Source organism: Podarcis vaucheri (genome assembly GCF_965113315.1).
Source record: "Podarcis vaucheri genome assembly, chromosome: 13".
NCBI classification, from domain to species: Eukaryota; Metazoa; Chordata; class Lepidosauria; order Squamata; family Lacertidae; genus Podarcis; species Podarcis vaucheri.
This window is the reverse complement of record NC_138751.1, coordinates 25,847,159-25,985,852: the sequence shown is the minus strand read 5'-3', so window position 1 is coordinate 25,985,852 and position 138,694 is coordinate 25,847,159. Positions and strand designations below refer to the sequence as shown.

Here is a 138,694-nt window from a genome sequence, read left to right as displayed (position 1 = left end):
CTGTAATCACACCCTTGCTAAATCCAATGATATATACCCTGAGGAACAAGGATGTGAAAGAAGCTTTGAAGAAAACTTTCCTCATAAATAAAGTCTAAAGCCACCCAAAAACAAATAGCTCTAAAATAGCTTGAAGTGATTATGAAACTCACACTGAATTACCTTTCTTTGCACCTTCCTTGAGTGTATTTCTGAGTGTAGCTGTGTGTGTGTTTGTGTGTGTTTCCTGCTTGAAAAGTGTCATTTAAATGTAATCATGTTTCTTGCATGCCTAGTTAGAGAGGGATGTGTGATCTAAAACAAGAAATCAGATCCTCCTAATTGAGGCTCTGCATTGTGCGTGGGCCCAAGGCGCTCCCTCCATTCATGGAGGGGGTGGGGGATGAGCCTGAGGCACGCGGTGGCCCCACGATCATGTCATGGCCTATTGGCCAATCAGAGAGTGGGAGAGTGATTGTGGGAGCCTTTAAAAGGTGGTGGTGCGTTGCTGGGGCTTTACCTGGCTTCGCACCGCCGAACACCTGCCCACCCGTCCTAATGTTTTAGATGTCTACTTTGGTCTTGCTCTGGACTTTGGTTGATCGTCTGTTTCGGAACAGGGGCCAGGTAGGATTTTTTTTTCCATTTGGCAGATTTGCACCGGCCATTTGGTATTCGCCTACCTCTTAGCAATTGTTACAACTTTGTAAGGTTTGGTGGTTAGGCATTGGCTTAGTGAGATGCGGGGGAGGGGAGGTGCAGCCATCAGCTGCCCCTCCAGGTACAAGGGTATTCCAGTAAAGGAATCCGTGGGTCTGGGTTTCATCCGAAGTCTGATTGGGGGCTAGGGCCATGCCAGGACCCAGCAAGAACCTTGGAGTGAGTTTCAGTTAGTTGCCATTGATGGCGCTCCCTCTTTTGGTGCTTTACCCTTCTAGATTTCCTGCAAGGCGAGCAGGAGTCAGATATAGTTATTGCCAATTCCTAAGCCAATACCACTCACATTTCTGTAATCAATAAAGTTGTGGCCTAAATTTTGCCCATTAACCTTTAAACTAAAATTCTGTGTGAATATGTTTCTATTATTCTTGGGGGTGCGCAAATGAGATCATTCGTCCACAGATAATCAGTGGCATAGTGTTTTGAGTTGACATATTTAATTTTATGAATCAGTTTCCATGAATCATATTGAGTAAATTCAACAATAAAAATGTATAATATATGCATACGATTTTTTTTGGTCATAGAATCATAGAGTTGGAAGAGACCACAAGGGCCATCGAGTCCAACCCCCTGTCAAGCAGGAAACACCATCAGAGCACTCCTTTAAGCCTCTGCTTAAAGACATCCAAAGAAGGAGACTCCACCACACTCCCTGGCAGCAAATTCCACTGTTGAACAGCTCTTACTGTCAGGAAGTTCTTCCTAATGTTTAGGTGGAATCTTCTTTCTTGTAGTTTGGATCCATTGTTCCGTGTCCGCTTCTCTGGAGCAGCAGAAAACAACCTTTCTCCCTCCTCTATGTGACATCCTTTTATATATTTGAACATGGCTATCATATCACCCCTTAACCTCCTCTTCTCCAGGCTAAACATGCCCAGCTCCCTTAGCCGTTCCTCATAAGGCATCGTTTCCAGGCCTTTGACCATTTTGGTTGCCCTCCTCTGGACACGTTCCAGTTTGTCAGTGTCCTTCTTGAACTGTGGTGCCCAGAACTGGACACAGTACTCCAGGTGAGGTCTGACCAGAGCAGAATACAGTGGCACTATTACTTCCCTTGATCTAGATGCTATACTCCTATTGATGCAGCCCAGAATTGCATTGGCTTTTTTAGCTGCCGCGTCACACTGTTGGCTCAAGTCAAGTTTGTGGTCAACCAAGACTCCTAGATCCTTTTCACATGTACTGCTCTCAAGCCAGGTGTCACCCATCTTGTATTTGTGCCTCTCATTTTTTTTGCCCAAGTGCAATACTTTACATTTCTCCCTGTTAAAGTTCATCTTGTTTGTTTTGGCCCAGTTCTCTAATCTGTCAAGGTCATTTTGAAGTGTGATCCTGTCCTCTGGGGTGTTAGCCACCCCTCCCAGTTTGGTGTCATCTGCAAATTTGATCAGGATGCCCTTGAGTCCATCATCCAACCATTGATGAGCACCCTTTGGGTTCGGTCAGTCAGCCAGTTACAAATCCACTGAGTGGTAGCATAGTCAAGACCGCATTTTACCACCTTCGTTACAAGAATATCATGGGGCACCTTGTCAAATGCCTTGCTGAAATCAAGGCAGGCTACATCCACTGCATTCCCTTCATCTACCAGGCTTGTAATTCTGTCAAAAAACGAGATCAGGTTAGTCTGACATGACTTATTTTTCAGAAATCCATGCTGACTATTGGTGATCACAGCATTCCTTTCTAGGTGCTCACAGACTGTTTGCTTAATGATCTGCTACAGAATCTTCCCTGGTATTGATGTCAGACTGACTGGGCGGTAATTATTTGGGTCCTCTCTTTCCCCCTTTTTGAAAATAGGGACAACATTTGCCCTCCTCCAGTCTGCCGGGACTTCACCTGTTTTCCAGGAATTCTCAAAGATGACTGCCAGTGATTCTAAGATCACATCTGCCAGTTCTTTTAATACTCTTGGATGCAGTTCATCTGGCCCTGGAGACTTGAATACATCTAAACTAGCCAAGTATTCTTGTACTATCTCCTTAGTTATTCTGGGCTGTGTTTCCTTTGCTGAATCATTTGCTTCAAATTCTTCAGGTCGGGCATTGTTTTCTTTATCGGAGAAGACTGAGGCAAAGAAGGCATTGAGGAGTTCAGCCCTTTCTGTGCCCCCTGTTTGCATTTCACCATCTTCTCCTCTGAGTGACCCCACTGTTTGTTTGTTCTTCCTTTTGCTACGAACATACCCATAAAAGCCTTTTTTTGTTGCTTTTAACCTCTCTAGCAAGCCGGAGTTCATTCTGTGCTTTAGCTTTTCTGACTTTGTGTCTACACGTGCTGGCTATTTGTTTGAATTCCTCTGTGGTGGTTTCCCCCCTTTTCCATTTTTTGTACACATCCTTTTTTAATCTTAACTCAGTTAAAAGTTCTTTAGATAGCCACCCTGGCTTCTTTAGGCACCTTCCATGTTTCCGTCTCATTGGTATTGCCTGAAGTTGTGCTTTTACTATCTCCCTCTTAACAAACTCCCAGCCATCATGAACTCCCTTTCCTTTTAGTATTACTGTCCATGGGATCTCACCCAGCACTTCCCTAAGTTTTATGAAGTCGGCTTTCTTAAAGTCAAAAAATTGAGTCCTAGTATGCTTGGCTGCTCCTTTCCGCTGTATAGTAAACTTCAGAAGAGCATGATCACTCGCGCCTAATGATCCTTCCACTTCTACCCCACTAACCAGGTCATCAACATTGGTTAGGACCAGATCTAAAATGGCTCTTGTTGCTTCTCCCACTTTCTGGACAATGAAGTTGTCTGCAAGGCCAGTGAGGAATCTGTTTGACCTTATGCTCTTGGCTGAGTTTGACATCCAACAAATATCCGGGTAATTGAAGTCCCCCATTACTACTATCTCCCTTCCTTTTGCATGCTTGGCCATCTGTTCCAGGAAGGCATCATCTATGTCCTCCGTTTGGCTTGGGGATCTATAGTAAACTCCCACAATGAGGTCACTGTTATTCTTCTCTCCCTTAATTTTGACCCAAATGCTCTCACATTGGCTTTGAGGTTCTAAATCTTGGATCTCTTCACAGGTATACACATCCCTGACATATAACGCCACTCCTCCTCCTTTCTTGTCTGGTCTGTTTCTCTGAAATAGATTGTATCCCCCCGTTATTACATTCCAATCATGGGACCTATCCCTCCAGGTTTCAGTGATGCCTATTATGTCATATTTAGTTTGCTGTACCAAGAGCTCAAGCTCATCTTGTTTATTTCCCATGCTTTGCGCATTAGTGTACAGACATTGAAGTCCATTAATCATTCCCCCGTGTCTCTTATTTAAGGATTTTTTCCTCCCACCACTAGGTCTGTGTGCTGTTTGCTCCATTTGGTCTATGACATTTGGATGATCATCTTCATCAATTGAGAGACTCCTACCTTCAGGAGCACTGTCTCCCTCCCCCACATTAGTCAGTTTAAAACCCTCCTGATGAGGTTTCTGAGATTTTTGGCAAAAACATTTCTCCCAACCGTTGTGAGGTGCAGCCCATCGCTTGCCAGAAGTCCATCTTCAAGAAACTGCAGTCCGTGATCTAAGAATCCAAACCGTTCCTGATTACACCATTTGCGAAGCCAGCTGTTCACTTCCACTATTTTTCCCTCTCTCCCTGGGCCACACCGTTCAACTGGGAGGACAGATGAGATGACAATTTGTGCATTTAATTGCTTCAATTTCCTGCCCAGAGCCTCGTAGTCTCTTTTGATCTTCTGGAGGCTAGTCTCGGATTTTAAAAATCCATTTGAATGGTCTGTTGGTATGTATCTACAAGAGACTCCTTCCTGCAGAGCACACTGATCAGCTGGGTATATACAGGGTGGGGCAATTATTTAGATAAATTTGTCCTGAGCTTTGTACACTGGTACTAGCAATTTTATCTGTGCCTAGGAACTCTGCCTAATTCTAGGCTAGAACTTGTCTCAGCTTTCCAAATAAATTGCTGACCAATAAAATGACTGTGATTCAAGGTGAAGAAGGGTGATGTTGGGCTGACATGGGAATGCACCTCATATGACAGTGTCTTACAAGTAGTTGCATTAGGTCATTTCCCATTGTTAAAAACATGGGAAACAAAAAGTAGTTCTGATAGTGGTAATTATTTGCAAAGAGCGCCAAGGTGGGAATAGTCATCCCACCAGAATAAATATTTGTTTGGTTTGGGAATTAATGTATCCTTCATATAAAATGGATAATTATATGCTAACAGTACATTTAGCCAACAGATTTGTGCTTGGAAGAATTGAGGATCTGTTTTATTTTATCACAAGGGCACATGAGTGGAGGACTTCTGTTCTCTGCTCACTCTGCTTTACATTCCTTCCAGGACAAATCTTATTTTGCTCTGTTTCTTGTGGCATATCTGGTAAGTTCATCTGTCTTTCACAAATGCACATATTTATGCACACCATCTGATCACACTGACCCATTTTTGAATTGCTTTAGTTTTCCTCTTCATTTACAAGAAGCATTGAATCTAATAGATAATGCCTAATTGTTTTCATATTGATTGTTCTGCTGCAGAATGTCAGTGCATTTGCCTTGAACATGACAGACGATTTTGGAGGTATTTCAGGGCACACACTTTATTCACATAGGATACTGGCTGAACATGTTAATGGTGAAAGTCACTGTGCTGGCCAACCTATGTTTCAGAAACTTGATTATATTAACCTTTTCATTTAGGGACCACAACAGGCTTTCAAGGAACTCCACATTTTCCCAGAACACAGCTTGAAGGCCACTGCAATAGTATAACTCATACTCCTCATAAATATCTTATTTCTAAAACATAGTTTTATTTTATCTCTTTTGTAGGGCAGCTCAGCTTTTTTGTATCATTTAAGACTGATGTTTGCCTGTTTGTTTGTTTGTTTGTTTTGAATATTTATACCTTGTGTTTCCAACAAATTAGTTCAAAGGAAGCTTACAAGCAACAAATAAGGATACAAAAATGAATATAAAACCAAACAGCAAAGTACGTACAAAGGAACACAAAAAGCGGCCAAAACAGCTGGTCCATCTGTTTTGGGATTTTTACACTGACTGTCAATAGCTCTCCAGAATTTTTGGCAGGGGTCTATCCCGGTTGTATCTTGAAATACCAGGGAGTCAGTTTGGGACCTTCTGCAAGCAAAGCAAATGATCTACCATTAAACTACACATGCACTCCACCCCCCGTCCCCCGCAACAGGATTCTGCCAGGTGACAGAGATTATGTGCTTTGTTTTCCATTCCTTGATATCTGTCTTGGACGAGAGGAATTCTAATGGTCCTCACTCATCTGACTAGTGGCAGAGGCAGGAGTGTGTTTCCCCTCCATGACCCAAAAGTATGTGTGAAAGAACTTTGTGTCCATCCCTTTCTTTTCTCTGGGTCATGGAACCACATGCAGAAATTTTCCTGAAGCTTGTAAAGGGGAAGGAGCTTTTTGAGGACACAAAACTCTGTGTGTGCATCAAACCCTTTCTCTGTGGTCTGCACTTGAACTGCAGAATTACCGTATTTTTCGCTCTATAACACGCACTCGACCATAACACGCACGTAGTTTTTAGAGGAGGAAAACAAGAAAAAAAAATATTCTAAACGAAACAGTGGATGTATGATTTTTTGTGGTTCATGCTGTGACCACAGACATGTGATCTGACGGTGAGTTTGGAGTAGCCCAATGCAAAAATCCTGAGGATCCATGTGGATCCATGTTTTGTAACCACGTTTTTGCACCACTACGGCCCCAGGCAACAGTGGGTGCGTGATTTTTTTGGTGCAAGATGTAGCCATGGACATGCTATGTGATCTGATGGTGAATTTGGGGTGACCCAGTGCAAAAATCCTGAGGATCCATGTGGATCCATGCTTTGTAACCACGTTTTAAGTGGGGAGGGAAGGAAAAGCACTCAAGGGACAAGGAGCACGCATGGGGTGGGTGGAGAAGGATGCTGCTAATAATGAAGAAGAGGGGTATAAGGGGAGAAGGCTCCTCTCCTCTCCCACTTTGCTCCTTTAAAGCAAGCAGGCTCTGCTTTTCTTCCTCCTCCCCACTCATCCCCGGCTTAGCGAGCTGAAAAACTTTGCTGCTATGTAGCGAGCTGAGTGGGGAGGAGAGAGGGACAGAGATCCTGCTTGCTTTAAAGGAACCAACCAGACAGGAGCCGCTTACACTCGTGTAAGCGGCTCCTCTCCTCTCCCGCATTGCTCCTTTAAAGAAGCAGGCTCTCTGTCCCTCTCTCCTCCCCACTCAGCGGCTCTTCTCCCGCTTTGCTGTTTCAAAGTGAGCCACAGAGGAGGGAAGGAAGGGGAACCATGGATCCTCTGCTCACGACTGCAGCAGATCCCCCCCCACCACCCGCAGGCATCCCCTCCATAACACGCACAGACATTTCCCCTTACTTTCTTTTTTTTTTATAATAATTTTTATTACATTTTTTACAGAAATAACAGAACAATCAAAGAATAAAAAGAAAAGACAAGAAGAAAGGAAATAAAAAAGAAAAGAAACACGACCACTTCAATGACTTATTTCAAATTTCCATTGGACTTCCCCCGTCCCCCGCACAATGCATTCTTAACAATAAATTTATCAGCAAATTATACCCTTATTTCGTGTATTTCTTTATATTTTCAATTGCAATTTAGATTTAAATCTCTTGGTCACCATATACTCTAAAAATATACCATAATATCGTTTTTACCCATTTAAATCTTGGTTCTTTCATAAATCTTATCAAATTTCTTAAATATTCAAATTTCATTACTGGAGCTAAGTTCCCAATCATACGACATCTTATGTTTCATATAACTTATAATACTTTTGCAAATAGTCTTTAAATTTTTTCCAGTCCTCCTCCATTGCTTCTTCTCCCAAGTCCCGGATCCTTGCAGTCATCTCGGCTAGTTCCATGTAGTTCATCAATTGCGAGTGCCAGTCCTCCAGTGTGGGCAAATCTTGGGTCTTCCAATGCTTGGCGATAAGAATTCTTGCTGCTGTTGTAGCGTACATAAAAAAGGTTCTATCCTTTTTAAACACCTTCTGGCCGACAATGCCCAGAAGGAAGGCCTCTGGTTTCTTGGGAAAGGTGTACTTAAACACCTTTTTTAACTCATTGTAGATCATTTCCCAGAAGGCCTTCAGTCTTGGGCAAGTCCACCAGAGGTGAAAGAATGTCCCCTCAGCTTCCTTGCATTTCCAACATTTGTTATCGGACAAATGGTAAATCTTAGCTAGCTTAACCGGGGTCATGTACCACCTGTATACCATCTTCATAATGTTTTCTTTCAAAGCATTACATGCAGTAAATTTCATACCGGTGGTCCATAACCTTTCCCAGTCTTCAGACATAATATTATAACCAATGTCCTGGGCCCATTTTATCATTGCTGATTTAACTGTCTCATCCTGAGTGTTCCATTTAAGCAGCAAGTTATACATTCTCGATAATAACTTGGTCTTTGGTTCAAGCAATTCTGTCTCAAGTTTCGATTTTTCCACCTGGAAACCTGTTTTTTTGTCTAACTTAAAAACCTCATTAATTTGGGCATAATGCAGCCAATTTTGCACCTTATCCTTTAGTTTTTCAAAGCTCTGCAGTCTCCAATTACCTCCAATATTTTCTATTATTTCCCAATATTTCGGCCAGTATGCCTCCATATTGGTTGTTTTCCGAGCTTTGGCCTCTATTGGTGAAATCCACCTCGGAGTTTTACTCTCCAATAAGTCTTTATATTTTTTCCAGACCATATATATTGCTTTTCTGACAATATGGTTTTTAAACATTCCATATGATTTACCCTTGTCATACCACAAATACGCATGCCAACCTAACGAATTGTTAAAGCCTTCCAGATCTAGGACATCAGTGTTTTCTAGTAAAATCCAATCTTTCATCCAGCAGAAGGCCGCCGCTTCATAATATAACCTTAAGTCCGGCAGGGCAAACCCCCCTCTCTCTTTTGCATCAGTTAATATTTTGAACTTTATTCGGGGCTTTTTGCCCTGCCAGACAAACCTAGAAATATCCTTCTGCCACTTTCCAAAGCATTCCACTCTGTCCACAATCTGCAGGGCCTGAAACAAAAACAACATCTTTGGCAAAACGTTCATCTTTATAGCTGCAATTCGGCCTAACAAGGATAATTTCAGTCTTGACCAAATTTCTAAATCTTTTTTAACTTCTAGCCAACATTTCTCATAATTGTCTTTAAATAAATTCAAATTCTTAGAAGACAAGTTCACCCCCAGGTATTTCACTTTTTTAACAATGTTTAGTTCTGTCTCTTTCTGAAACCCTTCTGTTTCCATAGCCGTCAGATTTTTCCCTAACACCTTAGTTTTTTGCTTGTTCAGCTTAAAACCCGCCACCCGACCAAATTTCTGGATCAGATCCAAAACTCTTTTTGTACTGGGTTCTGGCTCCTGTAGTGTTAAAACCAGATCATCTGCAAATGCTTTCAGTTTATATTGTTTCGCTCCGACCCGTATTCCTTGTACCTGCCGATCCTCCCTTATCATGTTCAGCAAAACCTCCAGGACCGAAATAAACAATAAAGGGGATAGGGGGCACCCCTGGCGTGTTCCTTTTTCAATATGAAGTTCTTCTGTCACCACATTGTTCACTATCAACTTAGCTTTTTGTTCAGAATAGATTGCCTCTATTCCATTCTCAAACCCCCTTCCCACTCCCATCCCTTCCAAGTTTTTCTTCATAAATTTCCAAGAAATATTGTCAAAGGCCTTCTCCGCATCAATAAAAATTAACACTGCTTTGGTGTTAATATTTGTTTGTAAAAGTTCCAGAATATCAATAATATTCCTGGTGTTGTCAAACAAATGTCTACCTGGGAGAAAGCCTGCTTGGTCCTTATGGATTACTTCATTTAATACTTTTTTAAATCTGTTAGCCAAAACATCCGCAAATATTTTGTAATCCACGTTTAGGAGTGAGATGGGGCGGTAGTTCTTAAGTTGAGTCTTTTCAGTTTCCACTTTAGGTATCAGTGTGATGAATGCTTCTTTCCACGTATCTGGTGCCTTCCCTCCCCCCATAATCTGGTTGCAAACCTCCTCTAGTGGTTGTATCAAATAGTCTTTTAACGTCCTATAATACTTGGAGGTGAGTCCATCCGGTCCTGGAGATTTGCCCAACTGCATATTCTGAATGGCATCCTCAATTTCCTGTTGTGTTATTTTGCAATTCAAGATTGATCTCTTCTCTTGAGATAATTCTGGAAGGCCATTTTCTTTCAAAAATTGTTCTATCTCGGCTACATCCTCGGATCCTTGTGTGTATAATTTTTTGAAATATTTCTGGAAGCACTTTCTAATTTCTCCGGGTTTCTGGATGTTCTTTCCTTCAACTTCTAGATTGGTAACATAATTTAATTTTTGTCTCTTTTTCAACTGCCAAGCTAGCAGTTTCCCACATTTATTTGCCGACTCAAATGATCTTTGTTTCATTTGTTTAATTCTCCATTCCACTTCTTGGTTGATCAGTTGCGCATATTGTGACTGGTGGAATTTAATTTCTCTTAGAGTCTCTTTTGATTTTGGATTCAATCTTAATTTTTTCTCACCGTCTCTTATCTTCTCCAATATCTTGTCTTTTTTACCATTCCAGAGTTTTTTCTTAATCGTATTCTGTTGTATCAGAAACCCTCTCATAACAGCTTTACTCGCGTCCCAGATTGTTCTTTTTTCCACCGAGGTATTTAAGTTGATTTCAAAATAGTCCTTTAAAGCTTTTTGGGCCTTCTTTACAATCTCTTGATCTCTTAGCAGGTTGTCATTCATTTTCCATCTGAAGGAATCGGCAGTAGTAAATCTCATTTCCATTTTCAAAGCGTTATGGTCGGAGCAAGTCTTTGGGCAGATTTCTATTTTTGTAGTCTTAGGTGCCAGCCCTCTAGTTGTCCAAATTTGGTCGATTCTTGTCCATGACAGGTGGGCTTCAGAAAAGAAAGTTCCTTCTTTACCTAGGGGGTTTCTCGTCCTCCATAGATCGATTAAATCCATATTGTCAGTTAGTTCAAAGAAAGTTTTTGGTAGTCTTCCATCTTTAGTCAAGTTCTGATTCTGTGACTTATCCATCAAAGTAGAGACAACCCCATTCATATCTCCCATCATAATGATGTTAGAATAGTCCAGATAGTCCAATAATGTCTCATGCAGCTTCTTATAAAATTCTGATTTCCCCTCATTTGGTGCATAAATTCCCAATATCAAAACTTTTTCTCCTTGGGTCGAAATTTCAATAGCCAGGATTCTTCCTTGTTCATCTTTAAACAAAAATTTTGGTGAAAGATTCTCTTTGGCGTAAATCACCACGCCTCTCTTCTTTACTCTGTCTGATGAGATAAATTCTTGGCCTAATCTTTTATTTGTTAACACCTTCCTGTGTAGCCTGGTCACATGTGTTTCTTGCAAACAAATTATATCCAAATTCTCTTTCTTTAAAATATGGAAGATCCTTTTGCGTTTTTCAGGGGAATTCGCGCCATTAATGTTCCAACTATACAGCTGCAGAGACATCTTGTGTCAATCTGTTGTTACTCTTGTTGGGTATCTTCTTTTTTGTCCGAATCCGAGGGTGGTAACTCTTTTCCTAACTCTGGTGGTGGCCAAATAGCTGCCGCTCCTTTCTGTAAGTCTTCTCCGTGATCGTGTAGAAACTTCTGGCTATCCTCTTTCGTTTTGATTTTTATCTTCTTTCCTTTGTATTTAAACGAAAGACCTTGTGGAAACTCCCACCTGTAAGGTATTCCGTTACCTCTCAAAAGTCCAGCTAGATCCGTATAGTTAGCTCTTAGATCCAGTAATTGTTTAGGAATATCCTTGTAAATTTGTGCTCTTCTGTCCTGGATCACAAGTGCTTTGTTGAAATGTAAATCAAGTAGCTTGTCTCTCTCCTGTTTAGTCCTTAAAATAATCAAACAGTCTCTAGGCCTGTCCTTCCCGGCAACTCTTCCCAATCTAAATGCAGTCGTTATTTTGAAGTCTGTATCTTGATTTATACCCCAGAATTTGGAAAATTCTGCCGTTAAGAAACCAGTCAAATCCTCTTTCTCAATCTCTGGGATAGAGCGTAATCTCAAATTATTTTCCCTGTTTCGCAATTCCACCAAAGACAGGTAGGCCTGCTGGTCCGTAATATGTTTGTGGAGCGGCCTTACCTCTCCTTTCAGTTCCTCCACTCCTTTGGCTGCAGCCTCTGCTTTCCCAATCGCAGCCTCCGCCAATTTTCGATTTTCAGATGTTACGTCGTTTAGATTACCAATATCTTGTGAGTGTTTAGCCACCTGTTCTGAAAGTTTGGTAATTGAGGATGTGGCTAAGTCAATTTTTGCAGTTTGATCATCCACTTTTTTATTCAAAATTGCGAATTGTTGTAGCATTTCCTCTAGCAAAGTGTTAGATCCTCCAGATGCCATATCCTCGCCTGTTAATTGTTCAGCTTCTTCAACTGGAGTTGTTGGCGAGGGTGCAGTCTGTAAAACAGCAGGGACCGAAGATCTACGTCCCTGAGAAAACAGGGTTGTTTGTGTCAGTTTGCCTTTCCCTGCCTTCGACGCAGCTCTTGTTTTCACTCTGTCACTCATTCCACACCTGTCTTAGGATTCAAGGTCAAACTGTCAAAAGTTTCATGAGAAAGACAGGCCTTGGAGTAAACAACCAAACCACAGAGAGACAAAGCAAAGTTGGTTCCCAGAAAGTTGTAAATCCCAAACTCCACTAGAGGGAGTGATGTTACAGTTCAGGAAAGAAGAAACAAAGTTTCAGTCGCCATTAAAGTTCCTTCAGTTAAGTAAATTAACAATAATCCTTGGAAAAGACCTTTTCCCTCTGGCAGAGCTCTCACAATGTTGCCACAAGTTTCTTAAAAGGTGCAAGGTACAGTTGTTTAATTGTATCCAACAGTAATGCCTCTAAATATCCATTTCAGGTTGTAAATGTATCCGCAAAGTAGCCTTTTGTCCCGCTGCAAGTCCGGAGACTGGGGGTTTTAAAGTCTTTAAAGTTTTTAAAGGTCTAGCAGAGGAGAAAGTCCCCAAATAAGGTACAGAAAATAACAAGAAAATAAGAGTAACTTGCCTCCTTCAATTTCCGACTTCTCTGGACGTATGATGTCTCTCACTTTAAAACCTCTCTGTGCTGCTTCCAGCTTGTCAGATCTTTGCCTTTGATCACTAAGCATCGTCGGGAGACGGACTTCCTTTTTCTCGTCTCCCGCTTTCAGCCGAATTCATAAATTTGTAATCCAATTTCGAGTAAGTCTTACTCACGAGTAGTTGATTTGTAATCCAATGTAGAAGGAAGAGAGGTCGGCGCTCATCAGTAACAGCCGCGCGGCTTCACTCCCGCAGAAAGAGCGATGAATCCACAGCACCGCTTCCCCTCCGCGCTTCCGGAACCCCTTACGGGGTCCCTTCTTCGTTTCGGGGGTCGCTCTTGGTGCCCGCCGGATCCCACGGCCACGAGCTCACTCTGCTCGTGGTTTTTCTTAGTGGGTCGTCGCTTTGCCGCAGCGAACGACCCTTTCCTGCGGAGCCCCTCTTCGCAGCGCAAAGAGGACCGCCATTACTTGCTTCGCGCCGCCTCCGGAAGTGCATTTCCCCTTACTTTCTAGGAGGAAAAAAGTGAGTGTTATGGTGCAAAAAATACGGTACATTGAAATCCTTCAAATCCCAACATAGCAATGATTGAGATAGATATAGATCAGACATCCTCAACTTCAGCCTTCCAGATGTTTTTGGCCTACAACTCCCATGATCCCTAGCTAGCAGGACCAGTGGTCAGGGATGATGGGAACTGTCGTCTCAAAACATCTGGAGAGCTGAGGTTGAGGAAGCCTGATATAGATGATTATAGATATAGATTTGTTTCAAATTTAAGTAAATGTTTGTTTTTTAAAAAAAGAATAATAAATAAACTTTTGATCATGTTTCAAAAGAAATAGTGCAAAATGTGTATGTGTTCTAAAAGATATACTGATATATTTCATCAGTTTGTATTTTATATTATTAAGTCACACTAACCCTTTAATTTACACATGAATTCAAGATTTCATCATGCTTTCATTTTTTTATAATATTTTTTATTGCCTTTTTTTTCCAGATAAAGATTGTTCAACAAGTTATACAAAAAGCTTATACATTTACAAAAAGAATAAGAAGAAAAGGAAGAAAAAGAAAAAAGAAAAGAAGAAAAAGTTGATTATTTCCAAGCTTAATTCCAGTCTACTTTCAAACTTCCCCACGTCTCCCCCGCTTTGCATTCTTAACCAATAAAATTTCAACAAATTATATCCTTGTTTCATGCGTTTCTTTCTTTTACCTTAAAGCTTACTTTTTAGTTTAAATTACTTATTGTCATATTACTTTAATCAGCCAATATAATTACCTTTCCAACCTTTAAACATTTATTCCTTTCATTAATTCATTATTTAATTTCATTGTCCTTCACTCTCATTGCTGGAGCTGTTTTCTCCGAATCGTGCGAAATCTTATAATTCATATAATTTGTAAAACTTTTGCAAATAGTCCTTAAATTTTTTCCACTCCTCCTCCATTGCTTCTTCTCCCAAGTCTCGGATCCTGGCAGTCATCTCAGCCAATTCCATGTAGTCCATCAGCTGCGTTCAAGATTTCATCATGCTTTCAGTCCATGCTAATATTGATCCTCGCATCAATATCTCTCAGGGTGAAACATCTCAAGTATGTTTGCTGAACATCGGATACAATGAGAGAATTTATATATTAAGATTGCAACTTCATACCCACTTACCAGCCACAGTGAACTGAACTGAAATTAATTTTGAGTAGTCTTTTACAGAGTTGCATAATCAAGGAGGCTAACAATGGGCTGAATTGTTCTTTTTTAATTTTTTTTTTGCTTGTTTTATAGGTTCCTAAACAAAATGGAAATCCAAACTGAAAGTTCAGAGTTTATTTTCTTGGGACTTTCCAGTAATCCCCAACTGAATATCTTCTTCTTCTTGGTGTTTTCAACCATTTACCTATTAACACTGTCAGGAAATGTCACAATCATTCTTGTGATAAGGAAGGAACCTTCCCTTTATACACCCATGTATTATTTTCTGTCTCACTTGTCCTTCGTTGATATCTGTTATTCAACTGACATTGTCCCTAAGATGTTAATGAACTTGCTAATGAAGCAAAAGACAATTTCCTTCACTGGTTGTCTTACACAAATGTTTTTCAGCCTCCTGTTGAGTGTTACAGAGGTTTTTATTCTTTCAGCAATGGCTTATGATAGATACACTGCTGTGTGTCACCCACTTCACTATATAGCGATCATGAACAAAACATTATGTGCTTACCTGGTGATGGGGGCATGGATAATGGGCTTCCTTTTTGCAATAATAAACACAGTGCCCACATTTAGTTTGCAGTTCTGTGGCATTCACAAAATCAGCCACTTCAGCTGTGAGCTGCCACCTCTTTTGAAAATCTCCAGTTCTGACACCTTCCTCAATAATATGATTCTTCTATCTTCTGTTGTGATTTTTGGACTTGGTTCCTTCCTGCCAACCTTTGTCTCCTATTTCCAGATCATCTCCACCATCCTGAATATCCACTCCCCAGAGGGAAGGAGCAAAGCCTTCTCTACCTGCAGTTCTCACTTCATTGTGGTTGGCTTATTGTATATGACAGGAATGTCACAGTACATGAAACCCAGCAGCATGTCTTCCATGACAATTGATGAGCTGTTCTCTATTCAGTATAGCATTTTGACACCCATGTTGAACCCAATTATCTATAGCTTGAAAAATAAGGAAGTGAAGAGAGCTCTTGGGAGAATATTTGGGGAAAAGTAAATGTTTTAACACTACAATCCTATTCAGTTTGTTTCAGAAGCAAGTCCCATTAGTTAAATGGCGGCTTACTCTCAGACAAGTGAGTATAGGACTGCAGCTGTAGTTTATTAGTATGAATATGACACTAACTTAATATACTTCATTGTATTTCGGTATGATTATTAAACATTATAGTTAAAGGATGTTTTATGTCATTACAGTTGTAAACTGCAACCATAAAATTCAGAGCTTAGTTCAATATTCATCAATATGTCATATTCAGATTTACTCCCCACCTCATTCCTGGACCAGCTCTTCTAATAAGCAGCCATTGTTCTTTATTATGTATTCTAACATGGTGTCCTGCAGATTTTCTTGAACTCCTATGCCTATAACCCCTAGACAATATGGTCTGGGCTGATGAGAGTTGCAGTTCAACAACATACCAAAGTCCACAACTTGGCTACCTTCATTCTGTGCCTTTCCTCAACACAGACTCATCAATGCCTGTTTCTCTAAGTCTCTTTTCTCTGACAATGTTGCTTCCATCAATTGAATCTTTTTTCTTCAGCAACACATCCTCTTCGGTCTGTTTTATACTTAGCTTGCTAATCCTCCACCATGGTATCTTTCATCTAATTTCATGATGCTTCTTCTCTGACACTGTGTATTGTTACGAGTTTGTGGGTGCAAGACCAATATAATCTCTGGGTCAAGCTAGTGCTAGAATTTAATTAAGGCTTGATGCATTAAAACTAAGTGCCAGATACATGCATATTAAGCTCTGTACTAGATACTTCTGTCCTCTGGAATCAGCACGTGTTAAAAGCTATTTAAATTTCCCATGAGGTGATAGCATGGGCTAATGGGTCATTAAGACAATTAAGGATCAAAGGAACATGGTGTGGAAACAAACATGTTGAAGAAACATTTCAGGGGGTCACATTTCCCAAGGGGAATAAAGAGATGAATTCAGCCAGTTGTGTAATTTCCAGTTATAAATCTAGAGCTTCAAATCAGGCCAAGTAAATCAATAACAACACACTGAGCAGCAGGATCTACGTTAGGTTCTTTCACTCCCAGTGATGTCTGCTAAGAAATTAGGAGGGCTGCATCACTGTCTTAAGAGTCCTTCACTGATTTCACAAATAAAAGCATTGAGTTTACTTGAATGGGTTTTTAGAATGTCACAGCCAAAGATTAGTGTTTATACAGACTGCAAACAATATGTCTGCTTCTCAGGTAAGGATTTAGACATTGAACAAAATTGATATTTTTCTCTTTGATAAATGCTAAAGTGTTAACTTTCCAAAAAATTCAATAAGTTAATACCATATTGCTTGCCCATAGAAAGTCTTGTGAGAAAACTACTACAGCATATAAATGTAGGACCATATTGGGTTTATTGATCTTCAGTCTTTGGTCCATACAACCTGGTTGTATCTAAATATATGCATTTCCAATGCTTGCTTCAGAAAAAAAACCAGATTTTTTTATAAAATGCATTTGTATCACAAACACAAAAACCATGCTACAGCAAGAGAAAAAAGTTCTGAAACCTGTAATGAGAAGGATGCAAACTCATACCCTTTGCCTAAAAGACTATGTAGGCTGGTGCTCTGAGGCAGGGAGCATTCTTAAAAACAGACATCATTTTATACACTGTTATGAATTTTTTTACGGGGGGCGGGGGTGGGGCAGGCTGTAGTCTTGAGCCCCTAGAGTGGAGTTTTGTGAGTTAGAAAGTGGACACTGGCAGGCTGGGTAGCTGGGAGGCAAAGCTATACCTGATTTCTGTTGGAATCCAAGGCAGTGGCTATGGGAGAATCAAGAACCTCATGGGATGTTAATGCTGTGAGCCCCCCATCATAGGCTCAGGTTGTATATAGGTGTAAATAAACCACCGCAGTCTCCACTGTCTCCATTCCAAAGGAAATAAGGACCCTGGGTGAGTGCCTGGAACCCCTAGAATCTCATACGGCTTGGAGATTTGGGTCTTTGTCCACAATACTATGCATTAAGCACTATTTTGTATATTTGCATTATTTTAAACCCATTCAAATGTTCTCAGCATGTGGCTACATACAGCAGTACTAGTCTTATCACTTTCTCTATGTCTATAACAAGGAATACAGCAAATTACCCACAAAACCACCAGGCAGGGGCATAGCATCCCTTTGCAAACTGCCCTTGTAATCTTTAAAGAAACCTGGCCCATCAAGACTTTCCTTACACTGCATGCCCTTGTCCATTACAACCCATTTCTTCATATCCACATTTGTTCCATTGACCTTCACTCTACTTATAGTGTCCCAGTTCCTCCATGTATTCTCACACTCACTCCTCATTTCATTGCCATGTGTGAGAGTTGCATATAGATGAAATGTTTAGCTATCTGCACTGCTCTAAACACTGTCTTGCTGAGGAACCCTGCCTCCCTGCCTGCAATCAGACATTTTTGGCCATAACTAGCCAACAGTCTTTGCTCAGTAGCAAAACAAAGGAGCACATGTTGCTACTGATGTGCTTGTTGCCAGCCTTCCTCCTTCCCTGAACTTCCCTGTCACTCCAAAAGTGCTTAGTTATTACCAGCCTTCGCCAGTGCATGGATGCCAATGCTTCTAATGCTTCAAAAAGGAGGAATCACTGGAGGTGATGCCCTGTCTACTTGTTTGCTTTAAATGACAAAAGGGTGCCATTTGCATGCAATTTCTGCCTGAGTTGCAGCGGTGGTGGATCAGTAAAAACAACAACACAAAAACACACAATGTTGTAAAATACATTTAGTGCATTTTCAATGCAACTCCTATGTGATGTGTACGGAAAGTTCAGTCTTTAAAAAAAATTTCAGAAGACGTGGATAAAATTTGGATGCAATATCATAGATGTTCTTAAACATGAGAGGGAAATAACTACTGAATTTGTAAGGATACAGTTATACAAGGTAATTAATTGTGCTCACTCAATTGAGGTACGTATACTATTATCATCTACTTAACTATGCCACTAAAAATCCTACTTGTTTGGAGCACACGCTTCCCACTGATTGCTTTCCGGAGAGCATCTTTGACCTCTTTGTTTCTCAGGCAGTATATAATTGGGTTAAGCATGGGAGTAACCACAGTATAGAACATGGACACAATTTTGTTGAAATTCACTGAATCAATAGAGAAATTTGATGTTGGGCGGACATACATGAACATTAGAGTGCCATAGAAAATGGTCACTACAACTAAATGGGAACCACAAGTTGAGAAGGCTTTTTGGCGGCCTGTCGATGAAGGGATTTTCAGAACAGCGATGAGGATGAGGATGTACGATATCAGAATGAGGAGGAAGGAGCTAACAATGACGCTTGTGGCCACTATGAAATTGGACAGCTCAGCTTCATGTGGGCTTGTGCAAGAGAGTTTCAGTAAAGGTGGTGCATCACAAAAGAAGTGATTGATCTCATTTGGGCCACAAAATGGCAGCCTGCAAAGTGCAACTAATGGAGGGATGTTAACTATGAAGGCACCAATCCAAGAGCTTACAGCTAGCTTAAGGCAAACTTTGTCATTCATGAGTGTAGGATATCGAAGAGGATTGCATATGGCTAAATAGCGATCAAATGCCATGATAGCCAGAATGAAACATTCTGCGGTACCAAGTGTAATAAGAAAGTAGAGTTGAGTAATGCAGCCTGCATATGTAATGGATTTGTTCTTATCTAGGAATACTTCTAGCATCTTTGGAACAATGTTGGAAGTGTACCATATCTCCAGGAAGGAGAAATTGCTGAGGAAATAGTACATGGGGGTTTGGAGATGTTGGTCAATACGTACTATGGTGATAATGATGAGGTGTCCACACAAGGTCAAGATGTAGACAGCCAATCCCATAAAGAAGAGAAGAAGCTGAAGATTCTTCAGACTTGGGAAGCCCAAGATGATAAAATGGGTTACTGCAGTTTGATTGCCAGTCAACATACTGACATACTTTTGGATCTATGAAGCAGGAAAGAAAAAGATACGTATATCAAAGAATCATCTGACATAGAATAATGATCGTTATGAAAAAAAATAAGAGAATTTTTGATGCTAAACACACCTGATGTGCATCTAAGCACGTTTATGTGATGTTATCTGAAGAGAAGAGAAAAAGGGAGACAGAGAAAGTGATGCTAACAGTCACTGAGTAGAGTTAAAAATGTGGAAATATACCGTATTTATCATTTCTGATGCTTTACCATTTACAAAGTTTTGCCACATGCTTCTTCAAGGTGGAATTTACAATGCTGTAAGTACTCTGAAATTTCAGGTGGGAGGTGAACCTGAATGGTAATTGCTTCCCAAAAACTTTGCAGTATGTTCAAGATTGAGACAGGATTTGAGCACAAGGTTTTATGTCTCACAGATTTGTTTATTACAGTATCCTAATGTATACTTTCCATTTGGTTCACTGCTTATTATGTTCAGGGTTTTCAGTTTATTTCAATAGGTGATAGGATATTCTCATGGATTAATGACCCATGCTCATTAAATGACCATTTGTGATTTTTTCAATTTAGCTCTACTGTTGAAGTTCCCTTCAAGTTCCCTAAGTAGAAGTTACAAATTCCACTTAGGAGTGATGGCCAATGATTCAGGGACACAACTACAGTAGCAGCATTTTAGGAACTACTTTATTAATATGCAACTTACCTTTTTTAATTTTGAAGAAGGCTGAAACCTCACTGTTTCCTTTCTTTAAGAGCTGAAGTGGAAGGTGCTACTAAGGAAATGAGACTATGCTGATCATATCTGGAAGTCAATCAGATAGCTCAGGTGACTCAGAGCAGTTCTTCCTTTATGAATATAGATAATTGGAGGTGATGTTTAAGAGAACGTCGGGAAGAATTATCTCCACTAAATAATAAAAAAAACATAGTAAATATAACATTTTTCATCATGCACCTCAATTCTCTCTGGGAATTTTATTCCACAGAGGACCTACTCTGGGATTAGTTAATTAGTAGGTTCTGCGATTTGTCCACCTCCCTGCAGACAGACTCCACATGTGCAATATTTTCTGTCTTATGGTGTGATCCTATACATGCATGCTCAGAAGTAAGTCACATTAAGTTCAGTTGGGTTTACACCTATGTAAGTAGATAAAAAGAGCTGGTGGTGAGAAATCACAGAAATAGATCTGCATGAAAACATTAATCAGTACTATGGCACTTTTTCATGTGTTACATCAACTACATAGTTGACCATCCATCTTTGACACAAGGACTTCAATGAATTGAGTCAAAGCATTTAAAGGAAGACGCGGGTGGCATTGTGGGTTAAACCACAGAGCCTAGGACTTGCTGATCAGAAGGACGGTGGTTCGAATCCCCATGACGGAGTGAGCTTCTGTTGCTTGGTCCCTGCTCCTGCACATCAAAGCACGTCAAAGTGCAAGTAGATAAATAGGTACTGCTCTGGCAGGAAGGTAAATGGTGTTTCTGTGTAGTGCTCTGGTTCACCAGAAGTGGCTTAGTCATGCTGGCCACATGACCTGGAAGCTGTATGTGGCTCCCTCCGCCAATAAAGCGAGATGAGCACCGCTAACCCAGAGTCTGTCATGACTGGACTTAATGGTCAGGGGTCCCTTTACCTTTATTTAAAGGAAAGGAGATTCGCATCTCCCAGTATTAACATATGAGTGTACCATAATGATATTCAGGGATTTATTGCATGATACTGACCTGATCTTAAAATGGAGGAGGAAGATAGACTATATGGGATTGGCAGAAATGACTGGCAGAATCCGAGACCAGGGAAAAGAGACGGTGAAAGAAGATTGGAAGAAATTTAAGATCTATCTTAAGAGACATTGTAAAATTAATGAGTGTTAAAATGTTGCGGCTATAGAAGTAAGCGAACTACAGCTGTAAAGATTAGGTTAAAGGAAAAGAAAGGATTACAATTAGATTAAATTAAGGGTGAGGATTTGCTGAACGAAATATTTGAAATTGGAATGCAGAAAGGGGAGGTATGAGGAGGTCGGTGAAGTAAGTTTTAAGAGAATAAGGACTTGAAATTATACTTGTTTGTTTTTGTGTGTGTTTGTTTGTATTGTGTTCGATTTTATAATTTGTGAAAATTCAATAAATATCTTTTTTTAAAAAAATAAATAAAATGGAGGAGGAAGAAGAAGGAGTAGAACTGATCTTCTGAGTTTCATTCCCCTCTGTCATGGCCAGTAAACCACTGGTGCAGCTGTACTAAAAATGCTAGCTTTAAAATATACACATTTTAACAAAACACATATGTATCACACACACACACAAAAGCCATGCTCCATTTTTTATTCTTCCAAATTGTATGGAAAATAAAAAATGAATAAAAAACCAAGAGTGAGAAGGATCCAAACACACACCGCCTGAAATACTAGAAGAGTGGTCCTCTTGGTATGTAGCATTTTATATACTATGCATTTTGCAATATTTTGTTCACTTGTTTCAGTATTTAAAATCCATTCAAAAGTTCCCTGTGTGTGTGTGTGGGGGGGTACATCTATCAGTCAACACTACTAATCTAACACTCTTTCTTCCTATAGCAACAAAGAATAAAGAAAATTTCCCAAAAATCACAGGGCAAGGAAAGGACATATCCTTGCAAACTGTAAACTTCAAAGCAGCTTGCGAGGCCCATGAACCTAAACCACCAGGCCTTTCCATTGCTACTTTAGCATGTAGCTTATCATTCTTTAATTTGGAAGAAAGCGGAAATCTCACTGCACTCGTTCCTTTCTTTCAGAGCTCCTCTGGAAAGTATTGCTAAAGAGGCAACAAAGTGTTGATCATTTCTGGAAGGCAATCAGATATCTCTGTAGTCTAAGGATAGTTCTTGCTTAATGAATATCGAAGATGATTTTTCAGAGGAATGTTGCAAAAAATTACTGAATCTCATTCTATGAGGCAAAAAGGGCTATGGTAAATATAACAGGTTTCATTATGTATCTCAATTCTCTGTGGAATTTGCGTTCCACAGAGGCTCTACTCTGGGATTAGTTCATTAGTAGGCTAAACTCTGCGGAAGAGAGAAATATTCTGAAGTTTGTCCACCTTTGTATGTTGTTTAGTCGTTTAGTCGTGTCCGACTCTTCGTGACCCCATGGACCAGAGCACGCCAGGCACTTCTGTCCTCCACTGCCTCCCGCAGTTTGATCAAACTCATGCTGGTAGCTTCAAGAACACCATCCAACCATCTCATTCTCTGTCGTCCCCTTCTCCTTGTGCCCTCCATCTTTCCCAACATCAGGGTCTTTTCCAGGGAGTCTTCTCTTCTCATGAGGTGGCCAAAGTATTGGAGCCTCAGCTTCACGATCTGTCCTTCCAGTGAGCGCTCAGGGCTGATTTCCTTCAGAATGGAGAGGTTTGATCTTCTTGCAGTCCATGGGACTCTCAAGAGTCTCCTCCAGCACCATAATTCAAAAGCATCAATTCTTCGGTGATCAGCCTTATTTATGGTCCAGCTCTCACTTCCATACATCACTACTGGGAAAACCATGGCTTTTACTATACGGACCTTTGTTGGCAAGGTGATATCTCTGCTTTTTAAGATGTTGTCTAGGTTTGCCATCGCCTTTCTCCCAAGGAGCAGGCGTCTTTTAATTTCGTGACTGCTGTCACCATCTGCACTGATCATGGAGCCCAAGAAAGTAAAATCTCTCACTGCCTCCATTTCTTCCCCTTCTATTTGCCAGGAGGTGATGGGCCCAGTGGCCATGATCTTCGTTTTTTTGATGTTGAGCTTCAGACCATATTTTGCGCTCTCCTCTTTCACCCTCATTAAAAGGTCCTTTAATTCCTCTTCACTTTCTGCCATCAAGGTTGTGTCATCTGCATATCTGAGGTTGTTGATATTTCTTCCGGCAATCTTAATTCCGGCTTGGGATTCATCCAGCCCAGCCTTTCGCATGATGAATTCTGCATATAAGTTAAATAAGCAGGGAGACAATATACAGCCTTGCCGTACTCCTTTCCCAATTTGGAACCAATCAGTTGTTCCATATCCAGTTCTAACTGTAGCTTCTTGTCCCACATAGAGATTTCTCAGGAGACAGATGAGGTGATCAGGCACTCCCATTTCTTTAAGAACTTGCCATAGTTTGCTGTGGTCAACACAGTCAAAGGCTTTTGCATAGTCAATGAAGCAGAAGTAGATGTCTTTCTGGAACTCTCTAGCTTTCTCCATTATCCAGCGCATGTTTGCAATTTGGTCTCTGGTTCCTCTGCCTCTTCTAAATCCAGCTTGCACTTCTGGGAGTTCTCGGTCCACATACTGCTTGAGCCTTCCTTGTAGAATTTTAAGCATAACCTTGCTAGCGTGTGAAATGAGTGCAATTGTGCGGTAGTTGGAGCATTCTTTGGCACTGCCTTTCTTTGGGATTGGGATGTAGACTGATCTTCTCCAATCCTCTGGCCACTGCTGAGTTTTCCAAACTTGCTGGCATATTGAGTGTAGCACCTTAACAGCATCATCTTTTAAAATTTTAAACAGTTCAGCTGGAATATCATCACTTCCACTGGCCTTGTTATTTGCAGTGCTTTCTAAGGCCCATTTGACTTCACTCTCCAGGATGTCTGGCTCAAGGTCAGCAACCACATTACCTGGGGTGTACGAGCCATCCATATCTTTCTGGTATAATTCCTCTGTGTATTCTTGCCACCTCTTCTTGATGTCTTCTGCTTCAGTTAGGTCTTTACCACTTTTGTCCTTTATTATGGTAATCTTTGTACGAAATGTTCCTTTCATATTTCCGATTTTCTTGAACAGATCTCTGGTTCTTCCCATTCTGTTGCTTTCCTCTATTTCTTTGCATTGCTCGTTTAAGAAGGCCTTCTTGTCTCTCCTTGCTATTCTTTGGAAGTCTGCATTCAATTTCTTGTATCTTTCATTATCTCCCTCGCATTTTGCTTGCCTTCTCTCCCCCACTATTTGTAAGGCCTCGTTGGACAGCCACTTTGCTTTCTTGCATTTCTTTTTCATTGGGATGGTTTTAGTTGCTGCCTCCTGTATAATGTTGCGAGCCTCCACCCATAGTTCTTCAGGCACTCTGTCCTTTGTATGTACATGCACCTTATTTGCATAACCTTTCCCACGACATTTAGAAGGGGGGGAGAGAAAAAATGAGTGTATATGCATACAAATGAGTTTCATTTTTCTTGTATTTTATATCATACACATGATTGTGGCAGTTCATGATGTTCTGCAGTGCACTGTTAATAGGTTATAGCACTTCCTAACATTAAGGAACACATCCTAACACGTAGCTTGAATAAACTCCTATTAAATAGTGGTCTGTCCTTTTCTCATTAATCGCACTCTCATTTAGCTGCTGGGGGGTTTCTCAGATCAATTAAAGATGGTGAAATATTTTCCACCACTTTCATCAGCACAGTTTGCAGAGTCTCACTGATAAGGCTGCCTAACTTTAAGCTCTAGGGTTTATCCCTTGGAGATCAGGTCCCCATGAGTTTGAATACAGGTATGCTGATGAAATAGGTTCAATGTATAAAGTACACATGCAATTCTCCCCATGAAAAGATAATATAATTTATCTTTAGGTCTTCTTTTCACATCGTCTTATCCCAACACCTGGCCAGTCCTCATGGTAGTCATGATGGGAACAACTATTTTCAAGTGCATGATCGGCATCATTTGTGAGTATAGCCAGATCACAAAATGAAAATGGACAAAACGTTTTAAAATATGTACTTTTCTTTTCTTTTCAGGGTTTTTCTTTAATGAAACAGTTCAATGTGTATATAATTTATTGATTTTAATTCTACCGACAAAAATGTCACATTGCCAGGATATGTGAGAAAGAAATGCTTTTTTTGTTCTTTCTTTCACTTAGTAAATTTTTCAAAGAAAAATTGGAGATTATTTATGTAATAGCACGTAAACTGTTATGAGGAGGAATGTAGAACTCCAGAAGGATTATATTTGCTATTCTTAATACTGGAAGAAACATTCAGCTGAGAAGTTTGGGGTATGTGTGAAACCACTGGATTATTCTTCAGGCAGAAATCAGGTCAGGTTGGCTTAAATTTATAGTCGAGCAGTCTAAATATTCGCTCCCACTTTAAATGCAAACACACACATTTTTTTAACACCTGCAAAAAACCATTATTCTTTAGACAAGTCTGCCCAGGTATTTAGAAAGCTGAGGTAATTTTAAACTGTTTTAGTATTTTAACATTTGTATGTTTTAAAGTGTGGCTGTGATTTCCCCCCTTGATTTTACTGTTTTATCTTTTCTGGTCTCTGAATGGAAGCATAGGTTCATATCCCACGTTTGACAAATCCTCATGGTCTGGATGGCTCATCTGGAGTGTGGTGCTCAATTTAGTATGATTTCCTCTTAACCAAGCATTCATAGAGTAACAGCACTAGGCAGCAATTGTGTGCAATTAACAAGTTCCACTGGAATCAATGGAAGAGGTACAGTGATAGCATGCATTACTCTACATGAGCAGAGTAGAGTGGCATTTCCAAGTCCCCAAGTCTACTCTCCAAATAATGACCTTATATTAATAGATATAAATGCAAAGAAACTCCTTTCCCCCTTCCACCACTCAAGACATTTCTTAAGCACACTGGCAATGTTATTTCCTTTGACTGCTGTGAAGGTTAATGATCATAGAATTCTTTTCTTTCTTTCAATCATAGATTTCTTCGCTTTGATTGACGTTCTGTCCTTGAAAAAAATCATCTGAAGCCTTTTCTGGGTTAAACCTCTTCAACTGATATATCATAAGAAGTACACAGAATGCTTTCACTTTAGGGCAAACAACTGTTCTTTTTTTGTTTCCACAAAAGAACAACCAATCATAAGATGGATCTCTCAAATCATACAACAGTGAGTGAATTTCTTATCACAGGATTTCCCAACCTGGAAAAGAGCAGATTTCCAATATTTACGCTAGTACTAATTATGTACACACTAACAGTGATAGGAAACGTGGTTATAGTATTCATCACCAGGTATGAAAATTCTCTTAACACTCCCATGTACTTCTTCCTGTGCAATTTTTCATTGTTGGAGATCTGTTTTACCTCTGTCACAGCCCCAACAATATTGGTTGATCTCATTAGAAAAAAGAATGTTGTATCCTTCAAGAACTGCCTTACCCAAATATATTTTTTCCATGCTCTTGGTGGCATTGAGTGCCTCCTTTTGGCTGCCATGGCATATGATAGATATGTGGCTGTACGTTCTCCTTTAAGATACAACACCATTATGAATAGTGTTGTCTATCATCAGCTTGCTATTTGGTCTTGGGTCACTGGCTTGGTTCTGCCATTGATCCCAACAATTCTCATATCTCAGCTCAACTATTGTGGGAGCAATGTAGTGGACCATTTCTTCTGTGACATTTTGCCATTGCTGAGGCTGGTTTGCAACAGGACCCAGCTCAACGAGATGCTGAGTTTCTTCATCTGCTCCTTTCTCCTTGTTGGGTCATTCACAATAACTGTGGCTTCTTATGCTGCCATCTTGATCACTGTTTTGGGAATTCATTCTTCCGATGGGCGGAAAAAGGCCTTCTCCACCTTTGCTTCCCATTTGACAGTGGTTGGTATCTATTATGGAACAATGATGTTCATTTATGTCAGGCCCACCCGAAACCTCTCCTTCAATATGGACCAGTTGGTGGCTGTCTTCTACTGCCTGGTCACTCCACTCTTGAATCCCATCATATATAGCCTCAGGAACAAGGAGGTGAAAGAGGCCCTTAAAAAAGTTCTCTGCAGGAAACAGGAAGGACTGAATTGATAAGTTACTCTTCTGGAAAAAGCTGAGTTGAGCTTTAACAGAGGAACAAACAGAAACAATGTATAAATTTTATAATGCACCACTTATAATACCTACTTAGATACTGTACGGACACATTTATTAGCAATCATCATCATTTAAGCTTATGGTCACTTTTTTGCAAAAGCAACTCAGAGCAACTTACAATATCAGAACTACTAACAAAACTTGCAGTGCACTTCCATGTACATTGGTACCTCAGGTTACATACGCTTCAGGTTACAGACTCCGCTAACCCAGAAATAGTGCTTCAGGTTAAGAACTTTGCTTCAGGATGAGAATAGAAATCATGCTCTGGCGGTGCGGCAGCAGCAGGAGGCCCCATTAGCTAAAGTGGTGCTTCAGGTTAAGAACAGTTTCAGGTTAAGAACAGACCTCTGGAACGAATTAAGTACTTAACCCGAGGTACCACTGTATGTATACTCAGAAGTAAGCTGCATGTGTACCTTTTAATACATGCTTATCTTTTAATGCTTTGTGATATGTACAATTACCAAGAATTAAATGTGTCGGGATTTCTAAGAAATGAAGATTAAGATATCAGCATTCATTATATACATGAACTGCATTGCCTTTAAAAACTCAATAAATTATTGGCGTAGAGACTTTCAACCAATGTTATTGAGCAAAAGAAAAGATAAAGATGAATGTAAATCCTTCACTGTAAAGCTATTCACCATGACTTTTAGAAGACATCTGAAGGTAGTCCTGTTTAGGGAAATTTTCAATGTTTGATGTTTTATCATGTTTTTAATATTCTATTGGGAGCTGCCAAGAGTGGCTGGGGAGACCTTGCAAAACATAGATATGACCAGCTTATCAAGTAGCTACATGTACAGTATTTCTAGATTGTTAACTGGGAAAGGGTGGAATGGATATCCCTGATTTTCGGGAATGTATTAGTACAGTAGAATGTGTATTACAATATCAGCTTGGCCTGCAATGAAAGGCAACCCAACTTCTGTTTCAAATGGTTAAAAGTGGTGGCAACACTTTTGAAAGTAGTTAGGATTTGCTGTCATTTCTCAAAGCTTGTGTAGTTTGCTTTCATCCACAGACTTACAACATATTTTGCCATAGTTCTAAACCTCCATGGATTCATTAATGGGGCATTCCCATGAGCTTCCCTTAAACAAGAATATAAATAAAAACATGCTTCTTTGCTACATCACAGTGTGCTGCTTTAAAATAAGAAATAGTATATCTTTGGTGGCCAGAAAGCGTTTTTGTGTAAGTTGGGTATGTTTGACATCCTCTGAATCTAAGGGAACCATTTGCTCTTTGGAGTATGGAAGAACAAGAACTGAGTGTTTGTGCTTTGTATTAATAGAAAATGAAAGAAGTATGTTGCATAGGGAGGAATGATAGGGATAGTTGTTACATGTTATTTCTAAGAGCACACAAATAGTGTGCCCTCTCATTAAACCTCTTACTATTTTTTTCTTTGTGGAAGTGTCCATGATGTGGTCAGAGGCATCAAAATATAATTTTTTTTTGAAACTCCCGAGATCTTCAGTTGAGACGGTGCCTGTGGTCTGCATATCACAGAATGCACACTTCCTGCCTGGTCAATATTTTCCTACTCTATTATCATATTTACACAAACAAATTATATGTAATGGGACAAATTTTTAGTGTAAATTCTAGTGTGTTATAAAATGGTTTGATTCTCCCATATGAAAACACACATCCTGAAACTGGAGGAACTGGTTTATTTTTTCCTCGGGTAATAATGCAATTTTATCTACAACATCAGCTTATCTATCCCAACATTTATGCATTTATTTATTTAATTATTTAATAAGCCATCCTCCAACGGGTGGTAATGTAGGAGATTTCCAATATGTGGTTAACACAGTTTTGGCAGCAACCAGAAGTTGCATGGAAAGCTCAGCTGCAAGGTCATTAAGACTGAGCTTAACAAATGTAAAGAAGAACTGATGATGGTTGGTATATGAAACTGAGGGCTGGAGTTTGAGTCCTAAAAAGATCAAACTGACCTAAGTATATAAGGGGAGGGGGTAGCAAATCCTGTTAACCTTCATACATGTGATATTTGCTCATGGACAGTGAGTGTAACAATTTGCTTTTCAGGTACAACCACACAGTGGTATTTGTTGCATACGGAAAGCCATGAAGGTGATACAGTCTATATAGTTGCATTATGCCTGGAAAGCTTTCACTGATAATGCTGAATAGTACTGAATTCTCTAAAATAGCACTCTCCTAACTGTAATATTCAGATAAGACACCATGGGCACATCATCCTTCTTCAACAACCAAACATCAATAACAGAATTTGTACTTCTGGGATTTGTAACTATTAAAAGAGAGAAGTCCTTGCTCACCATCCTCTTCCTCACAATGTATATTATGTGCTTCTTGGGCAACTCAGTCATCATCACTGTGTGTCTATTAAATCAGTCCCTCCACACACCTATGTATTTCTTTCTTGGCAATCTCTCCTTCCTAGATATCTGTTACATCTCCGTGACTCTCCCTAAAATGCTCATAGATCTTTGGGTCCAATCTCCACACATTTCCTTAATGGATTGTGCAGCACAAATGTATTTTCTTATCTCATTGGCGGGTGCTGAGGGATTTCTTCTTGCCTCTATGGCTTTGGATCGGTACTTTGCTATATGTCACCCATTGGTCTATGCAAGATTCATGACTAAATGGACCTGTCTTCAGCTGACTGCAGTATCCTGGGCTTGTGGCTTCTTCAATGCTTCTCTCCATACAGCACTCACATTCCGACTGTCTTTCTGCAGATCTAATGTGATCAGTCATTTTTACTGTGACATTCCTCCATTGCTGAGCATTTCATGCTCCGACACATCAATTAATGAAGTGGCACTTTTCACAGTGGGTGTATTTGTAGGTTTTAGCCCTTTTTTCTTTACTCTGATCTCCTACTCGTTGATTCTTCATGCTGTTTTCAACAATCGGCAAAAAGGACATCGTCACAAGGCCATTTCCACCTGCGTATCTCATGTCACGGTTGTGATTCTGTTCTACTGCTCTGGGATATTCACATATTTTCGACCTACCTCCAGCTACTCACTGGAAAAGGACCAGCTTGTTGGGGTTCTCTACAATATCATAACTCCAACACTTAACCCTATCATTTATAGCCTACGGAACAAAGAAGTGAAAAGAGCAATAAGTAAGTTATTAATTAGATAACATTATAAAGTTCGGACCTTTAACAAGAACTGAGATTAACTGGTACACACTGTTAATAAATGGTGTATCAAGACAACTGAACTTTCTTTAAAATAAAATGTTACACGGTGTGTGATGAGCTGAGAGACATGTGATTTCTGTTTTACCATATGATGATAAATATTCCCGATAGGCATGTGATGTCCTCTAACCTTAGTTTCCAAAATAATAATAATAGTGCATTGTTTTGTAACTGCCAGTAGTGAAAGTTGCAAATAAATATGGAACCTTGATCAACTAACTTGTATGTGATCATTTCACACAGAATTTTGCTTAATGGTTGCCATCAATTTGATTTTAATTAATTTTATATTGAATGTTTTTAGAATGCTGGATTATTTTGATTGTTGTTAGCCGCCCTGAGCCCAGCTTCGGCTGGGGAGGGCGGGATATAAATAAAAAATTTTATTATTATTATTCAGTATAGTGGTATGCATGATCCAAAGTAGATAGATAGATTAGATTAGATAGATGATTGATAGACGATAGACGACAGACGATAGACGATAGATGATAGATAGATAGATAGATGATAGATATTTTGTCTTCACTGATAATTTCTTGAGCACAATCTTAGATGTACCTTAAAATCCCACTTTAGGCAAATTTTGGTAATTTTTTTTAGAACTGAAGTCATTCACAGGTGAATTCTTCAAAATATTCCTCTGGTTAACTTCCATCATTATGACGTTGGGAACCAATATGTCTCAGGCACTTTTGTTTCAAAGGTAACAGAAAGGTGAATAAAAGAGATGGCAATTCTGTATTTTAAATAACTAATACACCAATGCTAAGGATTGACGTAACATGGAAACCTTCACTGCTAAGAGTTCTTTTAGACATTTCATGGATAACTCTAATCTTGGATCCCCAGTCTTGGAAGGGATATTGGCACCATTTGGAAAAGAGTATCTGTGGCCAGGAGACTGCCACCCCTACTCCCATGAGCATCTTTCACCAACTGCTTGCCATATTTCTGATATGCAAACTTCACAAAATGCACCAGCTCTCAACACTATCATCTATAGCCTACGGAACGTAGAAGTGCAATTGGCAGTCAAGACATTGGTGGGGAAGAGAAAGCATTTACTCTTGGAAATTAAGATTGTCCAGAGAAATTGAATTGAATTATGTCCATTTGTCCTAACTGGTGGAGTGTAGACTTAAAGGCTTCCAGAATAGCATGGAGCTTTTCAATGAAATCCAAACATAAAAGATTTTGTGACTCTTTGGGACATTTTAGCCAAGCCATGCTCCACTGTCCTACACCTGATATCATATCTGCAATGTATTTCATGTCAAACCTCTCTTTGTTAATGACTTGCAGTGATCTTCTTTAATTTGTATCCCTAACATTCTATACTGAATTTGCTCTGAGTACAGGTATGGAGCGCTATACACAAATCATTCAAATGAACAGAGTTGAGAAATACAATTTTCAGCTTACAGTAAAAGCACACTTGAATGGAACCAGGAGAGGAAACCTTAAAGGCTGCAGATATATAATGAAACATGATATGCCCACCACCCCTTCACGGCGTTTCATTGTTTATTAAAACACCATTTCATTCCTACAGATTTTATTTTATATGTAGCGCATAATGATTCTATTTTTTGTTTCAATTGCTGCTTCCTTTTTATATTGCTAGGTGTTTTTAAAATGGCATTGTGACTTCAAATGCAAAGTGCCTTTTGTACCAGAATGGTGGGATAAAAAAGCTTTAATAAAAAACAAAATAAAGGATATACCTTAATATACACATTTTTACAAGCAATCTTCCCCAACAGAATGCAATTTCTGCATTATTTTCACTAAAAAAATGCATTTCTAGGTATACTTTCCCCTAGAATACACATTTGTGTACAGGTTATTTATTGGAGAACTGTATGGCAAAATTCAGAGAAGTTTAAAGAGATTTCAAAGGATAGCAGCATTTTGTTTAAAATATTGTTTCAGGAATTATGGATTATGTAGATTCAAATTAAAATGTGAACCAAATCAAATTTGTATTCCATTCCTGTTTCACAGATCCTTTCAGTAATGTATTAGTTGCAATGTCAGAATAGAACTGAAGATACTCAGGATCAAGTCCTTGTTCAGCCATGAAGCTCACTGGGTGACCATGGGACAATCACTGCTCTTTAATCTAAACTCCCTCACATATGGTTGTGAGGATAAAATAAGGAAACATATATGCTACATTGAGTTGAGGCATAAATAAAGGTGGGGTGACACACACACACACACACACACACACACACACACATTCTATAAGACCAGAAAATGCTTAAATGCCCACAGATTTCACATTCCAGATTGTGTCTTTGCACTTGACTCTAGCTACTGACTCTCTCTCCCCCCCGTATTCTTACTAGAAATGAGTTTTGTCTCCAGACCTGTTGCACCATGATGTCACAGTGTGTGGTTGCAACATTGCACACCTGAGAACAATAATGTTCACATTTGATTAATGCTTACTCTGTGATGATGAAAACTCTGCTCTGTTTTGTTTTACCAAAGGCAGCATTGCCAGTGGTCAGGTCAGTGGCGTAGCGTGGGGGGTGCAGGGGGGGGCGGCTGCACCGGGCGCAACATCTGGGGGTTAGGGGGCGCAAATCCACGGGTTAGGGGGTGCAAATTACTTGCCTTGCCCTGGGTGCTGACAACCCACGCTACGCCACTGGGTCAGGTTCTCCATCCCCATTTTTGGGAATAGAGAGGAAGGCTGTGGAAGAGAGGCCTCAAAATTGAACTGTGGGAGTTGAAAGCTTGTCTACCAGCACTAGAAATACTGATGGGAATTTACCTAAAAGGGTAGCTTTAGCAAATGCCTATTCATTGTATTCTAATACACCAAGCATAATTTCCAGATTCTTCCCTACCAAGCATTAATGAATGAGTTTGTGATGATATTGACTGTTTCATCTCCATACCAAAAGGGAAAATATATTTCTGCATCTAGCACTTTTTGAACTCTCTAGAGGTCTTTTGACCTGAATTTCCCTACAACACTGTTTTATTATCATTCTATCCCTGATGAATTTTATCAGAAGAAGGCTCCCAACACTTTCCCTGCGGAATTAGGTTCCCTCAAGCATTGGATGGCATAAATACAGTGAATACATCAAAATTCCACCTAGATGTGAGCATCGGCTTGTGCCTAGTGACTTCACTTCAAACATCCATATAAAATGTGCAAATATTAGGGTGGGTGGTGGAGCAATGCTCCAGTTTAGCAAAGCTAATGCTGCACACCTGGTAGAAAACATGCTGATGTTCTAGCAAATGTGTAGGTCAGAAGCAGGACTTGCTACCACTCTTATGCTTCCTCTGAACATGTGTCTGCTGAATAGTCACACAAAGATAAATTATTTATTTCATAAAAATCATACACATGGTCTGATTATAAAAGGGGGGGAGACTAAAAGCAGTATACATTAAGAATTTAGAAATGCTAAATATATAAAAAGCCATTGGAAAATTGTATCTTAAATGGCTTTGGAAACATAGGATTTTTGTAAATAATTTGATGTTCCTTGCAACTTTAGAGATAACACCATTTCTATTTAGTGGATTAAATGCATAGAATTTTGTTGCTTCCATAAATTCATTGGCAGGGTATTCCCAACACTTTTCTTCAATCCTGAGCTGTATTGAGGGTGAGAGCACATCTATGAAAAGACCTGTGTTTGGAGCTCTATTTTTCACTGTTTTGGAGCAAGAAAGAGCAAACATTCTGCAAAGTAAGTTTTTAAGGGCATGGGGGGGATGATTGTTAAATCTAAATCAAAGGTCATAAATTCTGATGAAACATGAATACGCTTGCCTGTGTTTTAATTCTGATGTTGAGGTGTGTGTATGTGTATTAAGGATGCTCCCAGCCGACTGGATGCTGTGCTAAGTGGTTGGCCGGGATAAGTAGATGTCCATGCCACCCCAGGGCTGCCATGGATTGCCTTATTTGAGGGGCAGGTGGAAACCTGTGAGCCTCCACAGTGGCCGGAGGGGATTGGGAAACAATCTAAAATGGTCTGCATGTCTGGAGGAGAGAGGAGGTGCCACGTCAGGCTGCAACCGCCACTGACTGACAAGACAGTAAGCAGCCATTCTGGTGTGTGTGTATTAAGGACGGCAATGTTGACAACTAGATCCAGTTCCTAGCAAACTCCCAACAATGGGATCATATGTATATTTATTTTGATTCATTTAGAATCATAACCAAGAAAAGTAAAGGTGAGGAAAATAAACAAATGAGGAAAAGAAAGGGAAAGAGACATAATTAATGAATAAAATGCAAATGATTCAAAGCAGACTCGTGGGTGCCACTTGACCTCTCTCTTTTTAAATTATTCTACCTGCAAGGTGGATGACTTGCATTTGGGACATTTGGAAAGCGTGAGAGCTGATGAATAATCAAATTTAAATCTACACATTAGTCCAAGAGATGACAATTATGTTGACTCACATTGGAATTGTCACAGACTATGCCCATTTATTATGTTTTTAAGACAGTTGAGAATGTTGTGATGCTTTGAAAGCCGGAGTAAGAAAAGAGTGCAGCATATTACTTGGCATCTACCCACTCTTCTTGATTACTGTTTGGCAAACTGACTCTATCAAATGAGCTTGCAATGTCATTAATACCTTCAGTAAGTTGGATGCAGTAATACAAGGTTACCCAAACAATTTTTAGCAAGCTGCTTGTTTTTAAAAGGGTTCCTTGCACATTATTTCCAATGAAAAAGAAGGTGTAGTCTGCAAAACATCAAACAGGGATAGACCTCTCTCCCCTCTCTGTCTCTCTCAATTCCACACAGCCCCTGGAGATGTTGTTACAAAATCACATTATGCCATTTCCAGTGACATTTATGGCCCCATTTTGAATATGTGTGGCAGAATCTGTGCTTTCTAATGGCTTAGAGAGATTTTAGTTTTGAAAAAGCTAAAGAAAACAAATAACAGAATGGATAAAAAGTCATTGGACCACCTCATAATTCTGTAAATTATATGGCTCTCACTAAGAGCCATATAAACACAGAAAGCAAAAATTAACTCATAATCAGATTTGCTTTGAATTACAAAATATTTTCTTACTTAGCAGTTTTATAGACTGCCTTTCCTCTGACAGGGTTGTCTCAGGGCAGTTTCTAATTCGGGGTTAAAGTTCACATGATTGGATCAGGGCATGTTATATATTTGAGAACTGCAAACCTATTATATTTGACATGAACTGATTAGTTTTGATTTCCAGCAGCACCATTATTCATGATGTGTTTGCATTGACCATATTATCACATGACAAAATTGTGTTGTTTTAATGCAGTGCGGTCCTCCACTTATAAGAATCTTAATCCAACTGCGTGAACAATTGGATCAAGTTTACTTCTTTACACTGTTTTAGCAATGCATACAAGTCAACACCTTCAACTATGCACTGTGGACCACAAAAACTAATGCAGTTATAAATTTGCTAGTATTTAATGAGCTGTAAGCCAAACCACTATTTTTGCTTCAGCAAAAAATCCACCCAGGAAAGTGCTTTTTCTGCACTTTTTCACAATATGTACAGCTGTACATTATCAACATGTGGAAGATTGGGGGGGGGAATATATGAGAAAGCTGAAAGTGAAATAAACCTATGCACACATAGTGCTAGAAAGTAGAAAATTGTAAAATATAAAAGGACCCAAGAGAGAATTCTGAATCCATCCATTTTACTTCAGGTAATATATCCCAAAATCTGAGAATAAATTAGGAAAATTTGAGAACAATGCCCATTTATGAGTGCTATTGTATTCACACCCTCTTGGGGGTCTTATAGAAAGCCAGTGTAAGAACAGAATGATGAACCACATAGCTCTTTTGGCTGATTCAGCAGGCACTTCTTAAATTCCTAAGCATTTTGTAAAATCTGTTTTGAATTCAAGCATGTGATAATTTAGACAATTCGTAATCCAATTTCAAAGGCATTTGTGTATGAGGTTCATGGGGTAATTACATTCATTAACAAAACAGTTCTGAGAAAAATTGAAAATGAGGGAGTGGGAAAGATAATGGTTTGGTCTGTATGCCAGGCTAAGCAAACCAAACCATAATTTAGCATCAACATATGAGAATGGGGGCTTCCAGGAAGAAAATTTAATCTACTTTGTTCTTCTCTGATCACTTTGCTGCCATGCCATGCCATGAGATTTGAATCCACTCTAATGCCCTAACTTTCTCCAGACTAACTATGGATTTGTAGAATTCCTTTATCCTAAATTATGTTTTTGCCTGGTGTGACATGAAAGCCAGACCAGTATCAATAGTGTAATCATCTGATTTTATTAATCTATATCTGCCTTTTCCTCTTCCATACAGGATATCCATTCTATGGAAGAGCTAGCTGAGAACCAAACCAGTCTAAATGAGTTCATCCTGGTAGGGTTTTCATACCTCGCTGAATGGCAAATCTTGCTGTTTTTGTTTTTTCTGCTGATGTACATTACTGCCTTAGTTGGGAACATGCTCATAATTCTGCTTGTGAAACTCAACCATGCCCTTCAAACTCCCATGTACTTCTTTTTGGTAAACCTATCTTTCTTAGAAATAGGTTACACCACTAGTGTGGTGCCCCAGATGTTGGCACATCTGTTAACAAAGCATAAAAGCATTTCCAAAGCTAGATGTGCAGCCCAGATGTATGCCTTTACCATCCTGGGGCTGACAGAATGTTGCCTCCTGGCAGCTATGGCATATGACCGCTATGTTGCCATATGCCACCCATTGCACTACACAGTAATCATGAACCACCAAGTCTGTACAAAGTTGGCAGCCGCAGCATGGATTATTTGCTTCTTGGTACAAGTTGCTCAAACAGCATGGATCTTCAGCTTACCCTTCTGTGGTTCTAAACATATCCAGCATTTCTTTTGTGATATCCTACCAGTGGTGAAAACGGCATGCACAGATACCTACAAAAATGAGATTGCTGTCATGGCAGTGACCATCAGTTTTATCATGAGTCCATTCCTACTAATTATCCTCTCCTACGTCCGTATAATTTCAACCATCCTTAAGCTTCCTTCTGCTGAGCAAAGGCGGAAAGCCTTCTCCACTTGCTCCTCACACCTCACGGTGGTGACATTATTCTTTGGGTCAGGCCTCTTCACCTACTTAATGCCCAAGTCCAAATATACTTCACGGAGTGACCAAATGAGTGCTCTTATGTACACAGTTGTCACTCCAGTTTTAAATCCCATTATATATACCCTAAGAAATAAAGAAGTGCAGAAAGCATATAAGAAAACAATTGCAAGGGTCTTCTCTCCACAAAACCCAACTTACTGAATGTCTGAAGAATGGAGTACATAAAGAAGAAAAAAGTAAACACCAAAGACGTTTCTACTTATTAAGGGGATGTAAATATATAATTCAAATACGGCTTGTGGCTGCATTATTGTAGGAAGCCAACCAGATCCCAACCCAATGCAACCTTGACTGTCTGTATATCAGTGATCATTTGGGAGGGATTCTTGCTTTTAACTATAAATCCACATGTGCTTTGTTTATTTCTTTTTGTAGACTGTTTGTTGTACAGGAACAAAGACAAATGCACCTAAAATTTAGAGGCATAGAAGAAGAAGCGAGAGAGAATATTAAACAAAAAATAACTATGGAATTAGCAAAATGGTTAGAAGTAAAAGAGGAGGAGGTCGCATACACGATAGAAAACGCCTTTAGGATTAAAATGAGAACATACCAGAACAAACCTAAGAATCCCATTGGGGATTGTTTAGTAATGTTTAACTCAATAGGAATGAGGAACCTGATACTTAAAACAAGCTATCATAAAAAATTAATAATAGGCGGCAGACCAATAATTGTCCTGAAAGAGATCCCGGTCAGACTACTACGCAAGAGGGAAGGATATAGACATATAATAGGTGTCCTGAGAAGGAACAATATTCAATTTAGATGGGAGTTCCCAGAGGGAATTGCTTTCTTTTTCAAAGATAAGAGATTTAAACTGACTAGTTCCCTAGAAGTAGAAAAGTTCCTGAGAAGATATGAGAAGGAGCTTAGTAGAAAGGAGGATGGAGTAACAGACAGAAGGGATGCTGGGGGGGGGAGGGAGGGGGGAGGGTGAAGCTGAGAAGAGGGGAGGGGGAGGGAGAAGGGAAGGAGGAAGAGGGGGAAGGAGTAGCGGAAGAGGAGGAAACAGAGGAAGAGGAAGAAACAAGGAATTGAAACTAGATATAAACGTGACGTTTTACCCCAATAATGTCTTTAACTTTTTTAACATGGAATGTTAATGGTCTAAATAAGAAATCAAAAAGAAATAAAATAGAGAAAGTCTTGAAAAACAAAAAATGTGATGTGGTTTGCTGCCAAGAAACTCATGTGGCCAAAAAACACAAACATATACTGATTAATAAAAAGCTGGGAATGGAGTTTATAAACTCAGAGGTGAATAAAAAGAGAGGGTTGGTCATTTATGCCAAAGAGAAATTGGAACCCAAAATAATATGTAAAGATGAGGAGGGGAGAATTTTAGGGATCCAAATTACCCACCAAGGGGAAAGATTTAATGTAGTATCAGTCTACGCCCCTAATACAAACAAAACCGAGTTCTTTAAAAAACTAGAACAAACATTATTAGAATTAGAAAACTACAAATTAATTTTACTAGGTGACCTGAATGGAGTCCCTGAACCCGAAATAGACAGAAGTGAAAAAAGAAGGAAAGGGAAGCAGGGGAAACTCCCCAAAACCTTTGATGACCTTCAAGAAAATTTAGACCTAATTGACATCTGGAGACACAAAAACCCAACAGGAAAACAGTTCACACATTTCTCCGGAGTACACCAGAGCTGGGGTCGTATAGACCAGATCTGGGTCTCCAGAGATCTTCTGTTAAGAGCGGGGAGATGTATAATAGAGCCCAGGACATTATCAGACCACAGTTCAATCCTCTTGGAAATAAAGTGTACGCCATCAGGCACATACAGATGGAGAATGAACGATTATTTACTAGAACAGGACGAGATTATTGGCAGGGCAAAGAACATCTTGAAAGAGTATTTTGATCATAATTTGCACAAAGGAACTAAAATTAATGTGGTTTGGGATGCCAGTAAAGCAGTCCTTAGAGGTTTTCTGATTCAACAGAACAAATATAGAAAAAATTTGAGAGAGGCAAAGAAGGAAGAATTAATCAAACAATTGAAAGAAGTAGAGGATAAATTAACAATAAATCCTGGGGATGAGAGGCTCAAACAAATTTGTAAATTATTACAAACTCAATACTCATCACTGCTGAACCAGGAAATAGAGTGGGGAATAAAAACGATGAAACAAAGGTACTTTGAGTCAGCAAATAAAACCGGCAAGCTGCTAGCATGGCAATTGAGGAAGAAGAAAAAACAAAAGGCGATTAACAAAATTAAATTCGAGGACCAGTTAATAGAGGACCCCAGTGAGATCAAGGGAAAGTTCCTTCAATATTACGAAACCCTGTACAAAAAGAAAGAGGATGAGGATACAGCTGAGATAGGAAGGTATTTGGAAAGGAACGAAGGGGTACAGCTTTCAGACGAAGAAAAGATAGTCCTAAATGAACCGGTAACTCTAGATGAGGTTAGGGATGCAATCAAGAAAATGAAACCTGGGAAGGCCCCTGGCCCAGATGGCCTTTCTCAAAAATATTACAAAACCCTAGAGGAACACCTAATTCCGGTACTCGGTAATGTAATCAATAACATCCTCCAAGGAGGGGAAATACCCGACTCGTGGGGAGAGGCATATATCACATTAATACCCAAAGCAGATTCAGATACACTTAATATAAAAAACTACAGACCAATTTCTTTGCTTAACATGGACTATAAGATCTTTGCAGGAATAATGGCGTATAGATTAAAGAAATACCTTAATAGAGCGATCCATAAAGACCAAGCCGGATTCCTGCCTGGTAGACAAACAAAGGATAATGTAAGACATGTAGTTAATTTAATCGAATATCTGGATCTTAAGATTGATATTCCTGCCGCCTTAATCTTTATTGATGCCGAAAAGGCTTTCGATAATGTTTCCTGGCAATTTCTCATTAAATGTATGGAAAGGGTAGGAATAAGAGGGCCATTCCTGGAAGGTATTAGAGCGATCTATTCAAACCAAAGGGCTAAACTTATCATCAATAGCAATTTAACAGACTCATTCACGATTACAAAAGGTACAAGACAGGGATGCCCATTATCACCCCTGTTATTCATTATGGTCCTGGAAGTCATATTAAATAAGATTAGAGGAACACCAGAAATAAGAGGGATTAAGGTAGGCAAAAAAGAATATAAAGTTAAAGCTTATGCCGACGATCTAGTAATATCAATAGAAGAACCTCTAGAAAGAATAAATACAGTTATGGGCTTAATGGAGGAATTTGGGAGGCTATCGGGGTTTAGATTAAACAAAACAAAAACAAAAATGTTGGTAAAGAACCTAGACGAACAATCAAAAAATAAAATCGAGGCGGAATCCGGGATAAAAATATCAAAAAAGGTTAAATATTTGGGTATCTGGGTCTCAACTAAAAGTATAAATTTGGTGGAGGATAACTACAGCAGAATTTGGAGAGAATGTAAAAGAGATCTGGACAGCTGGAGTAGACTACACCTGTCATGGGAGGGGAGAATGGCGGCTATTAAGATGAACATTCTCCCAAAAATGATATTCTTATTTCAAAACATCCCAGTAATCAGGGGCACGACAATGTTTAAGGACTGGCAGAGGACCCTCTCCAGATTCATCTGGCAGGGCAAAAGGGCCAGAATTAAATACAAGTTGCTTACTGATAGAAGAGATAGAGGTGGGTTTGCGGTCCCGAATTTACAGCTATACTATGAGGCCTCGTGTCTATGCTGGGTCAAGGAATGGATAGTCTTGGACAACACAGACCTGTTGGATTTAGAGGGTTTCAATGCTAGGTTTGGATGGCATGCTTACCTGTGGCATGATAAGGGAAGAGTGCATAAAGGCTTTTCTAACCACATCATAAGAGGGGCATTGTTAGAGGTGTGGAACAGATGTAAGAACCTGGTAGAAAAAGAAACCCCACTGTGGCTGTCACCCATTGACATTCTAGAAATCAAAAAATTAAATATGGAAGGTAAAAGATGGACATATGCCGATCTCCTGATAAGATCTGAGAGAGGATGGGAAATTAGACCCTACGACGAGCTAAAAGACAAACTATCGGGGTGGATGCATTTCCACCAAATTAATTCTTTATGGAACGAACATAAAAAAGTCGGTATGTGTAAGAACAAGTCCAAATTCCAGCTGGAAATAATAGAAGGGAAGTCCAAACTCTTAACTAAAATGTATAACCAACTTTTAGAGTGGGATACTAAGGATGAGGAAGTCAAAGAGGTCATGATTAAGTGGGCTATAGATTTAGGACACCCCCTAGACTATGAAAAATGGAAAAAACTATGGAACAAGGATATGAAATTCTCAGCATGTGTCGGTCTCCGAGAAAATATGGAAAAGATGATGTACCGCTGGTACATCACTCCAACAAAATTAGCTAAAATGTATAAAACCGGAGATAAGACCTGTTGGAAATGCAAAAAGAAAGAGGGAGACTTCTTCCATATGTGGTGGTCCTGTGATGAGGTAAAGAAGTTTTGGGGCGTTGTTTATGATGAATTAAAAAAGATCCTAAAGTATACCTTCCCAAAAAAACCCGAGGCGTTCCTTCTGGGAATGGTGGGGAACGAGATCAATAAGGACGACCAAACTCTATTCCAGTATGCGACAGCCGCCGCTAGGATACTGCTAGCGCAGAATTGGAAAAAACCCAGCACCCCAACAATCAAGGACTGGCAAAATAAGTTAACTGAATATACTGATTTGGCAATAATGACTCAGAAGATAAGGCAACAGAAAAATACCAAATTCATTAACGACTGGAATAAATTTTTTTCATACATGGAGAGGATATCAGGAAATATCAAAATCACAGTAGGTATAATATAAAAACCGTGAGGTAGAGTATGCGGACTAACAAAAGAAACTGCTGTACATACTGTCGAGATATAGGTCACGTCGTGGTGGTGGGAAGTTATATTATATAAAAGATTGTATATTGATTTTTGTATTTTCTTATCTTTTCTTTGTTTTGTTTTTGTTAACAAGGTATATGTGTTTTTAAATGTTGGATTACAATAAAAAAAATTTTAACTTTCAAAAAAAAAAAAAAAGAATGTCTGAAGAATGGAGCGTAGAAAAAAAGGAAAAAAGTAAACACCAAAGACATAACTACTGATTAAGCGGATGTAAATATTTAATTCAAATATGGCTCGTGGCTGCATTATTGCAGGAAGCCAACCAGATCCCAACCCAATGCAACCTGGACTGTCTGTATATCAGTGATCATTTGGGAGGGATTCTTGCTTTTAACTATAAATCCACATGTGCTTTGATTATTTCTTTTTGTAGACTGTTTGCTGTACGGGAACCTGCTTTTTACATGTGTCTTACATGATTATTCAACAGCTGAGTGTGAAGCACACTCAGTAACAATGGTTTTTCTGGTGTATTGCTGTCATCCAGTAGACGTCTTTTCTCAATAAATATTAGGTATCCATTTACTCACACACCCAATTCTGACACACACAAAGTGTGTGTATGACCACGCTTTAGATTTTACTAAAATTTTTCCCCTGTGGGGAAGGCGGTGGAGAGTATCTCCCACACACGTTAGGTGCCACTGCAGCCCCGAACACCCTCCTTCAGTGATGAGCTTTTGGCACTGAAAACTGTCTTTGTTTCAGCAAGTGTCATTTTGTGGCTACAACTGTGGGTCAACTCCAGCAGCCAGTGCGCCCCACAACAGCCAGTGCTCCTTCCACAGCCAGGCTGGAGCCAGGAGGCCACCTCAAATAACTACAACCATGTTGAACCACAACTTCCACTCCCTTCGAAGTTGGTCTTCATTTGCCCTGATGAAGGACTGTGTATAACTCAAGTCCTTGTATAGTGCACTGGATGCACCTGTTGGTATGCATACAATGCACTGCACGACCCAGTCCATTCATGTTATTCTAATCAAACATGACTACCTAGTCTTTTTATCCATCCATTCATTAATTTCATAAAATTTGTATAACTGCTTGGTTGTAGAAAAAACCTGAAAGAAGTTTGAATCCACAGGAAATTAGATGGGTGAAATTTAGATTGCATTGAAAAGCAGTATTTTCAATTCCTATAAAAATGTGAGGTTTCTGGAAGCATCACCCAAGGATTAAATGCATATATTTTTTTGTTAGCCATTCTTACCCCCATGGATTAGTTAGCAGAAAATTCCCAAATGTATTCCTTCAAAATTGAGTTGCATCAAGAATAAGATCACATATATGAAAATATCTTTGTTTGGTGCATCATGGTGCACCGCTCTGACACATGAAACAGAAGTTACTTCTTTTGCAAAGTAAGATTTTATGGGATTAAGGTATGATTGTTACATCTAAGTCAAAGAACTTTTGATCACAACTGACTGTGTTTTAATTCTGGTATGTTTATCTGTAATGCTTTTATAGCTAGATACTGTTAGGAGAATCTCAACTGTGAGATATTCTATCATCTATCTCTATCTATCATCTATCTATCTATCATCTATCTATCTATCATCTATCATCTATCTATCATCTATCTATCATCTATCTATCATCTATCTATCATCTATCTATCTATCTATCTATCTATCTATCTATCTATCTATCATCTATCTATCTATCATCTATCATCTATCATCTATCATCTATCATCTATCATCTATCATCTATCAATCTATCTATCTATCTATCATCTATCTATCTATCTATCTATCTATCTATCTATCTATCTATCTTTATATCTATCACCTATCATTTATCCTCTATCTATATCATATATCTATCTTCATTTTTATTTTACAACCAAGAAAATTCAAGCCATGAAAGAAATGAAGAAATAAAGGAATATAAACGATTCAAATCAAACTAGTGTGTGTTTTTCAGTGTTTTACTTTACTCTACTTACATAGCCACAGATCACAGTGAAGAAAAGTTACAGTGCTCATAGCATTCAAGCAATGGGACTTCAGTTTCATTTTCTGATCACATGTCCCCCCCCTTCCCCCAGTATGCTCCATAAGGTCGCTGAACCTCCTAGAGCAGGTTTTGAGGGTGTGTGGGTGCTTCAGGAGAATGTTAGTTCCCATGCACAAGTGGAGTCTCATCTTGAGTGGAACAGCAGTGTTGAGTACAACACATTGTACCTGAGTGCTTTCCATTTCATGGCTAATAGGACCCCTGACCATTAGGTCCAGTCATGACCGACTCTGGGGTTGCGGCTCTCATCTCACTTTATTGGCCGAGGGAGCTGCCGTACAGCTTCTGCGTCATATGGCCAGCATGACTAAGTCACTTCTGGCGAACCAGAGCAGCACATGGAAATACCTTTTACTTTCCCGCCGGAGCGGTACCTATTTATCTACTTGCACTTTGACGTGCTTTTGAAATGCTAGGTTGGCAGGTTCATGGCTAATAGACGATTGCCATTTGAAGTCTGCTTCACCAAACAGTTCAGATGAGCTGATACTGAAGCACACTGTCAAACATGGGTGGAAGCTCTGTGGGTGGCCCCCAGGTTTTAGTGGAATCCGAGTTCTATTGTCCCTGACTGAAATGAAAAATAGTCCACTAATAGTTGGAAAACCAAAGGTTCTTCATCCCAGCCTTAAAAGCTTTGATGCAAGGGGCAAAGAAATTAGTTTGTTACTTTTAAAATAATCTGCATGAATGAGTTCTGGCAGCATCAATAATAGCAATGTGATGGTATTGAATATGTGACAGCTTTTTTAAAAAGTGTTGTGGTTTGCTGAGATATAATGTGGCTCTGTACAGTGATAAAACACAACTGGTTATAACCGTAATCCAAATGCATGTACAACTGGATCAAGTTTACTCTTTTATGCTTTTTTAAGGAATTCATACAAGTCATCAGAAGCAGGGTGGATTATTGACCATGAAGAACTATGTAACGATAGATTTGTTAATATTTAAAGAGCAGCATCATTGACGACAGTTTTTGGTCAACAGCAAAAAAGCATAACACTGCTTCTTTCTTGAACTTTTTTCTCAACATGTACACCTGTACACTAGCAATGTGTATGCACTTGGAGACAGCGGGGATATATGAGGAACCTGAAAATGGAACAAAATTGTGTCTACACAGTGCTCATTGAAAGATTGAGAAATATGGAGGGAACTATGGGAGAATTCTTGAATGTATTGGTTTTATTTCCAGGGAGAAAACCAGTTAATTTAGAATTCCAAACTCTGAGAAGGAATTAAGGAAAGTTTGGGACCTTTTTTGCCTCCAGTAAGATTATCCTAATTACACATGAAAAAGTTTCAATGGCTGCTAGTCATAATGGCTTTATCTTACTTCCATTATCACAGACAGTAATCCTATTGGGAAGAGAGCTATTGCATTATTGTCCTGTTTGAAGGCTTCCAGTAGGCTTGTGTTTTGCCACAGTGAAATTAGGATTATGCACTAGATGGGCCTTTTGTATGCTCCAACTAGCTCTACTATAATTACCTGATTTAATACATGATTTGTATATATCTTTTCCTTTTCCATACAGGTTAAGCATTCTATGGAACAACTAGGTGAGAACGAGACCAATCTGAATGAGTTCATTCTGGAGGGGTTTTCATATCTTGCTGAACTGCAAATCTTGCTGTTTTTTGTTTTTCTGGTGACATACATAATCACCTTGCTGGGAAACATGCTCATTATTCTGCTCATAAAATTCAACCCTTCTCTTCAGACTCCCATGTACTTCTTCTTAGTGAACCTATCATTCTTAGAAATGTGTTACACCACTAGTGTGGTGCCCCAGATGCTGGTACATTTGTTAACAGAGCATAAATGCATATCCCTAGCAAGATGTGCAGCCCAGATGTATGCCTTCGCCGTGCTGGGGCTGACAGAATGTTGCCTCTTGGCAGCTATGGCATATGACCGCTATGTTGCCATATGCTACCCATTGCACTACACAGAAATCATGAATCACCAAGTCTGTACACAGTTGGCAGCCGCAGCGTGGATTATTTGCTTCTTGGTACAAGTTGCTCAAACAGCATGGATCTTCAACTTACCCTTCTGTGGTTCTAAACACATCCAGCACTTCTTTTGTGATTTCCTACCAGTGATGAAAATGGCATGCACAGATACCTACAAAAATGAGATTCTTGTCATGGCAGTGTCTATTATTTTCATTATGAGTCCTTTTCTGCTGATCATCCTCTCCTACATCTGTATAATTTCAACCATCCTCAAACTTCCTTCTGCTAAGGGAAGGAGAAAAGCCTTCTCCACTTGCTCCTCACACCTCATGGTGGTGACACTATTTTTTGGGACAACCCTCTTCACCTACTTAATACCCAAGTCCAGCTACACTCCGCGGAGTGACCAAGTAATTTCTCTTATGTACACAGTTGTCAGTCCATTTTTGAACCCCATAATATATACCCTAAGAAATAAAGAAGTGAAGGGAGCATTTAAGAAGACAGTCTCACGGTTGCTCTCTGTACAGAACCCAACAAGTTGAACATCTGAAGCATGGAGTATGGCAACAAGAAAAATAAATAAAAACAGGACATATCATTTTTTATTAAATGGCTGTAAATATATTGTTATGGTCTAATTTATAACCGTTATTACAGAAATGAACCTGATTCCAACCTAGCAACCTATATTGCCTGTACCTCAGCAATAATTTTGGAGTGATTCTTTGGTTTAACCATAAATCTGTACCTTCTTTGATTATTAGATTTCTTATACTGTTTGCTATACAGGAACCTCTACAGCATGATTAGTTTACTCTACTTGTATACTGTATTTTTCCTATTTAAAAAACCTCATACTCGGAGATTTACAGTGTGGAATTTGAACAGGAAAAGGATTTAATTCACAACAAGAATAATAAACAGAAATAATACAGGAGTTGGAAATCTTCAAAGAAACAGCAAACTATACACACATTGAACTAATCAGATGTCACATGCTTTTCCATAAGTTGGTTAGTGTACAGCTTTGATTTTCTTCAGTTACTTAAATTTATCACAGACATGGTACAGTTTAGGTTTCAATAACTGGGGATTCTGAAACAGCTTGGTACTTTCTGTCAGGTGAGTTCTGAAAGAGTTGGGAAGGTTAATCTGCCAATTATCCTTCCCAAACTTTAGAAATCTCTAGAAGTCTTAGTGCCTAGGCACGTGGGTGGTGCTGTGGTCTAGACCACTGAGTCTCCTGAGCATGTCAATAGGAAGATCTGAGGTTTAAACCTGAATAACAGAGTGAGCTCCTGTTGCTCTGTCCTAGCATCTGCTAACCTAGCAGTGTGAAAGCATACCAATGCAAGTAGATAAATAGGTACCGCTGCAGCAGGAAGGTAAATGTTGTTTCCATGTGCTCTGGCACTTGTGTCAGTGTCCTGTTGCAACAGAAGCGGTTTATTTATGCTGGCCACATGACTTAGAAAGCTTTCTGTGTATAAACGATTACACCCTCAGTCTGAAAAGTGAGATGAGCCCCCCCCCCGTCACCTTTGACTGGACTTAACTATCCAGGGGTCCTTTACCTTTTAACTAGTAGACCTAGAATATCAGACCAGGGAATCAGCACTCATTCCCCTTCTAACTAGTTTGACATTATTCTTCTCACTAGAAGATACATCCTCTTCCTACTGGACTGAGGTTTAAGTATAGTGTTCCCCCACAACTCCACTACTCCTACACTAAAATTCACCTTTCCAGTTCTCGCGTTTCTGTATAATTTAAAGTCAATAACCTTTATCTTTCAATCTATCTCCAGCTCAGAGACTGCCTTCTCTGGCTGTAAATACTCCTTCAGAGTGGTTTTCACACAACTCAAGAGGTACTACTGTTGACCAACCCAATGCCAGGAACTAATTTTGGGCAGCACTTATTCTGTGATATCCCTCCACTGGTAAAAATGTTATGTATAGACACCTCCAAATATGAAGTTGCTGTCCATTCTTGCTGATCATTGTCTCCTACATCCATATGATCTGGGCTACCCTTAAATTTCATTCTGATCCTCACACTTCATGGTAGTGAAATTATTCTATGGGAAAGCCTTATTTGCCTCCATTAGGCCCCTGTCCAGCTACACTCTGGTGAGTGCCAATATTATTTATTTTATGAACACTGTAGTGATTCCTGCTTTAAACCCCATAACATATACCCTAAGGAAAAGAATAAGTGAATGGGGCATTTGAGAATCAGTTATAAAAATCTTCTCTGCACATGATCCAACCAACACAACATTTGGCAACAGAGTTGGGAACATTCTCATAATTCTGATTGTGAAACTCAACCATTCCCTTCAAACTCCCATGTACTTCTTTCTGGTAAACCATTCTTGGTTAGAAATTGGTTACACCACTATTGTGGTGCCCCAGATGTTGGCACACACTGGAATTGTCACAGGCTATGCCTATTTATTATGTTTTTAAGACAGTTAAGAATATTGTGATGCTTTGAAAGCTGGAGTAAGAAAAGAGTGCAACATATTAATTGGCATCTACCCACTGTTCTTGATTACTGTTTTGCAGACTGACTATCAAAATTTATGATTAGCTTGCAATGTCATTAATACCTTCAGTAAGTTGGATGCAGTAATACAAGGTTACCCCAATTTTTTTTAGCAAGTGCTTGTTTTTAAAAGGGTTCCTTGCACATTATTTCCAATGAAAAAGAGGGTGTAGTCTGCAAAACATCAAACAGGGATAAACCTCTCCCCCTCTCTGTCTCTCTCAATTTCACACAGCCCCTGGAGATGTTGTTACACAATCACATTGCGTGGACAGGCGGAGTCCCCAGATCCTGCACGGTCCCCCCGTCATGTGAATAACGACTCAAGACGACGTGCTATGGGATTAAATTGGCCACAACTTTATTAAATTTCAAATGTGGGTAGACCTTGGCTCAGGCATTGGGCGTTCTCCCTCCCCGGTCCCCAGCCGGGGACCTAGGGAGCATCAGGGTTATCCAGTGTGTGTGGGGGGGATGGGCCGGCTCTGGAGAACATATGTTCAAGCAGAGATGGCCGCCCCCATAACGCCGCCGCCGCAGGAGGGAGCAATGACGACCTTTCGGTGTACGGCCAAAGCCTCCCTTCAGAAAACCCCTTTAACGGGGAACCCTGGTATTGCCGCCGCAAGAGGAAGATGGACAAAAGGATTCCGCCCAAGGCCTGATACCGCCACCCGAGACCGCAATTGCGGTCTCGCCGCCAAGACTACCAACATCTGAAAGACGCCTTTTCCATCCTCCACCAATCAATCAGGCCATGCCTGATGTCGCTCAGCCAACGCTCGTTACCAAGGTCCGATAGGTGCACGCCATCGTGCTGAAATAGCTCCTGCATGTAAACTTTAATGTTGGGGTGTTTCACGACCCGACCTCCCATGCAAGTGGTTGCAAAGCGCACTGCCCTATTGATTTTTTCCACAGTGTAATTAAGTCTAGTGGGTTTGATGTTGCCACGCCAATGCAAGCGTGGCAGAGGTTCGGACCAGAAAATCGTGATATTGGGGTGAGTGGCGTGTGCGCTTTCCAGGTCTGCGATCGCTGTTTTGATCAAAATTATGTTTTTACGCACGACCAAGTCATTTTCGCAGAGGTGGAGCACAACCGCGCTTGGCGGGTGGCGGAACGCAAGTTCGTGACACAACCGAGGGAGCAGGGCATCCCACTGCGGAACGCAAGTTCGTGATGCAACCGAGGGAGCAGGGGATCCCAACGCCTTCCCCGTTGTCCGAACCAGGCAATGGAGATCTTTGGCTGCAGACCCAGATGTTCTCCGCCTGGACCAGTGGTGGCTTCGGAACGCAAGTTCGTGACGCAACCGAGGGAGCAGGGGATCCCAACGCCTTCCCCATTGTCCGAACCAGGCAATGGAGATCTTTGACTGCAGACCCAGATGTTCTCCGCCTGGACCAGTGGTGGCTTCGGAACGCAAGTTCGTGATGCAACCAAGGGAGCAGGGGATCCCAACGCCTTCCCCGTTGTCCGAACCAGGCAATGGAGATCTTTGGCTGCAGACCCAGATGTTCTCCGCCTGGACCAGTGGTGGCTTCGGAACGCAAGTTCGTGATGCAACCAAGGGAGCAGGGGATCCCAACGCCTTCCCCGTTGTCCGAACCAGGCAATGGAGATCTTTGACTGCAGACCCAGATGTTCTCCGCCTGGACCAGTGGTGGCTTCGGAACGCAAGTTTGTGATGCAACCAAGGGAGCAGGGGATCCCAACACCTTCCCCGTTGTCCGAACCAGGCAATGGAGATCTTTGACTGCAGACCCAGATGTTCTCCGCCTGGACCAGTGGTGGTATGGATGGCCGTCCAATGCACTATGCTGTGGCCGAAGATCCACACATGCTTGGGGGCTGAGCCTGAAAGAAAGGATTATATGGTATCTGTCGGTGTCTGCTGGTTGTATCTAATGTAGCCTTTGAAGGCAGCTGAACGCCACCGCCCCATTGCTTTTATGTGTTCTGCCGGGAGGCCGCTTGCAGCTGCCGTGGTTGCTGCACCGATACGAAAGGAATGCCCAGAACATTGTGCCGGGTCACCTACACAAGCATGAATGGCCTTACACAATATTGAGACAAAGTGGCAACGGGTCATGGGGCGGCCTGATGCATGAATGGGAGGGCCTGGTCCTGGAGGACGTACCTTCAGGAATTTGCGTGTGTCCGCGACCGGGCATGGTCCAGTGTGTGGGGAGGGGGCTAGACTTAGCGTGGTACCCCTACCTAGTTGATCGGTTTTGGAGGCTCGGATTTTGACTTGTAGCATGCGCCTGTCAGGGTTGATATCAGCCACAGACAAGCCCCTGCGATGAGATGACAGTGTGCCCCCAACGCACCCTCCGATACGGAGCGCACCAAAGAAGGCCAGGGAGAAGGCCGCCCTGAATAGCCTAACCTCATAGTTGGACCATCAGATACTGGGGAGCACATCCGATATCCGCCGGAGGATCTCAATGGTTACTGTCCTCCTCTTATCTGGAATGGGCGGGTGAGAGCGGCGCCACCCTGCAAAGCTTCCTTTCGTGGGAAGTGTTACAGGGGTCCGGGAGCCAAAAACAGTTGCTGAAGTATGAGAAAGCAGCCTTGTGCAGGCTGATTGTCTTAAGGGGCCATGCCTCTACACTTTAGGTGAACTAATAGAACATCATACTCCTTAGCTGCACGTCTGCGTCGTAAACCAAACTTATCTCTGAACCCCTCGAATTGGGACCATGCTCTGGTGTAGGATTGCAATGTTGATGGTGCAAGGAGGCTCAGTACCCCTACTGTCACTTCTCTCGACCGAGTTCCCAGAGGTCCTCCGGAAAGGCTTCTGGGAGTTGATCGGCCTTGGGTGCTAGGTCGCCAAAACGCTCCATCTGAAAGCGAGACAGGGCATCTGCAATGTCGTTATTGAGGCCCGGGATGAACCGCGCGGAAAAGGAGATGTTACCTTTCAGACATTCCAGCACGAAGAGACGGAGCACGCGAATTACCCTGTTGGCTTTTGCAGATTGCTTCGCAATGATTCTTACCACCGCCTGGTTGTCCGACCAGAAGCACACCCTGGTGTCCTTGAGGAGGTCCCCCAAACCCGGAGAGCCACTAGGATTGGGAAGAACTCAAGAAAAGTTAAATCGCATGTAATGCCCTCCGCGTGCCAAGATGTCGGCCAAGGCTGCGCACGCCAGCGAGGTAGACACCGAAGCCAGAGCGACCAGAGGCGTCAGAGTGCACCTGTAGCTGCTCCTTAAGCAGCAGCCAATCTCGCCAAAAGGATACCCCATAGTAACTTTTCAGGAAGGTCAGCCATATTTTGAGGTCCTCCCTTATGGTATGAGTGACCCTGATGTGGTGGTGGGGGGCAACGCCGCCAGCCGTGAGACGGGCTAGGTGTGCGCAAAAGGCGCGACCGGGCGAGATAACCCTGCCTTCAAAATAGAGGTGTCCTAAGAGTGTCTGGACCTGACGCAACGTGGTCGTTTTCTGGGCCATCGTGGTGGTAACCAATTCCCTCAACGTGGCGAGTTTGGCCAGGGGCAGGCGAGAGGTTTGGCTGACAGAATCCAGTTCAATACCCAGATATGATTTGAAACCTAGCAACCGGAAGTCCCTGGGGTGGACTGGTAACAAACAGAAGGCCGATTCAATGTCACATTTTGCCATGAGCGCGCCCGAGCCGCACTCCCTAACCAGCCTGATTGCCTGATCAAGAGATGCATATTTGACTGAGCATTGTTCTTGAGGAATGGTCATTTACTGACCCACCCTTTGGGTAAGAAAGGTTGTGTATTAATCAAAACTCGCCTGGGGCCTTCTTAGGCACAATACCTAGTGGAGACACTATGAGGGTGGGAAATGGACCTGCCACTCACCCCAGCAAACGTTCTTTGGTGATCTTCTTCTCAGCAATGTGTGGCATATCTCGGACAGACTTTTGGTTTGGGGGATTGGTGCATGAAGGGGTGACTACCACTGGGATGTGGAAACCTTCCCTAGAGCCCTCCTCAATGTATTTTGCTGCCTCTTTATTGGGGTACTGGAGTAAAAACAGCAGCATTGCTGATATAGATACGGGTGAGGGGGCTAGGGAAAGGAGAACACTATTTGTGGGCATTGTTTTTGCTTTGCTGTGTGCCAGAGGAGCCTGTAGAGGCTCCGGCCTCTCTTTTGTCTTGAGATGTGCCTGCGCCTTGAAAAAACTTCTGCCCCCGAAAACATTTTGTGGTGGGGCGAGATCCACTACCGCGCTCGCATTCATGGGCAAATCGGCATTTTTCTCTGAAGCAGGAACCATTGTTCTACTCCCAGCAAGATCTCTTGGGGGCCTTGGATTGGTATTTGGACTGTTTCACATTGTCAGACCCTTGAAGAATGGGGCAACCAACTCAGACCACATGTCATCATCTTCGATATCCCATCTAGCTGTGTCGTCCCCTGCCGCCCGCTCCCTGAATGCCTGGTCATAGGCAAGTGCCGCCTCCCCCCCAGACATGGCTTCAGCCTTTAGGGTGATAAGTAGGTAGTTGGTCAGGTGCCAACCCCTGTCAGGGTAACTAGCGACTATAATACGCATGTAAGTGGTGTATGCAGTGAGCCAATTACGAAAGGTACGCTCAACACTCACTTTTTTATCTTTTTTCCTCTGCTTGGCGGATTTAGATTTTAGGCATGTCGAAGAGGCAGGTGATAGCAGATCAAACAAATCCACAAACTCCCCATTAAGGATGCGTTCCCGCAACTTCTCACGCAGGCAAAGGCCTGGGGGCTGGTCAGTTCTTTGAAGTTGGATTTCCTAATGCTACCTCTGAAGTCAATGCCCTCCTCGCCGCACAGCGCAATAGCACCATGTTCACGCCTGTGCCTCCGGTTGCACCGCCAGACCCAGTGCGGCAGCCCTGGGGCGTGGGGGCCTGTAACCCAATAGCCTTTAATGCTCCCCCCCCATTTACTATCAGTCGAGCTGGACCTACCTGAGGAACTAGATGATCCAGAAGAGTCCCTCTTGGACTTGTGGCCCCTCCTCCTGGATTTGCGGTGTTTCCTCCCGCGATGACGCAATCTGTGCGACTTAGGGATGATGAGCGTGATCCGCCTTGCTGGACACGGTGGTCAGCGGAGCTGCTACTGCGCCCTCGCCTGCGAGGTGACCCAGAGCGCCCTGTGTGCGAATCCCGCTGCTCCAGGCGGCGCCTCAGCTGGGCAGTGGTCCTATCCTTACTGTCTCCACGCACCGGGTGCGAGGGACTGCTACTAAGGCAGGAGCGGGTAGAGGAGGAGCTCTCTGTACATCTCGACTTGGCAGCCGAGCCCTTGCTGGCGCGACTCGCCATGGCTAGTGGGCTTATGGACCCAGAAGACCCTCTAGGTGCTGCTGCCCTCTTGGGCGCGGTCTCCTTGGGCTGCTCCTCCCTGGTCGCACGCGCCTTACGCTGTCCAGTGGCCTGTCTCTGGGCAGGCTTGGTGGGTGCGCCCCTTACAGTGCCCCTTCTGATGCGGGGCGGATAAGCAGCCTGACGCTTTGGTGGCATGGTGTGGGGCTAATAGAGTAGGGTATGCTAGGGAATCCGTAGAACAAGGGGGGGCAATGATTGGTAGGAAATGCCCACTATCAATTTGCAAACACACACTAGTGATAAAGGTAAGGGTTCAACTAATGGGAGGGGAGGAGATAAGGCAAGGACTGAGTCGCAGCAGGGATCGCTACTGAAGGCTGCAAAATAAAACAAGCAATAGTTTAGAAAATCACTGCACAGATTTCAGTTGAGGTCCATGGGCAGTCTCCCCTCGTCGATAATGAGCACGATGCCTGCTGTCCACTGCACCTGCTGGCAAGCTATGATAGTGAGATGTAAAACCAATACGTACCTGATGAGGCCATAGGTGCGCCTGAGGACCACCGAAGCATGACCGCCCCTGCAGCCAGATCCAGGATGGCCGCCGCCATGTAGCCACCGGCGCAATGGCTGCTGCCATGCGATCGCCATTGAAATGGCTGCAGACTTGGGGCCACCACTAAGCAGGCCCCGCCACGGTTTGTGGGGGTGTGGGGGAAGCAGAGGCACACACTGTCCCCCGGGGCCATCGGGGGGGAGGCGGGTATGCCCACCAGCTGCAGAGGCCCCCCCCGCCGCCCAGGGGAGGTTCCAGGGTCGCCAGAGGCCTGGTGTAGGCCATGCAAGGCGGCAGGGCCTCCCTGCGGCCTTAACGGCTGACCAAAGGTGGGGGAAAGCCATGTGGTGTGGCCTGCGGCCCCCCCACGGAATAGGGGGGTGGCAGGAAGGCCTCCGCCACTCAGGGGAGGCTCCAAAGCCGCTGTAGGCCCAGCTAGGCCGCACCATTCAGCAGAGCCCTTCCGAGGCCCGGTTAGGCCTCCCAGAGCCAGGGAGGGCACGTGCCGCAGCCCGCGCCCCCACCCCGGCAATTGTGGGTGTGGCGGGAAGGGCCCCCGCCGCCCAGGAGAAGCTCCAGGGCCGCCGAAGGCCCGGCTAGGCCGCAAAATGCGGCAAGGCCTCGCCGAGGCCCAGCCCGGCCTCCCTGCGGCCCGGGCAGCCCCCCGTAGCCGGGGGAGGCCACGCGGAGGGGCCCGCGGCCCACCCGGCGATCGCGGAGGTGGGAAGGCCCCCGCCGCCCAGGAGAGGCTCCAGGGCCGCCGGAGGCCCGGCTAGGCCGTAAAATGCGGCAAGGCCTCGCCGAGGCCCAGCCAGGCCTCCCCGCGGCCCAGGCAGCCCACCGGAGCCGGGGGAGGCCGCGCGGCGGGGCCCGCGGCCCCCCCGGCGATCGCGGGGGCGACGGGAAGGCCCCCACCACCCAGGGGAGGCTCCAGGGCTGGGGGACGCGGAGGAGCCCCCCCGAGGCCTAGTAAGGCCTCACGAAACGCGGCGGGCCTCCCTGCGGCCTTAAAAAGGCCGTCTGGGGGCCACCAAGGCCCTGGGAGGTGACCGGGGACCCCCCTCCACCATCCGCCGCACCCCAGGGCCGCCAGGCCTGGCGGGGGAAGGGAAGGGGCCGCGCGTGGCGTTGCCTCCCCCCCGCAGCCCACACGCCCCCGCAGGCATGGGGGGGCAGCTAGAGGGGCCCCCGTGCCACCACCCAACACATCGGGGCCCACCTAGGAAAAGGATCCCCTTTTGAAGGGGTATCCTGAAGTCCATTACCCCCCGTTATCCCTTGGGATCCCTCTAGTGGGGGGGGGCAAAGTCCAGCGACGTCCTTCCTGGAGAAGCTCTGGAGCCAAGTGAGGATTCCTAGGTAAGATCCTCCCTCTATTGTGTGGGCAGGTAATCCCTCCCCTACCTGGCCTGGTCTCCTTGGCAACGCTTCCCCCAGGTGGGATTGGACAACTGACTGAGGTAGGTGGAGACCTCCAGGTATCCCACCTGAGGGAAGGCAAAGCCAAGCCTATGCTGTTGGAGCCGCTCCAGATCTAGGGGCTGCACGCGTCCACGCAAAGGGTGCCCCCCATTTTAAGCGGGGAGCGGTCATTATGCCATTTCAAGTGACATTTATGGCCCCATTTTGAATATGTGTGGCAGGATCTGTGCTTTCTAACGGCTTAGAGAGATTTTAGTTTTGAAAAAGCTAAAGAAAACAAATAACAGAATGGATAAAAAGTCATTTGACCACCTCATAATTCTGTAAATTATATGGCTCTCACTAAGAGCCATATAAACACAGAAATAAAAATTAACTCATAATCAGATTTGCTTTGAATTACAAAGTATTTTCTTACTTAGCAGTTTTATAGACTGCCTTTCCTCTGACAGGGTTATCTCAGGGCAGTTTCTAATTTGGCGTTAAAGTTCACATGATTGGACTAGGGCATGCTATATATTTGAGAATTCGAAACCTACTATATCTGACTTGTGAACTGATTAGTTTTGATTTCCAGCAGCACCATTATTCATGATGTGTTTGCACTGACCATGATATCACATCACAAAATTGAATTATTTTAATGCAGTGCATTCCTTCACTTATAAGAATCTGAGAAAGATTGATTGCGTGTTGAGTTCCGCAGTGTCACCCCCCAAAAATTCACACAGCACACGTTCATTTTTGTTTAAGGTTTTTGGCATAATTTTGGCCACAACTTTATTAAAATACAGAAAATGTGAGTGGTTGCTTAGGCATTGGTTATGACTAACTGTCCTTGCCCCCGAGGACAGAGCTGAAACTTCTGGGCTCCACCGGAAGCCAGCGTGGGAAACAAGTGTTGGGGAGAAATGAGGCTGGGAATTCAGTCCAACACCTCTCACCCTCATGTTCCGGTGGGGCTTGCACGGCCCAAGCCCGGCACCACGGACAAGGACGAAAGAATGGCAAGCCCCTGGATTCCTTTAACGGAATTCCCATTCGCATCATTTGGAGGGATAGGCACCTTACCCCTCCAAGCACCAATTTAACCAATGCCTAACCGCCATGGAGCCCACGGCTCACTGCCAAACCACTCACAGCCCCAGCCAAGACCTCAGCTTGACCACCACCGCACCTAACCAGGCCTCATTATCCGAAGCCGAAAGGTGCACGCCATCATCTCGAAATAAGGATGGCCTCTGAGCAGAAATTTCCGTATGAAAAATCACATCCCCGCCCAACTCCAAGACCTTTTTTGTTACTGCAGTATTGATGTGGCTTCTGGCTCTCTCAATGGCGGCCGGGCAATGACTGCCCCTCCAAGAGCGCCGTTGAAGCAGCCTCGACCAAAAATTTTTTGCTGCCGGCATCATAGCTTGCAGCGTCTCCAAGTCCGATAAAATGGCAGCACGCAGTGAACGACAGTTCAAAGAAACCAAGTCGTTCTCGCCCAGGTGTACCACAATGGCCGACGGGGGTTCTTCCCATAGCAACTGCCTCCAAATCCGAGGCAGGAGCTCCGACCAGCGCATTCCCCTTCTGGATAGCCAAGACAACCAAATATGTTGAGGAAGGCCGAGACCAGGACCCATTTGCGACTGCCGCGCAGCGACACCAGCCCAATGGACGATGCTGTGCCCCACCATCCATATGCGGACAGCCGCCAAACCTAATATAAATAAACAAAAATAATGTGAGGTCCTTATTAACGGATATAACGTCTGAACACTTCCGACTTCCAGCGACCCAAATCCTTTATTCTGGCTGCTGACAAGCCCCAATGTGCTGCCGTAGTGGCAGCCCCTATCCTGAACGAGTGTGGGGCAAAATCAGTTGCCATGCCGCCACCCGCCACGATTGCTTTCCGCATCACTTTCGCAAACTGTTGCCTAGAAAGGGGCGAACCATCCTCATGCCTAAGTAGTGGACCATCCCCAGGGGTGCGGATAGTCAGGTACCTCCTGACATCCTTTACAGGGCAAGGGCCCGCTTCCCCAGTAGCCGGGAGACGAATGAGTGCACCCCTGCCCCTCTGATCCGTCTTCGAGTGCCTTATTGTGATTTGAAGTTCCACAGGAGACAACCGCACATCCTGCAACAAAAGGCCCCGTGTACGGCCATCCCTATGAACCTCAACCACAATTTCGCCCACTCTCAGGGCACCAAAAAAGGCGATGGAAAAGGCGGCTGAAAACAGGCGAGCCTCATAGCCGGACCAGCACACCACCCGCAGCTTTCTGCGCATTACGCACAACATATCAAAAGATATGGGTAATCGACTTGCTGGGCGGGAAGGACAAAGTCTACTCCATCCTTCCAAGGCTTTGCGGACAATGAACTTCGCACAAGGATCCTTATCAAAAAATACCTTGCAGAAAAATGCTATAGCAGCAGCATGTATCCTAATCGTCTTAGCTGCCCTGCCCAGCTGAAATAAATGTGCTAAATAACTCAACACCTGCGAAGATGTGGGCGAAGCCCTTTTTAAGTCGCAGGCAGATTGCTGCATGAACGTTACAAAATCACCCCACACTTTTGTGTAAGAACGTAAGGTAGAAGGGGAGACCGATGCCGCTACTCCCTGTAAAACTAATTGCTGCCAAGGCTCCAGAGATGTTCCCGGAAACATTCCGGACGTATCCGAGCCTCTGGAACCAGGAGTCTGAACCGCTCCATCTGAAAACGGGACAGAGCATCAGCAATTTCGTTAGACACCCCAGGGATAAAACGTGCTGAAAAAACTATATTATAACGTAAGCAATGCAACACAAAAGCCCGCAATAGGGCCGACACCTGGGGGGAGCGTGACGACAGCTTGGCCAACACTGACACCACCGCCTGATTATCAGTCCAGAAGCAGACACGATGGTTCCTGAACTCCTCGACCCACAAATGCACTGCCACTGCAATGGGAAAAAACTCGAGAAAAGTTAGGTCCCGCGTAATCTCTCCCCCTTGCCAGGCCTTCGGCCAACATTCTGCACACCAACGTCCCTTCCAATAGAGTCCAAAGCCAAGGGAACCAGCAGCATCAGACTGCACTTGAAAATCATTCTGCAAGTTCAAAGTGTCTTGCCATAGTGACACCCCGTTGAATTCCTCGAGGAATTCCAGCCAAATGGAAAGATCAACCTTTACCTGACTAGAGAGGCGCACCCGATGATGCGGGGCTTTCAACCCTGAGGTGAGGCGAGCTAGGCGAGAGCAGAAGGGCGCCCCGGCGCCCCCACTCTACAAGCAAAATTCAAGTGTCCCAACAGCGATTGAAGCTGCCGAAGAGACACCTTCCTCAATGGGAGTAGTTCCTCTATTACCCTCCTCAAAGTTGCTAGTTTGTCACTTGGCAAGCTAGAAGTTTGAGCAACAGTATCCAAAAGGATACCCAGATAAGTAAGCCGAGTCGAAGGACCCTCGGTCTTGTCCGCGGCTAGGGGCACCCCCAATTCCTGCGTAAGATCAGCGAAAGCTTGCAAGAGCACCGAGCAATCGCCAGTATCAGAGGCCGAGGCCAATAAAAAATCATCCAAATAATGAGTGACTCCGCTCAGGCCGGTTTTCGATTTGAGAGCCCATTCCAAAAAGGTACTGAAGGATTCAAAAGCGGCACAAGCAATCGAACATCCCATCGGCATTGCTTTATCAAAATAATAATTGCCCTCGAACTGAAAACCCAGCAACCAAAAATCTTCCGGATGAATTGGCAAAAGGCGAAAGGCTGACTCGATATCGCATTTTGCCAATAACGCAGAATGGCCAAAGCTCCGAATCAACTTGATCGCCTGATCAAGAGATGCGTACTTCACTGAGCAGAGTTCAGGAGGAATGATGTCATTAACTGACGTACCCATGGGGTGTGACAAATTATGAATTAAACGAAATTCCCCCGGTGCCTTCTTAGGCACGATACCCAATGGGGATACATGCAAATTTTGAAAAGGAGGGGTGTCAAAAGGACCGGCCATCCATCGCATGGCCACTTCCTTTGCAACCTTCTTGCGAGCAACCTGAGGTAGCTCACGAACTGACTTTTGGTTAGCAGGATTCCTTGCCACAGGAGACTCAACTACCGGAATCCGAAAACCTTGTGAAAAACCATTACCCAAATAATCTGCAGCCTCCCTGTTGGGGTACGACTGCAACCAAGTTAACAAAACCCCCAGGCGAACAGGTGTAAAAGCTAAAGAGGTCAACGAGCTATTTTGCAGTTCCCGCGGTGTTTGAGGGGGGAGTGGGCTTTGGGGGTTGCTGAGATCCCCCTTTGCCCCCACGAAAGGGCCGCCGACCTGCAAAACAAGAGGAAGTGGGATGCGAGCCATTGCATCTTTCGCAGGCGTGGACGAATTTGCACCCCTGTCGATTACAAGACTCTTTGTTGAAATCCCAGCAGAACAGGCGCCGGCCAGTTTTTAACACCCCTGCCTTAGGCTTCTGCTGCTCAGGAGCCTTTTTATCAATCAGGGGAGCCACGTGGGTGGTCCATACGTCAAGATCTTTCCGATCCCAGCGAGCAGAAGGAATTCTTGCTGCGCGGCGCCAGAAAGCCTCATCATATTTTATCGCGGCTTTTTCACCTGCTCTGGTGAATGCAGAGTGAACGATAGACAAGTAAACCATTAAATGAAGAGATCTCCGGGGATAAGCAGCCATTACCACACCAGCAAAGACCTGGAAACAATCGAGCCAAAGTTCGAACGAACGGTCTGCATTGGGAACCCCCTGGCGCTTTTTGGAAGAACTACTCTTCTCTTGGTCCTCTGAAGGCGGGGCCAACTTAAACATGTCTACATATCGACCATCCAAAATCCTAGAGCGCACCTTCGATGACAGATGCAAACCAGGAATAACGTCTCTGGCGGAGTTGGTGGATACTTTAACGTCTGGTACCAAAACGCCATCCAAACATTCCTGAACGATACCATACCTAGCCCGATGCGTGTTGGACCGGCGCTCCCAAGCCCACTTAGGGAGCCCCGATGCGGATTCGCCAAAGCCCCAATAAAGTTCCAGTGAGTTACCTGTCTCCTCGTCAGAACTAGAAGATGACGTACCTGTATAAGAGGTAGAGGAGTCATCCCTCCTTCGCTTTGCATGCTTCCGGGAAGATCTCCTGCGGCGACGCTTCCCGCCCGAAGACTTCCTGGCCGGAACAGGTAGGCTGTCCTCAATGGAAGATTCCGATTCCTGATCCGGCCGAGAGAGACCTGGGACCGATGGAGAAGAAACCACCCGTGAGGGACCAGGAACAGATGCTGCCTCAACGGTAGGCAGCACTAACCTACCATGGCGGGAAGAAGGGACCAAATGGGCACCCCTCCCCGAAGCTCTCCAGGAAGGATGGGACCTCCGTGCACAGCCACGAGCAGCAGGTATGTATTGGGGTTGGGTTAACTGGGGGTCACTTCCCCCCACCACAGGCAACAATCCCCCACTTTCATCCTCCTCAGATGACGACAAGACCGGTGATGATGTTCCCACAGGATGAAGCGGTGCTGCAGACGTGGACGGCTGACTGGAACACTGCTGTAGAAAGCCATCCAGATTAGCCGCGAAGCGAGATAAGGCCGCAGGATCGCCGGCCATGCTGGACACCAAGGACTGCACTCGTCCCTCTGGTTGTCTTGTCACAGGTGAGCGCAACGCCTGCGATGGGCCTCTAATAGGCCGTTTTGCAGTGGAAGATGGACCAGGGCGGGCTGAGTCCCTCTTTGGAGCCATACCTGCTAGGCAATAAGAAAATAAAGTAGAAAATTCCAAACTGTTAACGAGTGAACAGGCCTGCACCAAAAGCACTTGAAACCAAGACTCAAGAACACTTGAGTCAAATAACTTCAGTAGAACAAGGCACAAAATTAATCAATTCTAATTAAAATCCTTAATTAGAACTTATTACGCGCCTTCCGAACCAGCCTGCAAGGAGAGAGGAGTAGGCAGCCCAATTAAGGGCTCAACCAAACAGAAAGGGGTTATTCAGTCAATTCAAAAAAGAAAAGCCTATAAGAAAATCAAAATTCCACAGAAAACAATTGCAATGGTGCAATAATCAGATCCACCAGCAGGTGGCACTATGACAACCTGTCCACTTAAGGAGAGGAGACTGCAATACCAACTAGGCCACCAGGGGAGCTCAGGAGTAGGCCAGCTGCAATACCGGCTAGGCCACCAGGGGAGCTCCGGAGTAGGCCGGTTGCAATAACTGCAACCGGCCACAAGGGGGCGCAGGCCAAATTGACGACGCACACTCCCTAGCCTCGCCGAACAGATTGGCAATGGAGGGCCCTGACGCAGCAAAGCTCCTCCAAAGAGGCACAGGCCGCTCCGAGGCCCCAGGAGGCCCTGAGGGCCTCAAGCCACCCCCCAGCGGTGCCTGCTACTCCTAAGGTAATCAAGGCCTATTGTATCAGGCGCTAGCCGCGCCACGTGATCCCTCCGATATCCCCCCGATAATTATTTAATTAATTTCTTTCAGCCCGCCGGAGCGACGGGGACGCGACAGAAGCCACAACCACCCGGGAGCCGGCTCGAGAAGGGGAGCACAAGGTAAGTCTAATTAAAGGAGAGGGACGGGGAAAGGAAGGGGGACTAGGAGCGCTCCGCGGCTCGGAGCCGCGGGGCGATCCTCCGAGCGGTTAGAGCCTCCCTTAGCAGGGAGACGAAGGAGGGGATGGGGGGAGGGTGGAAGCCGGCTGCGCGAGCGGGTGCGGGGACTCCCGGCAGCACGCAACAACGTGGGGGGGTGAGCGGCCCGTCCGCACTCCACGGCCTTAGAGGCGGCCTGGGACGGCGCAGATCAAAGGAGAGACCTCCCGAAGCTAGGGAGGGGGCACCCCCCTGCCTAAAGAAACGAACCCACACCGTAAACTTCAGCAATTAAAACCTAATAAATTAAAATTAAATGGAAGGAACGATGAAATCCGGGTATAAAATTGGGAAAGGGGGGCAATGGGAAGTAATGAAAATACAACTGTCTCAGTCACCAGCAGCCACTTAGAATCATAGAATCATAGAATCATAGAGTTGGAAGAGACCACAAGGGCCATCGAGTCCAACCCCCTGCCAAGCAGGAAACACCATCAGAGCACTCCTGACATATGGTTGTCAAGCCTCTGCTTAAAGACCTCCAAAGTAGGAGACTCCACCACACTCCTTGGCAGCAAATTCCACTGTCGAACAGCTCTTACTGTCAGGAAGTTCTTCCTAATGTTTAGGTGGAATCTTCTTTCTTGTAGTTTGGATCCATTGCTCCGTGTCCGCTTCTCTGGAGCAGCAGAAAACAACCTTTCTCCCTCCTCTATGTGACATCCTTTTATATATTTGAACATGGCTATCATATCACCCCTTAACCTCCTCTTCTCCAGGCTAAACATGCCCAGCTCCCTTAGCCGTTCCTCATAAGGCATCGTTTCCAGGCCTTTGACCATTTTGGTTGCCCTCCTCTGGACACGTTCCAGTTTGTCAGTGTCCTTCTTGAACTGTGGTGCCCAGAACTGGACACAGTACTCCAGGTGAGGTCTGACCAGAGCAGAATACAGTGGCACTATTACTTCCCTTGATCTAGATGCTATACTCCTATTGATGCAGCCCAGAATTGCATTGGCTTTTTTAGCTGCCGCGTCACACTGTTGGCTCATGTCAAGTTTGTGGTCAACCAAGACTCCTAGATCCTTTTCACATGTACTGCTCTCAAGCCAGGTGTCCCCCATCTTGTATTTGTGCCTCTCATTTTTTTTGCCCAAGTGCAATACTTTACATTTCTCCCTGTTAAAATTCATCTTGTTTGTTTTGGCCCAGTTCTCTAATTTGTCAAGGTCGTTTTGAAGTGTGATCCTGTCCTCTGGGGTGTTAGCCACCCCTCCCAGTTTGGTGTCATCTGCAAATTTGATCAGGATGCCCTTGAGTCCATCATCCAAGTCGTTGATAAAGATGTTGAATAAGACCGGGCCCAAGACAGAACCCTGTGGCACCCCACTAGTCACTCTTCTCCAGGATGAAGAGGAACCATTGATGAGCACCCTTTGGGTTCGGTCAGTCAGCCAGTTACAAATCCACTGAGTGGTAGCATAGTCAAGACCACATTTTACCAGCTTCTTTACAAGAATATCATGGGGCACCTTGTCAAATGCCTTGCTGAAATCAAGGTAGGCTACATCCACTGCATTCCCTTCATCTACCAGGCTTGTAATTCTGTCAAAAAACGAGATCAGGTTAGTCTGACATGACTTATTTTTCAGAAATCCATGCTGACTATTGGTGATCACAGCATTCCTTTCTAGGTGCTCACAGACTGTTTGCTTAATGATCTGCTCCAGAATCTTCCCTGCTATTGATGTCAGACTGACTGGGCGGTAATTATTTGGGTCCTCTCTTTTCCCCTTTTTGAAAATAGGGACAACATTTGCCCTCCTCCAGTCTGCCGGGACTTCGCCTGTTCTCCAGGAATTCTCAAAGATGACTGCCAGTGGTTCTGAGATCACATCTGCCAGTTCTTTTAATACTCTTGGATGCAGTTCATCTGGCCCTGGAGACTTGAATACATCTAAACTAGCCAAATATTCTTGTACTATCTCCTTAGTTATTCTGGGCTGTGTTTCCTTTGCTGAATCATTTGCTCCAAATTCTTCAGGTCGGGCATTGTTTTCTTTATCGGAGAAGACTGAGGCAAAGAAGGCATTGAGGAGTTCAGCCCTTTCTGTGTCCCCTGTTTGCATTTCACCATCTTCTCCTCTGAGTGACCCCACTGTTTCTTTGTTCTTCCTTTTGCTACGAACATACCCATAAAAGCCTTTTTTGTTGCTTTTAACCTCTCTAGCAAGCCTGAGTTCATTCTGTGCTTTAGCTTTTCTGACTTTGTGTCTACACGTGCTGGCTATTTGTTTGAATTCCTCTTTGGTGGTTTCCCCCCCTTTCCATTTTTTGTACACATCCTTTTTTAATCTTAATTCAGTTAAAAGTTCTTTAGATAGCCACCCTGGCTTCTTTAGGCACCTTCCATGTTTCCGTCTCATTGGTATTGCCTGACGTTGTGCTTTTACTATCTCCCTCTTAACAAACTCCCAGCCATCATGAACTCCCTTTCCTTTTAGTATTGCTGTCCATGGGATCTCACACAGCACTTCCCTAAGTTTTATGAAGTTGGCTTTCTCAAAGTCAAGAAATTGAGTCCTAGTATGCTTGGTTGCTCCTTTCCGCTGTATAGTAAACTTCAGAAGAGCATGATCACTCGCGCCTAATGATCCTTCCACTTCTACCCCACTAACCAGATCATCAACATTGGTTAGGACCAGATCTAAAATGGCTGTTCCTCTTGTTGCTTCTCCCACTTTCTGGACAATGAAGTTGTCTGCAAGGCCAGTGAGGAATCTGTTTGACCTTATGCTCTTGGCTGAGTTTGACGTCCAACAAATATCCGGGTAATTGAAGTCCCCCATTACTACTATCTCCCTTCCTTTTGCATGCTTGGCCATCTGTTCCAGGAAGGCATCATCTATGTCCTCCGTTTGGCTTGGGGATCTATAGTAAACTCCCACAATGAGGTCTCTGTTATTCTTCTCTCCCTTAATTTTGACCCAAATGCTCTCACTTTGGCTTTGAGGTTCTAAATCTTGGATCTCTTCACAGGTATACACATCCCTGACATATAACGCCACTCCTCCTCCTTTCTTGTCTGGTCTGTTTCTCTGAAATAGATTGTATCCCCCCATTATTACATTCCAATCGTGGGACTTATCCCACCAGGTTTCAGTGATGCCTATTATGTCATATTTAGTTTGCTGTACCAAGAGCTCAAGCTCATCTTGTTTATTTCCCATGCTTTGCGCATTAGTGTACAGACATTGAAGTCCATTAATCATCCCCCCGTGTCTCTTATTTAAGGATTTTTTCCTCCCACCACTAGGTCCGCGTGCTGTTTGCTCCATTTGGTCTATGACATCTGGATGATCATCTTCATTAATTGATAAACTCCTACCTTCAGGAGCACTGTCTCCCTCCTCCACATTAGTCAGTTTAAAGCCCTCCTGATGAGGTTTCTGAGATTTTTGGCAAAAACATTTCTCCCAACCGTTGTGAGGTGCAGCCCATCACTTGCCAGAAGTCCATCTTCAAGAAACTGCAGTCCGTGATCTAAGAATCCAAACCGTTCCTGTTTACACCATTTGCGAAGCCAGCTGTTCACTTCCACTATTTTCCCCTCTCTCCCTGGGCCACGTCGTTCAACTGGGAGGACAGACGAGATGACAATTTGTGCATTTAGTTGCTTCAATTTCCTGCCGAGAGCCTCGTAGTCTCTTTTGATCTTCTGGAGGCTATTGCTTGCAGTGTCATTGGTTCCCACATGAACCAAGAGGAAGGGGTAATTGTCAGTGGGTTTTATGATTCCTTGCAGTCGTTCAGTTACATCTTGGATCTTAGCCCCGGGGAGACAGCACACTTCCCGAGACATCTTGTCAGGCCCACAGATCACTGCTTCTGTTCCCCTCAGTAGGGAATCCCCTATCACCACTACACGCCTCCTCTTGGGTTTGGTCGGGGTTCTTCCGTGAGCTGTCCGTTCCAAAGTCGCCTGCACATTCCCTGAGGACTGACTTTGCTGCTCGTCTTCATATACCTGATCGACTGTAATGAGGGAGAGATCCTCAAATGGAGTATGCTCTCCGTCTTCCATGCTAGGGGAGAGGACCTCAAAGCGATTGTGTATTTCTAAACAATCAGAGTGAACCCTGGGCCTCCTACTTCTTTGAGTCACGTTTCTCCATATATCTGGCTCCTGTGTTGGTGAACTAGCCTCCTTCTCAGGGGAGTCCCCTGTCTCCTCCTTGGTGGGGACAGTGTGCTCTGTTGCTTCCAAGAAGAGCTCCAGCTCTCTAATTCTTTGGAGCGTAGCTACACGTTCCTCCAGTTGCTGGACTTCGTCTTTTAAAAGGGCAATCAACATGCAATTGCTGCAGGTAAAGCTGCCTGCAACCTTTGGCAAGATGGCAAACATTGCGCAGGAATTGCAGGCGACTGCAGTTGTTCCCTCCCCTTCCATCTTGAGATCGTGTCGTTGGGGGTGGCTACAGAGGTCCTCCATCATAAAAAGCTTGAAGACAGGACAAATAACTTCCCCACACTTGATCCGATGCAAAACGGCCAAGAGGACGTCCCCCTAGTCCTACTCCTCAATTTATAGACTCTGACTCCTCCTCCAAAATAGCAACACCTAAAAATCCCCAGCAACCCAATTTAACCCCCTACCAGCTTGGGTTCTCCAAATTTGCCTAATCATGATGGTGGCCTGCTCCCCAACCGCAACACGTGCTCTCTGTTAGTGAGAACACGTTAAATGAGTGAGTGGGAAAGATAATGGTTGGTCTGCATGCCAGGCTGAGCAAACCATAATTTAGCATCAACATATGAGAATGGGGGCTTCCAGGAAGAAAATTTAATCTACTTTGTTCTTCTCTGATCACTTTGCTGCCATACCATGCCATGAGATTTGAATCCACTCTAATGCCCTAAGTTTCTCCAGACTAACTATGGATTTGTAGAATTCCTTTATCCTAAATTATGTTTTTGCCTGGTGTGACATGCAAGCCAGACCAGTATCAAGAGTGTAATAATCTGATTTAATTAATAATCTATATCTGCCTTTTCCTCTTCCATACAGGATATCCATTCTATGGAAGAGCTAGCTGAGAACCAGACCAGTCTAAATGAGTTCATCCTGGTAGGGTTTTCATACCTTGCTGAATGGCAAATCTTGCTGTTTTTGTTTTTTTTCTGGTGATGTACATTACTGCCTTAGTTGGGAACATGCTCATAATTCTGGTTGTGAAACTCAACCATGGCCTTCAAACTCCCATGTACTTCTTTTTGGTAAACCTATCTTTCTTAGAAATAGGTTACACCACTAGTGTGGTGCCCCAGATGTTGGCACATCTGTTAACAAAGCATAAAAGCATTTCCAAAGCTAGATGTGCAGCCCAGATGTATGCCTTTACCATCCTGGGGCTGACAGAATGTTGCCTCCTGGCAGCTATGGCATATGACCGCTATGTTGCCATATGCCACCCATTGCACTACACAGTAATCATGAATCACCAAGTCTGTACAAAGTTGGCAGCCGCAGCGTGGATTATTTGCTTCTTGGTACAAGTTTACCCTTCTGTGGCTCTCAACACATCCAGCATTTCTTTTGTGATATTCTACCAGTGGTGAAAACGGCATGCACAGATACCTACAAAAATGAGATTGGAGTCATGGCAGTGACCATCAATTTTATCATGAGTCCATTCCTACTAATTATCCTCTCCTACGTCCATATAATTTCAATCATCCTTAAGCTTCCTTCTGCTGAGCAAAGGCGGAAAACCTTCTCCACTTGCTCCTCACACCTCACGGTGGTGACATTATTCTTTGGGTCAGGCCTCTTCACCTACTTAATGCCCAAGTCCAAATATACTTCAAGGAGTGACCAAATGAGTGCTCTTATGTACACAGTTGTCACTCCAGTTTTAAATCCCATTATATATACCCTAAGAAATAAAGAAGTGCAGAAAGCTTATAAGAAAACAATTGCAAGGGTCTTCTCTCCACAAAACCCAACTAGCTGAATGTCTGAAGAATGGAGTACATAAAGAAGAAAAAAGTAAACACCAAAGACGTTTCTACTTATTAAGGGGATGTAAATATATAATTCAAATACGGCTTGTGGCTGCATTATTGTAGGAAGCCAACCAGATCCCAACCCAATGCAACCTTGACTGTCTGTATATCAGTGATCATTTGGGAGGGATTCTTGCTTTTAACTATAAATCCACATGTGCTTTGATTATTTCTTTTTGTAGACTGTTTGTTGTACAGGAACCTGCTCTTTACATGTGTCTTACATGATTATTCAACAGCTGAGTGTGAAGCACGCTCAGTAACAATGGTTTTTCGGTTTATTGCTGTCATCCAGTTGACACCTTTTCTCAATAAATCTTATGCATTCATTTACTCAAAGACCTAATTCTGACACACACAAAGTGTATGACCATGTTTTAGATTTTTACTAAAATATTCCCCTGTGGGGAAAGCGGTGGAGAGTATCTCACCCCCCCACACATTAGGTGCCACCCAAGGCCCTACTGCCACTGCAGCCCCGAACACCCTCCTTCAGTGATGAGCTTTTGGCACTGAAGACTGTCTTTGCTTCAGCAGGTGTCATTTTGTGGCTACAGCTGTGGGTCAGCTCCAGCAGCCAGTGCGCCCCACAGCAGCCAGTGCTCCTCCCACGGCCAGGCTGGAGCCGGGAGGACAACCCGAATAACTACAGCCATGCTGAACCACAACTTCCACTCTCTTCGAAGTTGGTCTTCATTTGCCTTAGATAATTATCTAGACTGATGAAACACTGTCTATAACTCAAATCCTTGTATAGTGTACTGGATGCACTTGTTGGTATGCATACAATGCACTGCACGACCCACTCCATTCATGTTATTCTAATCAAACATGACTACCTAGTCTTTTTTATCCATCCATTCATTTATTTCATAAAATTTATATACTGCTTGGTTGCAGAAAAAACCTGAAAGAGGTTTTGAATCCAGCCCCTTTTAACCACAGGAAATTAGATGGGTGAAATTTGGATTGCATTAATAAGCTGTATTTTCAATCCCTATAAAAATGTGAGGTTTCTGGAAGCAATTGTAATTTCTTGCTTCACCCAAGGATTAAATGCATATATATATATTTTTAGCCATTCTTACTCCGATGGATTAGTTAGCAGAAAATTCCCAAAGGTATTCCTTCGAAATTCAGTTGCATGAAGAATGAGATCACATATATGAAAATATCTCTGTTTGGTGCATCATTGTGCACTGCTCTGAAGCACGAAACAGCTGTTACTTCTTTTACAAAGTAAGATTTTATGGGAGTAAGGTATGATTGTTACATCTAAGTCAAAGAACTTTTGATCACAACTGACTGTGTTTTAATTCTGGTATGTTTGTCTGTAATGCTTTTATAGCTAGATACTGTTAGGAGAATCTCAACTGTGAGATATTCTATCATCTCTCTCTCTCTCTCTCTCTCTCTCTCTCTATCATCTAGTGTGTGTTTTTCAGTGTTTTACCTTACTCTACCTACAAAGCCACAGATCACAGTGAAGGAAAGATACAGTGCTCATAGCATTCAGGCAATGGGACTTCAGTTTCATTTTATGATCACATGCCCCCCTTCCCTCCTTTATCTTACTTCCATTATCACAGACAGTAATCCTATTGGGAAGAGAGCTATTGCATTATTGTCCTGTTTGAAGGCTTCCCGTAGGCTTGTGTTTTGCCACAGTGAAATTAGGATTATGCACTAGATGGGCCTTTTGTATGCTCCAACTAGCTCTACTATAATTACCTGATTTAATACATGATTTGTATATATCTTTTCCTTTTCCATACAGGTTAAGCATTCTATGGAACAACTAGGTGAGAACGAGACCAATCTGAATGAGTTCATTCTGGAGGGGTTTTCATATCTTGCTGAACTGCAAATCTTGCTGTTTTTTGTTTTTCTGGTGACATACATAATCACCTTGCTGGGAAACATGCTCATTATTCTGCTCATAAAACTCAACCCTTCTCTTCAGACTCCCATGTACTTCTTCTTAGTGAACCTATCATTCTTAGAAATGTGTTACACCACAAGTGTGGTGCCCCAGATGCTGGTACATCTGTTAACAGAGCATAAAAGCATATCCCTAGCAAGATGTGCAGCCCAGATGTATGCCTTCGCCATGCTGGGGCTGACAGAATGTTGCCTCTTGGCAGCTATGGCATATGACCGCTATGTTGCCATATGCTACCCATTGCACTACACAGAAATCATGAATTACCAAGTCTGTACACAGTTGGCAGCCGCAGCGTGGATTATTTGCTTATTGGTACAAGTTGCTCAAACAGCATGGATCTTCAGCTTACCCTTCTGTGGTTCTAAACACATCCAGCACTTCTTTTGTGATATCCTACCAGTGATGAAAACGGCATGCACAGATACCTACAAAAATGAGATTCTTGTCATGGCAGTGTCTATTATTTTCATCATGAGTCCTTTCCTACTGATCATCCTCTCCTACATCCGTATAATTTCAACCATCCTCAAACTTCCTTCTGCTAAGGGAAGGAGAAAAGCCTTCTCCACTTGCTCCTCACACCTCATGGTGGTAACATTATTCTATGGGTCAGGCCTCTTCACCTACTTAATGCCGAAGTCCAGCTACACTCCGCAGAGTGACCAAATAATTTCTCTTATGTACACAGTTGTCAGTCCATTTTTGAACCCCATAATATATACCCTAAGAAATAAAGAAGTGAAGGGAGCATTTAAGAAGACAGTTTCACGGTTGTTCTCTGTACAGAACCCAACAAGTTGAAAATCTGAAGCATGGAGTATGGCAACAAGAAAAATAAATAAAAACAGGACATATCATTTTTGATTAAATGGCTGTAAGTATATTGTTAAGGTCTAATTTATAACAGTTATTACAGAAATGAACCTGATTCCAACCTAGCAACCTATATTGCCTGTACCTCAGCAATACTTTTGGAGTGATTCTTTGGTTTAACCATAAATCTGTACCTTCTTTGATGATTAGATTTCTTATATGGTTTGCTATACAGGAACCTCTACAGCATGGTTAGTTTACTCTACTTGTATACTGTATTTTTCCTATTTAAAAAAACCTCATACTTAGAGACTTACAGTGTGGAATTTGAACAGGAAAAGGATTTAATTCACAACAAGAATAATAAACAGAAATAATACAGGAGTTGGAAGTCTTCAAAGAAACAGCAAACTATACACACACTGAGCTCATCAGATGTCACAGGTTTTTCAATAAGTTGGTTAGTGTACAGCTTTGATTTTCTTCAGTTACTTAAACTTATCACAGACATTGTACAGTTTAGGTTTCAATAACTGGGGATTCTGAAACAGGTTGGTACTTTCTGTCAGGTGAGTTCTGAAAGAGTTGGGAAGGATAATCTGCCAGTTATCCTTCCCAATCTTTAGAAATCTCTAGAGGTCTTAGTGGCTAGGCACATGGGTGGTGCTGTGGTCTAAATCACGGAGCTTCCTGAGCTTGTCAATCGGAAAGTCTGAGGTTTAAACCTGCATAACAGGGTGAGCTCCCATTGCTCTTTCCCAGCTTCTGCTAACATAGCAGTGTGAGAGCATACCAGTGCAAGTAGTTAAATTTGTACCGCTGCAGCAGGAAGGTAAATGGTGTGTCCAGGTGCTCTGGCACTCGTGACAGCGTCCCGTTGCAGCAGAAGCGGTTTAGTCATGCTGGCCACATGACCTAGAAAGCTGTCTGTGGATAAACGAGGACACCCTTGGCTTTAAATGTGAGATGTGTGTGCAGCCCATAGTCACCTTTGACTGGACTTAACTATCCAGGGGTCCTTTACCTTTTAACTAGTTGACGTAGAATATCAGACCAGGGAATCAGCACTCATTCCCCTTCAACTATTATGGGATTATTCTTCTCTCACTAGAAGACACATCCTCTTCCTACTTGAATGAGGTTTAAGTAGAGCATTCCCTCACAACTCCACTACTCCAATACTAGAATTCAGCTTCCCAGTTCTTATGTTTCTGTATACTTTAAAGTCAATAACCTTTATCTTTCAATCTATCTCCAGCTCAGAGACTGCCTTCTCTTTCTGTAAATACTCCTTCAGAGTGGTTTTCACACAACTCAAGAGGTACTACTGTTGACCAACCCAATGCCAGGAACTAATTTTGGGCCGCACTTATTCTGTGATATCCCTCCACTAGTAAAAATGGTATGTATAGACACCTCCAAATATGAAGTTGCTGTCCATTCTTGCTTATTATTGTCTCCTACATCCATATGATCTAGGCTACCCTTATTTCATTCTGATCCTCACACTTCATGGTAGTGAAATTATTCTATGGGAAAGCCTTATTTGCCTTCATTAGGCCCCAATCCGGCTACACTCTGGTGAACGACAATATTATTTATTTTATGAACACTGTAGTGATTCCTGCTTTAAACCCCATCACATATACCCTAAGAAAAAGAATAAGTGAATGGGGCATTTGAGAATCAGTTATAAAAATTTTCTCTGCACATGATCAAACCAACAGAATATTTGGCAACAGAGTTCTGAACATGCTTATAATTCTGATTGTGAAACTCAACCATTCCCTTCAAACTCCCATGTACTTCTTTCTGGTAAACCATTCTTGGTTAGAAATTGGTTACACCACTATTGTGGTGCCCCAGATGTTGGCACATCTGTAAACAGAGCATAAAAGCATTTCAAAAGTTAGATGTGCAGCTCAGATGCATGCCTTTAACTTCCTGGGGATGACAGAATGCTGCCTCCAGGCAGCCATGGCATATGATCAATATGTTTCAATATGTCATTCATTGCATTACACACTAATCATGAATCACCAAGTATGTACACAGTTGGCAGTCACAGCATGGATTATTTCCTTCTGGGTACAAATTGCTCAGACAGCATGGATCTTCAGCTTATCCTTCTGTGGCTCTCAACACATCAAGCACTTCTTTTGTGATATCCTACTAGTGGTGAAAATGGCATGCACATATACCTATAAAATGAGATTGCAATCATGGCAGTGACGATTTCTTTCATCATTAGTCCATTCCTACTGATTATCTTCTCCTACGTCTGTATAATTTCAACCATCCTTAAGCTTCCTTCTGCTGAGCAAAGGCGGAACACCTTCTTCACTTGCTCCTCACACCTCACGGTGGTGACATTATTCGTTGGGTCAGGCCTCTTCACCTACTTAATGCCCAAGTCCAAATATACTTCACGGAGTGACCAAATGAGTGCTCTTATGTACACAGTTGTCACTCCAGTTTTAAATCCCATTATATATACCCTAAGAAATAAAGAAGTGCAGAAAGCATATAATAAAACAAAACCCACAAAACCCAACTAGCTGAATATCTGAAGAATGCAGCATTGAAAAAAGATGAAAAGTAAACACAAAAGACGTAATTGCTGATTAAGGGGATGTAAATATTTGATTCAAATGCTCCTCGTGGCTGCATTATTGCAGGAAGCCAACCAGATCCAAACCCAATGCAACCTGGACTGTCTGTATATCAGTGATCATTTGAGAGGGATTCTTGCTTTTAACTATAAATCTGTTTATTGTACAGGAACCTGCTTTTTACATGTGTCTTACATGATTATTCAACAGCTGAGTGTGAAGCACACTCAGTAACAATGGTTTTTCTGGTTTATTGCTGTCATCCAGTTGACATCTTTTCTCAATAAATCTTATGTATCCATTTACTCACAGACCTAGTTCTGACACACACAAAGTGTGTGTATGACCACGTTTTAGATTTTACTAAAATTCTCCCCTGTGGGGAGTATATCCCACACAAACGTTAGGTACCACCCAGGGCCCTACTGCCACTGCAGCCACCAACACCCTCCTTCAGTGATGAGCTTTTGGCACTGAAAACTGTCTTTGTTTCAGCAAGTGTCATTTTGTGGCTACAACTGTGGGTGAGCTCCAGTAGCCAGTGCTCCTCCCACAGCCAGGCTGGAGCCGGGAGTCCACCCCGAATAACTACAGCCATGCTGAACCGCAACTTCCACTCCCTTCAAAGCTGGTCTTCATTTGCCTTAGATTATTATCTAGACCAGTGTTTTTCAACCCTTTTTGGGCAAAGGCACACTTGTTTCATGAAAAAAATCATGAGGCACACCACCATTAGAAAATGTTAAAAAAATTAACTCTGTGCCTATATTGACTATATATAAAGTAATTCTCTTGAATAGGAATCAAATAAACACAAATCAAATAAACACAAACACTTAACATCAGTGGTGGATTCAAAAATTTTAGTAACCAGTTCCAACATTCAAGCATGGTTTAATATTTTTTTCTTTAATGGCAAACAAAAACGTCGCGGAGGGAGATGTCAGAGCCCCGCTGCTCTCTATGGGGAATCGGATGAGAGCAGACCGCCTGTCCGCTCTCATCTGATCCCATCCGATCTGATCCTCACCCAGGATGGATGGAAAATAGGGTGGACACAGTCCGGCGCCTGCCTAGTGGGCGAAAATGTGACATTATTTTTTAAAAAAAATCTTTCGAATTTTTCAATTTTTCCCACGGCACACCAGGCAACATCTCGCGGCACACTAGTGTGCCACGGAACAGTGGTTGAAAAACACTGATCTAGACTGATGAAAGACTGTCTATAACTCAAGTCCTTGTATAGTGTTCTGGATGCAGCTATTGGTATGTGTAATGGTTCTAGGGGTTGCTCGTGCGTAAGCTTGTCCCAACCTCTGGCTGGGTTGCCTGAGTGAACCTTTCCTGTCCGGGCAGCCACTCGCCCGTGACTGTCTCAATCGCTGGCAGAATCCGTCAGTGGGCATTTCTTAAACTTCTTCCAGCAAAGAAGTTCTTTGATGCCCAGTCTCCTCCTACTCTCCCTGCGCGGAAGCCTTCTGCGCAAGGAGGGCGTAGGCAGTGGAGGACCCTTCCTCTCCCCGCTGGTCCCCGGCAAGGAGTCATGGGACCGCCTCTCAGATTCCCCCATCTGCCCCCCTTCTCCACTGGAGCTACGTTGATTCTCTTCCCCAGAAGACGGGCTGCCTCTCCCACTCCCGGGACGCTCTATGGGATCCCTTTGGAGCTTGCTCCCTCCCTCGGACACTGATGGCAGTTCCCTGACAGTATGCATACAATGCACTGCATGACCCACTCCATTCATGTTATTCTAATCAAACATGATTACCTAGTCTTTTTTATCCATCCATTCATTCATTTATTTCATAAAATTTATATACTGCTTGGTTGTAGAAAAAACCTGAAAGAGGTTTTGAGTCCAGCCCCTTTTAACCACAGGAAATTAGATGGGTGAAATTTGGATTGCATTAATAAGCTGTATTTTCAATCCCTATAAAAATGTGAGGTTTCTGGAAGTAATTGTAATTTCTTGCATCACCCAAGATTAAATGCATTTTTTTTTTTTTTTTGTTGTTAGCCATTCTAACCCCCACGGATTAGTTAGCAGAAAATTCCCAAATGTATTCCTTCAAAATTGAGTTGCATCAAGAATGAGATCACATATATGAAAATATCTTTGTTTGGTGCATCATTGTGCATCGCTCTGACGCACGAAACAGCAGTTACTTCTTTTGCAAAGTAAGATTTTATGGGAGTAAGGTATGATTGCTACATCTAAATCAAAGAACTTTTGATCACGATTGACTGTGTTTTAATTCTGGTATGTGTGTCTGTAATGAAGAGAGACACTTTTATAGCTAGATACTGTCAGGAGAATCTCAACTGTGAGATATTCTATCATCTATCTATCTTTCATCTATCATCTATCTATCATCTATCTATCTATCTATCTATCTATCTATCTATCATCTATCGTTTATCATATGTATATCTATCTATCTATATCTATCTATCTCCCTCTCTGTCTATCTATATCTATCTATCTCCCTCTCTGTCTATCTATATCTATCTATCTATCATCTATCTATCTATCTATCTATCTATCTATCTATCTATCTATCATCTATCTATCATCTATCTATCTATCTATCTATCTATCTATCTATCTATCTATCTATCATCTATCATCTATCTATCATCTATCATCTATCTCTATCTATCTATCTATCTATCTATCTATCATCTATCTATCTATCTATATCTATCTATCACTATCATCTATCTATCTTCATTTTTATTTTACAACCAAGAAAATTCAAGCCATGAAAGAAATGAAGAAATAAAGGAATATAAACAATTCAAATCAAACTAGTGTATGTTTTTCAGTGTTTTACCTTACTCTACCTACAAAGCCATAGATCACAGTGAAGAAAAGTTACAGTGCTCATAGCATTCAAGCAATGGGACTTCAGTTTCATTTTCTGATCACATCCCCCCCTTCCCCTAGTGTGCTCCATAAGGTCGCTGAACCTCCTAGAGCAGGTTTTGAGGGTGTGTGGGTGCTTCAGGAGAATCTAAGTTCCAATGCACAAGTAGAGTCTCTTCTGTGAGTGGAAGAGCATTGTTGAGTACAACCCATTGTACCTGACTGCTTTCCATTTCATGGCTAATAGGAGGTTGCAATTTGAAGTCTGCTTCACCAAACAGATCAGATGAGCTTATACTGAAGCACGCTGTAAAACATGGGTGGGATATCTTTGGGTGACCCCCAGGTTTTAGTGGAATCTGAGTTCCATTGTCTGTGACAGACATGGAAAATAGTCCAGTAACAGTTGGAAAACCACAACGTCTCCATCCCAGCCTCAAAAGCTTTGATGCAAGGGGCAAATATATTACTTTATGACTTAAAAAATAATCTGCATGAATGAGTTCTGGCAGCATCAATAATAACAATGTGATGGTATTGAACATGTGATGGCTTTCTTAAAATTGTTGTGCTTTGCTGAGATATAAATCGGCTCTGTACAGTGATAAAACACAACTGGTGATAACCTTAATCCAAATGCATGTACAACTGGATCAAGTTTACTCTTTTATGCTTGTTTAGGAATTCGTATAAGTCATCAGTAGCATTGGTGGGTTGTTGACCATGACCACTGTTTTTGGTAAACGGGGTGGGGGTGGGGGTGGGGGTGGGGGACATAACACAGTTTCTTTACTGCATCCTTTTTTCTCAACATGTACACCTGTACACTAGCAATGTGGATGCACTTGGAGAGAGCAGGGATATATGAGGAAGCTGAAAATGCAACTAAATTGTGTCTTACACAGTGCTCATTGAAAGATTGAGAAATATGAAAGGAACCATGGGAGGATTCTTGAATGTATTGGTTTTATTTCCAGGGAGAAAGCCAGTTAATTTAGAACTCCAAACTCTGAGAAGGAATGTGGGAAAATTTGGGAACTTTTTTGCCTCCAGTAAGATTATCCTAATGACTGCTAGCCATCTTACTTTCATAGTCACAGAAAGATTATCCTAATGACTGCTAGCCATCTTACTTTCATAGTCACAGAAAGCAATCCTCATTGGGGAGAGAGCTATTGCATTATTGTCCTGTTTGAGGGCTTCATGTAGGCTTCTGTTTTCCCACGGTGAGATTAGGATCATCTAGTAGATGGGTCTTTTGGATGCTCCAGGTGCCTCTACTATGATTACCACATTTAATTAATTATCTGTATTTGTCATTTCCTTTTCCACACAGGATATCCAGTCTATGGAAAGACTAGGTGAGAACCAGACCAATCTGAATGAGTTCATTCTGGAGGGGTTTTCATATCTTGCTGAACTGCAAATCTTGCTGTTTTTTGTTTTTCTGGTGACATACATAATCACCTTGCTGGGAAACACACTCATTATTCTGCTCATAAAACTCAACCCTTCACTTCAGACTCCCATGTACTTCTTTTTGGTAAACCTATCATTCTTAGAAATGTGTTACACCACTAGTGTGGTGCCCCAGATGCTGGTACATTTGTTAACAGAGCACAAAAGGATCTCCCTAGCAAGATGTGCAGCCCAGATGTATGCCTTCACCATCCTGGGGCTGACAGAATGTTGCCTCTTGGCAGCTATGGCATATGACCGCTATGTTGCCATATGCCATCCATTGCACTACACAGTAATCATGAACCGCCGGGTATGTGCACAGCTTGCAGCTGCATCATGGATTACTTGCATCTCAGTAGAAATTGCTCAAACAACATGGATATTCAGTTTACCTTTCTGTGGTTCTAAACACATCCAGCACTTCTTCTGCGATATCCTACCAGTGGTGAAAATGGCATGCACAGACACCTCCAAAAATGAGATTCTTGTCATGGCAGTGTCTACTATTTTCATCATGAGTCCTTTCCTACTGATCATCCTCTCCTACATCCGTATAATTTCAACCATCCTCAAACTTCCTTCTGCCAAGGGAAGGAGAAAAGCCTTCTCCACTTGCTCCTCACACCTCATGGTGGTGACACTATTTTTTGGGACAGCCCTCTTCACCTACTTAATACCCAAGTCCAGCTACACTCCGCGGAGTGACCAAATGATTTCTCTTATGTACACAGTTGTCAGTCCATTTTTGAACCCCATAATATATACCCTAAGAAATAAGGAAGTGAAGGGAGCATTTAAGAAGACAGTTTCACGGTTGTTTTCTGTACAGAACCCAACAAATTGAAAATATGAACCATGGAGTATGGCAACAAGAAAAATCAATAAGCACAGAACATATCATTGGTGATTAAGGGTCTGTAAGTATATTGTTAAGGTCTAACTCATAACAGAGTTATTGCAGAAATGAACGTGATTCCAACCTAGCAATCTATATTGCCTGTACCTCAGCAATAATTTTGGAGTGATTCTTTGGTTTAACCATAAATTTGTAACTTCTTTGATTATTAGATTTCTTATACTGTTTGCTGTACAGGAACCTCTAAAGCATGATTAGTTTACTTCTACTTTTAATGTATTTTTCCTCTTTAAAAAAAACTCAAACTCGGTGACTTGCTGTATGGAATTTAAACAGAAAAAGGATTTAATTCACAACAAGAATAATAAACAGAAATAATACAGGAGTTGAAAATCTTCAAAGAAACAGCAAACTATACACACACTGAACTCAGCAGATGTCTCAGGTTTTCAATAAGTTGTTTAGTGTACAGCTTTGATTTTCTTCAGTTACTTAAACTAATCACAGACATGGTACAGTTTAGCTTTCAATAACTTGGGATTCTGAAACAGGTTGGTACTTTCTGTCAGGTGAGTTCTAATTTGCCAATTATCCTTCATATTCCCAAACTTGAGAAATCTCTAGTAGACTTAGCAGCTAGGCACGTGCGTGGAACTGTGGTCTAAACCACTGAGCCTCTTTGGCTTGTCAATCGGAAGGTCTGCAGTTTGAACCTGCATAACAGGGTGAGCTCCCGTTGCTCTGTCCCTGTTTCTGCTAACCTAGCAGTGCAAGAGCATACCACTGCAAGATACTCCTGGGACCCATACTATCACTATAAAGACGTAAGAATATAAGAATAATCTTGTCAGATTGGGCTAGTAGCTCATCTAGTACACTGTTCTCGCAGTGGCCAACTAGATGCCTGTGGGAAACCAGGGAGCAGAACATGAGCACAAAAGGACTCTCCCCTTCTGTGGTTTCCAGCAACTAGAATTTGCAGTCTTTGCTGCCTCCAGCTGTGGAGTTGGAGCATAGACATCATGGTTAGTAACCATTGATAGCTCTCTCTTTCATGAACTGGTCTAATCCACTTTTAAAGCCATCCAAGTTGGTGGTCAGCAGTGCCTCCTGTGGGAGTGAGTTCCATAGTTTAACACACCTACACTGAAAGATCTGCCCCGATGGGCTGATTTTTATGTTTTTGGCAAAGGACCAAAGTCTGAGAACATGGTATACTTGGGAGGTTGTGGACTCTTCTTCCTTGGCGATTATAAAGCAGAGGTTGGGTTGCCATCTGTCATCAATGGGGGTTGGACTAGATGATCCTTGGGGTACCTTTCAAGTCTACAATTACATGATTCTATGATTCTATGAAAGTCTGAAAAGTAGTGTGCAGTACGGTTTGGAAGACAAAAACACTGGGCTGAGTTGCAGTGCTGAACCATTCACCATGAAATTCCTCTCCCTGGGCATTTGTTGTGAAATTCTTTTGCAAGCATAGATTATAGGCCTTCTGCAGATGCAATCTCTTCAGGAGGTTCATTTTCCATGATACAGAACCTTTAGGGTGGCAGCACCCACCCTTTGGAACTCTCTCCCATTACATATCAGACAAGAAGCAAGCTTGTTTTCTCCTGCTCTGGAGAGTAGGACTCAAACCAATGGCTTCAAGTTACAAGAAAGGAGATTCTGACTAAAGACCAGGAATAGCTTTGTGACAGTAAGAGCTGTTCAGCAGTGGAAGAGTTTACTTCAGGAAGCTGTGCGCTCTCTTTCACTGGAGGTTTTTAAGCAGACGTTGGATGGCCATCTATCAGGCATGCTTTAGTTGAGATTCCTGCATTGCAGGAAATTGGTCTAGATGGCTCTCGGGATCCCTTCCAACTCTACAATTCTGTGATTCTAAGAGCCATCTCTACTGCCTTTTTACCATGTGCTGAATACCTGCCTTCCCCATGAAGGCTTTCAAGTAGAAATTCTAATCCCAGTCAGTATCTCTATTGCATTTGAAATAGTTTATGCATGTGTTTTTATTTTTGATGTTTTGAATGATGTTTTTTATGACATTTTTATTTTTAATGGCTTTGAGATGTTTCATGGAAAGATGTTTCATAGATGAAATGAAAATAAACAAGCAACATCCATACTATTACTTCATGGTTGAAGATGGTCACTAATGATGTCTGTTAATATGTGAAATACATAAAGATCTGACTACTATATTTTACATTCCGCTTTATTAATACAGGAATGTTTCTAATGGGAGAGAAATATCAAAACTTTCATATATACAGTACCAATGCTACTCTAAATAATACAAAAGCATGTATACTTGCTATGTCAACACTACAGGATTCGCTTCAGTTTATAGTAGCAGAACGCATTCCTGGCCATGTCTAGATGCTTTCCAGGAGCATATCTGAAACCACTCCAAGGCAAATAGATATTGAATGCCATTAGTGGTAGAATGGTAGTCTAAACCACAGAGCCTAGGGCTTGCTCATCAGAAGGTCAGCAGTTTAAATCCCCACGACGGGGGTGAGCTCCCATTGCTCAGTCCCAGCTCCTGCCCACCTTGCAGTTCAAAAGCACGTCAAAGTGCAAGTAGATAAATAGGTACCACTCCAGCGGGAAGGTAAATGGTGTTTCCATGTTAGTCTTAGTCATGCTGGCCACATGACCTGGAAGCTGTCTGTGGACAAACACGAGCTCCCTCAGCCAATAAAGCGAGATGAGCGCCGCAACCCCAGAGTCGTTCGCGACTGGACTTAACTGTCAGGTGTCCCTTTACCTTTACCTAAGATAGATGCTTTGCTGCCGCATCCCTACAACACCAGCTTAGTCTTGGGTTGATATTACACAGAATATGCAAGTGAAAACATATTGACCTAAACTGGGCCACATATATCTCAGTGAACCATCTCTCACCAATTCACATAATATACAAAACTGCAGTGGTTTCAATGTCAAGCAGGTTATAGGCAATTCCCCACTGATCTTCCACTGAGCATCTATAGAAAAAGAAGGATCTGTAAAGTTGGAGAGGATTTTTTATTTGAAAATTTAACATAGAGAAGGGGAGAGGAAGAGAGAAAGAAAGAAGAAAGCAAAAAAGAAGAACTACAAGAACGACTACTACTACCAGCTCACATTAGGAATACAGTAACTATGAATATACACAGATTAAGCATATAAATTAACTAGCAGAAAGTGCCCAGTGTTGCCTGGGAATTCTAAACAGCAGAGGAAAAGCAAACAATCAAACTCAAGATTTCTAAATAGATAGTGTACTTCGTTATTTTTAAGGATGTGCACAGTCTTAGATTGCCCAACCAGAGTAAGATTTTGGAGCATCTTTCAGTTAACTTCTATAAATTATTAAATCACATTAAAGCCAAGCTTCTGTTTCTAAAATGTTTGTCTTCCAGGGCAGAATCTCCTAAGCATCATTTTTTTTTAAAGCTTTCTTAACATCTTCATTTCTCAAACTGTAGATGATTGGGTTGAGCATGGGGGTCACCACACTGTAGATAAATGAGACCACCTTGTTAACTTCCATTGAGTTCTGGCCTGTGGGGTTGACATATATGAAGATAACAGTTCCATAGTAGAGTGAAACTACAGTCAAGTGGGCAGTGCAGGTGGAAAAGGCCTTCTGCCGTCCTTTTGCTGAGGACATCCTTAGGAGGGTTGCCAGGATGCAGACATAAGAAAGCATGGTCAACAGAAAAGTTCCTAATACTATGACAGCTGAACTGATGAAGATGATGGTTCTGCTGATGTACGTGTTAGTACATGACAGGCTGAGAAGTGGAGGGACATCACAGAAGAAATGGTCAATGATGTTGCCGCAGAAGTGCAACCTGCCAACTAAGATGGTAGATGGGCAAGGATTTAGGAATCCAGTCACCCAGGAAGCTAAAGCTAAGTAGATACACATTCTACTGCACATCAGTGTTGAGTATCTCAGTGGGTTGCATATGGCAAGATAACGGTCATAAGCCATAACAGCAAGTAGGAAGCACTCTGTGGAACCCAGAAAGAAGAAGAAATATGACTGCACAAGGCATGCTGTTAGAGAGATAGCCTTAGATCTTCCTAAGGATATTGCCAGAAGTTTAGGGAGAGTGACTGAGGTGTAACCAATCTCCAGGATAGCAAGATTGCTCAGGAAGAAGTACATTGGTGTGTGGAGACTCGATTCTGTCTTTAGTGTGATAAGCAGGATTATGTTTCCCCAAAGTGTAAGGAGATATATGAGAAGGAATGTGATGAAATATATAACTTGTAACTTCTTAGTACCTGTGAAACCAGCAATGATGAATGTTGTTACTCCTGTGTAATTTAACTGCTCCAAGACTGTGTCATCTTCCATCTAGAAAACAAATGTGAATAAGCAGTCGTGGTGATAGTGAGCTATAAATGTTTGCACTGCATTCTCACATTTTAATGATATGGTCAATGTTAGTCAAGCGAAATGCTGAGGTGAACTTGGAGGTTTGGTTGAAACATCTGAGAAATTAGGAGATTAGCAAATCAAAACTTTAATAAATTAATCGACCCTCCTCCACCACCAGTGAAGGGTTCATTCTCTAAATGTAGATCCAATATTTGATTGTGCTATCTGAAAGTCTAGTTAGACATAGACCTGCTGTCTGGGTTCAAGCCAAACTGAACAGTTTCAATGTGAACTGGTCTGCATTTGTGATTATATAACTAAACAGAGTCACATAAGTACTACTCCCATAACTCACTTCTCATTGTAGCTGTACTTTATAGACTCATCTTAAAAATGTAGGTATATGTAACTGCATCTCTGTCTTTTTTATGCTCAGTATGCTCTTTGTATGGTTCCGTTATGGTTTATATGTTTATGTGTTACTTTGTGCATATGTTTATGATAAATCAATAAACATTTTTTTAAAAAATTGGTTATCTCAGAAGGTAATCATTTCTCACTAATACAATACAGTGGTACCTCGGGTTACAGACGCTTCAGGTTAAAGATGCATCAGGTTACAGACTCCGCTAACCCAGAAATAGTACCTTGGGTTAAGAACTTTGCTTCAGGATGAGAACAGAAATCATGCGACAGTGGTGTGGCGGCACAGCGGTAGCGGGAGGCCCCATTAGCTAAAGTGGTACCTCAGGTTAAGAACGGACCTCTGGGACGAATTAAGTTCTTAACCCGAGGTACCACTGTATTAGCCATATCTTATTTCTGCTTTATATGAAATATTTCAAGTGGCACAATAAGAAATAAATGTTGGCAATGATATCAGACAATGATGAGATCCTTTGAGGTATTGTTAACACCTGGAAGTAAGGTGTTTTCCCCAGGACTGTGCCATGCCAAAAACAAAAGGAAGCTTCATTTGCTTCCATTTCCTTGTGTTATTTTTATTTAAAAATAGAATCTACAAGCAAGTTAGCCTGGAACTGATTCATTGAAAACTGCAACCGTTATATTTTTCCTCCCTGATATTTGGTACAATGTTACTTAATCTGCCTTTGCACATGGAAGTTTAGGCTTATTTCTTTTCTCTGTGTGCTCAATATGTGTCAGCAGGACTTTCTCTCTGTGTGTTCTCCTTCTCCTCCTCCTCCTCCTCCTCCTCCTCCTCCTCCTCCTCCTCCTCCTTTTAAAATAACACCTCTCCTGTTGATTAACAATATCCCTAGCAGCAAAATCACCTTAGCCTTTTTCTTTTTACTGTGTGGTAGGATGTCATCTGTTGTATGACATCTTGACTTTAACATAGGTTCAGTTAAAGAGTATTGACACTAGCTGAGTAATCCCCAAATAACCTTGGTCATCCCCAACCCATCTTCTTCCTCCTTTGAAAGTCCCAGATTCAGTCTCCAATAGTCATGCTGAGCTAGCTGGACCAATGGCCTGACGTAGCATGTTTCAAGAGAGTGCACTAAATAACTGACTCCATTTCAAAAAGGAAACCCAGACAGACAGGTGGGGTATTAATAATAATAATAAACCCAATAAAAACAATATTTATGATAGCATTAGGCAAAAGCATAAAGTTGACCATTTATGAATATTCAATTTATAGAAGGTACGTGCAATCCAGGAGGGTTATGTCTCCAAAACTGTCTACATCTCCAGGTTCAAATTTCAGGTCTGAGAGAAAGAAGACTTGTCAATATCATCCAGACTTCTACCTGTAACAAGATAGAGATACAGCCACTTGGATACTCTGTGAACATTACAGTCTTATCTCGGGTTACGAATGCTGTGGATTGCGCATTTTCGAGTTGCGGACTGCACCAAACCCAGAAGTACTGGAATGGGTTACTTCCGGGTTTCAGTGCTCTTGCATGCAGAAGTGCAAAATGACGTCACGTGCATGCAGAGACGCAGCGCTGCAAGTTGTGAACGCTGCAAGTTGCGAACGTGCCTCCTGCACAGATCACATTCGCAACCCGAGGTATGACTGTCATCAAAAAAGATTCAAGGTTGGCAGTACTGGCTCTGGATCTGGGGACATGTTAGGTAGAGGTATCTCAGTGAAGACCATTTACCTGAAAAAGGTGAGCCATGGCAAGGTAGGAATTTTCACTGTTGCTGGCCCTCTTGGATTAAATGTGAAATGTCACAATTGCAGTGGTGTTGGGGTGATTCACCCTTTGGCACTGTTGGGGCCCTGACAAATTCCAGATCTTTCTGCTGTTTGCAGCCAGACCTGAAAGGAGGCAAGATGCTATACATAACAGGAGTCACTTTTGTAGCACTGGTATTAGATAGTTTTGGATGGCAAATACCACTGGACTGCTATAGATGAAAAACAGAACATACCTTTTTGGACTAGTTTGCTTAGGAACCCAAAAACCAAATATAACAGCAATAGTCTTCTTATTTCGCTGTCTCTTCTATACTTCTTGACTAGGGGTCAGCAAACTTTTTCAGCAGGGGGCCGGTCCACTGTCCCTCAGACCTCATAGGGGGTCGGGCTATATTTTGAAGAAAAAAATGAATTCCTATGCACCACAAATAACCCAGAGATGCATTTTAAATAAAAGGACATATTCTACTCATGTAAAAACACGCTGATTCCCAGACCATCCAGGACCGGATTTAGAAGGCGATTGGGTCCAGCCCCTGGGACTTAGTTTGCCTACCCATGTTCTTGACCTTCTTGCTGAAGCTGGGCTTTGCAGGAGTAAAAGATAAAATTCACTAGGAACTAATAAAAGAAATGTATTCAATGATTCTAAAAATATAGTTTAAAAAGTCTTGGGGGTGGGGAGAAATGATTTGAAAAGAGACCTAGTAAATTAATATGAAGTGAGCCCAATATTCTCTGCACTTTATTCAGTCTGATGTGGTGATTTCTTGAAGCTTACGAAAATATCATAGTGTTTGGTGTGCATGTGTGTCTCCTGAGAGCCAATCAATTTAAGAGTTTGGGGAAAGGAAAAAGAAGGTAAATGAGCCAATGTGGAGTAGTGGCTGAGGGCCAAAACTAAACTTAACAATGTCTACTCCATTTACAGAGGAACAATCCTTTGCACAAGAAGATGGTGTAATGCAAGCCAGTGTAAGTTGATTAGGTATAAAGTAACAAAGGTGTAAAGTTCAGCCGGTTGGGCTACTGTTGCTCCATTGAGCTTGGGAAAGGGAAAAACAAGGCTTTGAAATAGTGTTCTATGCCAGGTTGCCATGTCATCTGACATAGCTGAACGGGCTTAGGATCTACTGTAGTCAAATTCCCCCTTCTCTGGTTTCACCCCCATAATGCCTCTTCTGGGGACTTACAATGGCCTCATCTCAGCCAACTTCACCTGAGCCCCTACTGTATCAGGACGAGCAAGTTATACTGGCATGTATTCAGCTGAGCTTGGCTTGGGACCAGGGCCGGATTTAGGTTTGATGAGGCCCTAAGTTACTGAAGGTAATAGGGCCCTTTATATGTCCAGTTGTCCTTCGTCAACAACAAATTGTTGCTGCTTTTTGTGTTGAATATATGCGACGTGGTAATTTATGGACCTAATAGGTATCTAAAGCCATTTGCACATAACAAAATATGTATTTTATCAAAGTAATTGTTGAACTGAAATACAATTAAGAAGTTTATTAATATTGAAATACAATTAAGAAGAAGTACAATGGTACCTCAGGTTACATACGCTTCGGGTTAAACACTCTGCTAACCCAGAAATAGTGCTTCAGGTTAAGAACTTTGCTTCAGGATAAGAACAGAAATCGGGCTCCGACGGCGCGGCAGCAGCGGGAGGCCCCATTAGCTAAAGTGGTACTTCAGGTTAAGAACAGTTTCAGGTTAAGAACGGAACTCTGGAATGAATTAAGTACTTAACCTGAGGTACCACTGTATATTAATAGTGATGGTGATATTTTAGGGAGTAGGCTAGCAGGCCTACTAGGTACTTACATCATAGGAGCCTACACAACAGAAAACACTGTTGCTGTATGTAGGTTTTAATTTATTTGCTTTTTAGCCTATATTTTGGAAATGTACATCCATTTTTTCCCCTTTAATTTTTTTTTGGGGCCCCCAAGAGAGTGGGTGTGCCTTTGCCCATTCTTTTGGAAATGTCTGTACAGGGGGAGAGGAAGGGTTAATAGGTAGACCAATAGAAAAGCCCAGAGGTGGAGCCTACCTGTTTTTAAAAGGCTTAGCCAGAGGTTTAGACAGTTGGGGGAAAGCAGTTGGGAAAGCACCTCCTACCTTCTCCTCGAAATCTCACTTACCAGACTCACAGTGATCACTTCCAGTAAGTAGCTCAGCCAGCAATCTTACCTACACAACCCTAAATGGTTTAGGACCTAGGTACCTAAAAGTGTGTGCCTTTCCCTACGTATTCCTGCCTAGGCCCTTGCATCATCTGAGGATATTTTGGTGGTGCTATCATTGCATATTAGAAGATTTGTTTGCTTGTGCTGGTGTAGATCTCTTTAGCACTACTTTAAATTTTTCCCAGAATCTGTATTAAAATTAATGTACATTTTGTATACCAAAACAAAAAGATCCTAATAAAATTTAATCAGTGGGAGGTTTAAAATCAACTGATTTGTCATTTAGATTTTGCACTCCTGCTGGAAATAAAGAGTTCCTGAATTTCTTAGTGGTATTGTTATATTTGATGAGATATCTGGAGATTGATCATGGAACCCTCTGCCTGAAAAGCAGTTCATCTACCACTGGTCAGGAATAGCACACATTGTTATTTTTCCTAAACAAGACACTCATACTTCAGAACAATAATGGAGTACCTGTGTTCTCTTGAGGTTGCAGGATTCCAGGTCCCAGCATCCATGAACTATGATCAGTGAATGTGGTCCTATGAAATGGGGAATGACCACAAATAGTAGAGGTCCTGTTCTACCTCCTTTCAGAGGGTCAGGTACCACCAATTATAGAAAGGATCCTGAAGAGTTTTTATTCCTTTATTTAGATTTATAAATATGCCTTTCATCACATGGAGATGAGATCATTTCAAGAGAATACCAACATAAACATCAAAAAAAGTTAACACTAATTATATCAACCAATTACCAGTGTTTTGTGTTTTGTTTTGTTTAAAAAACAACAATTTTAAAACATTAAAAATGCACAATAACAGTTTCAAATATAACAGGTAATATTCAAATGCCTACTGACAACATTGCCTATCCTCCTCTGCAAACCAGAAAAGTAAACGGAGCATATTTAACCACCATCAGAAATCAGTGCTAGATGCATTTTCATGGAGTGGACATTCCAGAAAGGAATACACAACCACAAAAAGGGCCCCTTCTTGCACCACTGCATCATACAATGGAATTACAAAAAGGTCTCTCCTGACAGTTTTAAGATATTTCTTTGTGATATTGTCCTTTATATCATTGAATTTTATTTTTACTTGTAAGCCACCTTTAGAACAATTTGTATTGTTAAAAGTGAAGTATAAAGCAGTTATGAATAAATGAATGAATGAATGAATGGTATTTGAAGGCTTTGATACTGCAGTTCCCAACTTCAATTCAAGTTGTTTCATAGTTAATTGCTCACTGGGGACCAGCATCTGTCCAACAAACTTTGCATTACTCAATTAGTTTTTCTGGGAGGAATTCAGATGTTCTTAAATGTCTCCTATGCTGAAACAAATTTTCTTTCTGCAGCAGAGTTGCACCTGTGAAGGTAAGAAGTGGTGGGAGGAATGAGATGGGATTTAACTGAGAGAACTTTATTCTTCTTCCTTTTAAAAATAGTTGCTGCTTTCTAGTTCAAACTACAATAATATCTGAAAAGCTTTTATTACTGTGCATTTTACACACATACACAGTATGTTCTCAAACTGTAGTGGGTTGTTCCAGCAGTAAGCAGTCAAAAAGCACTCTGTGGACACTGAACATGCTTAGTCTTCACTGGGCAGTTTTACACACACACACACACACACACACACACACACACAGAGAGAGAGAGAGAGAGAGAGAGAGAGAGAGAGAGAGAGACACCCCCCTTCCGATTCCTTCTGATAGGTAGATAGATAGATAGATGATAGATAGATAGATAGATAGATAGATAGATAGATAGACAGATAGATAGATAGATAGATATAGATAGATATAGATAGATAGATATGTCCAGCCTTCCATGATGTCTTGGCAATGAAGAAGCCTCATGGATATGTTTGCCCACATTTGTGCCTCCTGCCCCACCCCCACTCACCCAAAAATGCTGAAAAAAGAAGGTTGTTGTTTTTTAAGTGGTTCCTGTAGATGAGTGAGTAAGATGGATAGACAGAGACAAAGAGTTTGGAAAACACACGGCACTATTGTGGCCCATACAATATACTGCCACCAGTATTTTAGAACACTGTTGCCATCAAAATCAGGCATCTACAATTTTGATATTTAACTGTGTCCTGAAAATGTTTTTGTTTCACCAAACGTTTTTAGAGACTTGATTGTATTTGTTATTAGTAACTCAGATCTTTTTTTTTTTTGCTGTTTTTTTTTTAAATTATTTTATTCTATTATTGGAGTAAACCAGAACAATATTTTACCTATTAGCTGGAGGCTTATAAATACTTTTATAAAGGTAACAATCTAACCTCAGTCCTAATGTTCATATTGTAAATTATCTCATGCTTGCCATATCACTTACGTTTCAGGCTTTTCTCCAAGTTGTATGTATATGCTCCAAGGGATATCCACTTATTTTTACCTGGTCAACATTTTTTTTAAAAAAAACAACAACACAACAAATCCTCCAGTGGGGCTGTGTGATGATAGCCTTGCAATGTTATGTATTGAGGAAAATACTAAAGTTGTGGCAGTGCTTTTTCTCAGTTAGAGAGTGCCAGAGTGCAGTTCTGGCACCTCCCAGGTACTGGTGCAACTACAGGCCAGCGCTCCTCCCTCCCACTTTGTGCTGTTATATACTTCTGAGAAGCCCAAAACGAACATTTCCACTCAAAACAGAAGTTGGCCCGTGTGTGCGAGTCTACACTTCTTCTTCTTTTAGATCTATGTCTCTACCTAGCTCTTAGCCACTCCTAGCCATGTCTGGTCAAGCTTTGGGGCTGCACCAATTTGTATTTCCTTTTCTTCAGTCTGTCTCCGGTGTAGCAGCTTTCCAGCCAGGCCTCTACTATTGCAAGTGTGTGCATTTGTGCAAGGGCACTTCCAAGCTGCCCTAGCCATCTGCCCGAATCTATGAGAACAATGGAGTTGGGGACACATTTAATTAACCAGTGCCAGAACCAGGAGTGACCCACATACCAGCTAGGGAGAGAGCTTGCTGTAGTTTTTAGCACCTCTATGGGTAGTGAATGCAGCTGTTGTCAAACCAGCATCTGTTCAGGGCTGCCCCATGTTGCACAATGTCATGGTTAGTTCCAGCACCTATTTTTCTTTTAAAAAACACACTAAGTAGTGGTAAAATGGCTCTAGGAATTGGGGGAGAGAAGGATGAGTTATTAGTGTCATGAATGCTAACTGATAAATTCTATCTTTCCTAATTCAAATTGATAACTAGCAAAATTACTTTTCAAATGTTTTTATTGATTTTCTTCCTAAAGGTTAAATAATAATACATATACAAGGGCAAAGGAAACCATCCCATTTTCTATTTTTTCTTTCTTTTTAGAGTCCACACTGAACTTTTCGCACAGTGACTCTGTTCTCATTTTCTTAGCACAAAAAAGTATTTCCATGATGGGACAGCACAATCAGACAAATGTCAAAGAGTTTGTTTTTATGGGATTCTCCAGGGAGCGAAACGTAAATTTGTGTCTCTTTGTAGTGTTTCTCTCCGTGTACCTTGTCACCCTGACAGGCAACACACTAATCATTGTGGCTATCCGTATTGACCCACGGCTCAGCACCCCCATGTACTTTTTCCTGAGCAATTTGTCTTTCCTGGACATCTGTTATACAACTAGTGTGGTGCCCCAGCTGTTGCTCCATTCCCTGACTAGTCACAAGGTCATCTCTTTCCGTCGTTGCATGGCTCAGCTCTACATCTCTTTGTCCCTGGGTGGTATTGAGTTTATCCTGCTAGCAGCCATGGCCTATGACAGATATGTGGCTGTCTGCTATCCCTTGCATTACATGACGATAATGAGCAGACGAGTGTATATTCAGATGGCAATGGCTTCTTGGATGGGCGGCTTCCTCAATGCTCTGGTACAGACGGTATTTACCATGCACCTTCAGTTCTGTAGCTTCAACACCATCAACCATTTTGCCTGCGAACTCCTGGCTGTTATCAAAGTGGCTTGCTCCAACACATTTGTCAATGAGATTGTGATTATAGTGGCAGGAGTCATTGTCCTGTTGATTCCCTGTGGTGTTGTGCTGCTCTCCTATGTCTATATAATCCGTGCCATCTTACGAATTCGCTCTTCAGAAGGTCGGCAGAGAGCCTTCTCTACATGTACCTCACATCTGACTGTGGTCACTCTCTGCTATGGCACAGCAATCTTTGCTTACATGAGTCCCAAAGCCAACACTTCACCCAACCAAGACAAGATGGTATCAATATTCTATGCAGTGGTTACTCCCATGCTCAATCCTATCATATACAGTCTAAGGAACAAGGAAGTAAAAGGAGCCCTATCTAAAGCGGTAAGGAAAAGTATCACCACTTAAAGACATTGACCCATTTTTGGATTGTAATAGGGTCTTAAAGTGCATAGTAATGCTTGATTCGGGGGCTGAGGGTTGATTGCCTTATGCATTCCTATCACTAAGGCTGCAATTGTATGCACACTTATTACCATGCAAATCTTACTTCAGAGTAAATCTGGATAGGACTGTGGTGTTAATTATTCAGCACTTGATGATTAACAGCTGGACGTGTTGACTGAATCCACAAGAAGAGGATTGAATCCTGAATTTTTTTAAAAAATCCATAGATTCCACCCACCTTTCCCCGCTATCATGCTCATACTATAAGTTTGGTTGGGGTGCCCCTGTGCAATGTGAGATGTGATGAGTGGAGCTGCTGAAGTGGAACTTCAGTTAACTTTCTTAAGTAAACTTATTTTAGGATTCAGGTCTTTGTGTTTTATGGTGATACAAGTGCTCTTTGTGTGGTGTTATATCTGTCACATATCTGTCACATATATCGCATATGAAGCCTATCACTTACTTTCCACTCAAGTGAGAAACTTGCAAGTTTGAACCTGATCCTTGATCCAGCCTGCTGCTTAGCCTGGACACAGATTGGGTAGTCTCTTGGTTGCCAAGCAAGCAGTGTACAGAAGCAGAAGAAGGGACTTACAAGTGGGATTGGGTGCATTGTAATTTAGCACCTCTCATGAATTTATGTGTGTCAGAGACAGGCAAGGGTCCAGTTCGAGAGGAGGTTGCTAGTGTTAAAGTAGTGCCCCTACCTAACTGATCGGTTTTAGACAAACAAATTTTGAGTTGCACACTGCAGTGGCAAAAGCTTATATCCATGACCGTCAAGCCCATGTGAGGTGATGACGGTGGACCCTCGATGCACTCCCCAATCTGGAGTGCACCAAAGAAGGCCAAAGAAAAGGCGGCCTGGACAAGTTTTACTTCAAAGCTGGACCAGCATATACTGGGGAGAATACCCCATATCAGCCTTAGTGTTTCTATGGTAATTGTCTTTCTCTTGTCAGGGATAGGCAGTGTGTACAACGCCAGCCCACAATTAACTTCCTCACATGAAAAGTATTACAAGGGTTGGGCCACTGGCTCCACCTCCTATTTATGCATCACAAGCGGACCAATGGGAAGCCTGCCCATTTGTGGTCTGCTCAGCTGGCCCCACCTCCAACAAGGCTCTGATAGATTAAACTGGGGTTTGGCGGGAACTCCCAATGGCTGATGACAGGGAAGTGGGCCAGCCCAACCAGCTGCTGAGTCCCATGAGTCCTGGGGTTGCTGTACGTGGCCCTGCAGAGGGCGCCCACAAATGGAAGTGCGAGTGCTCATTGTAATTTAGCAAATCAGTTTCTATTCTATTCAGTCCTGAACTGTTTGTTTGGGCCTCACTGGGGGAGAAGGGATTGCAGGTGGAAAGAGAAAAAAGAATATTAATGTATTTCCAACCATCATAAAGCTTTCTACTCTTGCACAAAAAGATTTGTGGTTTGGGACTGATTGTACACTTGTTATAAAGTGTATGTTGGGTTTTGAAGAGTGGGAAAGGAGGAAACTATATTTGTACCTTTCATCCCTCCTGGAATCACCTTGCATAGTGCAGGGATTGCACTGATGATGTCCAGCTGCCCTAATCTACCATCCAGTAAATAGAAAAACAAAGATATCACTAAAAACTTAACATGGGTTGGAAACTAATGTACTCCAGAGACTGATGGATTCCAGTCCCCATACACTATTGCATGTTGTATAGCTGGGAATTTTGCTGAGTATACATAAATCATTGCCATGTTTCTTTTTTCCAACTTTGAGGTCCACCCAAATTTTGTAACGGATGATCATCATGACAATAATATTCCACTTATTTACACTTAGTAAGCAGAAAAGGGTTGAAGAGAGATATGCAATATCCCTTCACAATCACAACACTTGAGATTGGTTTTGTGGTCGCATTGTAATTTCCTCAACATGTTTTAAATATGTATTTTTCCTTATGTTGAAGAAGCATTGTTTTAAATGCCATATGCTGAGAAATCAGCATGATTGCTAAGTACTGAGGCTGTCTGGAAGTGACCTAAGTGTTGGAAGAACACATTCCATGGCATGTGACATGGCGTTGCCACCAAACAGGGCTTCCAACCCATGTGTGTGCTTAGATACACATTTCTTTTCTTTGGAGTTGACTGCAGGAACACACTGTTGCATGTGCGATTGTCGCAAATAGTGTGAGGTGGCCTTGAACAAGTCAGGAAGGATGTAGACATAAAAAGGTGTTTTATGTGGTTCTGGGAGTTTTTATTCTTATTCTTTTATTCTTAATTTTACTTCCCCGCCCCCACTGGATCCTAAGAAACATTGCATTGAAACACAAAGTTGCAGATGTTGTACTCAGTTTCTGCTTGAAGCCCCCCCCCCCAGGACATATGGCTGGCCACTATGGGAGCAGGACGCTGGCTAGGTGGGTCTTTGGTCTTATCCAGCAGCACTCTTACTTTGTTCTTTTTGTTGTTGTTGTTGTTAAGAAACACTTCAAGGCATCACTTTGGAACACAACTCCCCACACATGTACACTTAACGTAACACCATAAGAAGAGTCTACTAATGGCTAATCTTGTCCAGCAACTTGTTCTTACAGTGACCAACAAAATGCCTTTGGAAAGCCCAAAAGTGGGCCTGACTACAATAGCACTCTCCCCACAACAACTGGTATTCAGGGACATACTGCCTCCATCAATGGGGGTAAAACAAAACCCTTGCTACTAGTAGCCATTTGTGCTTCCTGAATTTGTATAAACCTCCATTAAATCCACTTCCAGCTTTTGGGAACAATCCTCCCGAAACCCTCTGACACAAGCCCTATTGGAATGGTACAAGTGCTTTACTATTACTTGATTGTATTATGGATATGTTCATCCAATAAGAAATTCAAATCAGCAGCAGCAGCAGCCACTCCACTGACTGGGGCCGGATCACATCAAAGATGCATTTCAGTTTAAAGTGTTGTAAATTTAAAGAGGGAAAACAGAGAAAAATGGGACTCCACATTATAGGTAAAGATAAAGAACCCCTGGATGGTTAGGTCCAGTCAAAGGTGACTGTGGGGTTGCAGCGTTGATCTCACTTTAAGCTGAGGGAGCCGGCGTTTGTCCACAGACAGCTTTCCGAGTCATGTGGCCATTCTGACTAAACCACTTCTGGTGCAACGGAACACTGTGACAGAAACCAGAGTGAACTGAAATGCTGCCTACCTTCCCACCACAGCAGTACCTATTTATCTACTTGCACGGACATGCTTTCGAACTGCTAGGTTGGCAGAAGCTGGGACAGAGCAACGGGAGCTGGCTCTGTCACAGGGATTTGAACTGCGACCCTTCTAATGGGCAAGCCCAAGAGGCTTAGTGGTTTAGACCTTTATACAATGTTATATCACATATACAACACATATGAATCGCTTTTTCTTTACCAGTCTAGCTGAATCCTGAATTGCCCCAACAAATTACAAAGCCACAGTAAAACATCACACATATAAAACTTCATCATATAGGGCTGCCTGTATATAATGGTTAAAGTGTCAGGAAAGACAGATTTGGGTACCACATGAAAATGCTACCTTTAAAGATCTATTTGTTGTTCCAACACCATGCACTACTTGGTCCCAACAGTTCCTGTAAGTATCTTCTGTTACATATATTAGCAATGGATTCATGATGATGTCAATGAAGTGGCTTTAGACACCAAATGTACACACACACAGCCCTTCCAAAGGTGAGATTCAGTTGACTTTCCCCATGACTTTAAGCAAAGCACTTTAACATCTTTGTTCCTCAGGCTGTAAATGACAGGCTTCAGCATCGGGGAGAAAAGAATATAGAAAATGGAAGCTTTCTTCTCCTGCTCCACAGCGTGTTCAGATTGAGGGTGCAAGTAAGTGAAGCTGAGGGTGGTGTAGAACAATGTGACTAAGCTTCAATATGATGTGGTATTGTTCACTGCCCATACAATTTTTCTCTTTTTGGAATCAGCTTGTGTGTTCTAATCATCTCTGTTATTTCTCCTTGTCAAAACTGCTTTTTAAAACAAAACACACACCCAGTGTTTGTTCACCTCACCATCAATCAAACTTCTTATGTCATTTAAAACTCTGCCACTTTCCTCTCTGGATCCCCCCACATCAACTTTATTCAAACTTGCCATTGTTTAAAACAGCTACTTCCCACCCTTTCATTACTTCTACACCCTTGCTTTATTGAAACATCCACGTTTTTCATACCTCAGCTGCAATAATTCAGAGAGGGAAAAGATGAGGTGTCCCCAAATATTCTGTTTTTCACACACTGTATTACACTTCTGGTAATATCTATTTTCTTTAACATATATTGTTCAATGTAGTAATTTAGAACATATAATTTATTAATATGCAAATACCCATATGTGCATAATATCAAATAACTGAACTTAACCTTTTCTAACTACGTAATCAACAGATTTGCCTTTAAAATTCTATTCGTTTTAACAGTAAGAGCCATAGCTTTAAAATGAATAAGTATTCTTTTTACTGACATTGATTCGTGAGTTTTCACATCTATCTCTCCCCCCTCCCCATTTTTTGGATAATTTCTTCACATTTGTTGGCAATCTTGCTTTCTTAATTTCCAGATGTTTAAAGGAAAATTGGCATGACTTGCTTTTTAGAAATCTATCGTAGACCTTAGTAATCACAGCATCCTATTCTAAGTAGAAGAAGAAGAGTTTGGATTTGATATCCCGCCTTTCACTCCTCTTCAGGAGTCTCAAAGCGGCTAACATTCTCCTTTCCCTTCCTCCCCCACAACAAACACTCTGTGAGGTGAGTGGGGCTGAGAGACTTCAGAGAAGTGTGACTAGCCCAAGGTCACCCAGCAGCTGCATGTGGAGGAGCGGGGAATCAAACCCGGTTCACCAGATTAAGAGACTACCGCTCTTAACCACTACACCACACTGGCATAAGATACGCACTGGAAATGTGATTCTTGCTAACCCCTTTCCATTACTCACAAAGTGATAACCAACCTACTGCTTCACACATTACACAGGTATAGAAGGGAAGCTGATGTTTATGCATTATAATGAGCCTCATATAACTGAAAATCTTAAATCTAATTTTAATCTGCTTTTATTTGTTTTTTATTTGTTTTATGGTTCTCTTTTGTAGGCTATCTTGAAAATCTTGATTAATAAAATTATGTTTTTTTAAAAAAAAAGTTCAATTCATGCATAAAAAGGTTAAAACCATGGAGTAAACTGTCATGTCCGGCTTAGCTCATCTTGGGACAGACAAGTTAATCTGAGCTGGTTGCTGCAACACAAACCTCATAGCTCTTACAGACCACTATTGAGTTCCAAAACCAATAATATAGGAACTTTCACCACTGTAACTAAGCCAAGTTTTACTGCCTGCGCAATTCTTTCTGAATGCTGTATGGAAAAGCACATGAATATCTCCTTTGGAGAGTTTATGAGTAAATCATTTTTAACTTACCAAACGTGCAGTCTTTTTACTGTGGGGAAGAGGGGAACCTTAGAAGGAACTTAGAATGATATTTTTAAAAGATTTTATAGCCTATATATCTGTGCTTTACTTTGCTGCATGTTTTGTGATTTTTAGTCCAACTGGGATTCTGTCACCAAAGAGTACTTGCCCCAGGAATGTTCTTTTATGCCTACCTTTTTCCTTGCCAACAATAGTTCTAACATCATAAACCCGTTGCTAATAATTTACCTGCTTTTTACACGAAACACATTCTAGCTGCAATCTTTTTCAGATGAGATATATTGTTTAAAATGTAGAGCAGAATTGGAAGAAACAACTGTATATTCTCCAGGAATCTCTGGCTTTTAAAAAGTTTGGTGAGTGTGTGTGTGAAAAGTGGAGCAGAAAATAGGAAGTTGGTGGATGACTGGACCATCTAGCATCTTCACAGGTATCAAAATACTATTCACAAGGGTACATTTGATTGAAATATAAATCCATATCTGACTTAGCACAAACTCCTCATTTCTCTGAAGCATTTGAAACAACACAACTCCCTTCAGTTCCAACCTTGTTAACTTTTCCACTCCCTAAGGACAATGAGCACAGAGATTCAATTTATTTCAAGGGTTTGTTTTCAGGGTATGCAAAGTAGAATCTGCCCTCAAGAGCCAGAAAGTGGGAAAGAGAGCAGCACTAGGCTGGGTGAAGAAGAAGCCCCATGCTGTGCAAGACTTTGTGATCTGGCTATCTTGACAATGATTTCTAGGTCAAGAGTTAGCTCTTCCATGCAACCAGTTTATTAAATAGTATTGTGATTTTCACAAAGCTTCTTGGAGATGCTATCTATTGGAGGTGACTTCTGCTATCTGTTGAACATCTATTCTGATTTGGTTGCACAAATCACATCTCCTACACTCCTCAGGACATTTTCCTATCACTTTCATTAACAACAACAACCAAAATCCTATAAGACATGCTATGGCCTATAGATTCAACAGGAGATTGGCTCAAAGAACGAGGAGGGAAGTCTAGACCCCTTTGCTTTCCAAATACTTAGTGTAACTATTGAATCTGTTGCTATGACTCAGGAATTGTAGCAGACAGCACTGACAGTTTACATAGGAAGTCTAACCCACTTAGGGGATACACATGCATGCACACACACACACACACACACACACACACACACACACACACTGAATAGGAGGACTGTACAAGAAATATGTGGAGTTTATATTCATAGCAAGCATTCCTTGTCAGGTTTTTGCACAGTAATACACAATTGAATGTGACTGGCATTTCACAACATTTCAGTCAATTTTGTCAACAAGTAATGGTACATATTGACATAAGAAAACAGGTCAGATGGTTTATATGGGGAGAGGTGGTCCTCGAAGTATTGCGGTCCTGAGCCATTAAAGATTTTGTAAGTCAAAAGCAGCACATTAAATTGGACCTGGAAGCTAACTGGCAGTGTCAGGGACTCGACTGAGGAGGAATGATGGAGACGTGCTCTCCCCTGAACCTTCCAGAGAAGAGGAAGGCAGCATTGAATTACAGCAGTGGTTTGAGGAAGGTCACAGCTCAAAGACAGGTGAACAGAAGAGTTGGGGGGTGCTGGGAGAAGAGAAGGGGGTGACACAACCAGAGCAGCCAGCTGACACATTATCACTGGAGAACCTTTCTGACCCCCCTTCTCCCAGAACTCAATGTGCATTGAAAGTAGAAGAATGAAGGGCTCAGAGACAATTAGCCCCTGATGGCCACCTTAAGGGGAAATGCTGTTGCTAGGAAGAGAGGGAGGAGCAGCTCAGTTGGAGCAACACCATTGTTGTAAAGACAGCATTCTTTGTCTCTCTCAATGAATAATGAATAAATTATATGGTAAGAACTCTTTCGGTTATTTGCCTTTTGACTGCCATCGGGGGAGGGATCATAATTCCCTGAAGCTTTGATAGAGCCTTGGCAGGCAGGCAGCCAGTGCAGTGGAGCTAGGATTGGTGAAATATGCCCCAACTGTCTTGCCCTGGTGAGCACCCTGGCCTCCGAATTCTGCACCAGCTGAAACTTCCGAATTGTCTTCAAAGATGGCCATATGTATAACGTGGTGGAGTAATCCAACCTAGAGGATACCAGAGCATAGACAACAGAAGTCAGGCTATACCTGTTCAGATAGGGACATGGCTGGGCCACCAGCCCAAGCTCATAGAAGACACTCCATGCCCAATCTATGTACCTGCTCCTTCAGAAGGAGTGTACACTTGCTTAGTATTGGCTAAGGTTTTCTTTTCTTTCTTTTTTTGTAGTGTTCTATCTGAAAGAATTGCTATAGGTAGTAGTATGTTTATCATTTGAGTACATTGAAATGACTAATGAATGCAAAATACTTGATAGCCAGGATTGTATTTATTTATGTATTTAGTACATTTATATAGCACTCTTAATTTAAATCAACCAACCAACACTTCTTCAGATACACTGAAACAAAAGTCACCAGACCCTTATATATAGTGGGAGGGTGGGGTGGGGCTTTTCTCAGGAGGGTAGAAGGAGATGGGTGATTGACTATATATAAGGGTCTGGTGACTTCTGAATCAGTGTATCTGAAGACGTGTGCATGCACATGAAAGCTTATACCAAGAACAAACTTAGTTGGTCTCTAAGGTGCTACTGGACATTTTATTTTTATTTATTTTTTTACATAACATGATCTTCATCCTTAAAACAGCAGGATAGGTAATTTCATGTCTGGTGCCTCAGGCACACACAGCCTAAGAATGACCAACAGCTAATAGTTTATTTCTTTATTGACAAAACATAGTAGCTCCTGAGGTACACTAAACACACACACACACACACACACACACACACACACACACACATTTCTGGTGGGTAGGCAGCTGGCACCCCCTCCAGACTTGCGCTCTGAGCTGGCCATGCCCAAAAGCAAACCTAAGCAAACGTATCTAACAGCGCAGATTCAAGCACCCTGTGACTTCTCCTACACATAAATTGTCACCATGCTTGCCTCTTCAAATCCTTCCTGTTATTGAAAGACTGGAGAGCAGCCCTGCCCGGTGCTCCTCTCCATGAGCATTGGTTCATCTGATGCCGGGAGAGGAGCGCTGGGCTGGGCCGTGCTAGGGGCACCTGCCAGGGGCAACTGCTTTATGTCCCCTCAAAAATCTTAACCCAGGGCCATGGCCCCACTGGCAACCCCCACAACACCCCTGGTTCCTCATAAGTCTTGGTTTCCAGACCTTTGGTCATCTTGGTTGCACTCCTCTGCACATGTTCCATGTTTACATTCTATTTCAGAGGGCATGCTTGTCACTAACTTGTTCTCCTTTAACGTTTGAGTTCCCTTTGAACTTCACTTAGAGAAATAACTGAGCCCACCAGGGCTCATGCATTTTTCTCTGCACCAAAATAGGGTCTTTTGTCTTGGAGGAAAGAAGGCTGACTGGAAGGGTCAGGGGAGAAATAGCAGAGGCGGGGCAAATCCCGTTTTGTGTCAGGGACAGACTGAAGTGGGTTACAATTGACTCATAGTGGAACCAGATTATTTCAATATGCTCGAGAGGAATGCATAAATACTGAAGGATGGGGAAATGTAAACATAGTATAAATAAATATATAATGAAGACATCACAATAATATCATTGTCTTCCACACCGTTTCAAGAGAATGGACCCACACAAGTGTCTGTCTAATATACATATACATACATACATACATACATACATGCAGAGAAACAACAAAATCATTGGAATGGAGGAGAACACAGGTAAACTTGACAACTATTGATATGATATTTGTCTTAACAAATGTGCTATGATAAAAAATTGTATAGTACATTGAAAAGCTTGTGGCTGAAAAATAATATAAATGAGTATATTAGTATCATATGAATTAAATCTCATTTCTGATTCTGTTAAGGTACAGCTTGTAACATTATGTTGTGTACAATATTCACATCTTCCCCATTATGTTTAGCCAAGCTTTCTTCACATCTTTGTTGCGTAATGTATATATAATGGGATTCAACAAGGGCGTCAATATGCTATACATCAGTGGGATCAGCTTTGTATTCACCGATGACTCTGTGGGAACAGGCCTCAAATAGGTGAAGATGCAACTACCATAGAACAGAAGAACCACTGTAAGATGAGAAGAGCAGGTAGAGAAAGCCTTTTGCCTCCCTTCTGTTGATCGTATTTTCAAAACACTTGAAATTATGTACACATATGAGAGAAGGATACAGAACATTGGTGTCCAGGCTATGAACAACCCAATGGTTAACAAGAGCTTTTGGTTGAGGGAAATGTCCCCACATGACAATTTCAGCAATGGTGGAATGTCACAATAGAAAGCATCTAGGCGGTTGTCACCACAGAAGGGTAACTGAAAGGCAAAATAGGTGTGTACGGCAGAGTTGAGAAAACCACCCACCCAGGAGGCAGTAGCCAGCTGCAGGCAAACATTCCTTTTGATAATCAATGAATAGCGCAGTGGGTTGCAGATGGCTACATAGCGGTCAAAAGCCATTACTGCCAAAAGAAGGCATTCAATGCCGACAAAGGAAAAGAAGAAAAACAGCTGGAGCACACAGCCTGTGTAGGAGATGGTGCTACTTTCTGTCAGAAGGAGATGCAACATTTGGGGGATGGTGGTAGTGATGTAGCAGATGTCAAGACAGGAGAGGTTTCCAAGAAAGAAATACATGGGAGTTCTGAGCCTCTGGTCCACTATGGCCATGGTGATGATGAAGGTATTCCACAGCACAGTGAATAAATAGATGATCAAGAATCCACTGAACAGCAAGAAGTGTACCTCCTGCAGATTTTTAAAGCCAAGGATGATGAATTCTGAAAGCTCTGATTGGTTTTTTGCCTGAATATCTGATTCCAAGAGACTGGCATTCAGAGGCATACTGCTTTAAACAGTGGAAGGAGAACATAGCTGTTGAGGCTAGGAGAAACTGATAGTCTTTGTGTAAAACCCTTTAAAAATCATTCAAGGGTCCCTCACAACTACATAATGCTATGATTCTGCATTTAAGTAGCTGACAATCACTGTCTCTTGTGACAATGGATTCCGTGGTTTGCCTTTGAAGGAGTACTAGCATATATCTGTTCTACACCTTGTAGCTTGCAGCTTCATTGCATGTCCCCACATATTTTTACTATTAGGTGACAGAGAGAGACAAACGTCAATTTATCCACTTTCTAACTTTCTCTGTTTTTTTTTCCAGGCTTGAGTTCAGTTCACCACAATTTTGCAGCTGCTGGCATTAAAAAACACACAAAAACACACACATGAAAATTCAAAGTTGTTTACCTGCATATTCCTCCTAATTTCTGCAAGCAACATTCCCTAATATAATATATTTGCATATGCTGTTTTCATTAATATATGCATTTCTATGCACATTTCCCCCTAATATACATTTTTTTATTCACATTTTCTTTTGATGGGGTGTGGTGTGGAAAGCCACATTACAGAATTGGAAGGAGCCACTGAGGATCATCTAGTTTAGCGGTTCTCAACCTGTGGGTCCCCAGATGTTGTTGGACTACAACTCCCATCATCCATGAACTCTGGCCTGGCTAGCTAGGGGTGATGGGAGTTGTAGTTCAACAACATCTGGGAAACCACAGGTTGAGAAAGGCTGATCTAGTCCAACCCCCTCTTCTGCAATGCAGGAATATGCAGCTGTCACATATAGAGATCAAACCTGCAACCAGGGTGCTATCAGCACCAGACTCTAACCAATTGTGCTAACCAGTTGCTTTCTGTGTCAATTGTTCAAACATTGACAACATACCCAAATATTTAGACACTTGAGTGTTCACAGATGGGAAATCCTAATTAGGCTTGGGCTCCCTGACATATGTATATTGATGTTTAAATACACCTACATTTAACATGTCCTCTTCTGAAAACCCTAAACAAAACCATAGGTGTAATCTGGTAGCCACTGAGTCCATCAATTAAATTCACTATGTCATTTAGAAGCACTCTCTCTTATACACAATAGCTTTTAAAGGATGAAATTCAAGAAGTGCACGGTTAGTTGGATTGTCAAGTATTACCGGTATATGTTAACTCTTCTTAGGGGATTTCTAATCTGATTTTTCATATTTCTTTTCAATCTACTGTTGCCTGCTTCAAACCTCTGGCTATCTTATAATTAAGCAATCAGGTAAGGACATATAGAATACATGGACAAATTCATTTGCAGCACACAAAAACTAATTCTAATCTATTGTGCAAATATTTGTTTCCCATATGTGGAAATCCAAACGCAAAGAAGATGATACACACATGCAACATAAACAACAATAACAACAACAACAGATGTGGACAAAAGTTCAGAATGTGAAATTCCACTAATGTGTGACATTTTATTAAATAATTGTTCCTCATTATCCTTTAAAATGCTTTGTGTCAGTGCCACACTATGGCTGCATACCTGTATAAAGTTGTCTCTGAGTGAGCATTACTAAACTCATTGAGATAGACTTCTAAGTAGTTATCTGTAAGGTTGCACGTTCTATGTCAATTGAAACCACTGGGTCAAGTTATTCATGACTTAATGTAAATATCAATAGGTATTAAGTGCAACTAACTTCAGTTGAGCTGTTGGCTCTGAATGAGTTCTCATTCACTTACATGCAGATGAAAATTCATAGTATGTTAGAGGTCAGTAGAGAGTCATTCTATATTTGACTATATCACAACTGGTGCCATACCTTTATTCATTTTGATTGCATTCCTTCAATACAAACTAATGATGTGTCCCACTAAATTTTGTTCTCCCATCCATAACACATTCATTTCCTTACCTGTGAGATGAGCCTTCTCCCTGTTGGTAGCCTTCAGTGTGGGTTGCTTGTGGATTTCACGGTTTCCTTTCATATATATGCAATAATGCCTTTGGGGATTTCTACCCCAAGTGCTTTTCCACCAAGGCAAGACTGCCAGAGGTTTTTCATAGAGCTTTAGCTAGTTAATTGCATCTTAACTAAATCATACAGAAAGGTCATGTATGTTTCAAAAATTAAATAAATCTTGAATTCTATAGCCACAATTGCACCTAATGTTGCATTACTTTGTAAGGAATACTTAATGTTTATGTTCACTGCATGTTCCTCTATAAGATTATAAACACACACACACAAAAAAATGCATTTACAAAGAGAAAAGAAACAGTACATTCCCTTGAGAGAACCTCCTTGAGAGCCAGTGTGGTGTAGTGGTTGAGAGCGGTAGTCTCGTAATCTGGGGAACCGGGTTCGCGTCTCCGCTCCTCCACATGCAGCTGCTGGGTGACCTTGGGCTAGTCACACTTCTCTGAAGTCTTTCAGCCCCACTCACCTCACAGAGTGTTTGTTGTGGGGGAGGAAGGGAAAGGAGATTGTTAGCCGCTTTGAGACTCCTTAAAGGGAGTGAAAGGCGGGATATCAAATCCAAATTCTTCTTCTTCTCTGTGTTAGCAAGAGTAGCTGTCTTTTCATAAATCAAGAACAATGCTGACCTTAATAAAAATATGGGAATACCTTGAAGGACAAGCCTCTGAGGCAATTGACAAAGGATTGGGAGGCTCCACAAATGTAACACTCATGTCTAAGGAGGCAGGGATTCCTTGAGGTGGTCCTTCCACTCCAAGTTTGACCCTGCTCAAGTCTCAGCCCCTTGCCCCAAACATGGGACTGAGAATGGATATACGCCCAATGCTTCAGCCAAAGCCTACCTACATCTGGAATGAACAAAGTTGTGGCCAATTTTTAAATCCCATAATGTTGTCCTGTGCAGTTTTTATACCCATCTTACACTAGGCCTTTCCCCCCTGCAGGTAGAGGTCACTGCAATAGGGTGCCAGAAGGATGAATTTGGATAGAGCAGTTTCATTACGGACATTCATTTTATTAGCTTCACAAAATGTTTTTTTATCTACGGACAGAGGGAGGAAATGTATTGGCTGATGTATTTGTCTGTTGGAGAAACTTACATGAGAAAGGAAGAAGTATTTTAATTTTACTCTTGCATTGTAGTTTTGACCTGTTTCTTTAAAACACACGCACACAAAACTATATATTAATGCTGCAACCTGTCAGGAGTCTGGGTGGATGGCCTACAGGGTCCTTCCTAATTCTGGATTACAAATTATTAGTACAGTGGTACCTTTCATTGGGAACGGGATCCGTTCTAGAGACCCGTTTGCAACATGAAAAGAATGCCACCCTCAGTGGTGCATCTGCGCACATGCAGGTTGCGATTTGCCGATTTTGCGCATGCGCGTGACGTCATTTTGCACTTCTGTGCATGCGTGAGCGGCAAAACCCAGAAGTAACCCTTTCCAGTACTTCCGGGTTGCCGTAGGACGTAACCTGAAAGAACGTAACATTAAGCAAACGTAACATGAGGTATGACTGTATTACTAAACAGTTTCCACTTACTATTTCATTTATCTGTAAATATATAATAATGTAAGCTTTGGGGCAAAGGGAGTTGTACTACATGGCCTCTAAGGTGCTTTTCAACACTTGATCCCATGAGCACACAGGCTAAGCATAGGTAGCAATATGACTTCAAGATTCTGACAGCCAAGCTCACGACTCCTACATCAGATCTCCAGGGAGACAGCAAGTACCCTGAGGTCTTGGTAGTCTTCAGACGCGAAAGCTCCAAGATGCTCTGACTCAATTGCTGTAACCCCACAAATCATTCTTTTCACCTGAATTAATTTCATAAACCTTAGAGTGGCATTGGGTTGATATCTATGCATCTCTGGAGGTCCTTTGCCATAAAGGTTAGGGTTAGTTCTGTGCTGATCAAATGATTTTTTAAAAAATATATCATTCTGGATATCATTGAAACAGCTGATACAAGATGTATCCCCTTAGGACAGCAGGGTAGCATCTCTAAACATCTCTCTCTACGTGTGAATCAGAGGAAAGTGTGAGAAGCAAAGATGGGCATGGGCTACATTTATTGTAAGTAAGTAAGTAAGTAAGTAAGTAAACATTTGCGTCATATAAAATATATCGATAAATATACAATTGATATATCTGTAGCAACCCCATTAAGGAAATGATGTTCTTTGTCTTTTGTGATGTTACTCTCTTCACAACAAAATTGCTTGTGGATCATTTCATGGTTTGGGTTCAAGGTCTGGTGCAAAGAGAAAAGTGAGAGAGTGAAAGGTTCCATTTGTCCCCCAGAGGTGGGCTTTTTCAAATAAGAAAAGTGATGGGAAAATGCCCTGGAAAGTGTAAGATAACATTTGCTCGATGCAACATCATGTATCCGTCTTGTAAAGTAATCAGAATGAACTATCAGTAGATAACAGACATAATCCAATCTCCCCACAAACAAATCAGGATGAATGCTGAACAAAGAAGTTTTCTGATAGTGATTTTTGGGCTTAAATCAACACTGTGAGAAGCCCATTGCAGCTGTTTTTGCCTTGGCTATACTGGTGTCTTCTGCTGTGCGTATAAAGTATGTGGAACAGACTAACTTCCTTGGATATGTAAGAGGTAGATACTGCCAAACTGTGCTTTCCATATCTCTAATTCTTTATTCCATTCCTCCAGCAATACCTATATATCAAATAGTTTGCTAATAACAAAGATTTATATATGTTACTTGCTGTTTTGTTGTTGTTGTTGTTGTTTAAGAATGAATCAACTGCTTCAACATCTCTGGGGTCTCTGAGGCTGTAAAAGTTCCTGGTCCGTAGATGGTGGTTAGCAAGTGTTTTATCTGGAGATACTGCCATTGATAATTTATAGGTAATCTATATTTGTCTCATAAGATGGAAGATATATAAAATTTATCCTCTTTGTTTATCAGCTGGTGTAACGTTAATATATCCAAATTCATCCACCTCTTCCATTTATTTACTGATTTTTAAAGATGGGAACCCCTTTCTAAAGGTGAGACTCAGCTTACTTTCCCCATCACTTTGAATAAGGCTCCTTTAACATCCTTGTTCCTCAGGCTGTAAATGACAGGGTTCAGCATTGGGGAGAAAAAAGCATAGAAAACAGAAGCTTTCTTCTCCTGGTCTGCAGCTCGTTCAGACCGGGGCTGCAAGTAAGTGAAGCTGATGGTGGTGTAGAACAAGGTGACAACAGTGAGATGGGTAGCACAAGTGGAAAAAGCTCGTTGCCGTCCCTCTGCTGAGTTTATGCTGAACACCACTCTGGCAATGTGGATGTAAGAGATTACTATAAAAGTGAAAGGCAACATGAGCACAATGACACTCAGGGCAAAGATGAGGACTCTTACTGTATAGGTGTCCATGCAAACCAGCTGCAACACAGCAGGCTCCTCACAAAAGAAATGGTTGATTTGGTTGGGCCCACAGAAGGGGAAATTTATGGTGATAACTGTCAGTGCTGCAGCATTGAATAAGCCACCTAACCAACAGGCTCCTGCCATCTGGATGCATACTTGCATCCTCATGATGGTTGGGTACCGCAGTGGTTGACATATGGCCACGTAGCGATCATATGCCATGAGAGCCAGGATGAAGCACTCAGTCATCCCACAGAACAGCATCAGGATGAGTTGAGCCATACATCTGTTGAAAGAGATATTATTGGTTCTGGAAGCCATATGGAATAGCATCTGGGGGAAAGTGACCTGTGTGCCGAATATATCTAAGAAAGAAAGGTTAGCAATGAAAAAGTACATTCCTGTATGGAGGCGGGAGTCAACCCAGATCAAGAAGATGATGAGACTGTTGCCACATAAAGTGATGAGATATATGACTAGGCACAGTGTCAATAGGATACGTTGCAATGTTGGGTGACTGGTGAAGCCAAGAAGAATGAATTCCTTCACAGAGGTTGCATTCTGAATCCACATATCACCCAAAAGACTCCACCTGTAATGATAAGTGTATGTATAACTGGTGTACTGCTTGAAATGCCATATCACAAACAATCACTTGAACATGTTGATGCCACCTAGCTTCAATATGATGTGGTATTGTTCACTGCCCATACAAGTTTGCCCTTTTTCTGCTCTCTTTGGAGTCAGCTTGTGTGTTCTACCCATCTCTGTTATTTCTCCTTGTCAAAACTGCTTTTTAAAAACATAACACACATTTTGTATTCTGTATTTCACTCATTGTATTACACTTCTGGTAATATCTATTGTCTTTAACATATATTGTTTAATGTAGTAATTTAGAACATACAGTTTATTAATATGCAAACACCCATATGTGCTTAATATCAAACAACTGAACTTAACCTTTTCTAACTACATAATCAACAGATTTGCCTTTAAAATTCTATTCATCTTAACAGTAAGAGTCATAGCTTTAAAATGAGTAAGTATTCTTTTTACTGACATTGATTCATGAGTTTTCACATCTCTCTCTCCCCCCTCCCCATGTTGTGGATAATGTCCTCATTTCTATTGGCAATATTACTTTCTTAATGTCCAGATGTTTAAAGGAAAATTGGCATAACTTGCTTTTTAGAAATCTATCCTAGACCTTAGTAATCACAGCATCCTTTTCTAAGTATCTTATATTCTGTCCTGCATAAGATAGGCACTGAAAATGTGGTTCTTGCTAACCCCTTTCCATTACTCACAAAGTGATAACCAACCTACTCCTTCACACATTACATAGGTATAGTAGGGAAACTGATGTTTATGCATTATAATGAGCCTCATATAACTGAAATTCTTAAGTCTAATTTTAATCTGCTTTTATTTGTTTTTAATTTGTTTTATGGTTCTCTATTGTAGACTATCTTGAAAATCAAGATTAATAAAATTATGTTTTTTGAAAAGTCCAATTCATGCATAAAGAGGCTAAAATCATGGATTAAGCTGTCATGTTGAGCTTAGCTCACCTTGGGTCAGACAAGTTAATCAAGACGATATCTGAGCTGGTTGCTGCAACACAAAACTCATAGCTCTTACAGACCACTATTAAGTTCCAAAACCAATAATATAGGAACTTTCACCACTGTAACTAAGCCAAGTTTTACTGTCTGTGCAATTCATTCTGAATGCTGTATGGAAAAGCACATGAATATCTCCTTTGGAGAGTTTATGAGTAAATCATTTTTAACTTACGAAGGTGCAGTCTTTTTATTGTGGGGAAGAGGGGAATCTAGGAAGGAACTTAGAATGATATTTTACAGATTTTATAGCCTATATATATGTGCTTTACTTTGCTGCATGTTTTGTGATTTTTAATCTAGCTGGGATTCTGTCACCAAAGAGTACTTGGCGCAGGAATGCTCTTTTATGTTTTATGAATGCTCTTTTTTAGTTCTAACATCATAAACCTATTAGTAATAATTTACCTGCTTTTTACATGAAACACATTCCAGCTGCAATCTGTTTCAGATGAGATAGATTGTTTAAAATGTAGAGCGGAATTGGAAGAAACAACTGTATATTCCCCAGGAATCTCTGGCTTTTAAAAAGTTTGGTGAGTGTGTGTGTGAAAACTGGAGCAGAAAATAGGAAGTTGGTGAATGACTGGACCATCTAGCATCTTCACAGGAATCAGAATGTTATTCACAAGGGTACATTTGATTGAAATATAAATCCATATCTGACTTAGCACAAACTCCTCATTTCCCTGAAGCATTTGAAACAACACAACTCCCTTCAGTTCCAACCTTGTTAACTTTTCCACTCCCTAAGGACAATGAGCACAGAGATACAATTAAGTTGAGTATATTTCAAGGGTTTGTTTTCAGGGTATGCAAAGTAGAATCTGCCCTCAAGAGCCAGAAAGTGGGAAAGAGAGCAGCACTAGGCTGGGTGAAGAAGCCCCATGCTGTGCAGGACTTTGTGATCTGGCTATCTTGACAATGATTTCTAGGTCAAGAGTTAGCTCTTCCATGCAACCAGTTTATTAAATAGTATTGTGATTTTCACAAAGCTTCTTGGAGATGCTATGTATTGGAGGTGACTTCTGCTATCTGTTGAACATCCACTCTGATTTGTTTGCACAAATCACATCTCCTACACTCCCCAGGGCATTTTCCTATCACTTTCCTTAACAACAACAACCAAAATCCTATATGACATGCTATGGCCTATAGATTCAACAGGAGAGTGGTTCATAGATCGAGGAGGGAAGTCTAGACTCCTTTGCTTTCCAAATACTTAGTGTAACTATTGAATCTGTTGCTATGACTCAGGAACTGTAGTAGACAGCACTGACAGTTTACATAGGAAATCTAACCCACTGAGGGGATGTAATATTTATGTTTTATTTTGTTTTAAATATAGTGCAATACACCATGATAACCTTGTATACAGGATGCTCATCAATCAGAGATTTCCCTCTAAACTAAATGCCAGATTTAGAAAAGGAGTGCAGCAGGGAGAAAAGGGTTCAATTCCACCTCACCATCTATTTCAGTCCTGATAATTTCCAGTTCCTTCCCATAGCTGACGGTATTTGCACATCTAAAAATCTTGCATGCTAAATGCAAACATACATTTAATCCCATGTCTAGTTTGTCCTTAGATGGCTCCTAACAAGGCACATTCATTGAAAGTAAGTCCAGCAGCAGCTACCAGTCATCAGTGGTGCCTTGTCATGTTGACTCTGTGGAACCTCCAGTTTCAGAGACTGTGTAAAACACAGCTATTGGCTGTGTTTGAACTTTCCACTCATCTTGTGGCCTAATGAGGGAAACAGGATGCTTGATTTCTTAGTCTGATCTAGCAGTGATCAGTAGACATCTATAGGATTGCACTGTAGCAGTGCTGGCCTGTGGTTAAGAGTCTCTAAGCAGGCACTGGTAGGATTAAATAAAAAGTGGTATATCTCTTTTTTATTACCGGAGAGGTAGCCAACATATTTCTCTTCAGTTATTTTGCATTTTCAGTGCCATTTGCCCCAAACAACAATTTCACTTGTCTGAGATAATGGGGATTATCTTCCACAATGTTTGAAAGCTGCCACTTTGCCAACCCCTTCCATAATTTGTTTTGAGTAAACTCTGTTCTGCCACACAACAGATTTATTTTAGCAATTCAATCTTATGTGTCTTTAGACATATAGAGCCTCATCCATAATGGTGCATAATCTGTTTTGAATACATACAACACACAAATACATGCATACATACACACACACTGAATAGGAGGACTGTACAAGAAATATGTGGAGTTTATATTCATAGCAAGCATTTCATGTCAGGTTTTTGCACAGTAACATAGAATACACAATTGAATGTAACTGGCATTTCAAAACATTTCAGTCAATTTTGTCAACAAGGAACGGTGCATAAGACATAAGAAACAAGTCAGAAACCAGCTGGTACTTTTCAGAAGTTGTGATTACTTTAATCCACAACAGACTCAATGTGTGACTATGATATTCTAAAAGCAAGCATACATTTAAAAAATGAGTGTAGGTCTATAATCTGTGAATGTGTGTTAGATCTATCTATCACCTATCTATATCTATCCATCTATCAACTATCAACTATCAACTATCATATATCTATCATCTATCTATCTATTCTCCTCATATTTATGTATGTCTAATCATGCTTCTCCAGGCACTCTTTACATCCTTGTTGCGTAAAGTGTATATGATAGGATTTAAGAGTGGTGTCAAGACACTGTATATCACTGGAATAAGCCTGGCATAATTTGAGGAGTGACTGCTGTTTGAAGACAGGTAAGTGAAGATGGAGCTGCCATAGTACAAAAGGACTACAGTGAGGTGAGAGGAACAGGTGGAGAAAGCCTTTTGTCTCCCTTCAGAAGACCTTATTTTTAAGACAGTTGAAATGATGTAGGTATATGACAAAAGGATACAAAGTAATGGAGTCCAAGCTATGAAAAGGCCAATAGATAGCAAGAGGATTTGGTTAAGGGAAGTATCACCACATGATAGCTTCAGTAGTGGGGGAATATCACAGTAGAAAGCATCAAGGCAGTTCTTCCCACAAAATGGTAGTTGGAAAGCAAAAGTTGTATGCACAGCTGAGTTGAGGAAACCCCCAGTCCAGCAGGCCATGGCTAGTTGGAGACAAATTGTTTTGCCTATAATCAGTGTGTAGCGCAAAGGGTTGCATATGGCAACATAGCGATCAAATGCCATCACTGCTAGAAGGAGGCACTCAGTGCCAACAAAGGAGAAGAAAAAATACACCTGGAGCACACAACCCATGTAGGAAATGTTGCTTCTCTCAGAGAGAAGGTGAGCCAACATCTGGGGTATTGTGGTGGTAGTGTAGCAAATGTCAAGAAAGGAGAGATTCCCAAGGAAGAAATACATGGGAGTTCTGAGCCTCTGATCCACCAATGTCATTACTACAATGAAGGTATTCCACAGCACAGTGAAAAGATAGATGATTAATAATGCACTGAAGGGAAAAATACGTTCCTCCTGCAGAAGTTTAAAACCTAGGATGATGAACTCAGACAGGCCAGTTTCATTTTGTGCCTCCATACCTTGGCAAATAAACAACTGATTTTCTGTAGAGAAGAGGGAAATGAATTGTGATCATGTTAATAAATAGTGTGACACTGGCATTATATTCAATATAAAGTGCAGAAGATGACAGAGGTATGATTCTGATGGACCTTTCTTTGAGAAGAGATAATCCTTCTGTCTGAGGATAACTCTGTGACATTTCCTGCAAAAGCACTGCGGATTTATCACTGCCAGAAGAAATCCTAGCATACCATAATCAGCTCTTATCCCTAAAGTACTAATATGGAAGGTGATCTATGTAGAGTGCCGTGAATCCAACTGATATTTTCAAATCCATATGGGTCCTTATCACCAAATACTAGCAAAAAGGCTATCAATATGACGTGTGTGGCAAACATTTTTATGGTTAGAGGAGTAAGACAGACTATTGAGAAATAACTGGCTGTTGCAAATATGGAACTCATGCAATCCCTACGCTTTATCCTTTGAACATAATGAGCAGAAGTTTGAAAGGACTTTTTCTTAAAGCATAACTTTAAGTATACAAATCTATCTTACCTTGGGAACCCTGATCCAATATAATTTTTAGTATGATCTCCAGTTGTAATAGCCATGAAACATTCTCCATTAGATCATTCATCTTAGAAAACTGCATACACAGACCATTGCTAGCACATCTATGCTCTCTGGTTCCAAATCTCTAGCGCTGACACTAATTTTTGAAATGGGTTGTGAAGTTTCTGCTCTGTGAGACAGTGAAAGGAAGCAAATTATGTTCCAGCAAAATAGCAGAACTTTGTATGGATTGTTCCTCATATCTCAGTGCAAGAACCACAAGAAACAATACAGGAGGTTGTTAGTACAGATTTGCGGCAGATGTTACCTGCCTTTCAACTTTCTTGGGCATCCAGTTAGAAGTCAAGCTGAAGAACCCTTCACCTTCACTGATAGGACCCTTGATAAGATCTTGAATTGTGTTGTCACCATAGTTCATACAACACAATGTTTTGAAGCAAATCTGAAGAAACATCTGAGGAATTTCAAGGAACGAAATAGAATTTGATGAAGGCAAATATCACGGTAGTGAGGGTGGTTGAAGCTCTCCGCAGCTAAAGTTCTCTTCCAGTTCCCAAGTCACTTCTTGAAGACTAAACCGAAAATAATAACATCACTGTGGCTGCTGATTCATCTCTTCTCTATCAACATCACCTAGTTTAAGATGCTGCCATTCTTGATGGTGCCATTTTCTTTCTAATGTTCTATAAAACAAGAAAATGACAGATATATTATAAATATGGATAAGTGACTATCAGGGGATGATTAGCTGCTTGTGCTTAAAATAGTGCCCCTTCAGAGTTTGTGCGACCCCACAAACCTCTGTGTGTGACAGAGCTCCTCAGACATGTCTGCTCTAGTCACTTGTAGAGTCCGACAGTGGCTGTCTGCGGAAGCGCTTCCAGCAAAGAAGTTCCTTAACGGAAACGCGTCTCCTGGACTCACGACGTGACAGCTTCCGGCGAAGCATAGGTCTCCCTGCAGTTGCTTCTGACACCTCCCCGCTATTTTCGCTCGAAGTGTCTCTCACCCCTTTCTCTCCCCTGCTGCTTCCTGCCTGGGCTGCTGCGTCTCTCTCAGCATTACTGAGATCCTCCTCCAGAGACCCCGCGCTCCCCCTGCTGGTCCCTGCTTTGGCTGTTGACTCTCTCCCAGTCTCTGGGAGCCCTACCACTTCCCTTTCCTCCGATGTCAGTTCCCTGACATCCACCTCCCCTCCAGGGCCCCCCTCTCCCCCGCCCCTACTCTCTCCTCTGGGCGGTGAGGAGCTGAAACCCCTAAAAGAATCCTCTTCATCTTCCGACGTCTCGAACATTTCCCTCCATCGGTCTTCGTTCCGACTCGCTGAATCCTCCTCCACCTCGGAATCAGCGAACCCCTCCAACTCTTCTTCTTCGTCGGTGGTGGCGAAGTATTCCCTCCGGAACCTCGCCACTGGCTGGGGTTTCCGAGGGAATCTCTGATGAAAAGTTTCAATCAAAACCTCGTCATCTACATCCTCTGCCCTGACCCAGGTGTTTTCCGACTCCGGCTCCCCTTCCCACATTACCAAATACTCTACTTGCTCTCCCCTCCACCTGGAATCGAGAATCTCCGCTACATGGTAGCTGTGTTCTTTTTCCTCCATAGCTGGTCCCCTATTGACCCTCCCCTCTCTGTCCCCTATATACGGTGACAGCAATGATCTGTGGAACACTGGGTGCAACTTCATGTGGTTCGGTAACCGGAGTCTGAAAGCCACTGGGTTGACCTGTTGCGTGACTTCAAATGGGCCCAGCCTTTTGGGTCTTAACTTCTTACAACCTCCTTTAAATGGTAACCCTTGGGTGGACAACCACACCTGGTCCCCCACCCTAATGCTTTCTCCTTCCCTTCTGGTTTTGTCTGCCTGCCTCTTATATTCCTCCTTCGCCCTGTTTAAATTAAGTTGGAGCTGGCGATGGATCGCTTCCATTTCTTCAACGAACTGTTCTGCGGCTGGAACGCTCCAGTTCTCCCCCTCCCCCCCTGGGAAGGCTCGGGGATGACACCCGTGATTGGCCAAAAAAGGGCTCATTCCCGTGGACACGTTCTCCGCATTGTTATAGGCAAATTCTGCCAACGCCAGCTTCTCCACCCAATCATTCTCTCTGTCATTCACATAACACCTCAAATATTGCTGGAGGACACCATTAGCTCTTTCCGCCTGCCCGTTGGTTTCTGGATGGCGGGCAGTGGAAAAATTCACCTCTACATGCAATAAGCTCATGAGCTTCCTCCAGAACCTGGAAGTAAATTGTTTCCCTCGGTCCGAAACCACCCTCAAGGGGGCACCATGCAATCTAAACACATTTTCCACAAACAATTTAGCGGTTTCTTCTGCTGTGACCGCATGTGAGCAGGCTATAAAGTGGGCCATCTTGGTTAACAGGTCTACCACAACCATAATGGCTGTCTTCCCTTTGGACCTGGGCAGATCAGTCATAAAATCTATTGCCACTGCCTCCCATGGTCTTTCCGGCGTGGGTAGTGGTTCTAATAAACCTGCCGGTGCCCGCCTCTCCCCCTTGGCTCGTTGACATCGGTCACACCCTCTCACATACTCCCTCACATCTTCCCTGACCTTGGGCCACCAGAATTCCCTGGTAACCAGCCACATGGTTTTGTGTTGCCCAAAATGCCCTGCTGTGGGGCTATCGTGCAGTTGCTTGAGTACCTTTTCCCTCAATTCTCCTTCAGGTACGTATAACGCTCCCTTGTAGTACAACGCCCCGTTTCTCTCCTCAAAACCCCCGGGTTTGTCTCCCTCCCTCCTGAGACTCCTGAGTTTGTCCTGGGCATATTCATCCTGCACCGTTCCCTCTATCAGTTCCCTTAGCCCCACCAATGCCGCCCCACACACCCAGCGGTCCTCGGGAATGACATGGGTCTCTTCGGGGGCACCCTCTCCCTCCAAATATTCAGGTTTGCGTGAGAGAGCGTCCGCCCTAACGTTCTCCGGGCCTGGTACGTAACAAATCTCAAAGTTAAATTTGGAGAACTCCTGGGCCCATCTCAACTGCCGTTGGTTGAGCACTCGCGCAGTTCTCCAATACTCTAGATTCTTATGGTCCGTGCGCACTTGCACCTTCTGTTGTGCACCAATTAGTAGGTGCCTCCATCTCCGGAAGGCCTCATAAATCGCAAGAAGTTCCCGGTCGTACACCGTGTAGTTTCTCTCAGATTTGTTCAGCTTTCGCGAAAAGAAGGCACACGGTCGCCACTCGGACCCCTCCTTCCCCGGCTGCAGAAGAAGCACCGCCCCTATGGCTCTGTCAGAAGCGTCTGTTTCGACCCTCAGCTTTTTTTGTAAATCCACATGTAGAAGTTGTTCGTCAGAGGCGAAGGCCTTTTTTAGTTCCTCAAACGCTCGCTCCGCCTCCCCCGTCCAAACAAACTTCTTTTTGCTGCTGAGACAGTCCGTGATGGGCGCCGTCAGGTGAGCGAAGTTTCGGATGAACTTACGATAAAAGTTTCCAAACCCTAGGAACCTCTGCACATCCTTCTTAGTCTTGGGTGTTTTCCATTCCAGCACCGCTTGAACCTTGCCGGGGTCCATGGCCAACCCCTTGTCTGACAAGCGGTACCCCAGGAATTCCACCTCCTTGGTATGAAACTGACACTTCTCCAGTTTCACCCACAGTCTGTTGGCTTGCAGCCTGCTCAACACTTCTCTGACGTCTCTCACATGTTGCTCCTCATTCTCCGAATACACCAACACGTCATCTAAGAAGGCCACGCAATTCTTGTAGAGCAAAGGCCCCAGTACATGGTTCATAAAGGCTTGAAAACACGCGGAGCCTGCTTGTAATCCAAAAGGCATAACGAGATATTCAAATGCCCCCAAAGGGGTGAACATGGTGGTCTTCCATTCATCCCCTTTCCTTATACGTATCAGGTTGTACGCCCCCCTTAGGTCCAGCTTTGTAAAAATCTTTCCTTTTCGCACCCTGGTCAAAATATCATCAATCCTGGGCATAGGAAAAGCCACCGGCTCTGTCACTGCATTTAGGGCCCGAAAGTCACATACCAGCCTTGGCTTGTCCGTGTTTTTTTTATCCACAAAAAACACTGGGCTACCCCCCGCTGCCTTGGACTCTCTGATGAAGCCTCTCTTCAGGTTCTTGTCAATGAACGCTCGCAACTCCTGCATCTCCCTGTCTGACATGGCATACAACCTGCCTACAGGAAGCTGTGCTCCAGGGAGTAAATTGATCTGGCAATCAAAGGGCCTATGCGGGGGTAGTTGGTCAGCTTCCTTCTCGCTGAACACGTCGCTGAGATCAGCATACTGTGATGGCACCTTCCCCTTCTCCATCACTTCCGTCCCTGCTAGGGTGGCTTGGGCCCCTGCTGACCCCTTTTCCCCCCTGCAGTGTTCTAAGCAATGTGCGGAACCGAAGGAAACCACTCTTTGATGCCAGCCCACCAGCGGATCATGTAGGGCTAGCCAGCTCATTCCCAAAATAATGGGAGCGCCTCCCAAGGTGGCCACATTAAACGCTATCAGTTCTGTGTGCCTTGCCACCCTCATTATCATTGGGATGGTCTGCAAGCTGACGCCTCCTCCCAACAGTTCTCTGCCATCGATCGTGGTCACCTGCAGGGGGTTGCTTAAGGGGATAGTCTGTATCTGGTGTTCAGCAGCAAACTCCTTGCTCATGAAATTGCAGGAGCTGCCTGAGTCCAACAGCGCCTTTATTTTTAGGGGGTGTCCATTTTGCAACTCTAGCGACACTTCAATCACTAGAGCAGGTCGAGGAGCTTCTGGCACTGGCACTTGGGGAAGGGGCACTTTCACTGCTCTTTGGCCTGGCTGCAGTGCCCTGCTGGCAACCAGGCGTTGGCTTTTACCTGCTCCGTTTCTCCCTGCTCTTCCCCCTCAACAGTTCCCACCATCCCTTGCCATTCCTTCCTCTGGGGGCAGACTCTGGCAAAGTGGCCTGGCTGTTGGCAGAGATAGCATTTCCGGGGTCCCTTTCCCTCCTTCTTCGCCCCCTCACTGGGCTTTGAAACTGCGCGCGCGCGGGCTGTTCCGATTTCCATCGGCTCTGCCGGCGGGAAAGCTGGCTCAGGAATGTCTGGAATGCGTAACTCCTTCCAACGTTCCCCTCTCCCTTCCCGCCTCTCCAAGGCTCTTGCCTCCTGGCGCGCTCCAATGGTCAGTGCAGATTTGGTCAGCTGATCCATAGACACCGCCCTGGGGCTCCTGGCCAGCTCGTCTTTCACAGCTGAAGAAAGACCTTCTTCAAATAGCATCTGAATGGGTGCTGCCGATAAATCCCACCCCAATCTGTGAATCAGCATGGTAAATTCAGTCCAGTACTCACGGACAGATCTGCTTCCCTGCTTGCAAGCCATTAGCTGTCTGCGCACTACCCCCTCCTCAATATCGCTGGAGAACATGATATCCATTGCACGAAAGAATTTCATAGTGTCCTTCAGGATATCGTTGTGCGTTGCCATCAGGGGTCGAACCCAATCTCGCGCCCCCTTCTCAAGATGCCCAATTACGAAAGCAACTCGGGATTCCTCATCAGGGAACTCATCAAACTGCACATTCAGGGCATATTGCATTTCAGTCCTAAAGGCATGGTAATCCTTGGGGTCCCCCCCAAACTTCTGCACTAATCCTGGTACCTTTCTGGGGAACTGAGTGGTTCTCCCCTTCTTGTCTGCATCTTGAGCCCTCCTCTCCTCGAGCCTCGCCGTCTGCAGCGCAAGTTGGACCTCCAATGCTCGGCATCTGTCTTCCAAGCTTGGACCAGCTCCACCCCCTGCGGCTCCGGCTCCTGCTGGGTCGCTCATGATGCCTTCTCCTGCACAGGCAGCGTACAGACACTGTCGGACTGCTATCAGGGGATGATTAGCTGCTTGTGCTTAAAATAGTGCCCCTTCAGAGTTTGTGCGACCCCACAAACCTCTGTGTGTGACAGAGCTCCTCAGACATGTCTGCTCTAGTCACTTGTAGAGTCCGACAGTGGCTGTCTGCGGAAGCGCTTCCAGCAAAGAAGTTCCTTAACGGAAACGCGTCTCCTGGACTCACGACGTGACAGCTTCCGGCGAAGCATAGGTCTCCCTGCAGTTGCTTCTGACACCTCCCCGCTATTTTCGCTCGAAGTGTCTCTCACCCCTTTCTCTCCCCTGCTGCTTCCTGCCTGGGCTGCTGCGTCTCTCTCAGCATTACTGAGATCCTCCTCCAGAGACCCCGCGCTCCCCCTGCTGGTCCCTGCTTTGGCTGTTGACTCTCTCCCAGTCTCTGGGAGCCCTACCACTTCCCTTTCCTCCGATGTCAGTTCCCTGACAGTGACATATGGTCCAATGAAGTATTTCATCAGGTTGTATAGAAAAGTATGCTTTTGTTGCCTGTGTGGTTTTTCAACCTAGAAGGATTTCAACCTAGAGCAATTTATTAATTTCAGTGAAGCACTGTTGCTTATATAGGCACAAATATGAAGGAGGCCTTTGAGGATTTTCTGCCCAAGAGAAATCCACCCTGTTTTCCAAAGAAAAAGCAGCAAATATTCTGATTGATTGTGAAAATTAATTGGCATGCCTTGAAATAGAACAGAATAATCTTTTAATAAATGTACCTGATGATTAAGATGAACTCAGCCTTCTTTGGCTGTGACTGAGGATAGATGAAGAAGAGTTTGGATTTGATATCCCGCTTTATCACTACCCGAAGGAGTCTCAAAGCAGCTAACATTCTCCTTTCCCTTCCTCCCCCACAACAAATACTGTGAAGTGAGTGGGGCTGAAAGACTTCAAAGAAGTGTGACTAGCCCAAGGCCACCCAGCAGCTGCATGTGGAAGAACGGAGACGCAAACCTGGTTCACCAGACTACGAGTCTACCGCTCTTAACAACTACACCACACTGGCTCTCCAAATAGGAAAATAAAACAACCATATATAATCAAGGAATTGGAAGTAAAACTGGGTTTTTTATCAAATTATCCAGAAACAGCTTCATATTAGAATAAGAACACAATCCTAATTTTGTCTAGTCAGAAGAATGTCTGGTTGAAATCAATAGGGCTTATTCCCAGGTAAGTGGGACTAGATTTGCAGTCTTATTGAATTGACACCGTTTGTTATATTCCTGCTGCCACAGTGACCAAAACAGAGAGAAGAGAGGCCTTTGGTGGTGGTGGACACCTGGCTATTTATGATCCTCTCACCTTTCTCTCAGGGTTTTGTGACAGTCATCCTTTATTCATCAACATTATCCCCCCACTTCCCACAGACACATTTAAAAGGCTGGAGAATATTTATCAGCCAAAGACCTGGTTGAAGAGGAACATTTTTGACTGGCATCTGAAAATGCATAATGAAGGTGCCAGGTGAACATTCCTGGGACGAGCATTTCACAAACAGGGAGTCACTACAGAAAAGGCCTGTTCTTGTGTTGCCGCCCTCCAGGCTTCATGTGGAGGAGGCATGTGAAGAAGGGCCTCAGATGATAAATGCAGAGTCCAGGACGGTTTATATGGGGAGAGGCAGTTCTTGACGTATTGCGGTCCTGAGCTGTTAAAGGCTTTATAGTCAAAAGCAGCACATTAAATTGGACCCAGAAGCTATTTGGCAGCCGTTGCAGTCGAGCCAGGTGTCAGGCTTAAGGGAATTGGCTTCCTCCCCCATGGTGGTAAATAAGAAGATCCAATGAAAGGAACGTCTTACCAGTTAGATTTTTTAATAATCACAGTGAGAGAGAGAAATAACACAACTCCCTAGAAATGGTGGTGCTCCCAATTAAGGCTCACTCCCCCACCCTCCATCCCTATTAATTTACGTTACTCCTATGTCTTGTAATCTGATTTTGTACCCTCTGCACTTTCTATTTTAACACTTTCTGGGCTCTCTGTGTCTTCGGGGAAGGGAGGGCTGAATGCTGTCCAGAGACTAAATCTGTTAACCATCTATCTTCCACTGCTTCTTCTGCTGGCAGTCCCCCACCCAGTATTTCCCAGCTTCTGCCTTCTGAACTATTCCCCTCTGCAAACCACTGTTCCAAATCTGTACTATCCACCTGCTCCTGCAAAGATTCAGGATCAGGGAGAGGGGGGTGTCTCCCACCATTCTTCCTCAGTGCAGCGATCCTCAGCATGGTCCCTGACACCAGAATTGGTGTAATATGCCCCAACTGTCTTGTCCTGGTGAGCAACCTGGCCTCTGAATTCTGCACCAGCTGAAGCTTCTGAATTGTCTTCAAAGAGAGCCATACATATAATGTGTTGCAGTAATCCAACCTAGAGGATACCAGAGTATGCACAACAGAAGTCAGGCTACCCCTGTTCAGATAGGGACATAGCTGGGCCACCAGCCGAATCTGATGGAAGATGCTCCATGCCACCAAGGACACCTGAGCCTCAAGTGATAGCAGAGCATTTATGAGTACCCCCAAACTACATACCTGCTCCTTCAGAGGGCATGTACAACTTGCTTAGAATTGGCTAAGCTTAAAAAAAAAAAAAAGAATTGGCTAAGCTTTTCTTCTTTTTTAGTGTTCTATCTGAAATAATTGCTATGTAGTAGTATATTTATCATTTGAGTTCATTGAAATGATGAATAAATGCAAAACACTTGATCCTTGAAAGAGCAGCAAGTTAAAGCAATACTATAGACCAGAGATAGGAAATTTCATATCTGGTGACTCAAGCACACACAACCTAATGATGACAAACAGCTGGTAGTTTATTTCTTTATTGACAAAGCATAGTAGCTCCTGAGGTGCACTAAACACACACACACACATTCCTGGTGGGTAGGCAGCTGGCACCCCTCCCCAGGCTTGTGCTCTGAGCTGGACTGCTGGAGCAATGTGTGGCCACGCACAAAAGCAAACCTTAGTACACGTATCTAACAGTGCAAGTGCAAGCACCCTGTGACTTCTTCTACATAGAAGCTGTCGCTGTGCTTGCCTGTTCAAATCCTTCCTGTTCCTGGAAGACAGAAGGACTGCCCTGCCTGGAGCTCCTCTCCATTAGCACTGCTTCATCTGATGCTGGGAGAGGAGCGCTGGACCGGGCCACACTAGAGGTGCCTGTCAGGGGCAACTGCTTCATGCCCCTTCAAAAATCTGCACCCAGGTGGATGTGCCCAAGGATCAAGGCTTTCTGGGAAATGATATATAATGAATTGAAAAAGGTATTTAAATATACTTTCCCGAAGAAACCAGAAGCCTTCCTCCTGGGCATAGTGGACCAATCGGTGTTAAAGGATAGAACTTTTTTTATGTATGCTACCGCAGCAGCAAGTATTCTCATCGCAAAGCATTGGAAGACACAAATCTACCCACTCTGGAAGACTGGCAGATGCAGCTAATAGACTACATGGAGATGGCGGAAATGACTGGCAGAATCCGAGACCAGGGAGAAGAGCTGGTGGAGGAAGATTGGATGAAATTTAAAATTTATTTACAGAAACCTTGTAAAATTTTTGAATGTTGAGGACATTGAAATGAACCGCAGGGGTATTAGCAACAAGTTAAAATGTATGATTCGGATAAATAACAGATAAGTTAATAGGATATGAATTTGCTGAACTAATTTTTAAAAAGGATACAAGAACGGGAGATGTGAGGAAGTCAGGAAAATAAGTCAACTAAAGATGAGAAACTAAGAAAAAGGGAATTTTTGTCTTTTTTGTATATGTGTTTCCCCCCCTCTTTTTCTTTCTTTTTTGTGTTTAATGTTTGTATTATTGTGTTTTGTAATTTTGTATTCTTTTTGTTTTTGTACTTCTTTTGATTCTTCTTATTGTTAAAACTTAATAAAATATATATATATTAAAAAAAAATCTGCACCCAGGGTCTATCAGGACATTCCTCAGGGTGTAGGCCCATACAACACTTCGACCCACATCCGTAGATGTGAGCACGTGTTAGCAGAAGTTAAACGGCATTTCCATGCACTGCTCTGGTTTCGCCAGAAGCAGCTTAGTCATGCTGGCCACATGACCCGAAAAAACTGTCTGCAGACAAACGTCGGCTCTCTTGGCCAGTAAAGCGAGATGAGCGCCACAACCCCAGAGCCACAACCCCAGAGGCGTCCATGATTGGACTCAATTGCCAGGGGTCCTTTAGCTTTTACCTTTACTTGCCCCTAGCTACTTATGTTCTCCTTTAATGTTTAAATATTTAGAAAAATAACTGAGCCCTCCAAGACCTCGTACATTTTTCTCTGGCCCAAAATAGGGACTTTTGTCTTGGAGGAAAGAGGGCTGACTGGAAGGGTCAGGGGAGAAATAGCAGAGGCGGGGCAAATCCTATTTTGTGTCAGGGACAGATTGAAGTGGGTTGCAATTGACTCATAGTGGAACCAGACTATTTCAATACACTTGAGAGGAATGCATAAATACTGAAGGATGGGAAAAGGTAAACATAGTATAAATAAATATATAATGAAGACATCACAATAATTTCACTGTATTCCACACTGTTTCAGGAGAATGGTCCCACACAAGTGTCTGTCTAATATACATATACGTATATAAAAATAATAATAAAAAATGTCCAGTAGCTTATCTGAAGAAGTGTGCATGCACACAAAACCTCATACCAAGAATAAACTTATTTGGTCTCTAAGGTGCTACGGGACATATATATATATATATATATATATATATATATATATATATATATGCAGGTTTTGGTGTCTTCGGGTGAGACCTCGTCGAAACGTCGCACAGACACCCCGACTCTTACACGGGAAGACACCCGAAGACACCAAAACCTGCATTCCTGTACCCGTGAAAATCTACGAAAGCCCAAAAACCAAGACACAGAAGAAAACAATGGCATGGCCCTCCTTCCTTATATCAAGGGCACTACAGACAAAATTAGCAAAATCCTCCATAAACACAATATCAAAACAGCCTTCTGCACCAACCAAAAAATAGCCAATATCCTCAGAAACCCAAAAGACAAAATCCAGCTGGAAAACCAAGGGGTCTATGAAATACCCTGCAAAGTCTGCCCAGCCACGTACATTGGACAAACACACAGACGAATAAATGCACGTATCGCAGAACACAAGAATGCCGTCAAAAAAGAAGAAAAAACTTCCTCTCTTTTCCAACACATGAAAGAAACAAGACACGAAATTAATTTTGCAGATTCCAAATTGCTCTTTAACATGGAACATCACCACAAGAGAATAATCATGGAAGCCATCGAGATAGAGAAACACCCTCACAACATGAACAAGCGTGACGACACGTCCCGCCTGCCAGACATCTGGAAATTAGCCCTCCCCACAAAAACCGACACCAGAACCAGAGGCACACAGAACGCCGTCACCAATCAACCACACCAGACCCAAACCCAGACCCTCTCCACAGACATATTACAGACTCCATCCAGTAGCCAAACTATAGTTGCACCTCCGGATGCTGCACCCCCCTGCAATCCCTACACAGATCTGGCGGGCACAAGGCACAAAATCACAGCTCGCCCCTATACACGAAGCCAAGCCAGAGCACAACTAAATGCAGCACAGCCATCTTCTCAGAAAAACTCTTCACAAGCTCAAGAGGTCAAGACACGAAAGCTTTAGCAACTAATCTACACTTAATGACCTACCCAGTGGTATTCAGAATATCACTCATGAAATCACTCAAGATATCCCTCAAGTAATTAAGGAACAAAAGAAGAAAAGGCACACTAATCTAGGAACTTCCTCTCTGCCTAGAACGTTGGAGGCTATACACCACACCCCTCAACAGTATTTATAGGAACTCAAACACCAGATTCTGCTCTGTTCCAGTAACAAGAAGCCGAAAGCACCAGCCTGAAGATGACGAGTGAGACCTCGTCGAAACGTCGCCCAGACACCCCGACTCTTACACGGGAAGACACCCGAAGACACCAAAACATATATATATATATATATATATATATTTCTACTGCATCGGACCAACACGGCTACCTATCTGAATCTAGATACATATACATTACAGAGAAACATCAAAATCATTGGAATGGAGGAGAATACAGGTAAATTTGACAACTATTGATTTGATATTCGTCTTAAGAAATGTGCTATGATAAAAAATTGTATAGTACATTGAAAAGCTTGCAGCTGTAAAATAATACAAATGAATATATCAGTATCATATGAATTTAATCTTATTTCTGACTCTGTTAAGACACATCTTGTAACACTATGTTGTGTAGAATATTCACATCTTCCCCATTATGTTTAGCCAAGCTTTCTTCACATCCTTGTTGCGCAATGTATATATAATGGGATTCAGCAAGGGAGTCAATATGCTATACATCAGTGGGATCAGCTTTGTATTCACCGATGACTCTGTGGGAACAGGTCTCAAATAGGTGAAGATGGCACTACCATAGTACAGAAGAACCACTGTTAGATGAGAAGAGCAGGTAGAGAAAGCCTTTTGCCTCCCTTCTGTTGATCGTATTTTCAAAACACTTGAAATTATGTACACATATGAGAGAAGGATACAGAACATTGGTGTCCAGGCTATGAACAACCCAATGGTTAACAAGAGCTTTTGGTTGAGGGAAATGTCCCCACATGACAATTTCAGCAATGGTGGAATGTCACAATAGAAAGCATCTAGGCGGTTGTCTCCACAGAAGGGTAACTGAAAGGCAAAATAGGTGTGTACGGCAGAGTTGAGAAAACCACCCACCCAGGAAGCAGTAGCCAGCTGCAGGCAAACATTCCTTTTGATAATCAATGAATAGCGCAGTGGGTTGCAGATGGCTACATAGCGGTCAAAAGCCATTACTGCCAAAAGAAGGCATTCAATGCCGACAAAGGAAAAGAAGAAAAACAGCTGGAGCACACAGCCTGTGTAGGAGATGGTGCTACTTTCTGTCAGAAGGAGATGCAACATTTGGGGGATGGTGGTAGTGATGTAGCAGATGTCAAGACAGGAGAGGTTTCCAAGGAAGAAATACATGGGAGTTCTGAGCCTCTGGTCCACTATGGCCATGGTGATGATGAAGGTATTCCACAGCACAGTGAATAAATAGATGATCAAGAATCCACTGAACAGCAAGAAGTGTACCTCCTGCAGATTTTTAAAGCCAAGGATGATGAATTCTGAAAGCTCTGATTGGTTTTTTGCCTCCATATCTGATTCCAAGAGACTGGCATTCGGAGGCATACTGCTTCAAACAGTGGAAGGAGAACATAGCTGTTGAGGCTAGGATAAACTGATAGTCTTTGTCTAAAACCCTTTTAAAATCATTCAAGGGTCCCTTCCCACTCTATAATGATAAGATTCTACATTTAAGTAGCTGACAATCACTGTCTCTTGTGACAATGGATTCCGTGGTTTCCCTTTGAAGGAGTACTAGCATATATCTGTTCTACACCTTGTAGCTTTCAGCTTCATCGCATGTTTCCACATGCAATTCTCTCCCCGATGCTTTTTAACATCTTTATGCGCCCCCTCGCCCAGCTTGTCAGGAATTTTGGGCTGGGTTGCCATCAGTATGCCGATGACACCCAACTCTATCTGTTGATGGATGGCCATCCTGACTCGGCCCCAGATACACTGACCAGATGTCTGGAAGCTGTGGCTGGATGGTTACGTGGGAGCCGGTTGAAGTTAAATCCTTTGAAGACGGAGGTCCTCTGGCTGGGGCGGGACGATATGGGATTGAGGGGGCAACTCCCATCTCTTGCGGGGGTGCAATTAGTGCCAGCACCGGCCGTTAAGAGTTTGGGTGTAATCTTCGATACCTCCCTCTCTATGGAGGCGCAGATTACAGCTATAACAAAGGCGGCATTTTTTCATCTCCGCCAAGCTAAGCAGTTGGCCCCTTATCTCTCTCGTCCTGACCTAGCCACTGTGATCCATGCGACGGTCACCTCCAGACTGGATTATTGTAACTCGCTCTACGTGGGGCTGCCCTTGAGACTGACCCAGAAACTCCAGCGGGTGCAGAATGCCGCGGCGAGACTCCTTATGGGGTCTTCGCTGCGAGAGCACATTCATCCAGTATTATACCAGCTGCACTGGCTCCCGGTGGAGTACAGGATCAGGTTTAAGGTGCTGGTTTTAACCTTTAAAGCCCTATACGGCCTAGGACCCTCGTACCTACGGGACCGCCTCTCCTGGTATGTCCCACAGAGAAACCTACGGTCAGCAAATAATAACATCCTCAAGGTCCCAGGCCTCAGAGAGGTTAGGCTGGCCTCAACTAGAGCCAGGGCCTTCTCGGCTGCGGCTCCAACCTGGTGGAATGCTCTGTCACAAGAGACTAGGGCCCTGCGGGACCTGACATCTTTCCGCAGGACCTGCAAGACAGAGTTGTTCCGCCAGGCCTTTGGTCAGGGCGCAGCCTGACCCCCTCCTCTGGCAACCTGCACAAAATCTTGCTTAATCGGTTGCCATCAATTTGATTTTAACTAATTTTATAATGAAATATTTTTAGAATGTATGATTATTTGATTGTTTATTTGATTGTTGTTAGCCGCCCTGAGCCCGGCTTCGGCTGGGGAGGGCGGGATATAAATAAAATTTATTATTATTATTATTATTATTATTATTATTATTACAGTACTTCTATTAGGTGACAGAGAGAGACAAACCTCTCCCTATCCACTTTCTCACTTCCTCTTTTTTTCCAGGCTTGAGTTCAGTTCACCACAACTTTGCATCTGCTTGCATTAAGGGGGAAAAAATCCACATGAAAATTCGGAATTGTTTACCTGCATATTTCTCCTATATGCATTTCTGAAGCAACATTTCCTAATACAATGTGTTTGCAAAAGCTGTTTTCATTAATATACACATTTCTATGCACATTTTCTCCAATATTGTTGTTGGTTCCGAATGAGTTCTCATTCACTTACATGCAGATGAAAATTCATAGTATGTTAGAGGTCAGTAGAGAGTCATTCTATAGTTGACTATATCACAACTGGTGCCATACCTTTATTCATTTTGATTGCATTTCTTCAATACAAACTAATGATGTGTCCCACTAAATTTAGTTCTCCCATCCATAACACATTCATTTCCTTACCTGTGAGATGAGCCTTCTCCCTGTTGGGAGCATTCAGTGTGGGTTGCTTGTGGATTTCACAGTTTCCTTTCATATATATGCAATAATGCCTTTGGGGATTTCTACCCCAAGTGCTTTTCCACCAAGGCAAGACTGCCAGAGGTTTTTCAAAGAGCTTTAGCTAGTTAATTGCATCTTAACTAAATCATACAGAAAGGTCATGTATGTTTCAGAAAATAAATAAATCTTGAATTGTATAGCCACAATTGCACCTAATGTTGCATTACTTTGTAAGGAATACGTGATGTTTATGTTCATTGTATGTTCCTCTATAAGATTACACACACACACACACACACACACACACACACACACAAATGCATTTACAAAAAGAAAAGAAGCAGGGCATTTCCTTGAGAGAACTCTCTGTATTAGCAAGTGTAGCTGTCTTTTAATAAATTAAGAACAATGCTGACATCAATCAAAATATGGGAATACCTTGAAGGACAAGCCTCTGGGGCAATTGACAAAGGATTGGGAGGCAGGGATTCCTTGAGGTGGTCCTTCCACTCCAAGTTTGACCCTGCTCAAGTCTCAGCCCCTTGCCCCAAACATGGGGCTGAGAATGAATATACGCCCAATGCTTCAGCCAAAGCCTACCTACATCTGGAATGAACAAAGTTGTGGCCAATTTTTAAATCCCCTAATGTTGTCCTGTGCAGTTTTTTTACCCATCTTACACTAGGCCTTTCCCCCCCTGCAAGTAGAGTTCACTGCAACAGGGTGCCAGAAGGATGAATTTGGATAGAGCAGTTTCATTACTGCTTTCATTTTATTAGTTTCACAAAATGTTTTTTTTATCTATGGACAGAGAGGGAAAATATATTTGTTGAGGTGTTTGTGTTTTGGAGAAACTTACATGAAGGAAGAAGTATTTTAGTTTTACTCTTGCATTGTAGTTTCGACTTATTTCTTTTTTTAAAAAAACTATATATTAATGTTGCAACCTGTCAGGAGTCTGGGTGGATGGCCTACAGGGTCCTTCCTAATTCTTGATTACAAATTATTAGTATTACTAAACAGATTCCACTTACTCTTTCATTTATCTGTACATATATAATAATGTAAGCTTTGGGGTGAGGGGAATTGGGCTGCATGGCCTCTGGGGTGCTTTTCAACACCTGATCCCATGAGCACACAGATTCTGGCAGCCAAGCTCACGACTCCTGCATCAGATCTCCAGGGAGACAGCAAGCACCCTGAGATCTTGTTAGTCTTCAGATGCAAAAGCTCCAAGATGCTCTGACTCAAACTGCTGTTACCCCACAAATCATTCTTTTCACCTGAATTAATTTCATAAACCTTAGAGTGGCATGGGGTTAATATCTATGCATCTCTGGAGGTCCTGTGCCATGAAGGTTAGGGTTAGTTCCTATAGCAGGTTAACACCTTCTTTTAAAAAGTGATATTTGCCTGACCATTTCAAAGATAAACAGTTCATTTCTTGTCCAAACTCTAAGTAGTAATGGGTGAATCTGTCAGTGTTGGTTTCTCTCAGTTTCTCCCATGCCCCCTATTTCAATTCAATTATTCAGATTTCCACGTTATATTAAAGTCTTCTTCTTTTAATCCTCATGAATATTCCTCAGTATTTTATTGTAAATGTTCCCAAATATACACTTTTTTATGAATTTTAGGCACGAACACCACAACCCAGTAAATGCATGCATTATTTGGCAGAGAAGCTATGTTACAAAATTTTTAGAAGTATGCATTATCAAGGTCAACTGTGTTTCAGTTCTCACATTTCCCCCCATAGTAGCACAAAAAAACCCAAATGTCCGTGTGAAAATGCGAGGTATTTGATGTCAGTTTGGGTCTCCATGCTTCCCAGCTTCATCTCTTCCTCATACTCTGGTTGATCTCAGCCTGTAGTAATGCAAGTTGTAACAAATTGCTGTGGATCTTGTTTCCTGAAGCAAAACACCAACTACTTTACTTTTTAAAGAAATGTGCAGGCCCCCCATCCAGATCAAGACTAGGAGTCTGATGTGCAGGCTTTATGCTTTTCACAAGTGGACCACAGACAACACTAGTTTCTGAAAGATATCAAGTGATGCTAAAAATGGCATTTAAAAATTGCAGTTAACATCTTATATAGTTGAAGAATAACACAAGGGCAGGAAACTATGGTCCTCAGATGTAATGTGGACTCCAACTCCCTCCAGCCCCAGGCAACATGGCTAATGGTTAGGTGCAATGGGATCTATACTCAAGCAACATCTGAAAGACCAGAGGTTTCTCAAAAAGAACATATTTTTAATGAAATCAGTGTCTATTTATGTAACCACTTAATAACTGCTTTTTTAAAAGACAATATCAATACCATACCAATAATGTAAGCTCATGATTGTATCTGACAAATTAAAACTCCGAGTACAGGCAGCTCCCTGTTTCCATATGCACAATATTAACAACCTAAATAGTCACTTTGGTGCTACTAATGCTCCACTTCACTGTGGAGGTACAATCTATTGTTTCTTGAAACAGATGCCAATAAGTGTCATGATGGAAATGCATTATTTTATTGGTTATGATAACAGAAAAGAAAAAGACAATATGCAAGAATAATTACATTACAGATTAAGCAGAGCAAAACAAAAGCAACCAACATAGTGTGTGTGTGAATGTGTGTGGGTATGTGTAGCAGATGGGGCTCATCAACCTGGGAAGGTAGTCCTTTCAAACCTGGAATTTTTATTCTTTGCCTACATTTCTATTCGTGCTTGACTACCCTAACTGATTTCAATAGGCTTTCCCCAAGCATGACCAAATTTGGATCCAGCTCTCTAATTTTAAATTGATGTTCAAGTGGTATATTTGGAAACAGTTGTATTTCATTAAAAATGACACATACGGGAGGTATAGAAATAGAATTGTTGATGGCTTATATTTCATGTATTTTCACCAAAGATTTAATCCTTTCAGGAAAAATAAAATGTTAATACAGATAGCATCTTCCAAATAAGCAGATTTCCCATTACAATATTTTGGAATGATATGAAATAGTGCTGGGGGGGGGGTTGTTCAATAAATTGGAGAAAAGATTCTGGCATACTACTAAACTGAATATTTGGAACAACACATAGGCTTTAAAGAAAAACTGAAATCTCAAGCCCTAGCTATAGTGTTCCAAGCCCCCACATTCAATTTCCCAGCACTACTACAAGATAAATCCAAGGATTTATTGACATCAGTCTATTTCAGGACAACATTTTCTTCATCATTCTCTTCTGTAATGCCCCCTTCACATCTTTGTTCCTGAGGGTGTAAATCATTGGGTTCAACAAAGGGGAGAGAATGTTATTAAAGAGGGCAATCATTCTATCTTTGTTCAATGAGTAGCTGGAGAAGGGCCTGACATATGTAAAAAGACAGCTGCCATAAAAAAGCAAGACAACAGTGAGATGAGAAGCACAAGTTGAAAAGGCTTTCCTCATCCCATCTGAAGAACGCATTTTCAGAACCCTCAAGATGATGTGACTATAGGAAAGGAGGACACACATGCCTGGTCCAAAGCCCATTACGGGACTAGTAGCCAGCATGGCAATAATACTGCTTGAGATGTCCCCACAGGAGATAGCTACAAGAGGAGGGATGTCACAGTAGAAGTAGTTGATCTTATTCATACCGCAAAGGGGCAGGCGGAATGTGATAAGGGTGTGAATGGTGGTGTTGAGTGAACTTGTGAACCAAGAAGCTGACACCAGTTGAGCACAGAGTCTGTAATTCATGACCACATTATAGCGGAGAGGATTGCAGATGGCAACGTAACGATCATAAGCCATGGCAGCCAACAGAAGGGTCTCAGTACCAATGAATAAGATGAAGGAAAAGAGTTGAACCTTGCATCTTTCATATGAGATGGCATTTCTTCCTGAAATCAGGTGCACAATTATCTGTGGAATAGTGGTTGTAGTCTGGCAGATGTCCAGGAGGGATAGGTTACAGAGGAAGAAGTACATGGGAGTGTGAAGGCTTGGTTCTATGGAGACAAGAGTGATGATGAGAATATTCCCCATCAGTGTGAAGAGATATGTGATGAGGAGAAATCCAGAAAGGAGCAAACACCATTCATAACTGTTTGAAAATGTCAGAAGGATGAATTCAGATGGAGCAGTTTCATTACTGACATCCATTTTATTAGCTTCGTAAAATGATTTTTATCTAGAGACAGAGAAAAAATAATTTATTAGGTTTTTGGAGAGCTGGGGTAATTCAATGAACAAAGGAAGAAACATTTAAAACTTATGCTTGTTCCAATGTATTTACATCAGCCATACATAACTTAAGGCTCCTCTCTGAGTATTTCCAAATTGGGCACAACATTAAATCCTCTATAACATATCACTCTCTTAGATAGAGATAATGATGATTAACATCTCACCCATCTGACTGGGTTGCTGCAGACACTCTGGGCAGCTGCCAACAAAATATTAAAAGCACAATAAAAATCAGACACTGAAAAATTCTGTATGTGTCTTCTAAAAGTCACATAGTTGTTTATTTTCTTGACTTCTGATGGGAAGGTGTTCTCTAGGACAGGCAACACTACTGACCAGGCTTGATGGTGCAAGCTTAGTTCTGATCATGCCAGACTTGTTTTTCCTTTCCTTTTTAAATGCTCAGCAAGCTTGGAGATACAATCAGATTTATAGACCACTTAACAGAGAGTATCATAGTAGTGTACAATGTACTATAAAACACAGTAAAAGGGTGGAGGGTGGTTATATAATTCACCATGGTCAGATAGATAAATAGATGCTAGATAGATGCTAGATAGATAGATGCTAGATAGATAGATAGATAGATAGATAGATAGATAGATAGATGATAGATGATAGATGATAGATGATAGATGATAGATGATAGATGATAGATGATAGATGATAGATAGATGATAGATAGATAGATAGATAGATAGATAGATAGATAGACAGACAGATGATAGATAGATAGATAGATAGTCACACTTCAGGGAATAATGAAGCAAACATGAATATTTTAAACTATCTCTGTCCATTGCTTGATACTGATTGTCATGGAATCCTACAAAGCAGTTGCTCCAAAACTAAATGTCTTGCTGCAAACAAATAGGAGATTAAGACACCACCAGGAGAGCCAAAATGTACCAGCTCTCATTTTTTATGAACAGCAAATCTGAGTAGGGGGATATATCCATGCCAATTCTGTACAACTGAACAATTCATGAAGGTCAAAGCTATCCATGACTACAATGACTATCTTTCTGCCTCTGTTGCCAGAGGCAATGTGTGCCGTTGAATGCCAGTTGATGGGGATCACAAGTTCGGAGATTGCTGTTGGACTCAGCTTCTGCTCTGAGTATGCCTTTTGGTATCTGGCTGGTCACTGTGAGAACTGGATACTAGACTACAATGGTGCTGTACTCTGATTTGACATGGCTCTTCTTAGGTTCAATTTATCTTTAGAAAAGACGGTCTGAAGTATGTTTAGTATCACCTTGGCATTAAACATCATATTTGCATTGAGATGCATTTACATAAGACTGAGTTACCTGCAAGGCTTACCAATTAGAATCCTTTAAACTGTGTTTAAATCTTGGATTCCCAGATGGTGAGGGGGCATTCTTACTGAATATTTTCTTTGTGTTGCAGTTCATGGCAGTAAGTCAAAGATTGCAAACTGTCCTATTATCTTTCAGTGTTTGCTTTTATATATTTACAAGCATGCTAGCTGGGCCTCCCCAGTGTGGTGGCATGTGTATAAGTGTCTGGTGGTGGAGAACCAAGGGGAGTGTAGAAAAAACAAAAAGAAACTATTCCCACTGGTATAAGTTTAATGATTCACATTATTTGGACATTTTTCACTGAAAACAAAGTTGATAAAGGTACTGTGAGGACACTTAGAAACTTTGAAGAGTTTGGGGCCATTTTGCCCTGTGAGATTCCCACCCACCTTCAGGTTAAGAGTCTTACAGAGCTTACAAATGTATTCACCACAGATTAAACAGAGGAAAACAAAAGTATATTTGTGGATGAAGCAGATGGGGCTCATCAACCTGGGATGGTAGTCCTTATAGGAGAAGGAAAACTCTTATCCTAAGCCATTAATTTATGGGAGAATAAAATATTAAGGAGTAAACCCTACACAAAGCCAGACTGGAATCCCTAAGGCGATTGGATGGTACCTTGCATGCCTCCTTCTGGCAACTCCTGCAGCCAGGCTGGTGCCAAATGTTTCACTCTGCTTTACTTTGGACCACATCAGTGAGGTCAATGGCATGGAGCCATGTCATCTGGGCAGCCCAGGACCTCCATACACACTGCCCTGGCTTGCACCCCAAGGAGGTTACTTTGGTGCCACTAATGCAGCAGTTTGACTTCACCCCCTAAGGCACACTCCATAGTCTCTCAAGACAGATGGATGCCAACAATGTTCTATTCCATAATATGATGCATCAAAATGAAGTCTAAGGGGGGGGGGGAATTGTGTAGCTGAATTGATCTTACAACCGTGCCAGAATGTCACAAACAAATTCCAACTATTTATGAATAAATTGCTTTTTGCTCCCCCTGTCTTATCAAATGAGTAATAAACAACAGCATGTTTTCAAATGTTTAATTGGAAGATGTTGCCACAGTATCTGTATTAACCTTTTATTTTCCTGAAAGGATTAAATCTTTGGAGAAAATACATGAAATAGAAGTCATTAGCAATTCTATTTCCATACTTCCAGTATGTGTCATTTTTGATGAAATACAACTGTTTCCAAGTATACCACTTGCACATCAATTTAAAATTACAGAGCTGGATCCAAATTTGGTCATGCTTGGGGGAAGCCTATTAAAATCAGTGGGACTTAGGTTAGTCAAGCAGGAATAGAAATGTAGGCAAGGAATAAAAATTCCAGGTTTGAAAGGTTACACACAGAATTCATCTAATTTGTTCTTTCTAAAACATTATCACTACATATATCTGGATAATGATGATGATTAAAATTTCTATCTTGTGATTCCTCTTGAAGAAGTTAAGAGCAGGAAACAACAAGCAATAAAACTAAACAAAACAAAAATGTTTTTTTAAAATAATAAATCCCAATAGACATCTTGACTTAAAAGGCTTCCAGAAAGATGTTGTTCGGTTGGTGCCAAAAAACCCAAAGAAAGATTACGTCTATCTAAAGCAGACACTTTTAGAAAGTAATGTGAACTGGGGGGGGGGGATCAAGTATGTAATGATAAGCCCTGGTATGCTACAATATCTAAGCCAATAATAACAGTATCATAAGTCAGAGAAAAGTGTTGGAGATTTTCCATTATTATATTTTTGGAAAGATATGAAATAGTACTGTGCAAAAGAAAGAAAGAAAGAATTCCCCATCAATTAGAAAAAAAGTATTTGACATTTTTTTAAAGGGCAGAGAAAAATTCAGTGAAATACAGATATCGAGCTATGGATGGTTTCTGATGTGCTTACTTTACTTTTGAAACAGTTGAAGAGGGTATTTGAATTTTGAGTTCTATGTACACTCTACAGAGCATTTTACCACTGGTCTGCTCCCTTCATCCTTGCAAAGTGCCAGGAGTACCCACCACGAGGTAAAGCCTCAAGCTGAAATGATGAACAAATTTTCAGGTGCCCTGTATATGAAACAGAAAAATGTAACCATCTTTCTCTTTTGGGGGGAAGGGTGGGGAGGAAAGATTTTGGCATGATATTAAACTGAATATTTGGAACAACACTTAGGCTTTAAAGTAAAACTGAAATCTCAAGCCCTAGCTATAGTGTTCCAAGCCCCCACATTCAATTTCCCAGCACTACTACAAGATAAATCCAAGGATTTATTGACATCAGTCTATTTCAGGACAACATTTTCTTCACCATTCTCTTCTGTAATGCCCCCTTCACATCTTTGTTCCTGAGGGTGTAAATTAGTGGGTTCAACAAAGGGGAAAGAATGTTATTAAAGAGGGCAATCATTCTATCCTTGTTCAGTGAGTAGCTGGAGAAGGGCCTGATATATTGAAAGATAGAGCCACCATAGAAGAGCAGCACAACAGTGAGATGAGAAGCACAAGTTGAAAAGGCTTTCCTCATCCCAACTGAAGAATGCATTTTCAGAACTCTAAAGATGATGTGACTATAGGAAAGGAGGACACACATACCTGGTCCAAACCCCACTATGGGACTAGTAGCCAGCAGGGCAATAGTGTTGGGTTTGGAACTTAACGGGTTAAGTTCTTCCCAGGATGCCACACCATTCTGACGTCAGTTTTGGAAGCTTGGGAGGAGCTTGGGAAGTGTTTGTCAGTCCCACTCGGTATTTTGTGGGGAAAGGATGCAGTTTTGTCATGGCTGCAAATAGTCCTGGAAATTCCTAAGAAATGTTGGAATAAAAGCTGTAAATAGACAAACCTGGACTCTGTGTGTTTGTCTGAGAGCTGAGACAAGCTACGTGACAGTTCTAGACCGCTGTGCGAAGCTCTGCTGAGTCGTGACGGAAAGCCGCAGCAGAAGTGTGCCGGGCGGCCATAAATTGCTAATTGAGGTTCGCAAATCAATTAGCGGGAGTCACGGATATAAACAAAAAGCCACAGGTTATGGGTAACCTAAATCACCTATCGTAAAACTGTCACGGAAGAGCTGCCGGGAGCTGAGAAATCTGCGGTGTCTAGCAGAGGAGCACGGAAGCAAGCAAGCAAGCAAGCTGAAAGACGCTGTTGCTGAATGCTGAAAGCTGTGAGCTGAGAGCAGCAAGGAATCGTTTCTCCACGCCAGAGGAGCTTTTGTGAGTACAGCTTGGGGCGATTTGGGAGAGCGTGAGAAGATGGCAGATGGCCAGGAGGTGATTCAAGCTCCGTTTGAACAGCTTGAGGAACTCACCGCCCAAGCGTGGAATACCTGGGCAAGATGGGTGAGAGCGTGGTTTATAGCCACGGAGGTTTGGGACATTTCCCAGAGGGAACCAGTGCAACTGGTGGACAGAGATGCAGGAAGGCTGAAGTCTGTTTCTCTGGAGGAGAAAATGCAGAGGGAGAAGGCTATGAGAGCTGAGGTCTGCATGTTGAGAGCAGGTGTTCATGCTAATTTGCAACATCACCTGGAAAGCATTGAATCTGCGTGTGAGGCCTGGAGTGTGCTGAAACGTCTGTGTGAAGGCTCAGCAGGAGGCCTAGGGCAGATGGAAGCTGAAAGCCTAGAGATGGCTGGAGCCCCTGTTCCTGATGATTTAGCCTCAAGGAGTGCTAGTGAGCAAGTCGGGGGGGCGGAAAGTTCCAAAGGCAAGTTTGAAAAGTTTT

The 138,694-nt window shown here is 42.3% G+C and overlaps 12 protein-coding genes and 1 pseudogene across 15 annotated transcripts; 8 read left to right on the top strand and 5 right to left on the bottom strand.

Moving 5' to 3' along the window:
- Positions 1–14,608: 14,608 nt before the first annotated feature.
- On the top strand, positions 14,609–15,529 carry LOC309517297 (olfactory receptor 5V1-like; the record flags this gene model as incomplete). The annotated part of the gene is made up of 1 exon (XM_082196439.1): positions 14,609–15,529. One exon carries the CDS (start codon positions 14,609–14,611, stop codon positions 15,527–15,529), a length of 921 nt encoding a protein of 306 aa, XP_082052565.1.
- A 10,833-nt stretch (positions 15,530–26,362) lies between these two features.
- Positions 26,363–27,304, top strand: LOC309517489 (olfactory receptor 5AR1-like; the record flags this gene model as incomplete). The annotated part of the gene is made up of 1 exon (XM_082196719.1): positions 26,363–27,304. The coding sequence occupies one exon, from the start codon at positions 26,363–26,365 to the stop codon at positions 27,302–27,304; it is 942 nt and encodes a 313-aa protein (XP_082052845.1).
- A 2,292-nt stretch (positions 27,305–29,596) lies between these two features.
- LOC309517488 (olfactory receptor 13D1-like) lies at positions 29,597–37,901 on the top strand (the record flags this gene model as incomplete). Its single annotated transcript, XM_082196718.1, has 3 exons — positions 29,597–30,512; positions 31,955–32,019; positions 36,933–37,901. 3 exons carry the CDS (start codon positions 29,597–29,599, stop codon positions 37,899–37,901), a joined length of 1,950 nt encoding a protein of 649 aa, XP_082052844.1.
- An 8,356-nt stretch (positions 37,902–46,257) lies between these two features.
- Positions 46,258–47,214, top strand: LOC309517487 (olfactory receptor 10AG1-like; the record flags this gene model as incomplete). Its single annotated transcript, XM_082196717.1, has 1 exon — positions 46,258–47,214. One exon carries the CDS (start codon positions 46,258–46,260, stop codon positions 47,212–47,214), a length of 957 nt encoding a protein of 318 aa, XP_082052843.1.
- Positions 47,215–68,213: 20,999 nt separating this feature from the next.
- On the top strand, positions 68,214–69,147 carry LOC309517486 (olfactory receptor 10A4-like; annotated as a pseudogene). The gene has a single exon. The product of its transcript is annotated as an olfactory receptor 10A4-like (transcript).
- Positions 69,148–70,988: 1,841 nt separating this feature from the next.
- On the top strand, positions 70,989–71,945 carry LOC309517485 (olfactory receptor 10AG1-like; the record flags this gene model as incomplete). The annotated part of the gene is made up of 1 exon (XM_082196716.1): positions 70,989–71,945. The coding sequence occupies one exon, from the start codon at positions 70,989–70,991 to the stop codon at positions 71,943–71,945; it is 957 nt and encodes a 318-aa protein (XP_082052842.1).
- A 6,838-nt stretch (positions 71,946–78,783) lies between these two features.
- On the top strand, positions 78,784–79,740 carry LOC309517246 (olfactory receptor 10A4-like; the record flags this gene model as incomplete). Its single annotated transcript, XM_082196386.1, has 1 exon — positions 78,784–79,740. The coding sequence occupies one exon, from the start codon at positions 78,784–78,786 to the stop codon at positions 79,738–79,740; it is 957 nt and encodes a 318-aa protein (XP_082052512.1).
- Positions 79,741–82,843: 3,103 nt separating this feature from the next.
- On the bottom strand, positions 82,844–88,428 carry LOC309517248 (olfactory receptor 5V1-like). Of its 3 annotated transcripts, none has more exons than XM_082196389.1 (3): positions 88,369–88,428; positions 86,272–86,432; positions 82,844–84,109 (listed from the first exon to the last, which is right to left on the bottom strand). In XM_082196389.1, the coding sequence occupies exons 2-3, from the start codon at positions 86,287–86,289 to the stop codon at positions 83,174–83,176; spliced, it is 954 nt and encodes a 317-aa protein (XP_082052515.1). In that variant the 5' UTR covers positions 86,290–86,432; positions 88,369–88,428; the 3' UTR covers positions 82,844–83,173. The 3 variants fall into 3 exon arrangements, with proteins under 3 accessions (XP_082052515.1, XP_082052514.1, XP_082052516.1); XM_082196388.1 differs by lacking the exon at positions 88,369–88,428 and adding an exon at positions 88,140–88,339; XM_082196390.1 differs by lacking the exons at positions 86,272–86,432; positions 88,369–88,428 and adding an exon at positions 86,546–86,711.
- A 3,481-nt stretch (positions 88,429–91,909) lies between these two features.
- Positions 91,910–92,845, top strand: LOC309517484 (olfactory receptor-like protein OLF3; the record flags this gene model as incomplete). Its single annotated transcript, XM_082196715.1, has 1 exon — positions 91,910–92,845. The coding sequence occupies one exon, from the start codon at positions 91,910–91,912 to the stop codon at positions 92,843–92,845; it is 936 nt and encodes a 311-aa protein (XP_082052841.1).
- A 9,469-nt stretch (positions 92,846–102,314) lies between these two features.
- Positions 102,315–103,274, bottom strand: LOC309517483 (olfactory receptor 5V1-like; the record flags this gene model as incomplete). The annotated part of the gene is made up of 1 exon (XM_082196714.1): positions 102,315–103,274. One exon carries the CDS (start codon positions 103,272–103,274, stop codon positions 102,315–102,317), a length of 960 nt encoding a protein of 319 aa, XP_082052840.1.
- A 9,604-nt stretch (positions 103,275–112,878) lies between these two features.
- Positions 112,879–113,805, bottom strand: LOC309517482 (olfactory receptor 5V1-like; the record flags this gene model as incomplete). Its single annotated transcript, XM_082196713.1, has 1 exon — positions 112,879–113,805. One exon carries the CDS (start codon positions 113,803–113,805, stop codon positions 112,879–112,881), a length of 927 nt encoding a protein of 308 aa, XP_082052839.1.
- Positions 113,806–126,544: 12,739 nt separating this feature from the next.
- Positions 126,545–127,471, bottom strand: LOC309517287 (olfactory receptor 5V1-like; the record flags this gene model as incomplete). The annotated part of the gene is made up of 1 exon (XM_082196428.1): positions 126,545–127,471. The coding sequence occupies one exon, from the start codon at positions 127,469–127,471 to the stop codon at positions 126,545–126,547; it is 927 nt and encodes a 308-aa protein (XP_082052554.1).
- Positions 127,472–132,616: 5,145 nt separating this feature from the next.
- On the bottom strand, positions 132,617–133,552 carry LOC309517481 (olfactory receptor 5V1-like; the record flags this gene model as incomplete). The annotated part of the gene is made up of 1 exon (XM_082196712.1): positions 132,617–133,552. The coding sequence occupies one exon, from the start codon at positions 133,550–133,552 to the stop codon at positions 132,617–132,619; it is 936 nt and encodes a 311-aa protein (XP_082052838.1).
- Between the last annotated feature and the right edge of the window lie 5,142 nt (positions 133,553–138,694).